The 121,896-nt window shown below is 41.0% G+C and overlaps 1 protein-coding gene across 3 annotated transcripts; it reads right to left on the reverse strand.

Annotated features, from left to right (window-relative positions):
• Positions 31,983-118,076, reverse strand: SLC17A5 (solute carrier family 17 member 5). 3 transcript variants are annotated; one of them, XM_018052864.1, is made up of 12 exons: positions 117,857-118,076; positions 109,290-109,346; positions 101,545-101,741; positions 97,949-98,182; positions 94,977-95,064; positions 92,198-92,284; positions 91,220-91,338; positions 69,084-69,242; positions 63,500-63,632; positions 61,960-62,107; positions 47,971-48,061; positions 31,983-33,374 (listed from the first exon to the last, which is right to left on the reverse strand). In XM_018052864.1, the coding sequence occupies exons 1-12, from the start codon at positions 117,948-117,950 to the stop codon at positions 33,237-33,239; spliced, it is 1,545 nt and encodes a 514-aa protein (XP_017908353.1). In that variant the 5' UTR covers positions 117,951-118,076; the 3' UTR covers positions 31,983-33,236. The 3 variants fall into 3 exon arrangements, with proteins under 3 accessions (XP_017908353.1, XP_017908354.1, XP_005684486.3); XM_018052865.1 differs by lacking the exon at positions 109,290-109,346; XM_005684429.3 differs by lacking the exons at positions 109,290-109,346; positions 117,857-118,076 and adding an exon at positions 102,303-103,403.

Below are 121,896 nucleotides of genomic sequence, written 5' to 3' on the forward strand. Positions count from 1 at the left end.
ATGAGTAGAGTTGTCTCTTGGACTATTGGAAAATGTTGTTTACTATGACTAGTGACTCTTGACAAAACTCTCCTAGCCTTTGCCCTGCTTCATTTTGTACTCCAAAGTCAAACTTACCTATTTTTCCAGGTATCTCTTGAGTTTTTACTTTTGCATTCCAAAACCCTATGATGAAGAGGCTATCTGGTTTTTAATTTTTTTGGTGTTAGTTCTAGAAGGTATTGTAAGTCTTCACATTCTCCAGGAAAGAATACTGTAGTGGGTTGTCATGCCCTTCTCCAGGGGATCTTCCCAACCCAGGGATCAAACCCAGGTCTCCTGCATGGCAGGCAGGATTCTTTACTGTCTGAGCCACCAGGGAAGCCCATAGGTCTTCACAGAACTGGTCAACTTCAGCTTCTTCGGCATCAGTTATGCAAAGTTAATGCCTTACAGAAACCAAAAAATCATATTTAGGTAGCCAAGAATCAAAATTTCAGGAAACACCCTAATCCCATCACTCTATCACCTCCTGTTGTGTTGCAGAGGGGAATGTTCAAAACTTACGTATCCATGCTAATGGCTGAAGTTTTTTTAAAAAAATTGGAGGATGATTGCTTTACAATGTTGTGTTAGTTTCTGCTATCCTACAACATAAATCAACTCTAGGTTTACATATATCCCCTCCCTCTTTTTGGCTTCCCTGGTGGCTCAGAGGTTAAAGCCTGCAATGCAGGAGACCTGGATTCAATCCCTGGCTCGGGAAGTTCCCCTGGAAAAGGAAATGGCAACCCACTCCAGTATTCTTGCCTGGAGAATCCTATGGACGGAGAAGCCTGGTGGGCTACAGTCCACGGGGTCGCAATGAGTCAGACACCACTTAGCAACTTAACTTTCACTTTCCTCCCTTTTTTACCTCCCTCCTACCCCTCCTATCCTATCTGTCTAGGTCATCTCAGAGCAGCAGCTGAGCTCTCTGTGTCATACAGCAGAGGAACTGAAGTTTTACCTCTAAGGTTAAGAATTTTCTTAGTCATAGAAGACTTAACTTTTTAACAAGGACTCTAGATATTTGGCAAATGCCCCTTCATAACTTCATATCATTGCCACTTGGAAAATAATGATGTCCACAATATTGTTCACCTGCCAATGGAAATTTTCAGAGGCCCATTTGATTATCTAATAGTATACGACTACCTAGGAACCAATTTGTGTCTATATGGGAGCACTTTGGGGCAACAGCCTTACTGATCTTACCAGAAAGTGAATAGGGAATGGACAAGCAAAGTATTGATTCTGCTCCCTTGCTATGGCTTAACTGTTCCCCAAACAAAATGAACACGATCTCATTCTCACTAGGATCTTTTTACTATTATTGTTGTTGTTGTTTTTTAAAGGTGTCAGCTAAAAAGAGAGGCACAATGTGAGAATTGTGAGTTAAGTTTTAGTTGGGGCAAAATGGGGACTGCAGGCCAGGAGACAGTACCTCAGATAGCTCTGAGAGACTGCTCCAAAGAAGCAGTGGGGGAAGGTCAATACACAAAATTTTGATGAAAGGAGGAGTTCAGTGTTATCAAGCACTCACTTTACAAAAGGTTTTCTGATAGTCACAAGGAGCTGATGTCACTGTGAAGGGATTTAGTGCTTTTCTAGATATGAGAAGATAGAAGGATTGGGATCATGAAATCAGTGATTGAAAATATCTATCTAATGAACTGTTCCACCAGCTTACCTGGAGCACAGAGAGCCTCACTCTCCACCCCGAATTCCCTTCGGGGAGTGTGAAGGTCAGCAGCTGTAGCCGCACAGGCTTCAAGGCGCATAGACGCAGATGGCAAAGGCCCTTGTTGTTGTCGTTCAGTCACTGGCAAATGCTCTTGGCAAATGCCACCTTGTAGTTGACGAAAGGATGCATAATGCAAGAAAGGTCTTGGATTTCTGCTCATGGACTTTACAGTTGTGGGAATTTGGTGTTCACTCTCTAAAGTTTATATCTGTGATTATGTAAGCACCATCAGGTATTTTACTTGTCCACAGAGAATGACTATAAAGTATCATAAAACAAAATAAGTAAATCTTAGTTGGGATCTTAAATCTATTCAGTTAAGTCAATACTATTCATCTGCCTCCATCATCCTAGCCAAGACTGTCCAACTTACTTTGGAATGCTTCCATTAATGGGGAATGCACTCCATTCTGGAGGAATCCATCTCATTTTTCAAGAACATTGATCAGTCTTTTGGGGCTTTTTACCATCATCCTTTCTACTCCTCAAATACATTACTGAATTTCACATACACAATGTTGTTGCATTTTTTCTGATTGATAAATCAGTCACAGAAAGAAATGCAGTATATTTCATGAACTCATGAGGGCCAAGTGATTACTGTTTTTTTTTTCCTCTCATCTCTTTTAATGATTCATTATGAATCTTCTAAGAATTATAGTCAAAGTCATTGGTGTCAATGACTATTTGAGCTTGGTGGGAGGAAGTGGGGGGTGCTTTCCCTAAGTTAGAAAATGAGTCATATCAAAATTAGACCTACTGAAGGGTGCCACTAGGCACTTCAAATTTGTGACTCAGATCCTGATTTGAATCAATTATTGAAGGTGAGGGACTTCCCTGATGGTCAATGGTTAAGAATCTGCCTTGCAGTACAGGGCACGAGAGTTGGATCCCTGACTGGAAACTAAGATCCCACATGCCAGGAGGCAGCTAAGCTGGGGCTCCAAAGCAAAAGATCCTGCATGCTGCAGCTAAGACCTATCACAGCCAAAAAAATTAATGAATCAATTTTAAAAAGAATTGAGGTTATCTGATTTGTGTTAAAAAAATACAGGTGAAACTATCTTTATATTTCTATAAAAGGGGCAAAATAGTCTTCAGTGTTTCTCATTATTTGTGCCACTCATCTGTTTTAGGTTTCCGTGTGCTCCAAGAACTAATGAACTGGGCCAGTCTCTGGGGTGGGGACTCAAGTACGCATTTCAATCAAATATCCTAGGAGGATATTTTGAGACCAAGATTTGAGAAAACCACATCTACAGTTACTAAATTTTAATTCATAGCAGTTATGCTTCATTGAAAACTGTCAGTTTTAAATTATCTAGTCATTTTTAACAAAGAAATTGCTTTGAAGATCTGTCAAATACTCGGTTTTTAAAAAAATCTTTGTATCTAAAAAGCCAAGAACCCAAATTACAATGGATAAATATGGCCAAAAGCCATCTCATAATTCTTATAAAAAGTACCAATATGGACATATTTTGCTGCCTTGGCCAGGCAAATGCTATTCAAATAATTCTAAGCCAAGAAATTCATAACATCTGGTATGGGATACCATGTGTAGAAAATAGACTGTAGAAAACAACCATAACCCTAAGGTCAGTTTTTATAGAGGAGACAGAACTGAACTGGGCCCTAGCTGCTTAGTCTGTAGTAAGCAAATGAGAGAAGGAAGACTGTTTGAGAGAGGGGAGGTCACATAAGGGCAGAAACAATGGGAAATTGGCTTGATTCAGCTGACAGAGGACAGCCTCAGGGAATACAGTGGGAAAGGGAGTGAATTAAGATCACACAGAGCCTTGAAGGTCACACAGAAACCTTTAAACTTGGCGTAGTGGGGGATCAGAAGCCACAAAAGATTTTATAGGGTGAATAATCTGAAAAAAATAATGTCTAAGGAAGCAAGCCTGGACATGCCAGTAACAATCCTGATTTCCTTCTACTAAAGCCCTGATGCGTGCCAGGTTCTTGACCCAACAGCCTTAAGAGGACAAGAACTTTCTCTTTCATTTAGAGTTTATCTGTATTTATTTTGGCTGTGCTGGGTCTTCATTGCTGTGCTTGGGCTTTCTCTATTTGTGGTGCATGGGCTTCTCATTGCAGCGGCTCCTCTTGTTGCTGAGCATGGGCTCGAGGATGTGCGGGCTTTAGTAGTTGTGGCTCGAGGGCTTAGTTGCTTGGTGACATATGGGATCTTCCCAGACCGGGGATCAAACCTGTGTCCCCCGCATCGCAGAGCGGATTCTTAAGCACTGGACTGCCAGGAAAGCCCTTGCTTCCACTTTAAGCTTTGTAAAAGGAGACTCTGAGAGATCAGATAACTGAGTGAGCAGCAGAGTTCATATAAGGCTGAGCAAGGGCCCACATTTGGGTCTGTACTTCCAAAGTTTGCACTTTAGAGCAGGGATTGACAAACTCTGGTGCAGCTGTCAAATCCAACCTGTTTTTGTACAGTCCTGAGGTAACAATGGTATTTACATTTTTAAAGAGTAGGGGGAAAAAATTAAAAGACTAAAATTTCCTAACGAGAAAATTCTATACAATTCACATTTCAAGACCCATAAATTATGTTTCATTGGAACAATGGTATTTACATTTTTAAAGAATAGGGGAAAAAATTAAAAGAAGACTAAAATTTCCTAACTTGAGAAAATTCTAGGCAATTCACATTTCAAGGCCCATAAATTATGTTTCATTGGCACATAGCCACACCCCTTCAGTTACATGTTGTCTGTCTGATTTCTTGTTGCAGTGACAGAATCAAGTAGTTGAACAGCGGCCCTGTTGCCCACAAAGCCTGGCATTTTATTATCTGTCCCTTTACAGAATGTCTCCTGACTCCTGCTCTCGAGCTTTACAGCTCCAAGTGTGGGCTGTAGACCAGAAGCAAGGAGTATTATCTGGAAATCTGTTTGAAAGGCACACTCTCCAGCCCCACCCCAGGCTTGCTGAATCCAAATCAGCATTTTAGCAAGATTTCAAATGATTTGTTTGCACATTCAAGTTTAAGAGGTGTTGTTATAGAAGTGCGCTATTATGGGTGAAGGTTTGGTGGAGGGCAAGTCTGGGGACTAGGAAGTTGGGTGGTTTAAAATGAGGAGACAGAGTGGGGAGGGACAGGGTCTGCAGACATGTAAAGAATGTTTGCCATTAACTGCACAGGCAGCCGCACATTCCTGCCCCAGGCCTCTGGGATTCCTGCATATAAATATGCAGAGAATAGGACACCGTACACAAGTTAACATATAACTCTGCACTGCTTATTTTAAAGTATTTTGCCATGGCATTTTTAATAGAGCTGATGAACAGGAGGATAATTGAATTAGCTAGTACCAACTTCCCATTTCCACTCTCCATTTTAAGATTTGCAGACCAAAAAAAAAAAAAAATGCTTCCTGACAAGCAAGAATGCCCATGCTACTAGAAATTGGCCTGAAGCACTACTGCTGGGAAGTTTTGAGAAATAGTAGCTCAAATATATTGCTAATGTACTTTTGCAAATCCTAGAATAGTTGTAAATAAGATGATAAAGCGGCAGGTCTCCTCAAAGATAGATACACTGCAAGGAAATGTGCCATTTGACCACTTACTAATTTGTTTTGAAATCTTTAGGCAAATTCAAGGAAGACTTTAATGCATTTTAATTTGAAGGCACTGAAGTTTGCAACAATATATTCTTTTTTGAGTTTTGTCAAGAGAACATGCTTGTCATAACAAACACACTTTTCCAACAACCCAAGAGGTGATTCTTACACATGGATATCACAAGATGGTCAATATGAAAATCAGATTGATTATCTTCTTTGCAGCCAAAGATGGAGAAGCTCTATACAGTCAGCAAAAACAAGACCTGGAGCTGACTGTGGTTCAGACAATGAGCTCCTTGTTGCAAAATTCAGAATTAAATTGAAGAAGACAGGGAAAACCACTAGGATATTCAGGTATGACCTAAATCAAATCCTTTATGATTTTACAGTGGAGGTGACAAGTAGATTCAAGGGATTAGATCTGGTACAGAGAGTGCCTGAAGAACTATGGATGGAGGTTCATAACATTTTACAGGAGGCACTAACCAAAATCATCCAAAAGAAAAAGAAATGCAAGAAGGCAAAGTGGTTGTCTAAGAAGGCTTTACAAATAGCTGAAGAAAAAAGAGAAGTGAAAGGCAAGGAAGAAAGGGAGAGATATACCTAACTGAACGCAGAGTTCCAGAGAATAGCAAGGAGAGACAAGCAGGCCTTTGTAAATGAACAATGCAAAGAAATAGAGGGAAGCAATAGAATGGGAAAGACTAGAGATCTCTTCAAGAAAATTGGAGCTATCAAAGGAGCATTTAATGCAAGGATGGGCATGATAAAAGAAAGGAAATGTAAGGACCTAACAGAAGCAGAAGATATTAAGAAGAGGTGGCAAGAAAACACAGAAGAACTATATGGAAAAAAGTCTTAACGACCTGGATAACCATGTTGGTATGGTCACCCACCTAGAGCCAGACATCTTGGGGTGTGAAATCAAGTGGGCTTTAGGGAGCATTACTATGAACAAAGCTAGTGGACGTGATGGAATTCCAGCTGAGCTATTTAAAATCCTAAAAGATGATGCTGTTAAAGTGTTGCACTCCATATGTCAGCAAATTTGGAAAACAGTTTTCATTCCAGTTCCAAAGAAGGGCAATCCCAAAGAATATTAAACTACCATACAACTGCATTCATTTCACATACTAGCAAGGTTATGCTCAAAATCCTGCAAGACAGGCTTCAGCAGTACCTAAACTGAGAACTTCTAGATGTACAAGCTGGGTTTAGAACAGGCAGAGGAACCAGAGATCAAATTGCCAACATCCATTGGATCATGGAGAAAGCAAGGGAGTTCCAGAAAAACATCTACTTCTGCTTCACTGACTACACTAATGCCTTAGACTGTGTGGATCACAACAAACTGTGGAGAATTCTTAAAGAGATGGGAATAGCAGACCGTCTTACCTGCCTCCTGAGAAACCTGTATGTGGGTCAAGAGGCAACTGTTAGAACTGAACATGGAACAACACACTGCTTCCAAAGTGGGAAAGGAGTATAACAAGGCTGTATATTGTCACGCTACTGATTTAGTACATCATGCAAAATGCCAGGCTGGATGAATCACAAGCTGAAATCAAGATTGCCAGGAGAAATAGCAAGAACCTCAGATTTGCACATGATACCACTAAAGTGTTAGTGGCAGAAGTGAAGAGGAACTAAGAGCCTCTTGATGAGGGTGAAAGAGGAGAGTGAAAAACTGGCTTGAAACTCAACATTGAAAAAACCAAGATCACGGCATTGGACATTGGGTCCCATCACTTCATGGCAAATAGATGGGGCAAAAGTGGAAGCAGTGACAGATTTTTTTTGTCCCTCCTTGGGCTCCAAAATCACCATGGACAGTGATTGCAGTCATGAAGTTAAAAGATTCTTGTTCCTTGGAAGGAAAGCTATGACAAACCTAGACAGCATATGAAAATGCAGAGACATCACTTTGCTGACAAAGGTCTATGTAGTCAAAGCTGTGATTTTTACAGTAGTCGTGTATGGATGTGAGAGTTGGACCATAAAGAAGGCTAAGTGACGAAGAATTTGATGCTTTTGAATTGTGGTGCTGGAGAAGACTCTTGAGAGTCTCTTGGACTGCTAGGAGATAAAACCAATCAATCCTAAAGGAAATCAACCCTGAATATTCACTGTACTTTGGCTACCTGATGGGAAGAGCTGACTCTTTGGAAAAGATCCTGGTGTTGGAAAACATTGAAGGCAAAAGGAGAAGGGGGCAGCAGAGGATGAGATGGCTAGAGTCACTGAGTCAATGAACACGAATCTGAGCAAACTCCGGGAGACAGCCTGTCATGCTGCAGTCTATGGGGTTGCCAGAGCTGGACACTTAGCGACTGAATAGCAACTCTTTTTTTTATAAATTGAAATATATTACATCAGTTTTAGGTGTACAAGTAAAACATAGTGGTTTGATATTTTTATACATTACAAAATGATCACCACTACAACTATACATTCTTATTATTTGCCATTAAAATTCACAATATTGGGCTTCCCTGGTGGTCCAGGGGTTAAGAATCCACCTTGCAATGCCAGGGACACTGGTTCAATCCCTGGTACAGGAAGATCCCCCATGACTTGGGGCAACTAAGCCCGTGCACCACAACTACTGAGCCCATGTTCCACAACTTCTGAAGCCTCTAAGCCTAGAGCCCGTGATCCACAATAAAAGAAGCTACCACATTAAGCAACACTGCAGCTAGGGAGTATTTCCCAACTCGCTGCCACTAGAGAAAAGCCCGCGAGCAGTGGCGAAGACCCAGCACAGCCAAAAATTAAAAAAAAAAAAAAGATCACAATATTTTCATTCTCTGAGTCTCTAGTCCCGATTTACTACTAGCAAGTTAAGCTACATATTTAAGGACTATTTTGCAGTTGCTCAACCAGTGGAGAATGTGCTATGCCCCAAGATATGTAGAGCGATAAGAGAGGAAAAGGGTGTGTATTCAAGAAGCTGACAGACTAAAGGGAAGATAGACATGCAAGATAGCAACAAAAACAAAAACAAAAACGAGTTGAATGAGCACAGAGAATGGAGAAAGTGACTCTGACTAGAAAGGCTGGCAGAAATATATATGATTTATTTTTAAAGCACTTTGGTTTTAAAGTGTTTACTGTATACATACGCTTTAAACTTTTTATTATAGAAAAGTTCAATCAGACAAAAGTAGAAGGAGTGGGAGAACAATGGAGCTCTTCCCCACCCCCATTTCCTATGTCTCATTCACCAGATGCAGCTATGACAACATATGGCCAGTGTTCTTTCCTCATACTCCCTCCTACCCTTCCCTCTCCTACTAAACTATTTTATTTATTTATTTATGGCTGTGCTGGGTCTTCCTTGCTGCCCGAGGGCTTTCGCTAGTTGTGGTGCTCCGGCTTCCCCCTGTGTGACCTTCTCTTGTTGTGGAGCCCAGGCTCTAGAGCACTCAGGCTTCAGTAGTTGCAACACTCAGGCTTAGTTGTCCCAAGGTATGTGGGGTCTTAGTTCTCTGACGAGGTTCCCTGTGTTGGCAGGCGGATTCTTAACCACTGGACCACCAGGGAAGTTCCTACTGAAGGACATTTTGAAGGACATGCCAGGCATGTGGGACATGTTGTTGGTGGGACAGTGGGGTTTCTTTGAGTTAGGTTTTGAAGGACGCCTGGCTCAGCTGGTAAAGAATTTGCCTGCAATGAGGGGTTCGATCCCTGGGTTGGGAAGATCCCCTGGAGAAGGGATAGATTACCCACTCCAGTATTCTGGCCTGGAGAATTCCATGGACTGTATAGTCCTTGGGACTGCAACTGAGCGACTTTCACTTCCCTTTCACTTCGAGAGGAGAGACGAGTCAAACACCAGTAGGAGGTCCGGGCCATCCATTCATGTGTGTGTGCTCAGTTGTGTCCGACTCTGCGACCCCATGGACTGTAGCCTGCCAGGCTCCTCTCTCCGTGGGACTTCCCAGTCAAGAATATTGGAGTGGGCTGCCATTTCCTTCTCCAGGGGGTCTTCCTGACCCAAGGACTGACCCTGCATCTCCTTTGGCCCCTGCACTGGCAAGCAGGTTCTTTACCCCTGAGCCACCTGCTCAAGACTGTGTAAGTCACCATACAGACCAGCCTGGCCTGAGGGAAGAACACTTTAGATACTTCCTTGTTGGCTCAGACGATAAAGAATCTGCCTGCAATGCAAGAGACCTGGCTTTGATCCCTGGGTTGGAAAGGTCCCTTGGAGGAGGGCATGGCAATCCACTCCAGCATTTTTGCCTGGAGAATCCCCATGGACAGAGGAGCCTGGTGGGCTACAGTCCATCGGGCTGCAAAGAGCTGGACACGACTGAGGGACCAAGCATAGCATACACATGGGAAATAAGGTAGAAAGTTAAATTAAAATGTAAACTCCCTGAAGGGGAAGAGCTATGTTTGTCTTCTGCATCCGTGTAAGCTTGAATCCTCTTAGTACCTTACAGAGAATAGTGTTTAAAGGCTGTGCAAATATTACATCAGTGAAGGTGGAGTCAGACCCTGGCAGCCTTAAAATCCTCGAGTCTTTACTTTATTCTAGGACCACTGAATTAGTTTAATGATTGGGGAGGTGAGATGTTACATGATTAAATGTGTTTGTGGAGGATTAACTCAAACAGAAACAAATATATTGAAAGTATGCCAAGTTCTCTCTGGGGACTGTCACCACAGGTTCTCAGCAACAACCATCTGATCTAACGCAGCTCCCTCTCTGCCAAGTCTTTGGAAATCATGAGTCTCACTGAACTTCTATTTTCTAACTTTTAAAATAATGATAATTGCTGATTTTTAAAAACCTGTTTCACAGCATCAACCTCAGGATAAGTTAGCAAAATAAAGCATAAAAAATATTTTTAGAGTGTTATATAATTGTTGCAAATAACAATATTCTCATAAAATATTTAAAAACAGAAGCTACTTTTGCTTTGTATAATTTGATTTCTTATTACCTCAAGGGGACTATGGATTCCTGGGAGAGGGACTTTCCTGAGGTGTTCCTGATTTGTTCTGAGCTCGCAGAAGGAGTAAGTTTTCCCATGGTCACCCTACTTGGTGGCAATTTGAAGTTACATAAGAGAATAGAGGACAAAGTGCACAGGCAATGCTTCAGTTTGCAATCACTTATCTGTCCATATTACCTGGACATGGCTTAGAGGTTGATGGCATGATAGGAAATTGGAAGATGAGTGAAGGAGAGAACCAAAGCAGAGGAGAACTGGGAAAGCGGGTAGAACTGACAGTGTTTAAGGATTGTGCACGAAGGAAGAAAGTGGGTTCTTGCAGCCCGTGGGCATGCAATAGACCAGCTGGGCATGCCTGGTTCCAAATTCCATGCAATCTAGGATGACCATGATATGGCTAAGGGTCTTTATCTTGGAGGTGCTGAGTAAATGCAGCCTTGTTGAGTCATATGCACTCATTCATTCATTTGTTCAGTCTCAGCCATTCATTCACTAAATATTGATTCAGGGTCAGATGCCGTGTTTGGCAATAGAATTACAAAGATGAGGAGGTGATCATTTTAGATCACTAGGGGCATTTGGGGTAGAGAAAAGGCAAGACAAGGAAGCACGGATGTGTGCATTGAAATAGACGTATGTACCATGCCTGACGGAGTAGAGTGCTCAGAGCAGATCCCGAGGAGGTGACAGTAGATCTTGGGGGATGAGTGGAGACATTCTAATCTAAGTCAAAGAAACAATACCTGTAAAGGCAGGGAGATTAGAAAGAGAGTGACTTAGTTGCCTCCAGGGTGTGGCAAGGGAGCAGCAGATGGGACCAGAAAGATAAGCAAGGACATCAAAAGAAGCAATTGAACCTGGAACCAGATATACCAGCTTTTGTTCTGGATAGTATCATTTGAAACAGATTGGTTAAATTTGAAGTAGGAAAATTTCAGGAAATGTGCGATAACTAATTGTGGGGGATTATGGCATAGTAATTTAAACCTAAAGACAATTGCATTTCTTTATAATGAAACCAAGAACAAGTATTCAGTTAAATGTGTATTCGGAAGAGCAGTTTAGGTGCTCAAAACCACCCAGTACTCTGTAGGCTGGTTGTAGACAGACTTGACTAACTTATTTCAGTCATGTTCTTTGAATATTATGAGTGTAATAGGAAAAAGAACATAATCTTGTCAAAACGAGTTCACTCCTGTGGACCAAGCAGTGTAAGTCTTCTCCAAGTCTGTATGCCTTTTGTCCACTGAGAAGACCCATGCCTTGAAACTGATTTTTTTGATTATCAATGTTAAGAAGTTCTCATGTAGCTTCCCTGGTGGTCCGATGGTTAAGAATCTGCCTGTTGATGAAGGGGGCGTGGATTCTTGATCCAGGAAGATCCCACATGGCTTGGGGCAGATAAGCCTGTGAGCCACAACTGCTGAGCCCCAACTACTGAAGCCAGGGGGCCTTAGAGCCTGTGTTCAGAAACAAGAGAAGACACCGCAGTGAGAAACCTACACACCTCAACAGAGAAAGCTGGCGAGCAGCAACAAAGACCCAGCACAGCCAAAAATAAATAAGTAAATAAAATAAATAATAAATGAATAAAATAGTAAGCAAATAAAAAAAGGAGTTGTCTTGTTTTTCAGACTTGTATTTGTAGTGTTGAACAACTGAGAAAGAGAGGTGTTTTAATTGCCTTTCCTTTTGTATTTTTGGCGTATATGTCTTAGTCTATTTGAGCTGCTATAATAGACTACCATAGACTGGATGGTTTATAAGCAACAATTATTTCTCACAATTCTGGAGGCTGGAAAGTCCAAGATCAAGACTGGCTGATTTTGTGTCTGGTGAAAGCCTTCTTCCTGGTTCAGAGACAGCTGTCATTCCCCTGAGTCCTCACATAGCTGAAGGGGAGAGGGAGCTCTCTGGAGTCTCTTTTCTAAAGACAATAATACCATGTATGGGCTCTTCCTCCATGACCTAATCACTTCCCAAGGGCCACCTCCAAACGCCATCACATTGGGGATTGTTTCAACATATGCATGTTGGTGGGAAGAGGACACAAACATTCAGTCTAGAGCAATATCTAAATCAATTTTAATCAACGCATAGTTCTTCTCTGGTGTGTGGCTATCAGATTTTTCTTAAGACATATAGTTGCAACATTCAGAGGAACTCATGTCTAGTACAAAAGAGAAAGGGAGAGGAGAAACAGTCCTGGAGAAGAAAGAAGGTTCTGGTTGTTGGTAAAGACAGAGAGAAGCCAGAGTCTTCCATTCATGTTAATTTACTTAGTTAACAGGACATTTACTAAGCCCCACAATGTACCAAGCATGAATCTTGATGAGGAGACAGAGATGAAAGCTTGATCCTGCTTGCAAAGAGCGCAAAACCTGGGGTAATGAGAAGTTAATACCAAAGTGTGATAAATGATTTAAACAGAAGCCATCTCAAAGTGTCACAGAGAAAACACATCTAATTCAGCATTGAGAATGAAGTGTATGGAGGGTTGGGAGGCTTAAAAGGCATCCAAGAGAAGATGTTGATACTTGACTGCTGTTGTTGTTCAGTCGCTAAGTGGTGTCTGACTCTTTGCGACCCCATGGACTGTAGCCCACCAGGCTCCTCTGTCCATGTGATTTCCTAAGCAAGAATATTGGAGTGGGTTGCCATTTCCTTCTCCAGAGGATCTTTGGGACACAGGGATTGAAACTTCGTCTCCTGCATGGCAGGCAAATTCTTTACCATTGAGCCACTTGGAAAGCCCCTGATATTTGACTAGATCTTTTTAAAAATTTATTTTATATTATCTATTTTTGGCCACACTGCAAAGCTTATGGGATCTTGGTTCTCCAATCAGGGTTGAACCCAGGTCTTTGGCAGTGGAAGCACAGAGTCCTAACAACTGAACCACCAAGGAATTTCCTTGACATAGATTTTTAAAAAAAAAAACTGTAATTTAAATTTTTTTTTAATGAAATGTTTAAACATTGGTTGTTACCCAGATTTAACAAATAGTAATAAGGATGTCATTAATTTTCCACACTTTCCACTGTCTAAAATATTTCATAAAACAAAAGTTGGATTCTGTGCCCTGGCAAGCTTTTTTGCAATGAGATGCTATAAATGTTTTGGAGAGAGGTAACACTTGATGTATAAGCTCTAAATCTAAATAAATCATTTGGATCTGTAATCTCATCTGACCACCACTCCAGGCCCCAGCAGGACAAGTATTTGAAGGCTCATTTTGTAAATTAGGAAAGAGATGCACAGAGAGAGTAAGTTGATAGGAATAAATGCTCTAAGAACATATGATTTTATTAAAAACACTTTTATTTGTCAATTATCCTTCAGAAGCAGCATTAATGGTAGTGGCTTCTCAGCATGAAAAATCCATCAGAGGTATTTTTTTCCTTATTAAAGGAATCGTAATAGTGACATTTATGGCATTTATAGCTGATGTGCTATAAGCAAGGTACATTTTGGAACATAAGCTTCTTAGAGCTGTGAGATTGAGATAATAATGTTCATTTCATGAGACAAGAAAATTGAGGCTCGTGGAGGCCTTGTCCACCAGTCACCACCCTCAGTGGCAGTTCTCTGGTCCTGGACCACATTCTTCTCACTCTACTATGTTGCTCATTTTTCACCAACTGGTGCCCAAGGTGTGTTTTCCAAGCTAGGTGGCTGAAGGAGCAGCAAACTGTGGCTCTGCCATCCCTAGCTTTGGGCTGTAAGACTTGTGCATCGTCGTGAATCCTAGGGTCTGTTTGCCTTGCAGCAGGTGCGTTCACACACTACTGCTGCTTGTTAGTGATGTGCTTGTGAGCAATTTTATCTCACTCCCTTGCTGGCATTTTTTCCACCCATTTTTCTTATTTCCACTCTTCCTCAGTTTATGGCCCTGAAGCTGTCAGGACTCTGTCCGTCTTTCTTTTTATTTCTTTATATATGATTGCCCTGGGTCTTCACTGCTGGTGTGGGCTTTCTCTAGCTGCAGCGAGCAGGTGCTACGCTCTAGTTTCGCTGTCTGGGGCCTCTCCTTGTGGTGGCTTCTCCTGTTGCAGAGCATGGGCTCCAGGCAGATGGGCTTCAGTAGTTGCAGCATGTGGGCTCAGTAGTTGTGGTCCACGGGCTTAGTTGATCCGCGGCATGTAGGATCTTCCCAGACCAGGGGTCAAACCCATAATCCCCTGCATTGGCATGTAGATTCTCACCCACTGAACCACCAGAAAAGTCTGACATGTGGATTCTTAACCACTGGACTACCAGGAAAGTCTTCTGTCCATCTTTCTGATCTTTCTTCCAAATTCCTTGCACCAGCAGTTGGCCTAGGACACCCTGTCCTGTCTTCAACAGGGAAAAGCTGCCCTAAAAAGTTGCCATATCCCAGAGGAAAGTGTGGCTTCCTGAGCTGTTTCTTGGCAAAAGGCTCTTGCTTGTCCAGCTTTGGGCCAGTCCCAGGGCCTGTGGGTTCCAGGAGAGGTGATGAAAGGCTATGACAAACACAGGCCCTGGCAGATGGAGCACGTGCTGGCCGCTTGAGAAGGCAGTGTGCTAGCAGTTCTGCCTTGAGATGCTGCTGCTGTACATCCACTGCCTCACCTGCTGGGTGAGGCCTTCACAAGTACCAGCATCTTCAAGGACCTTTACCCCCCAGGCCACTGGGAGTTGCCAATTTGAAATTACTGAAAGGCTCTAAGTGGAATCCAGAAGAATTAGGTAAAAATAATTCTTGAAAAGCATCCTGATGGAGTAGCCTGGCCCCAGAGAAGGCTACAACACTGGATCCAAGGGTTGGTTCTGATATTGGGATGTTACAGAAAACTCTGACTCAGTCTGATTTAAATAAAAAGGAAATGTATTATTTTTCAAGACTAGAAGTAGGATGATCTCCAGGCCCTGTGTGATGTCACTAAGGAGCCTGAGTTCTTTCCGTCTCCCCTCTCCCATCATCTTCAGGGTTGGTGACTTCCTACCACCAATCCTGCTATTGCCCCTCATGTCTCCAAGATGCTTCTCACTAAGGCTGCCAGGTGATCAGAGCTAGAGGCTTCCCTCGTCATCACCAGTAGGCGGAAATCTCTCCCAACTATGGATCATAAATCTTCTGCTTTAATCTCATCAACCCAACTTAGGTTTCCAGTCTGGCCTTAATATGGGTTGCCACGAGAAGGCCATGTTGACGGGCTCAGTTCAGTTCAGTCACTCAGTCGTGTCTGATTCTGTGACCCCATGGACCACAGCATGCCAGGCCTCCCTGTCCATCACCAACTCCCAGAGTTTACCCAAACTCATGTCCATTGAGTCAGTGATGCCATCCAACCATCTCAACTTCTGTCATCCCCTTCTCCTCCTGCCTTCAATCTTTCCCACCATCAAGGTCTTCTCCAATGAGTCAGTTCTTCACATCAGGTGGCCAAAGTATTGGAATTTCAGCTTCAACATCAGTCCTTCCAATGAACACTCAGGACTGATCTCCTTTAGGATGGACTGGTTGGATCTCCTTGCATTCCAAGGGACTCTCAAGTGTCTTCCCCAACACCACAGTTCAAAAGCATCAATTCTTTGGCACTCAGCTTTCTTTCTATGGGGTCGCACAGAGTCGGACATGACTGAAGCAACTTAGCAGCAGCAGCAGCAGCAGCAGCAGCTTTCTTTATAGTCCAACTCTCACATCCATACATGACTGCTGGAAAAACCATAGTCTTGACTAGACAGACCTCAGACCTACCTAATTCAAAATGGAAGATACTAGGTACATGTGGCTACTGAGCACTTGAAATGTGCCCAGTCTGTATCAAGAGAGGCTCTAAGCTGGGAGGGATTGGGGGCAGGAGGAAAAGGGGATGACAGAGGATGAGAGGGCTGGATGGCATCACCGACTCGATGGATGTGAGTTTGAGTGAACTCCGGGAGATGCTGATGGACAGGGAGGCCTGGCATGCTGCGATTCATGGGGTCGCAAAGAGTCGGACACAACTGAGCGACTGAACTGAACCGAACTGATGGATCATAGAAAACGCAAGAGAATTCCAGAAAAAACATCTGCTTCGCTGACTATGGTATAACCTTAGTCTGTATGGATGACAACAAACTGTATAAAAATTCTTAAAGAGATGGGAAAACCAGACCACCTGAGAAACCTATGTGTGGGTGAAGAAGCCACAATTAGAACCAGGGATGGAACAACGAACTGGTTCCAAATGGGAAAGGAGTGCGTCAAAGTTGCATATTGTCACCCTGCTTATTTAACTTATATGCAGAGTACATCATGAGAAATGCCACACTGGATGAAGCACAAACTGGAATCAAGATTGCAGGGATAAAGAAGAATAACCTCAGATATGCAGATGACACCATCCTTATGGCAGAAAGCGAAAAGGAGCTAAAGAGCCTCTTGATGAAAGTGAAAGAGGAGAGTTAAAAGTGACTTAAAACTCAACATTCAAAAAACGAAGATCATGGCATCCAGTCCCATCACTTTATGTCAAGTAGGTGGGGAAACAATGGAAACAAGGAGAGATTTTTTTTCTTGGATTCCAAAATCACTGCAGATGGTGACTGAAGCCATGAAACTTCTCCTTGGAAGAGAAGTTATGACCAACCTAGACAGCATTTTAAAAAGCAGAGATATTACTTTGCTGACAAAGGCCCATCTAGCCAAAGCTATGGTTTTTCCAGTAGTCATATGGATGTGAGAGTTGGACCATAAAGAAAGCTGAGCACTGAAGAATTGATGGCTTTGAACTGAGGTGTTGGAGGAGACTCTTGAGAATCCCTTGGACTGCAAGGAGATCAAACCTGTCAATGGTTAAGAAAATCAATCCTGAATATTCATTGGAAGGACTGATGCTGAAGCTGAAGCGCTAATACTTCGGCCACATGATTCAAAGACCTGACTCATGCTGGGAAAGATTGAAGTCAGGAGAAGGGGACAACAGAGGATGAGAAGGTTGGATGGCATCACTGACTCGATGGACATGAGTTTGGGTAAACTCTGGGAGTTAGTGATGAACAGGGAGGCCTGGTGTGCTGCAGTCCATGGGGTGGCAAAGAGTTGGAAATGACTGGGCGACTGAACTGAACTGAACTTCCAGAACTGGAGATGGAAAGATATCTGAATAAAATCATGGTTCTTTTACGAAGATGTCTTTTCTTTTTGAAATTTTACATAAATATGTATATAATATATCTATCTATGTATGTAGATATTTAGCAGAGAGGATGAATGAAGGACAAACAGTGTAGGGCTATACATTCAGGGAACTATTTATGGGAAAATGTGCTGTGCTATGTATTGTGGGGGAAAGAAATTGCTGATTGAGCAGGGGAGATAAGATATGTAGGCATGTGAGTGGTGCAGATAATAGCAGCTGTATGATCTCAGACTTTGGAGAGTTTCTGTCTAGTGTGACAATGGAATGCCAGTGTGAGCTGGGCCTTGAGTAGATGGGGTTTCAAAAAAAGAAGGCAGTTGGGGAGAGTTACCTGGAGGGCATTCTAGGTGGAGGGAAAAGCACAGAGAGAATGCTGAGGCAGGAAAATATGAACTGGAATTTTAGTTTAGCTGAAACTGAGAGTTAAAGAGAAAGACTGGGTCACACTGCTTCAAAACTTACACTGCTGGGTAAATACTAGCAACAGATTTATTTTAGGATGTCTGGTGAAAACATCTGTTAGAGAGGTATGGGCAGCTCCAGAACATATTTTTGCTAACAAATCTTTAGCAAATGAGCTTAATTAAGCCACTTCAAATGTCTATTGCCCTTAGGAAGCATTCACAGGTCAGGTCTGCACAGCTTAGTGCTTGGATGTGTGGACTCTGGCACAGACCACCTGGGTTCTAATCCCACCTATACAATGTATTAGAGGTGAAATTGTGGACAATTTACTTCACCTCTCTTTGCCTCAGTTTCCCTATTTGTAAAATGTGAAAGATAACATTGTACTTACTTCCTGAGGTTATTGTGAGGATTAAATGACTTTTAAATGACTTAGATTAAATGAGTTCCTCTGAGCACTCAGCATGCACATAGTATGAGCTTGAGTTCATTAAAAGGGCGATTGGTTGAGTATTGTTGACTACACAGAACCAGGCAACTAGGAAGCTATTGCTAAAATAACTACTTTTTTCCAAATTTGTTTATAGGTAAGTAATAGCTCTGTGTGGGCTTCCCAGGTGGTGCTAATGGTAAAGAACCTGCCTGCCGCAGGAGGTGTAAGAGATGCAGGTTTCATCCCGGGGAAGATTTCCTGCAGGAGGGCATGGCAATCCACTCCAGTATTCTTGCTTGGAGAATTCCACGGAGACAGAAGCCTGGTGGGCTACTGTCCGAAGGGTTGCGGAGAGTTGGACATGACTGAAGAGACTTAGTAGGCATGAACAATAGTTCTGTGTATATAAAGATAACGCACAAAGAACATTCCCAGGAAGAAATACCATTGTCAGGTCAGTCTGACACAGTCAGGCTAGTTCCACATTTCCTGCCACACTTGTTAACCCAGCTTTGCTGATATCCACAGAAATTGTTGCAGAGTTTACAAATAAATCTCCAAGTATCCAACAAAAGCAGTGCAACACATACTAATTAGCTCTAAGAGCTCTTAATGAAGTAGGTGTCTTTTCAAAATGCAGCACTGAATTGGGCTTCCTTTTCTTTTAAAACTGTACCTCCACCTGCTTCTCTCCCACCTTCTTTCCTTTTTTCTGGGTGTGAGAGGTAAGGAGTAGCTTCTTTTTTTTTTTTTTTTTTTAGGCGTAGCTTCTGAAGTCAGATAAATTGCTCAGATCTCCTAGGTGAACCTGGTTTGCCCCAGATGGGTTTTCTGCCACTGTTTGGGTGACTCATTAATAGTATCCATCACACAATCTGGATATCCTTAGAATATTTGTTAAAAATATAGGTTGTTTGTACACATTGCAGTCCTGTCCAACTCCTTGTGACCCTATAGACTGTAGCCCACCAGGCTCCTCTGTCCATGGGATTCTCCAGGCAAGAATACTGGAGTTGATTGCTATGTCCTCCTCCAGGGGATCTTCCCTACCCAGGGATGGAACCTGATTCTCTTATGTCTCCTGCATTGGCAGACAGGTTCTTTACCACTAGCGCCACACCCATATGTGTGTGTGTGTGTGTTAGTCACTCAGTTGTGTCTGACTCTTTTCAACCCCATGGACTTCAGCCCACCAGGCTCCTCTTATATATAAAACAATTGGGGATTTACATTCATTCTATAAAAAGACAAAAATGTATGGTTCATGACAAGTATAATGTGGGTATTTCCCATTTTATTTTTATAGTTTTTAATTTTGTTGTTAGCAATTTCCTATCCTTGTGAGATTCTGAGATGACCATTTTTTTTTTCAAGCTTTGTGGTAACTGCTAAAGTTCAACTTTGAACTGATCTATAAAATTTAGCATTTTAGCTCTCTATGACTCTTGTCTAACAGAGTGTGGCATAAATGAGATATTGACACCAGTGGAAACTTTCTGTGTGGGAATATTGAATGCCATTTGATCTTTCGCTATGTTAAAAAGTGGGATCTTCCCGGACCATGGATCAAACCCACACCTCCTGCCTTGGCAGGCGGATTCTTCATCATTGATCCACCAGGGAAGCCCGATACATTCTTCCTAATTTTTTTCCATTATGGTTTATCACAGGGTAATGACTATAGTTTCCTGTGCTATGAGGTAGGAGGACCTTGTTGCTTATCCATTCTATATACACCAGTTTGTATCTGCTAATCCCAAACTCCCAATCCACCCCTCTCCCTTCCCTCACCCCCTTGGCAACCACCAGGTTATTCTGTTTCCTAGATAGGTTCATTTGTATCATATTTTAAATTTTATTTTACTTTTTGACCCAGTGGCATGGCTTGTAGGATCCAAGTTCCCCAACCAGGAATCTAACCTGCGCCCCCTGCAGTGGTAGGAGTTCTAACCACTGGACCTCCAGGAAATATCCCACGTGCCATATATAGGATTCCACATATAAGTGATAGCATATGGTACTTATCTTTCCCTTTCTGACTTTCTTCACTTAGTATGATAATCTCTAGTTACACTTAGAATTCTTGGTTTCGGATACTAAACCATAGAGAAATCGCAGAGAGGGACTCTTTAGGGTATCCGAGAGGTGTTCTTGGAGGCTGGGAGGGAGATTTTAGGGGAGCAAAGTATGGATTGATATGGCAGCCTGGGCTTTTGGGCTGGCAGGAAGCCGTACTGGGAAGGGCGCAGGGTGCCGGTCAGCGGGGGTGGAACGCGGAAGAGATCCAAACCTCCCCCTTGCCCCCGCCCCCTTCCTCCGCACTGCCCCCCACCCCCCCGCATCCCCGCCCCGGCCCTTCGCCCCAAATCTCAGCACAGCCTCTGGGGCCTCCGGCTGTCCCCGGGCTAGCGAAGCCGGGGTACTGCGGGCTGCAGCCTCCTGAGGTGCACCGGCGGCTGGGGATGGGAAAACATGAGCACGGCCGCCCCGGAGCCCTGCTGGAGCCGCCCCGGGATGCTCAGAGCGCCTGCCCAGGCCAGCAACGCTTTTCTTGCTGCGCATCGGCAACCTGGCCGAGGGCAGAAATCGGGATATGAAACATCTTCTATTGATTTTCGACTCTTGGCGGCAGCTGCCATGTTCCTCGAGAGTCACTGAGTCCCAGACAAGATACTCCAAGCTCAACACATTTGTAATAGACGACGGCTTTTTTTTTTTTTTCCAGAAAAGATCTCCTCACCACCAGGCCCCGGGCCAGCTCCCTCCCCGAGACCGTGTTCCCGCCTTAGGGCAAGTTCTTCCCTTCGAGATCCGAGCCTTCACCCTGCGCCTGGACGCTGAGGTTGTGATTTGGGTTCTTGTGCCTGTTTCAGGATAGTTTTTGGTGGGTGAAGAGAACATGAGGGTTCTGCCCACCTCCCGGGGGAGACGGGAGTAGATTTGCGGGGGGGTCTCCAGGCGTCTTTCTCCCGCCACGATGACCCTGGCTTTTGGGAATACCGTCCCACGACTACTGTGGGTTTTACGAAGTATCATCAGTGGACAGTAATCTGAAAAGTTAGTTCTGCATTTTAGGCTAAAAGAGAAAAGAGTAACAGTCACTTTTTTTTGTAAGCGCCCGGAGTGCCCGGAGCCCAATTCTGAGGCCCCGCTGTGACTTTCCATTGTTGGCGCGGCCCGCGCCCGCGGGCGGCCGGGCTGAGTCATTCCGAATTCTTCTCTTTGTGTTTTCCCTCCGCGAGCGCGGGGATGGCTGCTGTAAGAGTCATCTTCTTTGCTCAGACAAAAGAAATTTAGCCTTTGATGGTTCTGATTCACGAGTCAGCTAAAATATGAGTCAAACTCCAGTTTCCTAAGAGCTGGAAATAACTGCTCCGCCCCACCCTAACGAGGAGCGCCCACAGTTCTTGTTTCGCCACCCAGTGGCTCAAATCTGGAGCACTTCTTTGGTGTCCAGGGCAAACCGATCTGCGCGCAGTTAAGTGGTTTTCAAGGCAGTGAAACTACAGCGGAGTCCAAGCTTCTGAAGAGAGGTGTGTGTGTGTGTATGTGTGTGTCCAAGCTTCTGAAGAGAGGTGTGTGTGTGTGTGTCCAAGCTTCTGAAGGGAGATTTGTATGTGTGTGTCCAAGCTTCTGAAGAGAGGGCTGTGTGTGTGTGTGTGTGTGTGTGTGTGTGTGTGTGTTCGCGCCCGCGCGTGCATGCTTCAATAATCAGTTCTTTAAAAATATAAAACTGTTACAGTGAAACTGATGCACATTATCCCGGGATATGGAGCAAAGAAGATACCTAAACTGAATGGCAGCCTCCACGGTATCCTGTTTTTTTTTTTTTTTTTGGCAAGTAAATATGGGTCGTTTGGCATGGCCTGTGGCTGACAGGAATATCAACAAGGGCCACTTTGTAGGCCACAGAAACCACTTTACGCCCAGGGTGAGGTGTAATGTTTGAAAGTGGTGACGCTGGTGGCGGCGGGGTTGGGGGTGGGGAAGACATGGAACTTTCCAGCCAAGAGCTCCAGTGCCAGCGTCTCTGAGTTTGGTGTTGGAAAGACAGGGGATCAGTTCCGGGGCTGACACTGAGGCTTTGTTTTTGTTTTTCTTTTAAAAATATGTTTTTTTTCCTGATTAAACAATCAATTTTTATTTTCAAAAATTTTAAATAAAAATGCTCAAAGGAGGAAAAAAAATAATTACCTGTCCAGAAATAACCTCTGTTAACATTTTGGTGTGTGTTCAGATTTTTTTTCCTATGCCTATTTTATTGAAACAAAAATGGAATTGCTATATTCAACAGAAATGAAAATATATGCCCCCCGGAACCACCATGCATGAATGTTCATAGCAACATTATTCCTAACTGCTAAAAAGTGGAAAGAATTCAGCTGATGACTAGATAACCAAAAAGTGATCTATCCATTTAATGGAATATTATTTGGGACTGAAAAGAATGAAATGTGGATGCATGCTGCACCGTGGATGAACTTTGAAAACATTATGCTAAAAAGAAGCCAGATACACAGACAGCACTTAGAGACAGAAACTAGATTAGTGGCTGGCAGGGACTGGAGCTGGGGGAGATGGAGTTTCCTTTTGGGCTAATGAAATGTTTTGGAATTAAATGTGTGATGGGCACACAAGCTCTGTAATGTACTAACAACTCTTGAACTGTACACTTTAAAAAAGATGAATTTTATGGTGTGTGAATTGTATCTCAGAAAGCTGTTATTAAACAAAAGTAAATGGAATCACACTATACCTCATATTATGAACATTTCCCTAATATTCCAAAAGACTACTCTTCTGTAATATTTCTATTTTTAATTATCAAAGTAATGCACAGTTATTTTTTTTTTTAAATTAAAGAATGCAGAAGAGTGAACAGAGGAAAGGAAGTATTTCTCCCTCGGCCCATCTTCAACACCTTCAGAGTACCTGCTTAAAAGTTACTTTTGTCTAATACTCTTCTGTTTATAGGACCTTAGGTTCAGGGCAAGCCCATTGTCTTTATTTTTAATTTTTTCTCTCTAATTCTGCTTTCATTTTCCTCCCCTGTGTCACCACTCACTCTGCGATCCTTACATGTTCTACATTATGCAAGTATCTCTGGAAAATATCACATTTTGGTATGGGTTTTTAATGTTTGGAAGTGGTTATTGTGCTATTCAGTCTTCTTATGCAACACTTTCTGAGGTCTCTGCATGTTCTTGGGTGATATTATTCCTCAGTAAAAGTCACCACATTTTATTTCTCTGTTTCCCTAATGAGGCACACCTGGCTCACCTCCAGCTCTGTCGCAAGGAAGTGTGGTGTATCGGTTCCCTTCAGGACTTGAGCAAGAATTACTCTGGTACAAATAACCTGATGTGGGGCAGTGTACTGGGGCAAAGGACATATTCTTATTTAATTTAAATGCAATCATTTTGCTTTCTGGAATGGATACACCAGTTTATATTCCCTTCTCCCTGTGGACAGTAATTTCTGCTCACATCCTTTGCCAACACTTGATGGCATCAAACTTTCTAATTGTTATTAATTTGATGGTTTGAAAGGAATATCTTAATTTGCATTTCTTTTTGTTTCTATAATTACAAGGGAATTCATTAATTAGAAAAATAATCTGTATTTATTTCTTTTTAGACTTATTTATTTCATTTTGGGCTGCACTGGGTCTTCGCTGCTGCTCAAGGGCTTTCTCTAGTTGCAGCGATTGGGGGCTACTCTCGGTTGCAGTGCATGGGCTTCTCATGTGGTGCTTCTCTTGTGAAACATGGACTCTAGGGCTCACAGGCTTCAGTATTTGCAACACTCAGGCTTAGTCGTTGTGGCACACTGGGGCTTGGTTGAATTCTCTGCAGCATGTGGAATCGTTCCTGACCAGGGATGGAACCTGTGTCCCCTGCATTGGCAGGAGGATTCTTATCCACTGTACCACCAGTGAAGTCTTTTATTTATTTAAAAAAATATTTATTTGTTTGGCTGTGCTGGGTTAGCTGCTGCACTCAGGATTTTTAGTTGAACGCTTAGTTGCGGTATGTGGGATTGAGTTCCCTGACCAGGGATAGAACCCATGCCCCTGGCACCGGGGGCACAAAGTCTTAGCCACTGGACCACCTGGCTGGACCACTGGACCAGTCTCTGCAAGGGAATTTAATCAGCTCTTCATATACTTGTTTGACATCTTGTTTTCTATTAAGTGAATTGCCTATTCATTGCTCATTTTTCTGTTGGGTTTTCTCACTTTTTCTTGTTGATCTGTAGGAGCTCTTTGAATATTCTAGATATTAATCTCTTCTGTGGACAAGATGTTGCAGTCTCCTCTACTCCATCATCTGTTAACTTTGATTGGTATGTTTTGCTGAAAGAAGTACTTAATGTAGTGAAGACCATTTAATTTTACTCCTAGGGACTTCACTGGTGGTCCAGTAGCTAAGGCTCTATGCTTCCAATTCAGGGGGCCCAGGGTTAATCCTTGGTCGGGAAACTAGATCTCGCATGTTGCAACTAAAGATTCTGCATGCCACAATTAAAAAGATCCCATGGGCCTCAACTAAAACCTAGCACAGCCAAAAAAAAAAATGCTAAAAAAAGATAATTTTTCCCCTGTTCCTAAATGATAAAGATATTTTCCAGTATTTTTTTCTTTTCACTATCTAATTTTATATTACTATTAACAGATCTTTTCGCACGTATATATCAACACATCCATAATTCATTTCTTAACAGAAATATAATAAGATAATGTGTTTTGTTAGGTAGCTCTTTTTCATCTTCAAACAAATTGTGTGGACATTTTCCTATGTCTCTGTTTCAGCATGCTTACTTTTTAATGGCTGCATAGTATTCTCTTATATGAATGCAGCATAACTTCTTTAACAATCCCCTGACTGATGAAAAACTGACAATACTCTAAAAAATGCTTGGTGCTTGTTCAAGTACTTTTTAGGCTAGATTACCATAGGCAGACTTTCTGGTTTAATGAATATGTTTAATTTTGACTTACTACCAAATTACTCTCCAAAAATGTTGTAATGATTTGTATTTCCATTGACAATGTTCAAACACGATTTGTTGTTAGAGTAACTGTTATATAAATTAACTATTTTATTAGAGGCTGGCGATGTTTTCAGTGGTGTTGCTTCTGCTGGTTCTTTCAGCTCCTTTAGTCTCTAAGGCGGCTTCACTGCAAGGGAACCAGTGGTGGTGTGGTCCAGGTCCCGCCAGCCTCCGTTTTCATGTGTGAGCTGCAGCTTCCCTCTTCATCTTGGTTTTGCCACAGAAGGAGCAGGTGTCCTTGGTGTGCAGGCTGATTTTCTTCACTATCTTCATGCAGGAGGGACTAGGTCAACATTGTCCTGAACTGACAGTGGTCCTAACTTTCCTGGTACAGTTAGCCATATCACCTCAAACTAGGTCCAAGCCCAGGGGGGAACCAAGCATGATTTTTCAACATTAACTTAATTTTTATTTTATATTGGAGTGTGGTTGATTTACAATGTTGTATTAGTTTCAGGTGTATAGAAAAGTGATTCAGTTGTACATATGCATATATCCATTCTTTCTCAGATTCTTTTCCCATATAGGTTATTAAAGAATAGTGAATCAAGTTTCTTGTGCTATATTGTAGGTTCTTATTATCTATTTTATAGTAGTGTGCATTTGTTAATCTCAAATTCCTAATTTATTCCTCCCCCGCCACCTTTTGAAACCCTTTGGTAACCATAAGTTTATTTTCGAAGTCTGTGAGTCTGTTTCTGTTTTGTAAATAAGTTTATCTCTATCATTTTTTAAGTTCCAAATATAAGCAGTATCATATGATGTTTGTCTTTGTCTGACTTACTTCACTTAATATGATAATTTCTAGGTCCGTATATGTTGCTGCAAATGGCATTATTTCATTCTTTTTATGGCTGAGTAATATTCCATTGTTGACTTCCCTGGTGGCTCAGTGGTAAAGAATCCACCTGCAACGAAGGAAATATGGGTTTGATCTCTGGGTCGGGAAGATCCCCTGGAGAAGGAAATGGTAACCCTCTCCAGTATTCTTGCCTGAGAAATCCCATGGACAGAGGAGTCCTATAGTCTGCGAGGTCACAAAAGAGTCAGTCATGACTTAGCAACTAAATGACAACAAAAACAATATTCCACTGGGTATATGTACCACATCTGTTTTCCCATTCTTCTGTTGATGGACATTTAGATTGCTTCCATGTCTTGGTTACTGTATACAGTGCTGCAATGAACACTGGGGGGCATGCATCTTTTCAAATTATGGTTTTCTCCAGATATATGTCCAGGAATAGGATTGCTGCTTCATTTGGTAGCTCTAGTTTCAGTTTTTTACGGAGCCTCCATACTGTTTTTCACAGTGGCTGTATGGCTGTACCAATTTGCATTCCCACCAGCAGTTTAAGAGAGTTCTATTTTCTCCACACCCTCTCCAGCACTTACTGCTTGTAAACTTTTTGACGATGGCCATTCTGACTGGTGTGAGGTGACACCTCATTGTAGTTTTGATTTGCATTTCTCTCATAATTAGTGATGTTGAGCACTTTTTCATGTGCTTTTTAACCATCTATGTGTCCTCTTTGGAGAAATATCTATTTAGAACTTCAGCCCATTTTTGGACTGGCTTGTTTGTTTTTCTGATATTGAGCTGCATGCACTGTTTATACAAAATATACATTTTGGAGATTAAACCCCTATTGGTTTCTTCATTTGCAAATATATTCTCCCATACTGAGGATTGTGTTTTCATTTTGTTCATGGTTTCCTTTGCTGTGCAAAACCTTTTAAGTTTAATTAGGTCCCATTTGCTTATTTTTGTTTTTATTTTCATTATTCTAGGAGGTGAACTTGGGCAAACTGGGAGATGGTGAGGGACTGGGATGCCTGGTGAGCTGTAGACCACGGGGTCGCAAAGAGTCGCACACTACTGGGTGACTGAATAACAAAGGAGGTGGGTTCAGAAAGATATTGATGTGATTTATGTCGGAGACTCTTCTGCCTATGTTTTCCTCTAAGAGTATTATAGTCTTTGGTCTCACATTTAGGTCTTTAATCCATTTTGAGTTTATTTTTGTATACGGTGTTAGACGATGTTCTAATTTCATTCTTTATATGTAACTGTCTAGTTTTCCCAGCACCACTTATTGAAGAGACTTCAATATTCTTCAATATTATTCTTGTCTCCTTTGTCGTAGATTAATTGAGAATATGTGTATGGGCTTATTTCGGGGCTTCCTATTCTGTTCCATTGATCTATAAGTCTATGTTTGTGCCAATACCATACTGCTTTAGCTTAATAGCATAGCCTGAAGTCAGGGAGCCTGATTTCTCAAGTTTCTGTTTCTCTTTTTCAGGATTGCTTTGAGCTCCTCAGACATGGACAGCGGGCTCTAACCATCACCCATCTTTGCTGATAGCAGGAATGGTAGTTGCAGAGTCACTGTTGGTGTCCTTGGCTCCTCTGTTCCTTCCCCTTTTTAAATGTTTTCTATTTCAGGAATAGAAATAATGAATTATTATTTTTTTCCATAGAAGCAACTGAATCATATCAACATACTTAGGTTTGTAGAAAACATTAAAAAGATTCATAGTGCCATAGAATAAGCATGGAATAGCTACACATCCCCTCATATCACACATGGAGCTGAGATAGTGATACAGAATTCCCAACTCAGTGTAATAGTTTGAGTCAGTGGGCCTATTTGGTTGAAGTTGGCACGGGGAGCCAAGATTGCTGGTGGGGTTCCTGTAAGCTGCAAAGACCTCTCCATTAACAGAGCATGTATCTTGGATCCCAGCTTTAACTAAGTCTTGTTGCCTGCATACTTGGGGGTATATCTGTGGATACTAAGCGAGGTAATCTATGTGACAGTGAAATACACATGCCGTCACCTATCGTATGCTGATGTAGCTGATGACCAAAAAGAGACCTCTGTGAATGCCCTGCGACTAATGACAGAACAACTCAAAGCACAGCCGACACCTAAAGTAGCTTTGTTGCAGGGGGGGAAAAAAGTGCATAATCACACATATTGGGCTTCACAGGTGGTGCTAGTGGTAAAGAATCTGCCTATCAATGCAGGAGACACAAGAGACACCAGTTTGATCCCAGGGTCGGGAAGATCCCCTTGAAGTGAGTATGGCAACCCATTCCAGTATTCTTGTCTGGAGAATCTCCATGGACAGAGAAGCCTGGCGGGCTACAGTCCTTAGGGTCGCAGAGTCAGACACGATGGAAGTGACTTAGCATGCACGCACATCATACATATTGTATGGGTAATTTATACAATATACCAATTGGAATTTCCTCTGACAGCATCCCAATACTTTTCACAAACAGTTCTTGAGCATTAAAAGGCTGTATATCCTATCTCGATCACTTTCAATCTCAGCCAAACTTCTGTGGGAAGCTCAAGTTTCAGGCTGTGGAGTGAAGGTGAAATTGTGAAATACTCAAAGTGAGGGGCTAGCAATGGCTCTAATGCAACACGAGGCCAGTATGCACTTGATCCCCCAGAGGCAGTGACCCTCAAAGGGCTAGCATATTTCAGTGGTTTCTGCTGAAGACAGCGTGACAGGAAGAGACTTAACACAACATTTAGGACAGAAGGAGGATTCCCTGTCCCAAGCGCAGCCTATCCCAGCAGGGAGACTGTGAGAGGAAAGCGGTCACTTGACTACTTTTCTAGTTCCTCACCGAGAAGCACAGGACTGGCAGGGCTGGACGTCAGCTTCCTCCTCCCCCTACGTCAAGATAAAGTGAAAGTAAGCTGGCTCTCGGAAAACTACTAGTGTTCTTCCCCATCAAGGCACACGGAAAAGGGTGGCAGGGAAAGGGGTTACATTTCAATTGGTTTCAGTACTTCCTGTACTCAAAGCTTGCCATAGCAGAGCTCTAAGAAATTACTTTCTGTGTTACCCTCTTAAAGCACAAACTTTTATAACTGGCTTTTCTTATGGTTGCTCTAAAAGACAAGAGGCATCTGAAAAGGTGTTGTGATCCACTTTACATTTCTATGACAAAGATTATTTATTTTTTAAACGGAAATTAGACGTTGACCTCATATCTAGTCATCTGAGGCAGTAACATGCTTTTCCTGAGAGGAAGAGGAACCAGGTCGTTTCCTATAGGGCTCTTCCTGCCTTTAACTTTAAATACTTGACCACTGTTTTTCTGTTGGGGCAATTTTATTTAACAGTGATAAACTTCCCTCAGAGAAATAATTTACTTTGCAATAGGATCTAAATTCAAACATCTCTGATTTCTTGAAAATGAAACAAAGGCTGAAGCAGGAAGGACATTACAGTGGTTAACACAAACTGCTGACTCCAGCGTTGCCTCTGTTTCCTTCGTAACTCGGCTTCCTGAGGTCAGCTGGCGTGCTTGTTTGCCCTGGATTTGATTGTTAGGTGGATAGTGACAATCTCCATAGAAGGTTTCCAAGGCTGGACCCCATGAAGGAAAAGGTTTGATAAATCAGGATGTGAACTTCATGGGAGAAGGGGTTTGTTTTTGTCACACTGTATTGCAGGTACAAGAACAAGCCCAGCACCTGATGAATGTGTGGAAAATACTTGCTGTATATCTGGGAGAATTACTTTGCTTATATTGGGCTGAGCTATTCTCAAATACTTTCAAAACCATTCACCAATGACTGCCACTTATAACTTACTTTGAGGTTAGCATATCCTTTCTGTATTGAGTGTTACATTTATTGTTTCTTTTTTGAGAAGAAAACAGTCTATTGAAAAAGTAATATATGAGTTAAAAAAAATCAATACATGTAACAAAGGGTTATTTACCAAGTATTCCTTAAGCAGCTAAAATATTGCTGTTCAGTCTCCCCAGCTCTTTAGGACCCCTGTGGTCTGTAGTACTGGGTAAAGGAATTGTTGGGTGGGCAGAGGGAAGTGGGGTGGGAGTGTTTCACCCTGTGGGAGCATCCTCGTCTGGGAGGTGGGATGTACTTGGACTAATAACCCAGCACAGGTGGGGAGTCAGGCAGAAGAGGTTCAGACTAAAGGCAGTGAGATTACTCGTCTATTCCAGGTGGAAACAAAAGCTGCAAAGCTCTTATTTGGGAGATGGCCAAAGAGATTAAAAAAAAAAAAATTCCAGAGTCTTAAAAAGACTGGAATGGAAAATACAGGTGGTCAATTATAAACAGGGTTGAGGGTGAGGTGGGAGATGAGGGAGGAGGAAGAATGACAAATAACTTCAAGCCCAAGCCTCATGACAGGGAGATGAAACACTTAACAGGAGTGAGGATCGTGATGGGAATGGTTATTTATTGGGGGAATGGGGTGAAGGAGTTAGGCTGGATTTAAACTTCTCAGGTCAAGTGAAGACAGCTCACTGGGGATGTCCATTAGGCAGTGGAAAGCCTGGTGGGGATTACACAGTAGCTTGAGTAACAGGTGTCTTGTTTTTTAAGTGATATTTTTATGTGACTAGGTTATACTATCACTTGGAGAAGGAAATGGCAACCCACTCCAGTGTTCTTGCCTGGAGAATCCCAGGGACAGGGGAGCCTGGTGGGCTACCATCTATGGGGTCGCACAGAGTCAGACACGACTGAAGCGACTCAGCAGCAGCAGCAGCAGCAGCAGCAGCATGTTATACTATCGCATTTCAAAAGGTGAAAATGAATCTCCTTTCCACCTCCCCACCCCGTAGACCATTTTTTCTCTACAGAAGGAACTACTGTTTCTAGTCTCTTGAGTATCACTCTAGAAATATTTCATATATATGTGTATATATCTATCTGAAAGTGAAAAGTGAAAGAGTTAGTCGCTCAGTTGTGTTTGACTCTTTGGGACCCCTTGGACTGTAGCCCGCCAGGCTCCTCTGTCCATGGGATTCTCCAGGCAAGAATACTATATTGGCTTGCCATTTCCTTCTCCAGGGGATCTTTCCGACCCAGGGATCGAACCCAGGTCTCTTGCATTGCAGGCAGATTCTTTACTATCTGAGCTACCCTATCTATCTATCATCTATCTATTATTGTGCCAAGCAGCACTGCTTGCAGGATCTTAGTTCCCTAACCAAGGACAGAACCCCAGCCCCTGGCAGTGAAAGCACTGAGTTCTAACCACTGGACCATTTTTATGTCGCTGGGAGAGTTTGGTATTTTTTAAAGTATTTATTTGGTCAGGTCTTAGTTGGGGCACATGGGATTTTTGATCTTTGCTGGGACATGTGGGATCTAGTTCCCTGAGTAGGGATTGAACTCCGGCCCCTATCATTGTGAGTACAGAGTCTTAGTCACTAGACCACCAGAGAAGTCCCTGGTATTTTTGCTTTTTAAAGGCTGGAGAAGGCTTTTGTGTGTCTTTGAGACAGAAGGGAAAGAACAAGAAGAGAGGTAGAGACTGAGGAAGCAAATTAAAGAGGAATTACTGAAGCAAGGTCTAGTGGAGGTGGAGAAGATATAATCACTGATGCAAGCATATGTTTTAGTGGGAAGAGTGGACCCTTTTGAGAACAGGAAGGGCAGGCTGATGGCCGTAGGGTTTGTGATGCTGCGTCACTCAGAGGACCAAGTGTCCTGCCCAGGTGGTGGTAGAGATGCATGCAGAGGTCGACCAGTGGTTTGAGGAAGATGGCAGAAAAGATGTAAGATAGCCCCTGTGGGTACTAGAAGATATCACAGAACTGTCAGATCCCCCCCAAAAATCATTCCAAAAAGGTTTATTTTGATTTGTAAAAGAAATATCACCATAGCAACTTAAAGCTATTTACAGATTTAAAAATTAATTTACAGAATGTATACACATCATATTACATTAAATAGCTTTAGTTAAAATATTACAGGTAGTGTTGAACATACACAGTGAAACATAAATCAAGTTCTAAATCACATAAATGCCCTCAAAGCATGCTCAAAACCACTGGAAGATGGTCCAGGAAAAACTGGAAAAATAAGATTTAAGAAACCAACACTAAAGATGATTACACCACCGGTTGCAGGTTATGTGGAAGTAGAAGTCACTTTAGCCTTGAACTGCAACCAGACACTTAGGTGTAAGACAGAAAAAAATGTTTTTCTTCTTTTTATATTTTAATTATTCTGGTGTAGCTCCTAGAACACAGGACTTGAAGATTTATACTCTGATCCATGTGAAGGTAGAATCATCAAGGATGATGTTATATGCGGCTAACTAGGCATCACACTTTCTTTTGCAGGTTACATGCCAGGCAATACTCCAGTGTGCTGGGAAGGGAAGGGAGAGGGTGCATGGAAACCATGACTGTGGATTGCGCTGTCCCTGTTGGCTCAGGGCTTCATCCACACATTAACAGCCCCAGGGGAAGAATACCGTCCAAAGCCTTGGCGCTGACCCTGGTCTTGGATGCTGCCTAAGTGCTGGGCACTGTCCCTGAAGCCAGAGAGGGGACATGTGGCAGCTGCCTGGGCATGCTTCCCTCAGTGAAGTTGCCAAGCTGAATGATACAGTGGCTGCCAGCTCCGTGGAGAGGCTAAAGTTTGAGATCTACATGTCAGGGATTGCTGATGACAAATAATTTTTTTGAGGAAGGTGTACAAAAACAGATGTTTAACAAGACCTGAGAATTATTATCCACCTTAATTAAGCAAATAGAAGGGTCTATTTCAGCTCATCTCTTTAGGTATGGTCTTATAAATAAATAGAACTCCCCTATTGTGGGTTGCCTGACTTGCAGCCAGATATGTGACCCTGAATTGTAAGTTCCAGCAAATGGGTTAATAATAATTAAAAATAGCTAATCTTGCTTATATGGCAACTAGTGACATTTCATGATTACAAGCCTTACAAATCTAATACAATTTTTCTAGTACAATTTTTTCTTGTATATAGATTGCTTACACATTAAAATATCAAAGGCACTTTTAGGTTACATGATAAACAAAGATACATTAATAGAGACAGGACTATTTATTGGTTCCTTCAGTTTCTGTGTCCTTGGTGATCACTGATAGCCCAGTTTTGCACTTCACCTTTGGCGAATAGTGTGAAGAAAATGGCACCAAATACATTGATAGCAGCAGCGATGCAGAAAACAGTTTGCCATTCTCCAATAGTGTTCTGCAGAGAAAGAGAGGAAAAGATGCAAATGCAAAAATATCTTGTATGTAGTTCACTTTTTAAAAAAGGTGGTGCCTCAAGACTGTTGTTACATAGCAGTAGCGTTATTCATAAAACCTGAACAACACAAAATGTCCATCAACAGTGAACTTGTGGCATATGTATTCAATGGAATACTATACAGCAATGAGAAGGAATGACCCACAACAACATAGATACAGCTCACAAAATGTTAAGTCAAAAGAAGCCAAACACAAAAGAGTACTGAGTGATTCTATTGATATAAAGCCAATCAGACAAAGCTAATCTATGGTGTTAAGAAGTCAGGATAGTGGTTCCTCTTGGTGGGCGTGAAAGAGATAGGAAGGGCTACCTGGCCGCTGTGCAAGAGAGATAACGTTCTGTTTCTTGATTGGGTGGGTGCGGGTTACATGGATGTTTTAACTTTGTGAAGATTTGTCCTACTATGTACTTAGGATTTGTGCATTTTAAAAATGAATGTTATACTTCAAGAAAAAGTTTACTAAAAATAAAACATTGGTATGTCCTCGAATCATGTGTCACTAGGAAAGTATTAGTATTATGCCAGCACATCACCTCCTAAGTACTCACATGGAATGTGTTAGGGGCAGATCAAGTAAGGATGAGTTAAGATGGACTTTGAAGTTCAAGTTTGAGACCTGAATTGACAGATCCTGCAGGGCTCTTGAATGGCACACAACACACGATGTGGATGGCATTTGTCAGTGAGAGATCAAAAAGATACAGCATGTAATCCAGTACAAAAACATCCAGTAGTTTAATTATTATGAATTATCACATTTTCATGCAATAAAAATAATTTATGTAAAAAATATCCAGTAGTTATCTAAATCTCTGGGTCATGTGACTAATAACCTTTTTTTTTTGGATTTTCACAGTTTCAGTGTAACCAGAGTGCTACATTTGCAGCACTTCGAGAAGAAAAACAAAACAAGCAGCAGAACTGGCAATGAGGAAGAAAAAGGAAACCAGGAAGGTGGAAGCTGGCATGAAGTGACTTATTTAGGAAAAAAGGAAAAAGAAGGAAAGGAGCACTCTGTGGTTAATTATGCTTATCTGAGATGAATGTATTTTGGTGAAAAAAATCTTAGAACTGCTTCTTAAATTTTAGGGATTATTTAGATATGGTTGCTAACAATGTGTTATCATCCTAGGGTAGAAGTCGGTCAGTAATTATAAATCAGAGAGACAGGTTTAAGACAGTTTCTTAGGATTCCAAGACAAAGCTGCTCTGTGTGATCTACAGGATGAAATAACACTTCAGTGTTATCTGGAGGCAATGGGTGACTTAAAATCAATCAGTAGTATCAGAAATTCACAAAGCTTCTAGTTTGCCTCTTCACAAAAAAATTCCACCAGTTTTTAGAGAATACTGTTTTGTCTGTAACAAAATTGAACCTCAGGCACCCTCTGACCTTTTATTTCATTCTTCTTAATTTTTGGCCATGTCACACAGCTTGTGGGATCTCAGCTTGCTGACTGAACCTGGGCCACGGCAGTGAGTGCCAAATCCTAACCACGGACTTCCAGGGAACTCCCTATTTCATTATTTATTTATGTTCTGACTCATTCCACAAAATTTTTGTGGTTGTGCAGTAAACTTTAATTGTAAGTAATTACAATTATAAAGGCAAATGTGCTTTTCCTTTTTGTAAAAAATAATGGCCTTTTGGACTTCCCTGGTGGCACAGTGGGTGAGAATCCGCCAGCCAATGCAGAGGACACAGGTTTGATCCCTGGTCTGGGAAGATTCCACGTGCTGTGGAGCAACTAAACCTCTGGGTCACAACTACTGGACTGGGTCCGAGCTCTAGAGCCCCGGAACTGCAACTGCTGAGTCCAGGCGCTGCAACTACCGAAGCTTGCACCTAGAGCCCATGCTCTGCAACAAGAGAAGCCACTGCAATGAGAAGCCCATACAACACAGTAAAGAGTAGCTCCTGCCTGCCACAACTAGCAAAAACCCACGCACAGTGATGAAGACCCAGCACAACCAAAAATAAATAAAAGTATTAAAAAAATAGTAAATTACAAGAATGGCCTTCTAATAATACTAAACAAATGCTAAAACAACATATCTGAAATCCAGTTAATTTCCACTTTACAAACATTCAAGACTTGAATTCAGGAGTCAGTATCTTCCCAGCAAAAGTGCCAGGACTATTGAGAGTGTATGGAATTACTCATGGTAGTGTGCTGACTTAGGTTCTTGTGTTGCCACAATGCTCCAGGAAGATAAGGCTAAACATCTGTGACCTGACCATGCTGAGACATTCCAACATTCCTTTCCATTAAGTGAGAGAAAATCATAACAAGGAGGCACAAATTCACTAGAGTAAGGAATTAGAAATGGTAGAGAGCGCCACCTGCAGTGAACACACACGTCTGAAGTCAGAGTATTTGGTAATAAGACAATTTGTAGGCATAGCCTGAAAACCCTAAGGATTGGATAGTGTTAATTTCATCACAGAGACAGAAAATTAAGTCTATTTATAGAGATTTAAATAAGCCTCTTGAAGAATCCAATTTCACTAGTCCTTTAGATTTTCTTAAACAGTAGGAAAACTAGAGTTTGAAAGGGCCTTTGAGGTTGCTGAATTTGGTTTCTTATATAACTCAAGAGTCTCTGCTTAGTGGTCTGGCCTCAGGCGGCCTTCTGGCTTCAGGGCAGACCAGCCCCGGGTCCACGGTGTTTCCAGGGCAGTGCCTGGGCACTGGGGGTGGGGGTAGGGGGTGGGTATGGGCAGGCCCTCCCACACCCCGGCTCACCCCTCCAGTCTCCGTCCTCAAAAACTGGCTGTTCCCTTCTCTGTGCCCACAGCACTCTACACACATCTTTTCCTGCCTTTGTCACACTGTACTTTTTTTTTTTTTTACATACAACCTTCAAATAATGAGCTTCTCAAATGTAGAATTTGCAATTTTGCCTTTGAATCCTTTGTATCTGTCACACAAATAAGCACTCAAGAAGTGCCAGTTGACATAGAGAATTGAGTATTGGCTAGATTGCTCTTTCCCCTTTTGATTCCCCCTCTTCTCCTGGTCACCTCTATCTCCTTCCTACCTCTTCTCTTCTCCATGTAACTCTGTGAACCTCTCTGGGTGTCCCTCACTGTGGAGAATCTTTTCACCATTAACCTAGATGTTTTGTCATCGGTGCTGTATGGATAGAGGAGTCTTGAGGCTACTGTAAGAATAAGACTGAAAACCAGAGGCAGGAGGCTTAAGTCCAAAACCTGAGAACACCAGAGAACTTCTGACTCCAGGGAATATTAATCGATCTCATCCAAAAGCCTCCATACCTACACTGAAACAAAGCACCACCCAAGAGAGAACAAATTCCAGAGCAAGACAAACCACACAAATTCTCCAGCAAAGTAGGAACATAGCCCTGAGATTCAATATACAGGCTGTCCAAAGTCATACCAAACCCATAGACATCTTAAAACTCACTACTGGACACTTCATTGCACTCTAGAGAGAAGAAATCCAGCTCCACCCACCAGAACACCAACACAAGCTTCACTAACCAGGAAACCTTGACAAGCCACTCGTCCAACCCCACCCACAGGGAGGAATCTCCACAATAAAGAGGACCACAAACTGCCAGAATACAGAAAAGGCAGAGAAATACTCAGCAGGTAAAGTTCAGTTCAGTCGCTCAGTCGTGTCTGACTCTTTGGAACCCCATGAATCACAGCACGCCAGGCCTCCCTGTCCATCACCAACTCCCGGAGTTTACTCAGACTCACGTCTATCGAGTCAGTGATGCCATTCCAGCTATCTTTCTGTTGTCCTCTTCTCCTCCTGCCCCCAGTGCCTCCCAGCATCAGAGTCTTTTCCAATGAGTCAACTCTTCGCATGAGGTGGCCAAAGTACTGGAGTTTCAGCTTTAGCATCATTCCTTCCAAAGAACACCCAGGACTGATCTTCAGAATGGACAGGTTGGATCTCCTTGCAGTCCAAGGGACTCTCAAGAGTCTTCTCCAACACCACAGTTCAAAAGCATCAATTCTTCGGTGCTCAGCTTTCTTCACAGTCCAACTTTCATATCCATACATGACCACTGGAAAAACCATAGCCTTGACTAGACGGACCTTTGTTGGCAAAGTAATATCTCTGCTTTTGAATGTGCTGTCTAGGTTGGTCATAACTTTTCTTCCAAGGAGTAACCGTCTTTTAATTTCATGGCTGCGGTCATCATCTGCAGTGATTTTGGAGCCCTCCAAAATAAAGTCGGACACTGTTTCCACTGTTTCCCCATCTATTTCCCATGAAGTGATGGGACCAGATGCTATGATCTTTGTTTTCTGACTGTTGAACTTTAAGCCAACTTCTTCACTCTCCTCTTTCACTTTCATCAAGAGGCTTTTTAGTTCCTCTTCACTTTCTGCCATAAGGGTGGTATCATCTGCATATCTGAGGTTATTGATATTTCTCCCGGCAAACTTGGCTCCAGCTTGTGCTTCTTCCAGCCCAGCGTTTCTCATGATGTACTCTGCATATAAGTTAAATAAGCAGGGTGACAATATACAGCCTTGACGTACTCCTTTTCCTATTTGGAACCAGTCTGTTGTTCCATGTCCAGTTCTAACTGGTGCTTCCAGACTTGCATATAGGTTTCTCAAGAGGCAGGTCAGGTGATCTGGTATTCCCATCTCTTTCAGAATTTTCCACAGTTTAATGTGATCCACACCGTCAAAGGCTTTGGCATAGTCAATAAAGCATAAATAGATGTTTTTCTGGAACTCTCTTGCTTTTTCCATGATCCAGCGGATGTTGGCAATTTGATCTCTGGTTCCTCTGCCTTTTCTAAAACCAGCTTGAGCATCTGGAAGTTCACGGTTCACATATTGCTGAAGCCTGGCTTGGAGAATTTTGAGCATTACTTTACTAGCGTGTAGGATGAGCACAATTGTGCAGCAGTGAGCATTCTTTGGCATTGCCTTTCTTTGGAATTGGAATGAAAACTGACCTTTTCCAGTCCTGTGGCCACTGCTGAGTTTTCCAAATTTGCTGGCATAGTGAGTTTAGCACTGTCACAGCATCATCTTTCAGAATTTGAAACAGGTCAACTGGAATTCCGTCACCTCCACTAGCTTTGTTTGTAGTGATGCTCTCTAAGGCCCATTTGACTTCCCATTCCAGGATGTCTGGCTCTAGGTGAGTGATCACACCATCGTAATTATCTTGGTCTTGAAGATCTTTTTTGTACAGTTCTTCTGTGTATTCTTGCCACCTCATCTTAATATCTTCTGCTTCTGTTAGGTCCAGACCATTTCTGTCCTTTATCAAGCCCATCTTTGCATGAAATGTTCCCTTGGTATCGCTAATTATCTTGAAGAGATCTCTAGTCTTTCCTATTCTGTTGTTTGCCTCTATTTCTTTGCATTGATTGCTGAGGAAGGCTTTCTTATCTCTTCTTGCTATTCTTTGGAACTCTGCATTCAGATGCTTATATATTTCCTTTTCTCCTTTGCTTTTTGCCTCTCATCTTTTCACAGCTATTTGTAAGGCCTCCCCAGACAGCCATTTTTGCTTTTTTGCATTTCTTTTCCATGGGGATGGTCTTGTTCCCTGTCTCCTGTACAATGTCACGAACCTCCTTCCATAATTCATCAGGCACTCTACCTATCAGATCTAGGCCCTTAAATCTATTTCTCACTTCCACTCTGTAATCATAAGGGATTTGATTTAGGTCATACTTGAATGGTCTAGCGGTTTTCCCTGTTTTCTTCAATTTGAGTCTGAATTTGGTAATAAGGAGTTCATGGTCTGAGCCACAGTCAGCTCCTGGTCTTGTTTTTGTTGACTGTATAGAGCTTCTCCATCTTTGGCTGCAAAGAATATAATCAATCTGATTTCGGTGTTGACCATCTGGTGATGTCCATGTGTAGAGTCTTCTCTTGTGTTGTTGGAAGAGGTTGTTTGCTATGACCAGTGCATTTTCTTGGCAAAACTCTATTAGTCTTTGCCCTGCTTCATTCCGCATTCCAAGGCCAAATCTGCCTGTTACTCCAGGTGTTTCTTGACTTCCTACTTTTGCATTCCAGTCCCCTGTAATGAAAAGGACATCTTTTGGGTGTTAGTTCTAAAAGGTCTTGTAGGTCTTCACAGAACCATTCAACTTCAGCTTCTTCAGCATTACTGGTTGGGGCATAGACTTGGATTACTGTGATATTGAATGGTTTGCCTTGGAAATGAACAGAGATCATTCTGTCATTTTTCAGATTGCATCCAAGTACCACATTTTGGACTCTTTTGTTGACCATGATGGCTACTCCATTTCTTCTGAGGGATTCCTGCCCACAGTAGTAGATATAATGGTTATCTGAGTTAAATTCACCCATTCAGTCCATTTTAGTTCATTGATTCCTAGAATGTCGACGTTCACTCCTGCCATCTCCTGTTTTACCATTTCCAATTTATCTTGATTCATGGACCTGACATTCCAGGTTCCTATGCAATATTGCTCTTTACAGCATCAGACCTTGCTTCTATCACCAGTCACATCCACAACTGGGAATTATTTTTGCTTTGGCTCCATCCCTTCATTCTTTCTGGAGTTATTTCTCCACTGATCTCCAGTAGCATATTGGGCACTTATTGACCTGGGGAGTTCCTCTTTCAGTATGCTATCATTTTGCCTTTTCCTACTGTTCATGGGGTTCTCAAGGCAAGAATACTGAAGTGGTTAGCCATTCCCTTCTCCAGTGGACCACATTCTGTCAACAGCTTTACAGACAAGCAAAAACTGAGCGAATTCAGCACCACCAAACCATCTCTTCAACAAATGCTAAAGGATCTTCTCTAGACAGGAAACACAGAAAGGATGTATAAACTCAAACCCAAAACAACAAAGTAAATGGCAACGGGATCATGCTTATCAACAATTACCTTAAATGTAAATGGGTTGAATGCTCCAATGAAAAGACAAAGACTGGCTGAATGGATGCAAAAATAAGACCTTTATACATGCTGTCTACAAAAGACCCACCTCAAAACAAGGGACACATACAGACTGAAAGTGAAGGGCTGGAAAAAGATATTTCACACAAATGGAGACCAAAAGATAACAGGGGTAGCAATACTCATATCAGATAAAATAGACTTTAAAACAAAGGCTGTGAAAAGAGATAAAGAAGGTTACTATATAATGATCAAAGGATCCATCCAAGAAGATATAACAATTATAAATATATATGCTCCCAACATAAGGGCACCACAATATGTAAGGCAAATGCTAACAAGTATGAAAGGGGAAATTAACAAAAACACAATAACAGTGGGAGACTTTAATACCCTATTCACACCTATGGATAGATCAACTAAACAGAAAATTAACAAGGAAACACAAACTTTAAATGATACGATGGATCAGTTAGACCTAATTGATATCTATAGGACATTTCACCCCAAAACAATGAATTTCACCTTTTTCTCAAGTGCACATGGAACCTCTCTAGGATAGATCACATCCTGGGCCATAAATATCACCTTGGTATATTAAAAAAAAACCTGAAATTATTCTAAGCAGCTTTTCTGACCACAATGCAGTAAGATTAGCTCTCAATTACAGGAAAAAAAAAAACCTACTAAAAATTCCAACATATGGAGGCTAAACAACATGCTTCTGAGTAACCAACAAATCACAGAAGAAATAAAAAAAGAAATCAAAATATGCACAGAAATGAATGGAAATGAAAACACAACAACCCCAAATCTATGGGACACTGTAAAAGCAGTGCTAAGGGGAAGGTTCATAGCAATACAGGCTTATCTCAAGAAACAAAAAAAAAACAGTCAAATAAATAACCTAACTCTACACCTAAAACTAAAAAAGGAAGAAATGAAGAACTCCAGGGTTAGTAGAAGGAAAGAAATCTTAAAAATCAGGGCAGAAATAAATGCAAAAGAAACAAAAGAGACCATAGCAAAAATCAACAAAGCTAAAAGCTGGTTCTTGAGAAGATAAATAAAACAGACAAACTATTAGTCAAACTCATCAAGAAACAAAGGAAGAAGAAGCAAATCAACAAAATTAGAAATGAAAATGGAGAAATCACAACAGACAACACAGAAATACAAAGGATCATAAGAGACTACTATCAGCAACTATATGCCAATAAAATGGACAACTTGGAAGAAATGGACAAATTCTTAGAAAAGTATAACTTTCCGAAACTTAACCAGGAAGAAATAGAAAATCTTAACAGACCCATCACAAGCATGGAAATTGAAACTGTAATCAGAAATCTTCCAGCAAACAAAAGCCCAGGACCAGAGAGCTTCGCGGATGAATTCTACCAAAAATTTCGAGAAGAGCTAACACCTATTCTACTCAAACTCTTCCAGAAAACTGCAGAGGCAGGTAAACTTCCTAACTCATTCTATGAGGCCACTATCACCCTAATACCAAAACCTGACAAAGATGCCCCCCCAAAAAAGAAAACTACAGGCCAATATCACTGATGAACATAGATGCAAAAATCCTTAATAAATTTCTAGCAAACAGAATCCAACAACATATTAAAAAGATCATACATCATGACCAAGTGGGCTTTATCCCAGGGATGCAGTTCAGTTCAGTTCAGTCCCTCAGTTGTGTCCGATCCTTTGTGACCCTGTGAATTGCAGTACGCCAGGCCTCCCTGTCCATCAACAACTCCCAGAGTTTACTCAAACTCATGTCCATCAGGTCGGTGATGCCGTCCAGCCATCTTATCTTCTGTCATCCCCTTCTCTTCCTACCCCCAATCCCTCCCAGCATCAGAGTCTTTTCCAGTGAGTCAACTCTTCGCATGAGGTGGCCAAAGTATTGGAGTTTCAGCTTTAGCATCAGTCCTTCCAAAGAACACCCAGGACTGATCTCCTTTAGAATGGACTGGTTGGATTTCCTTGCAATCCAAGGGACTCTCAAGAGTCTTCTCCAACATCACAGTTCAAAAGCATCAATTCTTCAGTGCTCAGCCTTCTTCACAGTCCAACTCTCACATCCACACATGACCACAAGGATTCTTTAATATCCACAAGTCAATCAATGTAATATACCACATTAACAAATTGAAAGATAAAAACATATGATTATCTCAATAGATGCAGAGAAAGCCTTTGACAAAATTCAACATCAATTTATGATAAAAACCCTCCAGAAAGCAGGAATAGAAGGAACATACCTCAACATAATAAAAGCTATATATGACAAACCCACAGCAAACATTATCCTCAATGGTGAAAAATTGAAAGCATTTCCCCAAAGTCAGGAACAAGACAAGTTTGCCCACTCTCACTGCTACTATTCAACATAGTTTTGGAAGTTTTAGCCACAGCAATCAGAACAGAAAAAGAAATAAAAGGAATCCAGATTGGAAAAGAAGAAGTAAAACTCTCACTGTTTGCAGATGACATGATCCTATACATAGAAAACCCTAAAGACTTCACCAGAAAATTACTAGAGCTAATCAAGGAATACAGTAAAGTTGCAGAATATAAAATTAACACACAGAAATCCCTTGCATTCCTATACACTAACAATGAGAAAACAGAAAGAGAAATTAAAGCAACAATTCCATTCACCATTGCAATGAAAAGAATAAAATACTTAGGAATATATCTACCTAAAGAAACTAAAGACCTATATATGGGAAACTATAAAACACTGATGAAAGAAATCAAAGAGGACACTAATAGATGGAGAAATATACCATGTTCATGGATTGGAAGAATCAATATAGTGAAAATGAGTATACTACCCAAAGCAATCTACAGATTCAATGCAATCCCTATGAAGCTACCAATGGTATTTTTCAGAGAACTAGAACAAATAATTTCACAATTTGTATGGAAATACAAAAAACCTCGAATAGCCAAAGCAATCTTGAGAAAGAAGAATGGAGCTGGAGGAATCAACTCGCCTGACTTCAGGCTCTACTACAAAGCCACAGTCATCAAGACAGTATGGTACTGGCACAAAGACAGAAATACAGATCAATGGAACAAAATAGAAAGCCCAGAGATAAATCCACGCACCTATGGACACCTTATCTCTGACAAAGGAGGCAAGAATATACAATGGAGAAAAGATAATCTCTGTAACAAGTGGTGCTGGGAAAACTGGTCAGCCAGTTGTAAAAGAATGAAACTAGAACACTTTCTAACACCATACACAAAAAAAACCTCAAAATGGATTAAAGATCTAAATGTAAGAGCAGAAACTATAAAACTCCTAGAGTAAAACATAGGCAAAATACTCTCTGACATAAATCACAGCAGGATCCTCTAAGACCCACCTCCCAGAGTAATGGAAATAAAAGCAAAAATAAACAAATGGGACCTAATTAAACTTAAGAGCTTTTGTAGAAGAAAGGAAACTATAAGCAAGGTGAAAAGACAGCCTTCAGGATGTGAGAAAATAATAGCAAAGGAAGCAACTGACAAAGAATTAATCTCAAAAATATACAAGCAACCCCTGCAGTTCAATTCCAGAAAAATAAACGACCCAATCAAAAAATGGGCCAAAGAACTAAACAGACATTTCTCCAAAGAAGACATACAGATGGCTAACAAACACATGAAAAGATGCTCAACATCATTCATTATCAGAGAAATGCAAATCAAAACCACAATGAGATACCATCTCACACAGGTCAGAATGGCTGCTATCCAAAAGTCTAGTTGGAGAGGGTGGGGAGAAAAGGGAACCCTCTTACACTGTTCGTGGGAATGAAAACTAGTACAGCCACTACGGAGAACAGTGTGGAGATTCCTTAAAAAACTGAAAATAGAACTGCCTTATGACCCAGCAATCCTGCTGCTGGGCATACACACCGAGGAAACCAGAATTGAAAGAGACATATGTACCCCAATGTTCATCACAGCACTGTTTATAATATCCAGGACACGGAAGCAACCTAGATGTCCATTGGCAGACGAATGGATAAGAAAGCTGTGGTACATATACACAATGGAATATTAAAAAGAGTACATTTGAATCAGTTCTAATGAGATGGATGAAACGAGCCTATTATACAGAGTGAAGTAATTCAGAAAGAAAAACACCAATACAGCATACTAACACATATACATGGAATTTAGAAAGATGGTAATGATAACCCTATATGTGAGACAGCAAAAGAAACACAGATGTATAGAACAGTCTTTTGGACTCTGTGAGAGAAGGCAAGGGTGGGATGATTTGGGAGAATGGCACTGAAACATGTATATTATCATATGTGAAACAGATTGCCAGTCCAGGTTCGATGCATGAGACAAGGTGCTCAGGGCTGGTGCACTGGGATGACCCAGAGGTATGGGATGGGGAGGGAGGTGGGAGTGGGGTTCAGGATGGGGTACACATGTAAACCCATGGCTGATTCATGTCAGTGTATGGCCAAAACCACTACAATATTGTAAAGTAATTAGCCTCCAATTAAAATAAATTTAAAAAATAAAAAATAAAATAGAAGAGAGGAAGAAAAAAAAAAGAAGTTCCAGTTGAATATATGTTTGACTATTTCAGGGCTCACTAATTCAAGGTGGTGGTGGTTTAGTTGCTAAGTCATGTCTGACTTTTTTTTTTAAATTTTTGTTTATTTATTTATTTTGGCCTTGCTGGGTCTTTGTTGCTGCAAGGGCTCTCTGTAGTTGTGGCGAGCTGGGGCTACATTCTAGATGCAGGCCTCTCATTGTGGTGGCTTCTCTTGTTGTGGAACACAGGTTCCAGGTGCATGGACTTCAGTAGCTGTGGTGCACTGGCTTAGTTGCTCTGCAGCATGTAGGACTGTCCCAGACCAGGGATCGAACCCATGTCTCCTGCACTGGCAGGTGAGCTCTTTGCCACTCGGCCGCCAGGAAAGCCCTGTGTCTGACTCTTGGAACCTGATGGACTGTAATACGCCAGGCTCCTCTGTCCACGGGCTTTCCCAGGCAAGAATACTGGAATGGGTTGCCATTTTCCTTCTCTAGGAGACCTTCCCAAACCAGGGATTAAACCCACATTGAACCTGTGTCTCCTACACTGCAGGTAGATTATTTACTGCTGAGCCACTAGGGAAGCCCGCTAAGTCATACGGCAGCCCATTCCACATAGTAACAGCTTTAAACAGAAAATTTGCTATTTATCTCCTCCTAACTTCTAAGCACCCCACTCCAGTACTCTTGCCTGGAAAATCCCATGGACGGAGGAGCCTGGTAGGCTGCAGTCCATGGGGTCGCTGAGGGTCGGGCACGACTGAGCGACTTCACTTCACTTTCACAACTTCTATCTGCTTTTGTGGAACTGTTGAGAGAAGTCACCATCTTTTAAATATGTGAAGACATCTATGCATGCCTGCTAAGTCACTTCAGTTGTGTCTGACTCTTTGTGATCCCATGTAGTCTGCCAGGCTCTTCTGTCCATGGGATTCTCCAGTCAAGAATACTGGAATGAGTTGCCACGCCCTCCTCCAGGGGATCTTCCCGACTCAGGGATTGAACCTGTGTCTCCTGCACTGCAGGCAGATTCTGTACCACTGAGTCACCAGGGAAGCCCAAAGACATCTATACATTTTGCTAAATCTTCTGTTCTTCTAAATGTTCTTGATAATTTCAACTGTTTTTGTTCATTCACACATGATTCCTGATACCTTTGTGGTTCCACTTCTTGAATAATTCTACACTGCCAAATTTATTTGTTCAAACCAAGGATACAAGTCATGTATCTGCTATAATATCACAACTTTTAAGGACTTGTGCAGGTTCAGTTACAAGATTTTCATTTAACTTCGTTCTATTGTTCTGTCTAAAATTCAGTGTTCTTTGAAATATACTTTCCCACCTACTAAGGCATTTAGCTTTTCATTGCTGTAAATAACTGCACGAGAATAGGCATTCAGCATTTTCAGTTCAGTTCAGTTCAGTCGCTTAGTCATGTCCGACTCTTTGTGACCCCATGAATTGCAGCACGCCAGGCCTCCCTGTCCATCACCAACACCTGGAGGTCACTCAGACGCACACCCATAAAGTCAGTGATGCCATCTAGCCATCTCATCCTCTGTCGTCCCCTTCTCCTCCTACCCCCAATCCCTTCCAGCATCAGAGTCTTTTCCAATGAGTCAACTCTTCACATGAGGTGGCCAAAGTACTGGAGTTTCAGCTTTAGCATCATTCCTTCCAAAGAACACCCAGGACTGATCTTCAGAATGGACAGGTTGGATCTCCTTGCAGTCCAAGGGACTCTCAAGAGTCTTCTCCAACACCACAGTTCAAAAGCATCAATTCTTCGGTGCTCAGCTTTCTTCACAGTCCAACTTTCACATCCATACATGACCACTGGAAAAACCATAGCCTTGACTAGACGGACCTTTGTTGGCAAAGTAATATCTCTGCTTTTGAATATGCTGTCTAGGTTGATCATAACTTTCCTTCCAAGGAGCAAGCATCTTTTAATTTCATGGCTGCAATCACCATCTGCAGTCATTTTGGAGCCCCCCAAAATAAAGTCTGACACTGTTTCCACTGTTTCCCCATCTATTTCCCATAAAGTGATGGGACCAGATGCCATGATCTTTGTTTCTGAATGTTGAGCTTTAAGCCAACTGTTTCACTCTCCTCTTTCACTTTCATCAAGGTTTTCTAGTTCCTCTTCACTTTCTGCCATAAGGGTGGTATCATCTGCATATCTGAAGTTATTGATATTTCTCCTGGCAATCTTGATTCCAGCTTGTGCTTCTTCCAGGCCAGCATTTCTCATGATGTACTCTGCATATAAGTTAAATAAGCAGGGTGACAATATACAGCCTTGACACTCCTTTTCCTATTTGAAACCAGTCTGTTGTTCCATGTCTGGTTCTAACTGTTGCTTCCTGACCTGCATATAGGTTTCTCAAGAGGCAGGTCAGGTGATCTGGTATTCCCATCTCTTGAACAATTTTCCACAGTTTATTGTGATCCACATAGTCAAAGGCTTTGGCTTAGTCAATAAAGCATAAATAGATGTTTTTCTGGAACTCTCTTGCTTTTTCCATGATCCAGCGGGTGTTGGCAATTTGATCTCTGGTTCCTCTGCCTTTTCTAAAACCAGCTTGAACATCTGGAATTTCACGGTTCACGTATTGCTGAAGCCTAGCTTGGAGAATTTTGAGCATTACTTTACTAGCGTGTGAGATGAGTGCGGAAAATCCCATGCTTGGAGGAGCCTGGTAGGCTGCAGTCCATGGGGTCGCTAAGTGTCGGACACGACTGAGCGACTTCACTTTCACTTTTCACTTTCATGCGTTAGAGAAGGAAATGGCAATCTACTCCAGTGTTCTTGCCTGGAAAATCCCAGGGATGGGGGAGCCTGGTGGGCTGCCGTCTATGGAGTCGCACAGAGTTGGACACGACTGAAGCGACTTAGCAGCAGCAGAGATGAGTGCAATTGTGCAGTAGTTTGAGCATTCTTTGGCATTGCCTTTCTTTGGGATTCAGCATTTTCAGCATTTCACCCTTAATTAAATATACTCAACTTTGATATAGATGTGCAGTTTCAAATGAACTGTTTAGACCTTTTTGGTTTATAAGTAAGTTATCTACTTACCTCAGGGGTAAGACTTCTGGCAATGATGGGCCCAATCATTCCAGGAATAGTGGCAAAGGTATTTGTGATGCCCAGGAGAATACCAGCATACCTGCAGAAACATTTTCATAGAGGTTTATTAATGTGTTACACAGGTGTTTTGGGAGGGTGGGAACTGAACTTGTCTGTACTCCCTGCAATGGAAGTGCAGAATCTTAACCACTGAGCCACCAGGCAATTCCCTGTGTTACACATTTAAGTAGCTTCTGTCCATAGATAGCTACATTCCCATGCTGTACTCTTGTGAAATTTTATGTCTAAATGCAATGTCTTACTGAAATAGGACTAAATAGTTAGCTGCTGAAAACCTCGTATTTCAATAGTTCTAACATCATATAGAGGAACACAGCCACTGAAATGATCTCTTTTACAGTGAAATGGAGACGTGCTGAGATATGATTTTCATACCAGATGGTATCTAGATAGGAAGCTTCATGTATCTTAAAATTTTTGAAGTTAAAAAGAGAATTTGTTTCCTGATTACAGAATTTATGTCATTGTTAAAAATTTAAAATAAGAAAAATACTATGAAGAAAGTAAAATTATTTATAATCCTTCTATGTAGATACAATCAACAGTAACATTTTGGTAAATATCCTAATTTTTTCCTGTATATATTTTAATATATCTAATAACATAATAATATATTATTATAGAAATGAGATATCAAGCACAGTTTCACAACTTATTTGTTGAACTTATTACACGTCTTCCTGTAGCTAAATCCCTGCATATTGTCCCAGAAACAGACAAACTGAGTTTCATTTGACACTGTGTGTAGATGACAAAAATGCCTATTGATAAAAATTCTTTTCAGAATCTTTATTGTCGTCAAAGCTGGTACTTCATGTTTTAAGAGGTAATCATTATCTAATTCAAGTTTGCTAATTTTGACCCCATAGTGTCCCTGAAAACTCATGTTTTATTCTCCTTTATTATTTCCAGTGCAACATATATGCTAATTCAATACATGCTGACCAGAGTGACCTGCAGTTGGTCAGGTCCCATGCCTGATCCTATGGGGCTCTGGCTGCACCGGCTGCTGGAGCTTTGTCCCCTGGAGACAAAGGGACAAAGTACCTTCTCCTGGGACTTGATTCCGAAGGATTATACAGTATGCAACATTTTGGATTACATGCTAGGGTTGCTGAACAGTATTCTAAGTTGTGCGTTTTAACAGAAGAACTTGGGATTTTGTCTTGCAGATGGCCTTACAATTCTAAATTTTGTAGACTGAGGCATCATTTGATATAGTCCTATGTGGCTCAGATGGTAAAGCGTCTGCCTGCAATGCGGAAGACCCAGGTTTGATCCCTGGATTGAGAAGATCCGCTGAAAAAGGAAATGGCAATCCACTCCAGTACTCTTACTTGGAAAATCCCATGGAAGGAGGAGTGTGGTAGGCTACAGTCCATGGGGCTGCAAAGGGTCGGACATGACTGAGCGACTTCACTTTATCTCCCCTGTATTTCCTGTACACTGGTAGTATCTATGGGCTTCTTTGGTGGCTCAGACAGTAAAGAATCTGCTTGCAGTGCAGGAGACCCAGATTCAATCCCTGGGTCAGAAAGATTCCCTGGAGAAGGGAATGGCAGGCAACCCACTCCAGTATTCTTACCTGGAGAATTCCATGGACAGAGGAACCTGGGAGACTACAGTCCATAGGGTCGTGGCAGACTACAGACTTGAGATCCTAGAGGGTTCATTACATTTAGGTTTGATATTTTTAGCATGAAAACTCAGTGGTGGTGGTAGAGTTAAACATTAGTTAATCAAGTAAATTAAGTTACTTTTTATAAAACTCACCTGTGCTGTGTGCAGTGCTTAGTCACTCAGTCGTGTCCGACTCTTTGCGACCTCATGGACTGTAGCCCACCAGCTTCCTCTGTCCATGGGGATTCTCCAGGTAAGAATACTGGAGTAGGTTGATATGCCCTCCTGCAGGGGATCTTCCCAACCCAGGGATCGAACCCAGGTCTCCCACATTGCAAAAGGATTCTTTAGTATCTGAGCCACAAGGGAAGCCCATGAATACTGGAGTGGGTAGCCTATCCCTTCTCCAGGGGATCTTTTCCACCCAGCGATCGAAACGGGGTCTCCTGCATTGCAGTTGGATTCTTTACCAGCTGAGCTACCAGGGAAGCCCAAAAGCCACCAAGTTACATGCAAAGGCCAATTAGAGATTTTAAACTTTTTAATGAGATAATCAGTGATATTATAGAATAAAATTATGGTCAAAATTAAAGAAGCTTGGTATTAATTAGACCACATAGTCTTATTGTGGGATGATACTGTTTCTGTTAGGTTTAGGATCCTCAGTACCTCAGTTGCAGACCACTGATCTGAAATTCCTCGCCCCATTTTAGACATGGAAAAGTGCCTGCTATGGACAGAATTGTGTCCTCCCCCAACCCACACTTCCAATGTGACTGTATTTGGAGACAGGGCTTTTAAGAAGCAATTGAGGTTAAATGAGGTCATAAAGATAGGCTCCCAACCTAATAGGGCTGGTGGCCTTACCAGGAAAGGACGAAAGGCAGATTGCTCTCTCTGTTTCTGTGAGCTCCTATGGAGGAGAGGCCACGTGAGGACATAGTGAAAAGGTGACTGTCTGCAAACCAGGAGGGCAGCCCTCACCAGAATGCAACCCAGCGGGCACCCTGACCTCAGACTTCTAGCCTCCAGAGTTGTGAGAAGGTCAGTTTCTGTTTTTTAAGCTACCCAGCCTCATGGTATTTTTATGGCATCCTGAGTTGATCGACACAGTGCCTAAATAAAATATCCTGCTAAACCCAATTCAGTTATCTATAAACATCACAAATTTTTATGTTGAAAACCGATGTACACAGTGTACAACAACAAAACAAAAGAGCTCCGAACTTTTTGGCTTATGCCCTGTAGGGAGCAGATCTTAAATTAACCAACCTTGGCAGAACTTGTCTTTTTTTTTTTTTTAAAGCATTAACACCTTGGCAGTAGGAGGAAATGACTGCAGTGTTGCCAGGCCTTTTCAGTGACAGATATTAAGGTGCAGATGAATGTTGTGAAATTCTAAATGTCAACACCAAGAAGCTCATTCAAGTATTTATATTACACTAGGCAAGAAAGGCCATGAAAGACTGATGAGAGCCTGGGGGAAAGAAATTGTTGTATGGACTCAGCCTGGATTCTGTGCTATTGGAGCCTTAGAATTCTGTGGGGTTAATAGTTAAAAATCTATTCAAATCCTTTGAAATCTGAGTAACAAAATTATCCATAGAAAATATATATCTTAGTCCACAGAAGAAAAGGTTTAGAAAATACCATGTCAATATATATTTACATGCTAACAGGACTGATTGCCTATTGAAAAACCTTATGCCAGGCAGGGTTCTAAGTAGTTTTTATATCTTATCCCACTTTAACAGTAAAATGAACCCCAAGAGAAAGGTTATCTTTACTCTATAGATAAGAAAGAAAGGAAGACTATAAAATGTTACTCAATTTGTCTGGTTCCAAATCAGTACTTAATACTGGAATGTTATAACCTATAATGCTGGGGCTTGTAGCAAAAAATTAAGCATGAGAAAACTGATCTTTCCTACGTTGTGAATTCAGTGATGACTGTTTTCAATAAGGCATTGTTACAGATATATAAAATATCCATCAACAGAGGAATGGATAAAGAAGGCATGGTACATATGTTTAATGGAATATTACTCAACCACAAAAAAGAAAGAAAGAATGTAATTTGCAGCAACATGGATGGGCATGTGGAATCTAAAAAAATGGTACAAATGAACTTATTTACAAAACAGAAATAGAGTCACAGAGAGACTTATTGTTATCAGGAGGGGCAAGGAGGAGAAAGATAAACTGTGAGACTGGGACTGCCATACATATACTACTATAATAAAAAAGATAACTAGTAAGGCTCTATTCCATAGCACAGGGAAGTCTACTCAATACTGTATAATGACCTACATGGGAAAATAATCTAAAAAAGAGGATATATGGATACGTATAATAGATTCATATACATATACAGCAAATTGATCCACTTTGTTGTCCAACTAATACAACATTGTAAATCAACTGGACTCCAACATAAAAAAAAAAAAAACAAAACTATAGTTTATTATTTTAACCTCCTTGAGGATAGAATCTGGGTGTGCCCAGGACACATACCACTTTGGTCAATAAATAATCTGTTGAATGCATTTTTAAAAATTATGTCTTATTTTCCCACAATTTATTGACTATTCTCAGAATAAGACGGAAAAGGATGAACTAAAATTGTTGATTATGAAAATACTCCTCAAATGTGTAAGAAATACATCACTCACCCTAATATCTTCTTTGGAACATAGTCGATTCTTATCACAGTTTCTAACCAATTATAATTATAATGCATGAAGGAGATCCAAGAGTTCAAGCCATTTTAATAGTAAACACCAACTACTGCTGTCACTCACCCATCCATCCATTCATTTAACAAATAATTCTTAAATTTTGTTTATTTATTTATGTTTGGCTGAGCTGGGTCTTCACTGCTACGTGGCATTTCTCTGGCTGTGGTGAACAGGCACTATGCTTCACTGCAGTTCATGTGCTTCTCACTGCGGCGGCTCACTTAACAAAAAATTCCTAAGTATGTCATTTGTGTCCACCACTATAGAGCATCCTTGTGTCCAGTAATGAATTAAACATAGCTCCTGTTCTCAAGAAGCTTACAGTTTACTTAATGAGAAAGACTATGGGTCAAAAATGTAATACAACTTAGTCACCAGAATAATGGGCTTCCCACGTGGCTCAGGAGTATGTCAAGGCTGTATATTATCACTCTGCTATTTAACTTATATGTGGAGTACATCATGAGAAATGCCAGACTGGATGAAGCACAAGCTGGAATCAAGATTGCTGGAAGAAATATTAATAACCTCAGATATGCAGATGACACCACCCTCATGGCAGAAAGCAAAGAGGAACTAAAGAGCCTCTTGATGAAAGTGAAAGAGGAGAGTGAAAAAGTTGGCTTAAACCCAACACTCAAAAAACAAAGATCATGGCATCTGGTCCCATCACTTCATGGGAAATAGATGGGGAAACAATGGAAACAGTGACACACTTTATTGTCTTGGGCTCCAAAATCACTGCAGATGGTGACTGCAGCCATGAAATTAAAAGATACTTGCTCCTTGGAAGAAAAGCTATGCCAAACGTAGACAGCATATTATAAAGCAGAGATATTACTTTGCCAACAAAAGTCTGTATAGTCAAAGCTATGGTTTTTCCAGTGGTCATGTTTGGATGTGAGAGTTGGACCATAAAGACTTGGACATAAAGCACCAAAGAATTGATGCTTTTGAACTGTGGTGTTGGAGAAGACTCTTGAGAGTCCCTTGGAATGCAAGGAGATCAAACCAGTCAATCCTAAAGGAAATCAGTCCTGAATATTCATTGGAAGGACTGATGCTGAAGCTGAAGCTCCAATACTTCGGCCACCTAATGTGAAGAGCTGACTCATTAGAAAAGACCTTGATGCTGGGAAATATTTAAGGTAGGAGGAGAAGGGGATGACAGAGGATGAGATGGTTGGATGGCATCACCAACTCAGTGGACATGAGTTTCAACAAGCTCCGAGAGATAGTGAAGGACAGGGAACCTGGTGTGCTGCAGTGCATGGGGTCTAAAAGAGTTGGACACGACTGAGCGACTAAACAACAGCAACAGGTGCTTCAGTGGGTAAAGAATCTGCCTGCCAGTGCAGCAGATGCAAGGGATGTGGATTCTATCCCTGGGTTGGGAATATCCCCTGGAGGCGAGCATGGCAATCCACTCCAGTAGTATTCCTGCCTGGAGAATTTCATGGACAGAGGAGCCTGGCAGGCTACAGTCCATAGGGTCACAAAGAGTTGGACACAACTGAAGCGACTGAGCATGCATGCATCATCATGGGTATCTTCTTTACTTTTCAGGTCTAAACTACTGTCAAGTCACTTCTATTGTACTTACAAAGACCTCGAATCTATCTATCTTTATACATCTCCTATCTCTCCAGGCCATCACCACCTCCTCCCTGGGTTACTGCAATAGCCTCCTAATTGGTTTTCTCTGCTTATATTTGTTCACACAAGAGTGACCTTAAAAGTGACCAAAGAAGGTCATTTCTTACTTGCTTTGGATACAATTTAAAATACTTACTATAGGCCCCTACTTACTCCCCAGTGGCTTTCTTCCCTGCATCTCAGCCACAAGTGACCTCTCAGTTAAGTGAAATATACAGTTTTGGACTGAATGTCTATGTGCTTCCAAAATTCATATGTTAAAGTCTTGACCCTCAATGTGATTGCATTTGGAGACAGGCTGTTTACGAGGTGATAGAGGTTAAATGAGATCATAAGGAGCGGGACTCTAATCTGACAAAGCTGATGCCCTTATAAGAAGAGTGAGAGACATCAGAGCTCTCTCTCTGCACACACCCATGCACACGTACACAGGGAAAGGCCGTGCGAGCACAGGGCAAGAAGCTGGCCCTTCTGCAAACCAGGAAGAGTCCTCACCAGAAACCAAGGTGTCGGCACCTTGATGGGAATTCTAGCCTCTAGAACTGTAAAAAAATTTCTGTTGTTTAAGGTACTCAGTCTGTGTACCTTATTCTGGCAGCCCAAGCAGACAGAGACACACACCAATTTCCTCTTCCTGCCATGTAAATTCTCCTGTCAAGAACACTAGTTCCTTTTTGCCTAACTTCTTGCTTATCGTTGAGGCTTTAGCTTAAATAAGTATCAGTTCCTCAGAGAGACCTTCCCCTGCTCCCTGGTCTGCCTTATGCCCCCTATTATATTCTCTTACTTTCTCTTCAGAAAGTTAGTTTGTATTTGTTTCTTTCATGTCCACCACCCTAGACTAAGGGTTCCACAGGCCAGAGCTGGGCTGTTTTGGCTGACACTTAGTAGGTAGGCACGTGATAAGTATTTGCTGAAAGAATGAATTATCATCATAACTTACTACAATTATTTTTTATTGTTTCTTTCCCAAACTAGACTGATTGCCTTGTGAGCAGGAGCTGGGTTTTATTTTCTATAGTGCCATGTGGAGGGCTGAATGTACAACTGGTACTATACAGACATTTGTTGTATGCACTAGAAGACTGGGCCGGCCCTGGGCCTCATGCTTGAAAACACAGGGATACAAAGGATCCTTTAGATCCCTGATGATCTAAAGACATAGATTCTGGTTCACTAAGTCTGGAGAGATTCCTGAGAATCTTCATTTCGCACAAGCTCTCATGTAATGATGCCAGTGGTCCATGGACCAAAGTCTGCATAAAGAACACTCAAAATCTTTCCTAGTTCTAACTTTCTATGATAAAACTATACACTGTATAAACTATACACTGTATACCCTGCACGTACGAACTATGCGCTGTATACCCTGCACGTACGAACTATGCGCTGTATACCCTGCACGTACGAACTATGCGCTGTATACACAGCATGTACGAACTATGCGCTGTATACCCTGCACGTACGAACTATGCGCTGTATACCCTGCACGTATGAACTATGCGCTGTATACCCTGCACGTACGAACTATGCGCTGTATACACTGCACGTACGAACTATGCGCTGTATACCCTGCTTGTACGAACTATGCGCTGTATACACAGCACGTACGAACTATGCGCTGTATACCCTGCATGTATAATCTATACACTGTAGTTTATAAAAACACTGTCACTCGTTTAACTTACTTCCAGGGAAATCCTTTCCAGATTCCTTTTCTAATCAATCGCATAAGGGAACATATTTCAGTCCTTTAATTATCGCTATGCCTTGAATCCTTTTCTGTAATGAGACTTAGTCTACTTTGTAAATACCACGTCTGCCTCAAGTCCGGAGGAGAGATGTGTTTGGGCCTTCAGGCTCCTGCTTAGGCCCTTCCGCTGAAAAGGCTTCTTACACCTTCACTCCTTCCATGTCAATGGGCTCTTAATTATTTCAGTTATGCTTGTATCCGATCTTTCAAACTGTCACTATATTTAACAAGGTTTTTTTGAGGTTAATTTACTTTTCAAGTATTCTTCTCTTTCCTCACTATGTTAAGCTCCTTTAGTTTTTTTTAATTAAAAGAAATTTTTTTGGTTGCCCTGCATGGCATGTTGGAGCTTATTAAGAGCTCCCTTAACAGGGACTGAACTTGTGCACCCTGCACTAGAAGTGAGGAGCCTTAACCACCGGACCACTGGGGAATTCTAAAACTCCTTTAGTTCTAAACTCAACAACATGTATACTTAACATTTTCTAGCTTGTAAAGTTCACAAAATTCTTCCCCTGTTTCTCATAAGAAAGAGCGTTAAAGCAAAGTGTTGATTGACACACAGTAAGGTCAATACACAAATAGTTTTCTAGAAAGGATTTTCTCATGATACTGAATACGAAAATCTGTTTTCCAGGCTTACCTGGTGGCTCAGTGGTAAAGAATCTGCCTGTCAACGCAGGAGACACGGGTTTGATCCCTGGTCCTGGAAGATCCCAGTACTGGGAAGCAACTAAGCCCATGTACCCCAACTATTATGCCTGTGCTGTAAAGCCCAGGAGCTGCAACTACTGAAGACCATGTGCCCAAGAGCTTTGTTCTGCAGCAAGAGAATCCATCACAACGAGAAGCCTGCACATCACAACTAGAGTCAGCCCCACTCACCACAATTTGAGGAAAGCCCACACAGCAACAAAGACCCAGCACAACCAAAAATAAATAAATAAAATAAAATAATAAAAGAAGAAAATCTATTTCCCTTCTTCCATGCATGTAATTGATTGACAGCACTGCTGATGGCCCTGCACAGTACTGCCGGGGGTCAACAGGACAGACTTGGGCCCTGAACCCTCAGCGGTGACAGCACCAGAGCTTTTGCTTGGCTATCTTTTGTTTCAAATTGTTTCTTGGCCCAATATCCAAGTGTCACTTGTTTCTTTCCTCGGTTCCCCACTGTTAAGGGTATGTAGATGGAAGCTCCTATTTTTTTGAGTATGATCATGTACATCAACCACTCAACAACTATGGACTGGGGGTGCTTCTCCTTGTGCAGCAGTTGTGATATGGATATAAAAGATGTCTCAGTCTGAGAAAGCTCCCAAAGAGATTAGGGCAAGAAAAAGAGAAGGGTTACATTCAGAAATAATTACAAATTAAGCTATGAACATGGAATGTCAGGTACATGAATCAAGGCAAATTGGAAGTGGTCAAACAAGAGATGGCAAGAGTGAACGTCTACATTCTAGGAATCAGCAAACTAAAATGGACTGGAATGGGTGAATTTAACTCAGATGACCATTATATCTACTACTGTGGGCAGGAATCCCTTAGAAGAAACGGAGTCGCCATCATGGTCAACAAAAGAGTCCGAAATGCAGTACTTGGATGCAATCTCAAAAACGACACAATGATCTCTGTTCGTTTCCAAGGCAAACCATTCAATATCACAGTAATCCAAGTCTATGCCCCAAACAGTAATGCTGAAGAAGCTGAAGTTGAACGGTTCTAGGAAGACCTACAAGACCTTTTAGAACTAACACCCCAGAAAGATGTCCTTTTCATTATAGGGGACTGGAATGCAAAAGTAGGAACTCAAGAAATACCTGGAGTAAAGGCAAATTTGGCCTTGGAATGCAGAATGAAGCAGGGCAAAGACTAATAGAGTTTTGCCAAGAAAATGCACTGGTCATAGCAAACACCCTCTTCCAACAACACAAGAGAAGACTCTACACATGGACATCACCAGATGGTCAACACCGAAATCAGATTGATTATATTCTTTGCAGCCAAAGATGGAGAAGCTCTATACAGTCAACAAAAACAAGACCAGGAGCTGACTGTGGCTCAGATCATGAACTCCTTATTACCAAATTCAGACTCAAACTGAAGAAAACAGGGAAAACCGCTAGACCATTCAGGTATGACCTAAATCAAATCCCTTATGATTACAGAGTGGAAGTGAGAAATAGATTTAAGGGCCTAGATCTGACAGATAGAATGCTTGATGAACTATGGAATGAGGTTTGTGACATTGTACAGGAGACAGGGATCAAGACCATCCCCATGGAAAAGAAATGCAAAAAAGCAAAATGGCTGTCTGGGGAGCCCTTACAAATAGCTGTGAAAAGAAGAGAGGCGAAAAGCGAAGGAGAAAAGGAAAGATATAAGCATCTGAATGCAGAGTTCCAAAGAATAGCAAGAAGAGATAAGAAAGCTTTCTGCAGCGATCAATGCAAAGAAATAGAGGCAAACAACAGAATGGGAAAGACTAGAGATCTCTTCAAGAAAATTAGAGATACCAAGGGAACATTTCATGCAAAGATGGGCTCGATAAAGGACAGAAATGGTATGGTCCTAACAGAAGCAGAAGATATTAAGAAGAGGTGGCAAGAATACATAGAAGAACTGTCCAAAAATATCTTCACGACCCAGATAATCACGATGGTGTGATCACTCATCTAGAGCCAGACATCCTGGAATGTGAAGTCAAGTGGGCCGTAGAAAGCATCACTACGAACAAAGCTAGTGGAGGTGATGGAATTCCTATTGAGCTATTTAAAATCCTGAAAGATGATGCTGTGAAAGTGCTAGACTCAATATGCCAGCAAATTTGGAAAACTCAGCGGTGCCCACAGGACTGGAAAAGGTCAGTTTTCATTTCAATCCCAAAGAAAGGCAATGCCAAAGAATGCTCAAACTACTGCACAACTGCACTCATCTCACATGCTAGTAAATAATGCTCAAAATTCTCCAAGCCAGGCTTCAGCAATACGTGAACCGTGAACTTCCAGATGTTCAAGCTGGTTTTAGAAAAGGCAGAGGAACCAGAGATCAAATTGCCAACATCCACTGGATCATGGAAAAAGCAAGAGAGTTCCAGAAAAACATCTATTTCTGCTTTATTGACTATACCAAAGCCTTTGACTGTGTGGATCACAATAAACTGTGGAAAATTGTTCAAGAGATGGGAATACCAGACCATCTGACCTGCCTCTTGAGAAATCTGTATGCAGGTCAGGAAGCAACAGTTAGAACTGGACATGGAACAACAGACTGCTTCCAAATAGGAAAAGGAGCACGTCAAGGCTGTATATTGTCACCTTGCTTATTTAACTTATATGCAGAGTACATCATGAGAAACGCTGGACTGGAAGAAACACAAGCTGGAATCAAGATTGTCGGGAGAAATATCAATAACCTCAGATATGCAGATGACACCACCCTTATGGCAGAAAGTGAAGAGGAACTAAAAAGCCTCCTGATGAAATTGAAAGAGGAGAGTGAAAAAGTTGGCTTAAGCTCAACATTCAGAAAATGAAGATCATGGCATCCGGTCCCATCACTTCATGGGAAATAGATGGGGAAACATTAGAAACAGCGTCAGACTTTATTTTGGGGGGCTCCAAAATCACTGCAGATGGTGACTGCAGCCATGAAATTAAAAGACGCTTACTCCTTGGAGAAACGTTATGACCAACCTAGATAGCATATTCAAAAGCAGAGACGTTACTTTGCCAACTAAGGTCCATCTAGTCAAGGCTATGGTTTTTCCAGTTGTCATGTATGGATGTGAGAGTTGGACTGTGAAGAAGGCTGAGCGCTGAAGAATTGATGCTTTTGAACTGTGGTGTTGGAGAAGACTCTTGAGAGTCCCTTGGACTGCAAGGAGATCCAACCAGTCCGTTCTGAAGGAGATCAGCCCTGGGATTTCTTTGGAAGGAATGATGCTTAAGCTGAAACTCCAGTACTTTGGCCACCTCATGCGAAGAGCTGACTCATTGGAATTAAGACTCTGATGCTGGGAGGGATTGGGGGCAGGAGAAGAAGGGGACGACAGAGGATGAGATGGGTGGATGGCATCACTGACTCGATGGACGTGAGTCTGAGTGAACTCCGGGAGTTGGTGACAGACAGGGAGGCCTGGCGTGCTGCTATTCATGGGGTCGGAAAAAGTCGGACACGACTGAGCCACTGAACTGAACTGAAACTACGATATCCAGCATAAAATTATAAACAGAAAACAAAGAGAGAAAAAAAAAGCACAAAGGTCTGGAGAGGCTTAATGAAGAACTAGGATGTGAGCTGGGAGGATTCATATGGATGGGGAGGAAAGGAAACGGACAAGAGGCTGAGAATGAATCCCAGTGGAAGGCACTGTGGAACAGCAGACAGGACTCTGCCTGGAGCCAGGCATACAAAGACTCTGATCCTGCGGTGCCTTCTTGGACTTCTTATACAAAACAAGAAAACGTATTATCTAGAAGTATTTATTGAACGGATGGGAGACTGAGGAATAATAGGAATAGGAAGATTCTGAGGTGTCTAGGTGTGAAAAATTGGGGGTAGGAGACTACTTGTCTTTTCTCTAAAAATAAATTCATATTCATTATTTTTAAAACATTAAGTGTACCAAATCCTCTGGGTTAAAATATTCACACAGTCCCCCCATCTACCTTGTGTCAACTGGCACAAAAGAATTCTAGAAGAATGTGTCCCGAAGAATAGTTCCAGAGAAATAGCTATTTAAAGAATTTTGGGCTTAAAAGTAGGATCCTAGAGGAAGTTTTGGCTCTATCACTTATTAGCTGAGTGATACAAGATGAGTCACTTGACCTCTCTGAATCTGAGTTTTCTCAGTCATAAAATAGGTCATGAATGCCTTTCTCAAAGGGATGCTTTAAGGATCAAACAAGATAATGTTTGTGAAGATGGTTTATATGTTATCGAGTACTAAACAAATATATTTGCACATAGGTAAGATCATAATTGGACAAACAACTTGGTCTGATCTTGGGCATTCATCCAACCAACTAAATGCTCACCTTGGGCCAAGCTCCAACGTTAAGACTCTGAAGAACTCTGCCTTCACAAAGGTCCTATTCTAGCTGGGCGGTGTATGTAATGTTTTTACAGAGGTGATGATAGTTAAACGTTTAAATTTAAAAACAACTTCATGCTTTAATTATTACGTAAACTGAAACTTTGTTTAAGGATTTAAGTCAGTCTTAGGGCAGTCAAATTCATAGACACAAGAAAATAGTAGAAAGGCAGTTGCCAGGGATTGGGGGTGAGGGAGGAAGAATGGGAGTTAGTGTTTAATGGGTCCAGGGTTTCAGCTTGGGAAGATAAAAAACAGTTCTGGAACATGCTTCTCTGGTGGTTCTGTGGTAAAGAATCTGCCTGCCAATGCAGGAGATGTGGGTTTGATTCCTGGTCCAGGAAGATCCCATGTGCCTCGGGGCAGTTGAGTCTTTGTGCCACAACTGCTGAGCCAGCAGACACCCTAGAGCCCTTGTTCCACAAGAGAAGCCAACGCAACGAGAAGCCAGCACACTGCAGCCAGAGAGCAGAACTTGCTCTCCCCAACTAGAACAAAGCCTGAGCAGCAATGAAGAACCAGCATAACTAAATAAAGAAACAAATATTTTTAAAAAATAAGAAAAAAAAAGAGTTCTTGAATGGATCATGTTGATGGTTGCACGACAGTGTGAATGGATGCACTTAATGAAGGGATAATTAGGAAATATGGGATGGACATGCACACTTTGTTATATTTAAAATGGATAACCAACAAGGACCTACTCTGAGGCACAAGGAACTCTGTTCAATGTTATTTGGAAGCCTGGGTAGGAGGGGGTTTTGGGGGAGAATGGATACATGCATATATTTGGCTGAGTGCCTTTGCTCTTCACCTGAAACTTTCACGACATTTTTAATTGGCTATATCCCAATACAAAATTAAAAGTTAAAAAAAAAATAAATAAATAAAAATACATTAGAGCTTCTAAAATATTTTAAAAATGGTATCAATAGTAAAGTTTATGTTATGCATAATTCACTACAATTAATGATTAATAATGATTAAATAATGATTAGTAATTTAAATAATAACTTAAAGTTAATCTGAACCAATCTTAAATCAGTACTCACGAAGGAGCAATGTCCAGATGGTTGATGCTAAATCCAGAAGAGCAAAAGCCTCCCAGTGTTGTTGATATGGTTAGGAATGCAACAGCCAAGGAATAATCACAGCCTATAAATCCTGCGGCAACCAGGAATATCGCAGGTCCAATCATCCCTGGAGTTAAAACGTTATAGAAAGAAAAAAAAACAAGCCCCAGCATTAGTCTTTGCTTGCTCTTTAATATAGCATAAATCTGAGATTTGATATTACTGCCACCTACTGTAGAAACATTGTACTGCCTGGAAGATTCAGCTTCAATTATAGTTTCATAAGTAAAGGAAATCAGTCCTGAATATTCATTGGAAGGACTGATGCTGAAGCTGAAACTCCAATACTTTGGCCACCTGATGTGAAGAACCGACTCATTTGAAAAGACCCTGATGCTGGGAAAGATTGAAGGCGGGAGGAGAAGGGGACGACAGAGGATGAGATGGTTGGATGACATCACTGACTCAATGCACATGAGTTTCAGCATGCTCCAGGAGTTGGTGATGGACAGGGAAGCCTGGCATGCTGCAGTCCATGGGGTCGCAAAGAGTCAGACACGACTGACTGAGTGACTGAACTGAACTGAACTGAAATAAAAAGTGCTGGAAAATATATGGAATTAATGCAACTATTATAAAAGTTAAAAAATCTCTTTATGCAATGTATTAAATTTACATGTGACCAGGACTCAGCTAAAGCTCTACAATGTTTGAGAAAAGAGCAAGAGAATGACTAAAACATATGGTTCCAGAGAGAGGCAACAGTGGATACAGAACATGATTTAAAATTCACATTACCAAAGAAGGTAAACTAAATAATGAACTTTGTTAGATAAGGTTAGAAAAATACTCCATCTAGGTTTTGACAACTGAAAGTGGTACACGGAGTTTATTACAGGCAGTTAAGCATAACATAAAAATAATATAGGAAGGAGTGTAACGAGCAGCTGCTGTGTTTTCTGTGCCTATAGCAGGACCATCCAGCAACTCTCTGTGATGATGGAAATGCTGTATTTGTAGATACTGCAATCAAGGAACTTATTAGTTGTCTTACATCATTTTAAAATTCACTTTTCTTAAATCAGAGTCTGAAACATGATTATTTAAGGTTCCTTTGAGTTCTTTGATTTATGGGTCCTCATTTGCTATAATGATGCTAGTATATATTTTTGATTGAAATTTAAAATAAAAAGGGATGGAGACTTTCTCATTTTCTTTTCAAACTTAGAGTTGAAAACAAAATGATTTACAAAAATTCTGGGGAAGATATTTAGCAAAGCAAGCCATTTTTTTTTTTATAGCTGTAAGAGTATGGTAGAGATAACAGGATATTATAAATCCTAATCCTCAAAATGCATCATTCAAAAGGAACCATCTTATACAGACATGTACTACATGTGCTAAAATATATTGTTTTGATACGTGAACAAATAACTAATATTATCACTTTTACTTTGCCTTTCAATGTAAACACAGTAAATAAGTGTAAACCAGAACAACATGATTCATTTTTACGTACCTATAAGGCTAAAAACTCTTCGAACCCACAGAGTTGAAAAATTCCATCTTGCCCTTAAATTGTCAGCAGCTTGACCTGACAGGATCATACATAACCAACAGCCTAAATAAGGGACTGCAGATAAAAACCCATTCTGGAAGGAATAAGAGATCCAAGATTAATTATGGAGGGAAAAAGAACCAAAATACACACACACACACACACACACACACACACGCACAAACACACACACACACACACACCCCTACCACCACATGAAAGCAAATACATAGCAGTATTCTGCTAATTTTTATATAATACAGTAAATAAGTTCAGTTTTTAGGAGGATTCTGGGATTCAGCTCAATGCAGTCCCAAAGAGCCTGTCTTACAGGGAACCAGAGGTCCCCATAGTCTAATTTGCTTAGGGTGATCTTGAATGCTATTTTGGGATTTGGGCTCTAGCTTCAGTGAGAGGATGTATTCCTATTAGCCTAGGGCTTTCTCCCACAGGACAGTCTTTATTTATTTATTTAGAAAACATTTTTAAATTATAAAATAAAATTCAGAGAAAATCACATAAGTCAAATGCACAGCTTAATGAATTATTTTAAAGTGAGCACCATCCAGATGCTGTTAGAAACTGCTCTCTTCCGGCTTCTTGCTTGAGGATGCCCAGACCTACTTCAACTGCATCAGTGCCGGGCGCTGATGAAGGTGAAGTGACAGAAGAGGAGCCCAGGGCTGCTGGTACCCCATCCCCCCCAGCCCTCCGCCCCTATCCAGGGTGACGAGGATACATGGAAGAAGTAGATGAGGAGTTTCTCATCAGACTTTGTCCCCTCTGTATTGTGTCCCTGTGACTCTCCTGGCAGTGGCCCTGGCCCAGCTCCCTCTGCTGATGTCTAGTGGTTTTAGTTCTGTCCTTCTGTCTAAGGCAGAATACAAGGGCCTCAAGCTCTATTCCTTTCCATGTCTGACATGGGGTTTGAATGTTGCATGTTGTGTTTTTTGTTTATTTTGTTCTGAAATTAAAGTATGCAACATAACGAAGAAGCAGTTTAAAAAAACAGTGCCTGGAAAAAAAAATAAAAAATAAATAAATAAACAGTGCCTGAAAAAAAAAAATTAAAAAAACAGTGCCTGGAGCACTCGCACATGCTTCGAGCGGAGGACAAAGGTGCTGGGTGATAGAGAGAGCTCTATTTTTCCCCCTCGTCTCTTCCTCTACAACACCACCTAAACAAAATGAAAAAACCATGAGATATGAAACGGAATGTCTCATGGAAATGTGTTATTCATTCTGATTTGACTGCTTTTCAGGAAATCACCCATTCTGTAAAATGAAGAAAGCATACTCAAAGAAAGTTTTCCTTTCTTCTATTCGGTTTTCCTTTAAGCACAACCTGAGGTGCCAAGCCTAAATGGCCCAATTCTGATAAAAACAAAGGTTTTTCAGAAACAGACACAGACTTAAGACAATGACCTTATGGTTGCTGGGGATGGGGGGAAGATGGGTGTAAGGGATAGTTAGGGAGTCTGGGATGGACATGTACACGCTACTGCAGGTAAAATGGATAACCGACAGGGGCCTACTGCACAGCACAGGGAACCCTGCTCAACGTTATGTGGCAGTCTGGATAGAAGGGAAGTTTGGGGGAGGACAGATGCATGTATATGTCTGGCTGAGTTCCTTTGCTGTTCACCTGAAACTATCACAAGATTGTCTGTTAACTGGTTATACCCCAGTACAAAGTAAAAAGTTGAAAAGAGAACACTTTAGTCCGAGAGAGATGGGTACACCTGTTAGAGATGTACAAACACAAAAAAGGCAGGAAGATACTTTATCACTGATATTAAAATCTGGTAATAATAACTGTTTTTCCAAGAAGAACAATTATTATTATTCTTATATTTTGATTTGTTCCGTAGTTGGTTCTGGATTTTTGTTTCTTTTTTCTCTGTTGCTATAGTTGTTGATTTTATTATTTTATTATTACCATTATTATTATCACTAATTAATTTATTATTAACTATTTTATTATTACTATGAACTCTCTTTAAGCTTTTGAGAAATATTTTTTATTTACTTTTTAATTTATTAAAATTATTTTAACTGGAGGATAATTACTTTACAATATTGTGATGGTTTTGCCACAGTTCAACATGAATCAGCCATAGGTATACATGTGGCCACCCCATCCTGGTAATAATATTATCTAATAAATAAATTCTATTTGTCTAATAAATAAATCCTATCTATCGAATAAATACATTCCATCTAGTAAATCTGGTAATAATTCTATCTAAGTATATTAATGGAATAGATCAGTAAAATTTGTTAATATTTTAAATTTAAGTGTACTTAAGAAAAGATTTAATTTTTTATCACAATTTGTGATCTATTTTCAGATGTTGTATGCTTCTAGTTCCACTTCTTTGGTTGAATATTTTTCTTTTTTCTGGTATTGAGTAATTTCTTCTTTAAATTTATTTCATTTAGAATTCTGCATAGTGGGGGACTTCCCTGGTGGTTCAGTGGCTAATACTCCAGCTCCCAATGCAAGGAGCCCGGGGTTCAATCACTGGTCAGGGAACTAGATCCCACATGCCACAGCTAAGAGTTCACATGCTGCAACTAAGACCCAGTTCAGCCAAATAAATAAGTAATTTAAGTAAGAGATACTAAAAAAGAATTCTGCAGAGTGGGACCACATCTGTTGTTTGTGGTAGAACCTTACACAGGAATAACTGTAACAAATAGAGAAGAGAGTTTTCTGATCTTGGCCTTGTCCTCTGCTGGGCTTAGACCAACAATCACTAGTTACTTTTTCCACTTAAAATTGCAGTGGTAAAAACTCCCCTGACAACCTAAAACTGCTAAAATCTTCAACATTTATACCACATATATACGTCCATGTGTGTCTTCCATAGTTATTAACCATTCTGTTCAAGGATATAGTCCCTTGTATTCATTTATTTAAAAAATTGATTCCAAAATGTTAATATTCAAAATAGGCCAACAGATACTGCTTCAACTCTCACTGAGTTGTAAGAAATAGGGACACTAGGAAAAAATGAGGAAAAAGTAAAAGTGATGATAATTAACAAAACTAAACATATAACAAAGCAAGCTTATAACAAATGATCAGATCTTTTAACTTTTAAATTAATGAGATAATTTTAAATACAATGCATCTCAAATCAAGCTTTATTTTGAACACAGGCTGTTTCATGAATGTAGTACGCTGATTTTTCAAGGAAAAAACCATTAAAAAAAGAAGCTTCTATATAACAAGAGAATTATTTTCAAACTCTATTCACATTTCTTTTAATTTTGATTCAAAAAGAAAATACCTTTTTTTGTTTGTTTGTTTTGTTTTGGTATGAAAATGTCAAGAAAAAAGATTCTAGTTTTTTTTTTTCAAGATTCTAGTTTTAAAGTCTCTCATTACAGAACTAAAAGAAATTAATGAAAAAAAAATGAAGGCAATTAAGCACATATACTAATTACCAGTCAGCTATTGATACTGCATTCTTTTTATAGTTCTCCTGGAAAATTTTCAAAAAGAAGCATCAAGTGGAATGATCCTTAAATTTGCATGCAATTTGTCACTATGGTAGGAGACTATAGTCAAACTCTGTTAACAGAAAGCTTAGGAAAAATGAGGTTGCTTGCAACAAATCCATCCCAAGCTATGGGTAAAGCCTTAGTTCAGTTTAACTTCTGTTAAAGCAACTGGTGGATATATTTCAGTATAATGGATTTGTTTTTCAAAAGTAGCCAGAGGAGTTCTTCACAGCTTAGCCGTCTAGGTGAAGTTTAAGGTTTGGTCCACGTGGCCAACGTTTTCAGTATGCTTTGGAAGTGAGGTGACTGAAAGGTTCATTTTAACAGTGTTGATAGCTTTAGGTCCATGTAACCATTGCAGTTGTGCAGTCAGCCTTACTATCTTTACATTCACCACACAGGCTGCTACTTTTTCTTCCAGTGTTTCCACTCTGCCTCAGTAATAGTTCTTAGGGGAATATACTGTATTTTATTTATCTGTTCATCAGCTGATACCATTTGGGTTGTTTCCACCTCTTGGTTATTATGAATAATGATGTTATAAGCTTTTGTGTACATGTACATGTCTTTGCGTGCACATATGGCTTTAGGTCTCTTGGGTATAGACTCAGGAATGGAATTATTGGGTCATAATAACTTCATGTTTAACTTTTGGATGAACTGCCAAACTGTTTTCCATGGCAGCTACACTTCAATCCTACCAGCAATGTATGAGGGATCTGCTTCCTTTGCATCCTTACCAACACTTGTTATTTCCTGTTTTATTTTTTTTTATTCTAATAGGCGTGAAGTGGCGTCTCATTATGGTTTTGAGTTCCATTTCTGTATTGAGTAATAGTGTTGAGCATCTTTACATGGGCTTATTGGTCATTTTCATATTTTCTTTGGAGAAATGTCTATTTAAATCCTTTGCTCATTAAAAAAATTGGGTTACTTATCTTTTGATTATTGAGTTGTATAAATTCTTTACATATTTGGAATACTTAATCCTTATCAAGTATATGATTTGCAAGTATTTTCTCCCATTCAGTGGGTGTTCATTCTTGACGATATCCTTTGAGGCACAAAAGCTTTTAATTCTGAAGCCCAACTTATCAGCTTTTTCTTTTGGTCATGGGTGCTTTTGGGGTCATATGTGAGAAGTTGTTGTCCAGTGCCAGGTCACAAAGATGTACACTTCTAAGAGTTTTATCATTTTAACTCTTAACGTTTATGCCTTTGATTCATCTTTCATTTGAAGACAAAAAACACTACCAAGTTTTCTTACAAATTATGCCTCTTTCTCTTTATGCTTTTCTTCAGTTTCTTTAGAGACAAAATCCATCAACACAGAAATAATAGGAATTGTCTCCATTTGATGAGATCAGAAGGAACTGACAGTTTTGGGGAGATCTGTCTTATACAGCTTTACAACTACAGCTCTGCCAATGCCTGGACAGCACTACAGAGCAACCTCTGTACAATCATCTTGTGTCTTCCAACACCCCACTAGGCTGCCAGCAGAGTCCTGCCCCCATCCCTTTTACAAGAGAATACAGTATCACCTGCAGGGCTACGCTGGTGGCTCAGACAGTAAAGAATCTGCCTGTAATGCAGGAGACCAGGGTTCGATCCCTGGGTCAGGGAAGATCCCCTGGAGGAGGGCATGGCAACCCACTCCAGTATTCTTACCTGGAGAATTCCATGGACAGAGGAGCCTGGTGGGCTACAGTCCATGGGGTCACAAAGAGTCAGACAGGACTGAGCGACTAACACACACACACACACACATAGTACCACCTGTATTTGTCATCTGAGATCCTGGCATGTTACTGGGCACTAGTAAGGTCTTCACAGTTAAAGGGGATACTAGCCAAGATACCCTGAATCAAGAGTTAACACACATAGAGCAAAGGAACAAGCAAGGCTAAAAAGAGAAGTCCTTAGAATTTAGTATACCAAAGTAAAATGGAAGATGCAAAATAACTGAGTTTCATATAGATAGGAACAAATTCTGTATATTCTCTATAAGAAGTAGATGCTTATTTTTTCTTACCTCTTGAATATTGAACCTTAGGACTTCCTTCATGTAAGTAGGCAATAAGGTCAATAAAGTATAAAAAGTCCAGTTGTAAGAAAAATGTGCAACGACAATAGCCCAAAGTGGCAGTGATTTCAGCATAGGTATCCACGGCACTGACTTCTGTGAAGAGAGCTAGAAAACAAACACACACCAGGCGTAACTGGGATAAGCTACAGCTATGTTTGGGCTTCCCTGATAGCTCAGCTGGTAAAGAATCTACCTGCAATGCAAGAGACCCCAGTTTGATCCCTGGGTCGGGAAGATCCCCCAGAGAAGGGATAGGCTATCCACTCCAGTACTCTTGGGCTTCTCTGGTGGCTCAGACGGTAAGGAATCTGCTCGCAATGCGGGAGATCTGGGTTTGATACCTGGGTCAGGAAGATCCCTTGGAGAAGGGCATGGCAACCCACTCCAATATTCTTGCCTGGAGAATCCCCGCAGGCAGAGGAGCCTGGCGGGCTACAGTCCATGGGGTCTCAAAGGGTTGGACACAACTAAGTACAGCACAGGACAGCTATGTTTAAATCTGTATCTTATCAGCTAAAATTTCATCTGAACACATTATCAATCTTGGCTAGTAAATCTTAGATTTCTGAAGCAACTCTTTAAAAATATTAAATAGCAATAGAAACTCCATGATTCAGATTAGAAGAAAAAACCGAAATGTAATCTTAGAGCTCAAAGGTCAAACTAAAAATGCCTTATAAGTGTCAGAAGTCCCCTGAAGTATTAATTTCTCCACCTTAAAAAGAGAGGACAGTTTAATAATCAAATTCAGAGGCTGACATAAGGGCCAAGGTAAGAGACTGGAAGTCCTATTAGAATTCATATTTCATTCTCCAATCTTTATTCAATTACAGTAATTTATAAGAACTGTGCAATAAAAGGTTTTTTATGTAGCCATCTGGAGTAACGGTCTTCAAAGCAGGGTATAAACATTCCAGGGGTAGCAAGATGATCCTCCACGGCGTGGAAAGGCATACTAGATCTATCTATACTCACTATACTCATTTTAAAACAAGAAATTAAGCTATATTAATATTTAACAAATAGGTTGGCCCTGGAATACGTCAGATAATCACATACTGTCTGATTTCCCCCATCAAAAGGGGTTTAATGGCGTCCTTACTTGTTGGTCTGCCCTTGGTGTAGTATCACAGCACACTTTAGTTTATACCTGCCTTTCTTTTTTCTTTTTTTAAAATATAAATTTATTTATTTTAATTGGAGGTTAATTACTTTACAATATTGTATTGGTTTTGCCATACATCTACATGAATCCGCCACAGGTATATACATGTTCCCCATCCTGAACCCCCCTCCTCCCTCCCTCCCCATATATCTGCCTTTCAAAATGGATTTATGGGTTTCATTAGCCAGTTTTAATGAAAACAAATCTACAGAATTAACAAGGACTTCCCTGGTGGTTTAGTGGTTAAGCATCCACCTGCCAGTCCAGTGACCTGGGTTCGATGCCTGGCCAGGGAAGATTCTGCAGGCTGCAGGGTGGCTAAGCCCACTTGCCACAACTACTGAGCCCACACACCTAGAGCTCGTGCTCTGCAACGAGAGAAGCCACCGCAATGAGAAGCCTGTGCACTACACCTAGAGAGCAGGGCCTGCTGGCCACAACTGGAGAAAGCCCACACGCATCAAGAAGACCAGCGAGGACCAAAAAAAAGTCTTCAAAAGATTTATCTGGAGAAGGTAAACAGAAATCTAATAACATAAGCACGAGTGAATGCTTATGTTAAAGAAAGAAAATAGTAGAGTTGACTCTTTTCTTCATGAGCCCTTTGCCAGCTACCACACCAAACAAAATGATGGCAGGCTCATCAACACTCCGTATTCAAACACACTATTCCTATTAAACAATGTATTATTATTAATTTTGAAGTGACAAAAGGCTTTTCCTATTAAAATTCAAAATTTATGTATACATTATTTCATCTTACCCATCCTTTAAAGAGTCTGTCTTTATGCAAATTTTATAATGTAGGAAAGTACAGAAGTGCGTACAGATAACCATAAAAATATCCATGTGCTCAGACTGTTATCCCCCACATTGTATTTTTTAAAAATATATTTATTTACTTGGCTGTACCAGGTCTTAGTTGCAGCACTTGGGGTCTTCATTTGTGGCAATGTGGCTCAGTTCCCTGAGCAGGGATCGAACCTGGGCCTCCTGCATTTGGAGTACAGAGTCTTAGCCACTGGACCACCAGGTAAGTCCCCCTGCTTTACAGACGCATGATTAAGTAAAGTCTGGAGACCACTGGCCTGAGAAATCAGTTCCTGACATTTCTTGTATACTGAGACTCTGCTCTGTCTTCTTCACAAGCTGGAGCAATCTATGTTTCCACCTCTAGGGTGCACTATTATTTCAAAAAGGGGAAGAACCAGTATTAACCTTCTTGGGGCCTTTTCTTCTAGGGACTTTTGATCTGATTTGGTAGATATACTCTTGTGATTCCCCCATGTATTAAAGATGTAGGGGATGTGGGGGAAGAGAAACAGAGGGGACAATTATTTTTATATAGCAGTGGTTCTTGATTCCATTTACACTTCAGAATCACCTTTGGCACTTCAAAATTACAGTTGGCTGTGTTCTACCCCAGACTTGCTGATTCAAAGCCAAAGTCAAACTTCTGAGTGGAGGACCAATGTGTATATTTTAAAAGGCTTCCCTGGTGATTCTACACAGCAGTGGTTCTCAAACTTCGCTTCACGTTAGAACAACCAGGCGAGCTAAAAAAACCCCAGAGCCAAACTCACACCTGAGACCAATTAAATCAGGTTGGGAGGTGGGTGGGAGATGGGTAGGAGGTAGGTGGCCATATTTTTGAAAGATCCTTGGATGATTTCAAAGTGTAGCAAGCTTTGGAATCCCCTGTTGTAGTAATTGGGGCTTCCCCGGGTGGCAACTAGAGGTAAAGAATCCACCTGCCAATGTAGGAGATGCAAGAGACTCCGGTTCTATTCCTGGGTTAAGAAGATCCTCTGAAGAAGGAAATGGCAACCTACTTAGCATTCTTGCCTGGAGAATCCCATGGACAGAGGAGCCAGAAGGGCTACAGTCCACGGGGTTGCAAAGAGTTGGACATGACTGAGCATAACACAGCAGCAGTTGTAGTAATTAAAGAATTCTGCAACCTCCTCCCTGCTGCACTGCGCCCTATCACCCCTTGCTTGAAAATCTTAGGACAAAGAGGAAGGAAAAAACCAGTCTAGAGAATTTGGCATTTAAAGGAATTTGGAATATAGCTATTTTTACATGGCTTTGAAACTTACAAAAGAAATGAAATTATACTTCTTTGTTGAAAAATATGAGCCTAAATGTATCTGATCTAAATAACCGAAATATATCTGATGTAAAATATGTAATAATTTTAAGACATGCTATGACTATGTATTTACACTTACTGATGGTGATGTTTTAGAAGAGTATAGGGCTCTGATAATAGCTTCTGTAGCTTTTCACCAGTATTTAGGCATAATCTTGCTTATATGAATATAAATGAAGGAAAACTGAAGCAAACTGAGCCATACCAGAATATTTTCACAGTCTAACAACTGAATTTTCTATAATTTGAGTTTTTTGGAGAATCACTCAACCATGACCAGTTATACATGGAGAGTGATGTCAGCAAGATGGCCAAATAATATGCCCCTTATTGGTATCCACTGTCTCCCACCCCCAACAACAATCTGGGATCCATCCACAGACAAAAGTGCTTTTCTGGGGGCAGTGGGATCTACAGACATACGCCAAGGGGCCCGGTAAGCGTTTTGCATGCCTGTACATTGGGTGAAAGGCATAAGGATCTTGGTCCCAGCTCTGAACCCTGAAGTAACTTGTCAACCAGCTTCAGCCTTTCTTGGCTGTGGTCTGGGAACCCTTGGAAAATATTGACTTAGATTGTTAGCTTTAGACAAGGAAATCCTGACATTTGTGACAACACATATGGACCCTGAGGGCATTATGCTAAGTGAAATAAGATAAACAGAGAAAGACAAATACCATATAACTTACATGCGGAAGAGAGACCAAGCTCTGCAGCAAGGGAAGCCACCACAGTGAGCAGCCTGTACACTGCAACGAAGAGTAGCCCCCATTCGCCACAACCGGAGAAAGCCCGCATGCCACAACAAAGACCCAGCGCAGCCAAAAATTAAATAGATGCATAAGTTAAAAAATTAAAAAGTCACAACTCATGGAAACAGAGAATAAAATGGCAGTGGCCAGGGGCTGGAGAGAAGGGGAAACTCATCTTCCAGCTACAAGATGAGCAGCTGCTAAGGTCTAATGTCAGCATGGCGACAATAGCTAGCACTACTCTATCATGTACTTGAAAGCTGCTAAGTAGATCTTAAATGTTCTCACTACAAAAAAGAAACAGTAATCCACTGAGATGCTGCAGGTGTGACTAACCCCACTGTGGGCATCATTTTGTTACACGTGCATGTGTGTGTTAGTGGCTCAGTTGTGTCCGACTCTTTGCGACACCATAGACGGTAGCCCATCAGTTTCCTCTGGAATTCTCCAGGCAAGAATACTGGAATGGGTTGCTGTTCCTTTCTCCAGTTTTGTAATTAAGTATATCAAATCATCATGGTGTACATCTTAAACATACATAATGTCAATTATATCTTAATAAAGCTGGGTAGGGGGAAAGACCAGTTGTAGGCCAAACATATAAGCTTGACATGTAGCAGGATCTCAGTAGCTATTTATCACATGAATATGAAGCCCACAGAGTCAGGAATTTGGAAATAAGAATATAATATGTAAATGTTAGTGTTCATTTGTAAACTGAGTATAAAATAACAGCTTTCTTTTCTCTGAATGAGAATTATGAAATCAATTTACAGTATTTCCACATTATAAGTTATATTTTAAGGGCAGAAACCCTTCATTTATAAAACATTCAAATTAATGATGAATTTTTAAATGTTTCTAGGAGAAACTATCCAATTAGCTGTGGCAGACATTAAAAAAATACTTCAGGATTTTGAGATAGCCCTTTCTAATAGAACTTCTTATGGTGACAGAAATGCTCTCTATCTACACTGCCCAATTTGGTAAACAGTAGCCCTATTAAGCCTTTGCAATATGGCTAGTGTGACTGAGGAAATAAATTTTTAATTAAATTAATCTAAATTAAAATTTAATAACCACAAGTGTTGGTGGCTACCATAATGGACAACAAAAGTTGAAGGTAAGATCTTAATAAAGTACAAAACAGCTTTTTCTGATGTTCTAGATAAGAAATTATTCTTTTGCTATTATCAGAGGTGACTTGTCAATCACGCAGGGTCACACACTCTCCTGGCTTCCCTATACTTAAATGTTGGCAAAGCACATTACACAAGTTCTTAGCAGAGCTCCACATTCTTCTAAAATGCCACTGCTGATGAATGAAAATATACTGGAAAGGAAATTTTTCAGTTGTTCAGACCATCTGCCCAGTCAATATTTTGAGAGCAAATTCTTTAAGATATTTGAGTAAGGGAATTTCTGAAGGAATAACCAATGAGATCTTGAATCTTGTATAGAGAATGTATCATTAAATAAGTAATAATAGCTCAAACAGCTTTTTAAAATACCAGTTGAAGCACAGAAGTACAGAACAAAAATGTATTTGTTGTCAAATGTGCAAAATCTTCTAGACTATAGGAAGGGTAAGGTCAGTCAATAACATTTGAGTATCTTCTATGTGCAACTTCACACAAAAAAATGTTTTCCTGTCAAATATAAGAAAAAACAAATTGGTTTAGAAAAAGCTGCATGAAACACATGTTCTAAGTTAGGGCAACTAAATATTTCAAGCCAAAGCCCTTATTTGCTTCATAAGACTGCAAAATTGTATACTCTTTCAAAAAGGTAGAAGAGAAATAAAACGGTTTTAAAACATCCTGTTCTAAAGACTTAGTAAAGAAAAAAAAATTAAAGAGCAAAAAAAAAAAAAACAGTACCAGATCTCTTGAGGAAAGAAAACATCAATGGGTAAAGTGGTAATGTCTTAACAACTTATTAAAAAGGAGATATATACTGTGTTCTTGGACTGGAAGAATTAATATTGTTAAAATGACCATACTACCCAAACCAATGTACCAATTCAATGCAATCTCTATCAGAATAACAAGGGCATGCTACACAGAACTAGAACAAATAATTTAATAGCTTGTATGGAAACATAAAAGACCTCAAACAGCCAAAACAATCAAGAAAGAGAAACAGCTGGAGGGATATGCTTCCTGACTTCCAACTATACTATAAAGCTATAGTAATAAAAACTCAGTATGGTTCTGGCACAAAAGCAGACTCATAGATTGGTGAGACAGAATAGAAAGCCCAGAAATAAACCCAATTGACATTCATGGTTAATCGCTGCTGCTGCTGCTGCTGCTGCTGGCTGCGTTGCTTCAGTCGTGTCCGACTCCGTGTGACCTCACAGACGGCAGCCCACCAGGCTCCCCCGTTCCTGGGATTCTCCAGGCAAGAGTGCTGGAGTGGGTTGCCATTGCCTTCTCCAATGCACGAGGGTGAAAAGTGAAAGTGAAGTCGTTCTTACTCTATGACAAGAGAGAAAAGATAGTCTGCACAATGGAGACAGACAGACTCTTCAATAAATGGTGCTGGGAAAACTGGACAGCTACATGTAAAAGAAAAAAATTAGAACATTCTCTACTCCATACACAAAAATAAACTAAAAATAGATTAAATATTTAAATGTAAGACTGAATAGACTAAAATTCCCAGAGGAAAGCATAGGGAGAATGCTCTTTGACAAAAATTGTAGCAATGATTTTGAATCTCTCTCCTAAAGTAAATAAAAGAAAAAATAAATAAACAGGATCTAATTAAACACAAAAGCTCTTTCACAGCAAAGGAAACCATCAACTAAACAAAAACAGTACCTACTGAATGGGAGAATATATTTGCAAATGATATCACTGACAAGGGGTTAATAGCCAACATATATACATACCTCATACAAGTCACCATAAAAAAATAAAGAATCTGATTAAAAAATAGGCAGAAGAACTGAACAGATATTTTTCCAAAGAGCAAATGCAGATGGCTAACAGGCACATTAAAAGAAGTTCAGCATCACTAATCATCAGGGAAATGCAAATCAAAATCACAATGAGATGTGACCTCACATCTTTCAGAATCACTATCATCAAAAAGAACACAAATAACAAATGTTGGAGATGATATGGAGAAAAGGAAACCCTTGTACACTGTTGGTGGGAATGCAAACTGATGCAGCTGCTGTGGAAAACAGTATGGAAGTTGTTTAAAAAAACTAAAAATAACGAAAAACAGAAGTTTAGATGACCATTGTATCTACTACTGTGGGCAAGAATTCCTTAAAAGAAATGGAGCAGCCCTCATTGTCAACAAAAGAGTCCAAAATGCAGTACTTGGGTGCAATCTCAAAAATGACAGAATGACCTCTGTTCGTTTCCAAGGCAAACCATTCAATATCACAGTAATCTCACATAGAGTGAGATTACTGTGACCAGTAATGCTGAAGAAGTTGAAGTTAAATGGTTCTACGAAAACCTACGAGACCTTCTAGAACTAACACCCCCCAAAATGTCCTTTTCCTCATAGGGGACTGGAATGCAAAAGTAGGAAGTCAACAGATACCTGGAGTAACAGGCAAATTTGGTCTTAGAGTACAAAATGAAGCAGGGCAAAGGCTAATAGAGTTTTGCCAAGAGAACGCACTGGTCATAGCAAACAACCTCTTCCAACAACACATGAGAAGACTCTACACATGGATATCTCCAGATGGTCAATACCAAAATCAGACTGATTATATTCTTTGCAGCCAAAGATGGAAAAGCTGTATACAGTCAGCAAAAACAAGACTGGGAGCTGACTGTGGCTTAGATCAAGAACTCCTTATTGCTAAATTCAGATTTAAACTGAAGAAAGTAGGGAAAACCGCTAGACCATTCAGGTATGACCTAAATCAAATACCTTACGATTATATGGTGAAGGTGACAAATAGATTCAAGGGATGAGATCTGATTGACAGAGTGCCTGAAGAACTATGGATCAAGGTTCATGACATTGTATGGGAGGCAGTGATCAAGACCATCCCCAAGAAAAAGAAATGCAAAAAGGCAAAATGGTTGTCTGGGGAAGTCTTACAAATAGCTGAGAAAAGAAGAGAAGCTAAAGGCAAAGGAGAAAAGGAAAGATATTTCCATTTCAATGTAGAGTTCCAAAGAATAGCAAGGAGAGATAAGAAAGCCTTCCTCAGTGATCAATGCAAAGAAATGGAGCGAAACAACAGAATGGGAAAGACCAGAGATCTCTTCAAGAAAATTATAGGCACCAAGGGAATATTTCATGCAAAGATGGGCACAATGAAGAACAGAAACAGTATGGACCTAACAGAAGCAGAAGATATTAAGAAGAGGTGGCAAGAATACACAGAAGAACTGTACAAAAAAGATCTTCATGACCCAGATAACCATGATGGTGTGATCACTCACCTAGAGCCAGACGTCTTGGAATGTGAAGTCAAAGTGGGCCTTATGAAGCATCACTATGAACAAAGATTGTGGGGGTGATTGAATTCCAGGTGAGCTACTTCAAATCCTCAAAGATGAAACTGTTAAAGTGCTGCACTCAATATGCCAACAAATTTGGAAAACTCAGCAGTGGCCCTAGAACTGGAAAAGGTCAGTTTTCATTCCAACCCCAAAGAAAGGCAATGCCAAAGAATGTTCAAACTACCACACAATTGCACTCATCTCACATGCTGGCAAAGTAATTCTCAAAATTCTCCAAGCCAGGCTTCAATAGTATGTGAACTGTTCAAACTGGATTTAGAAAAGGCAGAGGAACCAGAGATCAAATTGCCAACATCCATTGGATCATTGAAAAAGTAAGAGAGTTCCAGAAAAACATCTACTTCTGCTTTATTGACTATGATGAAGCCTTTGGGTGAATCACAACAAACTGTGGAAAATTCTTAAAGAGATGGGAATACCAGACCACCTTACCTGCCTCCTGAGAAATCTGTATGCAGGTCAAGAAGCAACAATTAGAACTGGACATGGAAAAGAGACTGGTTCCAGATTGGGAAAGGCTGTATATTGTCACTCTGCTTATTATTTAACTTATATGCAGAGTACATCATGCAAAATGCCGGGCTGGACAAAGCACAAGCTGGAATCAAGATTGCCAGGAGAAATATCAATAACCTCAGATACACAGATGACACCACCCTTATGGCAGAAAACAAAGAAGAACTAAAGAACCTCTTGATAAAAGTGAAAGATGAGGAGAAGGGGGCGACAGAGGATGAGATAGTTGAATGGCATCACTGACTAGATGGACATGAGTTTTAGCAAGCTCCAGGAGTTGGTGATGGACAGGGAAGCCTGGCATGCTTCCATGCCATGGGGTCACAGAGTTATTGAACTGAACTGAACTGGGAACTACCAAATGACCTAGCAATCCCACTGCTGGGTACGTACCTGAAAAAAAAAAAACAACAAAACTCTAACTGGAAAAGATACAGACATCCTAATGTTTATAGCAGCATCATTTACAACTGCCAAGAAATTGAAGCAACCTAAGTGGCAATCAACAGATGAATGGGTAAAGAAGATATGGTATATACACAATGGAATAGTACTAAGTTATAAAAAAAAGGAACAAAATTTTGCCATTTGCAGCAACATGGATGGACTTGGAGGGCATTATGCTAAGTGAAATAAATCAGACAGAGAAACACAAGGTATTACTTATTTATGGAATCTAAAAAATACAAAAATTAGTGAAGATAACAAAAAAGAAGCTGACTTACAGATACAGAGAAAAAACTAATGGCTACTAGCAGGGAGAGGGAAGGTGGGACGGGCAATTTAGGGGCAGCGGGGAAAGAGGTCCAGTGAAGTGAAAGTCAAAGTGAAGTCGCTCAGTCGTGTCCGACTCTTTGCAACCCCAGGGACTATAGCCTATCAGGCTCCTCCGTCCATGGGATTTTCCAGGCAAGAGTGCTGGAGTGGATTGCCATTTCCTTCTCCAGGGGATCTTCCCAACCCAGGAATCGAACCCAGGTCTCCAACATTGCAGGCAGACGCTTTACCGTCTGAGCCATCAGGTATAAAATAAGCTACAAGGATGTATTATACAACATGGGGAATACAGCCAATATTTTATAACAAGTATAAATGCAGCATAGTCTTTAAAAATTGTGAATCACTATTTTATAATAGGGCTTCCTTGGTGGCTCAGATGGTAAAGAATCTGCCTGCTATGGAGCAGACTTGTGTTTGATCCCTGGTTCAGGAAGATCCCCTGGAGAAGGGAATGGCCATCCGCTCCAACATATTTTCTTAAAGATTTATTTATTTACATTATGTTTTGGCCATGGTGGGTCTTTGTTGCTGCACATGGGCTTTCTCTAGTTGCGCTGAGCTGGGCTACTCTCTAGTTGCAGTGTGCGGGCTTTCATTGAGGTGGCTTCTCTTGCTGAGGAGTGCAGGCTCTAGGCACGCGGGCTCCAGTAGTTGCTGCTCAGTAGTTGCGGTGCATGGGCTTAGTCGCTCCCTGGCACGTGGGATCTTCCCAGACCAGGGATCAAACAATTGTTTTCCCATCTATTTGCCATGAACAGATGGGACCCGATGCCATGATCTTCGTTTTTTGAATGGTCAGCTTTAAGCCAGCTTTTCCACTCTCCTCTTTCACTTTCATCAAGAAGCTCTTTAGTTCTTTGCTTTCTGCCATAAGGGTGGTGTCATCTGTGTATCTGAGGTTATTGATATTTCTCCCGGCAATCTTGATTCCAACTTGTGCTTCATCCAGCCCAGCATTTCGCATGATGTACTCTGCATATAAGTTAAATAAGCAGGGTGACAATATACAGTCTTGACATACTCTTTTCTCAATTTGGAATCGGTCTGCTGTTCCATGTCCGGTTCTAACTGTTGCTTCTTGACCTGCATACAGATTTCTCAGGAGGCAGGCAGGTGGTCTGGTATTCCCATTTCTTGAATAATCTTCCACGTTTGTTGTGATCCACACAGCCAAAAGGCATGTGAGATGAGTGCAACTGTGCAGTAGTTTGGACATTCTTTGGCATTGCCCTTCTTTGGGACTGGAATGAAAACTGACCTTTTCCAGTCCTGTGGCCACGGCTGAGTTTTCCAAATTTGCTGGCCTACTGAGTGCAGCCCTTTAACAGCATCAAGCTTATAAATAGTTCACAGCATCCCAGTGCCTAAAGGGTAAAGTCTAAGCTCCTCAGTGGGATATACAGGATTCTCCATGATCAGGCTTCTTCTGCCACTTTTTGCCTTTGCCTTTTACCTACATCAATACCTGATTCCTGGCGAGTGTCTCTCTCCTCAGAATCTGCTTATACCACATCCTTGCCCAGGGATACCCACACATCTCTCCCTTTCCCAATGTGCCTAGTTAACGCCAACTTTTCTTTCAAGATTGCTCAGATGAAGCTTTTACCAGTAAGATAGAAACAAGCAGTGTCTGACTGCTCTCATCTGAGATGGTCTGCTTCTAACAGTTGGGCCACAGCACCCTCCTACTGACTGTGATCCCTGGTCTGGGAAGATTCCATATGCTGCGGAGCAACTAAGCACATGTGCCACAACTGAGCTGGCACTCTAGAGCCCATGCTCTGCAACAAGAGAAGCCACTGCAATGAGAAGCTCATGCACTGCAATGAACAGTAGTCCCTGCTTGCCACAACTAGAGAAAGCCCGCAGCCATGAAGGCCTGACACAGTCAAAAATAAATAAAATCTTTAAAAAAAATGATGGAATGAGACAGAGAGACAACACCTTAATCACCTCTGAGCACAGATGCAAACAAGAATGTATGAACCACACAAAAGAGCAAAACTCTCTCCTGGCTAATGTGACTGCTGCTTCTCTGCTAGTAAGAGCCTCAGCCCCACCTAGATAAAAATTAAGATCCTCAGCCACAGAACCACTTCTGCCTTCTTACAGCACCAATTCTGGAGCAAAACAGTGATTCTTTAAACCTTCCTCACAGTCAAGTAACGCAAGTCTAAACTGTAACAAGCTGCCTTCAGCTCTCTCACTGAGATGCCCTTTAGTTCCTCATGGTGTGGTTTCTTCTTCTTTGCCACAAAGCAAGAAATCCCATGCTCACTTTGGCAGGACATACATTAAAAGTGGGACAATACAGAGAAGATTAGCATGGGCCCTATGCAAGGATGACATGCAAATTCATGTAATGCTCCATATTAAAAAAGAAAGAAAAAAAGAAAGAGAAAGAAGAAAAAAATAATAATAATAAAAGAAGAAATAAAAAAAAAAAAAAGAAAGAAATCCCTTTGTTCAACTACAGGTATGTTGCTGACAGTCCTTGGCAGGAGAGTATCATCACCAGGCTGGCTGAGGACTCCTGCCTTCTCTGTATCAAAGATGTACTATGTAAGCTGTAGACAGCAGTGTTGGCCTGAAGTTCTGTCCATTCACATCTGTCTCCCTCTGGATATCATAGGTCCCACAGGAACCATGTCTTGTTCATTTCTTCTCTCTGATTATCAATTTTTTTTCCCCTCAGTACCTTACAAAGAGGGGCTTCCTTACTGGCTCAGATGGTAAAGAATCTGCCTGCAAAGCAGGAGACCTGGGTTTGTACCCTGGGTCAGGAAGGTCCCCTAGAGAAGGGGCTGGCTGCCCACTCTAGTATTTTTGCCTGGAGAATCATAATGACAGAGGAGCCTGGCAGGCTACAGTCCAGGGGTCGACTGAGTGACTAAGCACACGCACACACCTGACAAAGAACCTAGGACATAGTAAGCTCTCAAAAAATGTTTAAGGAATGAATGAAGTACAGCAGATCCCAAACATTTATTGGATCTGGGATTAAAAGCGGAGCTTCATGTAACAAAGTATTTGATGACATTTTCAACTACAATGTCATCTGGTTTAAGAAGTTCTAGGAAACCTAATTCTCTTAATTCCTCTTGCTTCTGAATATTTCAATTTCTGAAGCATATGGAAAAACAGATTAAACTTAGGCTTGGATAATGGACAGATTTAGGCACCTTTGAAATTCTCTTAAAAAAATCTAAATAAACTAAAATGTTTCATAAGTCAGTGAGGATAATGGTAAAAATGAAATTTTAGAAGAAGCAAGTTATTAATAATCAATGCTGAGAAAACATACCAAGTTTTTTTAAAAACTGGAAGCATAATTGACTTACAGTATTATATTAGTTCCTCGTGTACAAAAGAACAATTCAAAATTCAATACAAACCTATTACACAATGTTGACTTATGTTCCCCAAGCTGTACAGTAAGTACATCCTTGTTACTTATTTATTTTATACCCAGTACTTTGTACTTCTTAATCCCCTTCAACTACCTTGCCTGGCCCCCACTCCCCCTTGTCCCTCTCTAACCGCTAGTTGGTTCTCTGTATCCATGAGCCTGTTTCTGTTTAATATTTGTTCACTTCTTTTATTTTTCAGATTCCACATATAAATGAAAAGACACAGTATTTGTCTTTTTCAATCTGACTTATTTCACTAAAGCAAAATACCGTCCAGATCCATCCATGTTGTTGTAAATGGCAAAATTTCATTCTTTTTTATGACCAAGTAATATTCTACTGTATATATATAAATACATTACATTTTATGTGGCAAGATCCATTTACAGTGCATTAATTATTTTAACCTGTTCCTCAGTGGGGGGGAAATGGTATTCATTTAATTAATATCTGAGAGCACAGGGAGATCTCAAAGTAACTTTATTACATGGGTGGTACCTTCTAAATTTCTGCCAGCTTTTGGTGAAGACCAAGGGATGCCATATTTCTTAAAATTCAGCAGCTTACAGAGACCTTTGTAGTGAATTATAAAACTTAAAAAGAAACGTGAAAGAGTAAATGTTTAATTATTACCTGGTTTGCTATATATGGAGAAGACAATGGCACCCCACTCCAGTACTCTTGCCTGGAAAATCCCATGGACAGAGGAGCCTGGTAGGCTGCAGTCCGTAGGGTTGCTAGGAGTTGGACACGACTGAGCAACTTCACTTTCCCTTTTCACTTTCATGCATTAGAGGAGGAAATGGCAACCCACTCCAGTGTTCTTGCCTGGAGAATCCAAGGGACAGAGGAGCCTGGTGGGCTGCCATCTCTGGGGTCGCACAGAGTCGGACACGACTGAAGCGACTTAGCAGCAGTAGCAGTTGCAAAAATTGAACCCTGTGATATACAGGGTGGGCCCAGTGAGCTGAGACAAGTGCACACAAGTCCCGCGATGCCGAGAGTGAGCCCGGGGAGCCCAGACAAGCACACACAAGTCCTGCGATGCCTAGAGTAAGGCCGGGGAGCCCAGACAAGCACACACAAGCCCCGTGAAGCAGAGGCCGGGCACCGGGAGCCGAGGCAAGCGCACACAAGCCCCGCGATGCAGAGGATGGGGCCCGGGGAGCCCAGACAAGCGCACACAAGCCCCGTGACGAAGAGGATGGGCCTGTGGAGCTGAGACAAGCGCACACAAGCCCTGTGATGCAGAGGCTGGGACTATGAAGCTTAGACAAGTGCACATGAGCCCACAACACAGGGGGTGAGTTCCGGGGGCTGAGGGAAGCCCACAGAAGTCTCCATGACACAGAGGGCACAGTCGGGGAGCCAAGGAAAAATCCACACAAACCCCTACCCAGCAAGCTTTGGCTAGCAGTGCAGGGCGGGACAGGGGAACAGAAGCATAGCAATGATCCCGGGGACAGCTGGGGGCTGGCGACAGTGGAGATATGCTGGGAGGGCCACTTTGAAGCAGCTGTGGAAATAGATGTGTCTAACACTGCCAGGGCCAGAAGGGCTGCCCAAACACATACTGGACCCACAGAGACTACAGGACACTGCACCGCCCTTCAGAGAGATGAGATCCAGCTCCATCAGCCAGAGCACATCACAAGCTCCCCCAGCCAGGAAAACATCGCAGGACGCTAACCCAACCCCATCCACTGGGCAGACCACAACCAAGAAGAAGTGCGACCTTGAGAACCTTTTTTTTTTTCTTCATTTTTTCCTATAAATCACCCTGCTTACTCCCGCTATATAGTCTCGCCTTCACATTATCCTTTTGCAGTGCTGTGGAATTTTCCTCTTTGTTTTTGTTGTTAAAAAACATAATTCATTTTTAAGATTTTTTTTCTTTTTCACCCTTTTTTTTGAATGAGTTTTTAAATTTTGTTTTTGACATATTCAACTGCTTTGCCTATCATTCTATACTGGCTATAGCCATTCCTGACTATACAGAGATCTTTTCCAAATACATCTATTTATCTTTGCTTTTCTATTTTTTCTTTTCTCTCTTTTTTACCCTCTTTTCCATCCCCTCTTTTTCTCTTTTCCTTCCCTTTTCCTCTTTTTTTCCCTTTTTCTAGTCTCCTTTTTTTTTCTTTCACTCTTTCTTTTCTCACCAAGTAAGCTAAATTGTTGAGCTCTCTTTGCTATATTCCCCAGTTGGCACTCTGCTTGTGCTCAGTTTTCCAGATTGAGCATTCGCTAGCTCTGCTTTTTAATTAATTGATATCACTTTTGGTTTTCCCTGTTCACCAAGTCAATCTCCTGTACTCTTTTCTTTAGAATACTGTATGTGTGCAAGTGTGTGTTTATGTCCCATTATTTCTGTAATTACCTGCTTGATCTCCTCCCACTAGAACACAGACACAAGTCACCCCTAACAAGAAGTCAACACAAACCACCCGTCCAATCTTGCCCTCCAAGGGCAAAACCCAAAAGGAATAAGGATTACAACCCTAAGGCCTGAGAAAAGGATACATCAAGTGGGGCAAGTTAGGAAAAAAAAAAAAAGATGACAAGACAGAGAAATACAGCACAAATGAAAGAACAAAGTAGAAACTCACAAGACCAAATAAATGAAGAGGAAATAAGCAATTTACCTGAAAGAGAATTCAGAATAATGATAGTAAAGATGCTCCAAAGACTTGAAAATAGAATGGAGAAAAATGCAAGAAACATTTAACATAGTTAATACAATTACCAAGGACACAGAAGAAATAAAGATTAAGCAAACAGAGATGAGTAACACAATTACAGAAATTAAAAATACTCTAGAAGGAACCAAGAGCAGAAAAACTGAGGCAGAGGAAGAGATAAGTAAGCTGGAATATAGAATGGTGGAAATAACTGCTGAAGAGCAGAATAAAGGGAAAAGAATAAAGAGAATTGAGGATAACCTCAGAGATCTTTAGGACAATATTAAATGCACCAACATTTGAGTTACAGAGGTTTCAAAGGAAGAAAAAAAAAAGGCACCGAGAAAATTTTTGAAGAAATAATAATTGAAAACTTCCCCAACATAGGAAAGGAAATAGTCAATCAAGCCCAAGAAGTGCAGAGAGTCCCTCACAGGATAAATCCAAGGAGAAACACATCAAGACACATATTAATCAAGCTAACAGAGATTAAACACAATGAAAGAATATTAAAAGCAGCAAGGGAAAAGGAGCAAGTAACATACAAGGGAAAACCTATATGATTAACAGTGGATCTTTCAGCGGAAACTCTGCAGGCCAGAAGGGAATGGCAGGATATATTTAAAGTATTGAAAGAAAAATCTACAACCAAGATTACCATAACTGGCAAAGATCTCATTCTAAATTGATGGAGAAATCAAAAGCTTTACAGACAAGCAGAAGTTAAGAGAATTTAGCATCACCAAACCAGTTTTGCAATAAATACTAAAGGGACTTATACAGCCAGTAAACACAAGAGAAATGAAAGACCTGCAAAAACAAATCCAAAACAATCAAGAAAATGCCAATAGGAATATATGTATTGTGGATTAAATGCACCTACCAAAAGATACAGACTGACTGAATGGATACAAAAACAAGACACACATATATGCTACCTACAAGAGACCCACTTCAGACCTAGAGGCACATACAGACTGAAAGTAAAAGGATGGAAAATGATATTCCATGTGAATGGAAACCAAAAGAAATCTGGAGTGGCAATCCTTATTTCAGGCAACATAGATTTTAAAATAAAGAATATTATAAGAGACAAAGAAGGACACTACATAATGATCAAAGGATCAATCCAAGAAGACATAACAATTGTAAATATTTATGTACTCAACACAGGAGCACCACAATACATAAGGCAAACACTAACAGGCATAAGAGGGGAAATAGACAGTAACACAATAATAGTAGGGGACTTTAACACCCCAGTTACACCAATGGACAGATCATCAAAACAGAGAATCAATACAGAAACACAAACCTTAAATGAAACATTAGACCAAATGGACCTAACTGATATCTTCAGGACTTTCCATCCAAATGCAGAAGAATATACTTTCTTCTCAAGTGCACATGGAACATTCTTCAATAGACCACATCTTGGGTCACAAATCAAACCTCAGCAAATTTAAGAAAGTTGAAATCGTATCAAGAATCTTCTCTGACCACAACTCTATGAGACTAGATATTAACTACAGGGGAAAATTGCGAAAAACACAAACTCATGGAGATTAAATAATACATTACTAAATAATGAAGATGTTACTGAAGAAATAAGAAGGGAAATCAAATGATTCCTAGAAACAAATGACAACAAAAACACGATGACCCCAAACCTATGGGATTCAGCAAAAGCAGTTCTAAGAGGGAAGTTTATAGCAATATAGTCCTACCTCAAGAAACAAGAAAAGCATTGAATAGACAGCCTAACTCTACATCTAATGCAGCTGGAAAAAGAAGAACAAAAAAAGTCAGTAGAAGGAAATAAATCATAAAGATCAGAGCAGAAATAAATGAAAAAGAAATGAAGGAAACAACAGCAAAGGTGAATAAAATTAAAAGCTGGTTCTTTGAGAAGACAAACAAAATTGACAACCACTAGCCAGACTCATCAAGAAATAGAGAAAAATCAAATCAACAAAATTAGAAATGAAAAAGGAAAGGTTACAACAGACAACACAGAAATACAAAGGACCATAAGAGAATATTATAAGCAACTACAGGCTAATAAAATGGAAAAACTAGAGGAAATAGATTCTTAGGAAAGTTCAACAGGAAGAAACAGAAGTTATGAACAAGCAAAGTACAAACACTGAAATCGAAATGGTGATCAAAAATCTCCCCCCAAAAAAAGCCCAGGGCCAGATGGCTTCACAGAATTCTATCAAACATTTAGAGAAGAGCTAATGCTTACTTTTCTGAAACTCTTCCAAAAAATTGCAGAGGAAGGAACACTTCCAAACTCATTCTATGAGGCCACAATCACTCTGATACCAAAACTAGGTAAGGACAACACAAAAAAGGAAAACTACAGGCCAGTATCACTGATGAACATAGATGCAAAAATCCTCAACAAAATTCTAGCAAACAGAATTCAACAACACATTAAAAAGCTCATACACCATGACCAAGTTGGGTTTATCCCAGGAATGCAAAGATTCTTCAATATACACAAATCAATCAGTGTGATACACCATATTAACAAGTTGAAGGATAAAAACCATATGATCATCTAAATAGATGCAGGAAAAGCCTTTGACAAAATTGAGCACCCATTTATGATAAGAGCACTTCACAAAATGGGCATAGAATGAACCTACCACAACAGAGTAAAGGCCAAATATGATTAAGCCCACAGCAAACACTGTTCTCAATTGAACAGTGAAAAACTAAAAGCATTCCCTCTAAGTTCAGGAACAAGACAACAGTGTCCACTCTCACCACTGTTATTCAACATAGTTTTGGAAGTCTTAGCTATGGCAATTAGAGAAGAAAACGAAATAAAAGGAATCCAGATTGGAAAATAAGTAAAACTCTCCCTGTTTGCAGATGACATGATACTACACATACAAAATCCAAAAGAAACTATCAGAAAATCACTAGAGCTAATTAGCAAATTCAGCAAAGTTGCAGGATACCAGGTCAATACACAGAAATCACTTGCATTCCTATATACTACCAATGAAAAATCAGAAAGAGCAATTAAGGAATCAATCCCATTCACCACTGCAACAAAAAGAATACAATATCTAGGAATAAACCCACCTAAGGAGACAAAAGATGTGGATATGGAAAATTACAAGACACTGATGAAAGAAATAAAAGGTGACATAAACAGATGGAGAGATACTCCATGTTCCTGGGTAGGAAGAATCAACATTGTGAAAATGACTGTACTACCTAATGCAATCTACAGATTCAATGTGATCCCTTTCAAATTACCAGTGGCATTTTTCATAGAACTAGAACAAAAAATTTCACAATTCATATGGAAACACAAAAGACTCTGAACGGCCAAAGCAGTCTTGAGAAAGAAGAATGGAGCTGGAGGAATTAAGCTTCCTGACTTCAGACTATACTACAAAGCTACAGTCATCAAGACAGAATGATACTGGAACAAAAGCAGAAATACAGACCCATGGAACAAAATAGAGCACCCAGAGATAAACCCATGCACCTATGGGTACCTTATTTTTGACAAAGGAGGCAGAATATACAATGGGGCAAAGATAGCCTCTTTAATAAGTGGTGCTGGGAAAACTGGAGAGCTATGTGCAAAAACAGAAATTAGAACACTTCCTAACACCATACACAAAGATAAAATCAAAATGGATTAAAGACCTAAATGTAAGACCAAAAACTATAAAACTCTTAGAGGTAAATATAGGCAGAACACTAGATGACATAAATCAAAACAAGATCTTCTATGACCCACCTCTTGCTGCTGCTGCTGCTAAGTCGCTTCAGTCGTGTTCGACTCTGTGCGACCCCATAGACGGAAGCCCACCAGGCTCCCCCATCTGTGGGATTCTCCAAGCAAGAACACTGGAGTGGGTTGCTATTTCCTTCTCCAATGCAGTAAAGTGAAAAGTGAAGGTGAAGTTGCCCTGTTGTGTCCGACGCTTAGCGACCCCATGGACTGCAGCCTACCAGGCTCCTCCATCCATGGGATTTTCCAGGCAAGAGTACTGGAGTGGGGTGCCATTGCCGTCTCCATGACCCACCTCTTAGAGTAATGGAAATAAAAACAAAAATAAACAAGTGGAACCTAATTAAACTTAAAAGCTTTTGCACAGCAAAGGAAACTACAAACAAAGTTAAAAGACAATCCTCAGAATTGGAGAAAAGAATAGCAAAGGAAACAACTGACCAAGAATTAATTTCCAAAATATGCAAGTAGCTCAATACCAGAAAAACAAACAATCCAGTCAAAAACTGGGAAAAAGACCTAAACAGACATTTTTCCAAAGAAGACATACAGGCGGCTAACACATGAAAAGATGTTCAACATTGCTCATTATTAGAGAAATGCAAATCAAAACTACAATGAGATACCACCTCACACCAGTCAGAATGGCCATCATCAAAAAGTCTGTAATCAAGGTAGATTGATTACAGCCACTATGGAAGATGGTACGGAGATTCCTTAAAAAACTAGAAATAATACCACCGTATGACCTAGCAGTTCCACTACTAGGCATATACCCTGGGGAAACCAAAATTGAAACAGACACATGTACCCCAATGTTCATTGCAGCACTATTTACAATAGCTAGTACATGGAAGTAACCTAGATGTCCACTGATAGATGAATGGATAAAGAAGCTGTGGTACCTACATACAATTGAATACTACTCAGCCATAAAAAGGAACACATTAGAGTCAGTTCCTAGATGAACCTAGAGCCTATTATACAGAGTAAAGAAAGGAAGAAAGAGAAATATAAATATCACATACTGATGCATATATATGGAATCTAAAAAGATGGTACTGATGAATTTATTTTCAGGACAGCAATGGAGAAAGAGACATAGAGAACAGACCCATGGACACAAGGGGAGGCGAGGAGGTAAAAGGTGAGATGTATGGAGAGAAACGTGGAAATTTACAACACCATATGTAAAATAGATAGCTAATGGGAATTTGCTGTATGACTCAGGGAACTCAAACAGGGGCTCTGTGACAACCTAGAGAGGTGGGATGGGGTGGGAGATGGGAGGGAGGTTTGGGCGGGAAGGGACATGGGTGTACCTATGGCTGAATCTTGCTGATGTATGACAGAAAACCACAAAATACTGTAAAGCCATTATCCTTCAATTAAAAAAATTTTTTAAAAAAAGAAGAAAATAGATGACCAACAAGGACCTACTGTATAGCACAGGGAACTATATTCAATATCTTTTGTAACCTATAATAAAATCTGAAAGAATATATATATAAAACTGAATCATTCTGCTCTACACCTGAAACATAACACTGTAAATCAACTATAACAACAACAACAAATCACTGGCTCTTATGACTATAAAATAGAACAGAATAAAAGAACAATCATACCAGCTTGGCAGGGGGGTGGGGAACTGAAAATATCAATAATAACTTGATGGGGAATGAAAATTTTATATGAAATATTTTATGTTCTTTAAACCAAGAAAGTGACTATGAAGCCATTAATAATGCTAAAGAAAAGACTATGTATTTTAATTTTTGCTAATGTTTTCAGGTTCTTCTTTTATTCCCACTAAAAGACAAATATTTTATCTCTAGGGCTTGAGAATTTACTGTATTAAATTATGACAGATTTGATTTCTGATTTGCTATTGTGCTCAATTAAGTGAAGCAAATCTTACTTTAGAGCATATAAATTTTTTCTAAAGGTCTATTCTAGAGGAGCAAATTATATAGCATAGCAAATGTGCTGTCCTTGTTAAATCACACTCATTTAAAATACAGATAAAAACACACTCGTTTCCTAACAACAAACATTTAGAATGTAGCTGTCTTAAGATTCCTTTTGTAGAAAACACATATTATTTTCTACTAAGAAGAAAGACAAAGAAAGTCACTTGAAGATCATTACTCTAGAAGATTTAAAATGAAAAGATTTCATTTTCATTTCAAGTTTCATAGATTTAAACTAGAAAGAATTAAAATATTTTGGGCAAAACAGTACTTTGTATATTAATTTGCCTAGAGTGTGCACAACAGAAATATTCATTAAAAAGTTGGTATCTTAAACCTGAAAAAAAAAGTTTCTGAAATTATTTTTGAAATGTGCCAAAGTTCATACCTGATTTTTTAATGATGAAAGAATATACTCCTTTTCATGGGGGGTGATTGTCTTGTGAGTTTCTGGTGTATCACTAACTAAGCAGATCCATAAAATAAACCAGATGATTCCAACAATGCCTTAAAATAGAAAAATAATTGTTAAATGAAATCAGAATGCACCAATGCAGCAATTTACTTATGTCTTGAAAAAAATTATGTAATTATAAACTTCACCACAATATGTGTAGCATTGTCACCACACAAATCTTTTTGTTGTTGTTGTTATGAGAACTTTTAAGATCTATTCTTTTGGCAACTTTCAAGTACGCACTACAATATCACTGTGCAATACATTACAAACCTAGTCTTATTTATTTTATAGTGGGAATTTTGCACCTAAAGCGAACAACTTTTGACCACATGACTGCCTAACAGGGTCTACCAGACAAAACCTTTAAAAAACTAAATGTCTACAACCTATTATTTCCACAGGTATCTGCTTTTGTTTATTTGTTTTGATTGCAAACATATTTCCCAAATAAATGTTTAGGTGTAATCTACTTTATTAAAAATGTGTATCACCCTGCTATTGAGATTGAGGAATGAAAGGCCCTGGGGCTAAACAAACAAACAAAAAAGATTAAAACTACCAAGTGAGAGTATCCTACTTTGCTTGAGAAGAAATATTTCAAAATTTACATTTTTATAATAAGTGACATAGCAATTTTTGTAGTAAGTGTAGCATTTAAGTCCTGGATTCAACAGCACTTTCTATTGAACAAATATTCCAAAATTAACAGCAAGTTACAGCTTAGCCAGATCATTTTAACCACATGAACTTGAAAAACAGGTTATCAGTAAGTGTTTCAGGGCTTTGTGGTTTAGGAAATGGTTACTTCAGTGAGTTGGCATACACATATTTTAACCAATTATTAAACGTCTATTACATTTCAGACCTCTCACACCATAATTTAGGTTACATTTTGAATAAACTTACCAAAGAAATAGAAGACATAAGTCCAATTCATATAGTAGCAAATTACTCCAGAAAGAGGAAGAGAAACTACTGTCCCGAGTTGTGCTCCTAGAACAACAAAACTTTGTAAACTTTGGAGAAAAATGAATGAACACGGGACAGGTTTACTGCTTAAGAAGGTGGATAATAGATTATGAGGAAAAGAGTGATCAGCTCCCATAGGTGGGGCTTCCCTGGTGGTCTAGGGGTTAAGAATTCGCCTGCAGATGAAGGGGTCACTGGTTTGATCCTTGGCCCTAGAAGATTCCACATGATGCAGAGCAACTAAGCCCATGCCCCACAGCTACTGAGTACACAAGCTGCAACTGCTGAGGACCGTGGGCCTAGAACCCGTGCTCTGCAACAAGAGAAGCCACCACAGTGAGAAGCCTGTGCACTGCAGCCCCACTCACTGTAACCAGAGAAAGCCCACGTGCAGCAGTGAAGCCTCAGTGCAGCAATAAATACATGGATTAAAAAGAAAATCTCATAGGAGCTGAGTTTGTCGTTTAGTCACTAAGTTATGTCCGACTCTTTTGTGACCCCATGGACTGTAGCCCGCCATGTAGGCTCCTCTGTCCACTGGATTTCCCAGGCAAGAATACTAAAGCAGGTTACCATTTCCTTCTCCAGAGGATCTTACTGACCCAGGGATAGAACTCCATTCCTACACTGGCAGGCAGGTTCCTTACCACTGAGCCTCAAGGGAAGCCAGAGGAGTTGAGTTAGTCACATGTAAATATAAATAATCCATTCTCTTAAGGGATCATTTACTAGAAAACTCATCATATGCAAAATAGATACATTAATATGTAGTTACATTAGTTACAATTATATAGCTATTGCTGCATTAGAAGGCATCAATCAACTGAAGACCTATTATAATATGAGCTAGTAAATGCCACATTGCTAGTAAATGTGTTAGAAAGCCAAGTGTTTGGGGGAAAGGCTCAAAGATGATCTCTAAACATAACCTACTGCAGCACATCTGACGGAAAATGAACAAAGCTTTAAGTAATCTAATTTGCTCCAAATACATTACATACATTTATATCATATAAATAAGTACTAAAACTCATTTTAGTATTTAGTACAAACAGAAGACACCTTAGTAGGTATAGTGTAAGCTAAAATAATCAGACATTGTTTCTGGTCTCAAGTTTTAGTCTTATAGAGTAAGTAAATATAAACAAATAATTATTACATGTTAGAAAGTGTTGAGTATCACAGAACAATATGAAAGTTCAAAGGTAGGACAGATAACCTCTGGCCTCTAGAGGTCAGGAAAAGATGTTAAGAGGTAGTGGTGGGACTTGGAAAAGATGACCAATATCTGGTCCCATAAGAAAGAAGATAGAGAGGTAGAGGCAACAGGGTGAGTAGGAATGAAAGCAGGAAAGCGGCAAGTGGGATTGGGAACTTCAGCTGGGTGAAGGAAAGGAAAAGAAAGGCTAGAGAAACAGGCTGAACAGTTGTTGAATATCTGCTCCCTGCCAGGCACTATGTGCCAGGGGCTAGGCTGGCTAAAATGAAGTGGTAATGACCACAAAGACTCTTGACCCCTCATTTGAGCTCAGGCTTTATTTAATAGGCAAAGGAGAATCACAGATAGTGCCTCTTCTTGAACTTATCAGATTCTTTAACATCGATCTTCACACAGCTGTAAGAATCTTCTTAAAAGAAAAAAAAGGAACCTTCTTAAAATGTACATGAGATCATATCTCTCATGCAAAATATTTCCCCATTGCCTTTTGGAGAAGAAAAACCCTGTGACCCGTAGGCCTTCATGTAATCTGGCTCTTGTTTATTTCTCTAAACCCATCCCACTCCAGTACTCTTGCCTGGAAAATCCCATGGAGGGAGGAGCCTGGAAGGCTGCAGTCCATGGGGTCTCTGAGGGTCGGACAGGACTGAGAGACTTCCCTTTCACTTTTCACTTTCATACATTGGAGAAGGAAATGGCAACCCACTCCGGTGTTCTTGCCTGGAGAATCCCAGGGACGGGGGAGCCTGGTGGGCTGCCGTCTATAGGGTCGCACAGAGTTGGACACCGCTTAAGTGACTTAGCAGCAGCAGACACCTACAGCGTTTCTCATTGCTTTGAAACTATGTTACTTCCTGCCTGTCAGTCCTTGTACATGTTGTTCTGTTTGGCTGGAATGCTTTCCTTTTTTGCTCTTTGCATGACTGGTTCATCTCATTCTTTAGATTTTAGCTTAAAAGCCACTGCAAGAGAGGTCTTTCTCAACCCCTATATTTAAAAGCAGTCAGATCAAAAGTTCATTCCTCCAGTGAGCTGGAGGAATTATAATTCACATATAAAGCTCATGCTATCTTACCTATAGATCAAATGACAGAAAATAATGCATAGGGGAAAAAAAAAGTGTCTGAAGGGAGGGATTGAAAGTCATTTATGAGATGATCAAACCAGAAATCACAACTTAAGGATACAAGTATTCAATTTTCCAGCTTTTTGGGGATTTTGTTCTGTTAAAGCATTCTCTATACCAACATCTGAAAAGGCAACATGGTTTGAAATAAAGGATGGCAGATGGAGAAAATGACAATAGTTAATTATGCCACATTGCTATATGCTAGTGAGCCAAGGAAAACCATTAATAACTAAGTTGTATCCTCAAAACTTTATTTTTCCCCAAAGGAAACACTTGACATTACATGACTCTGGTGTATACCTTTCCCCCAAGGTTGATGTGTAAATAACAAACTGTAGCAAAAATCTTTATAAAAATGGTTATCTCACCTGCATATGAAATACTCAGAAGCTTGCTTCTTTCAAGAGGGGGAGCCCATGAAGACCACATGGCATGCATGGCTGGATACGTGACACCCTGAGAAGGGAAAAAGGCATTTCTGATGAAATACAAAGTAGTTTCGTTAATGTTTTAAATTCAGTTGAGTATTTTGTTGCAAGAAAAATTTCTGGATAAGACTCAAACCAGAATTACGTTTCGTGGAGTGACATGCCTTTACAGTGTTGAGTGAAAATACCTCATAGTGAAGTTCTTTAAAAATCTGAACAAAGATTTGTGGATTCTGTCAACTGGTTTGAGGACTGTGAAGTAAGGGTTATAAAAAATATAAAAGAATGTATTGAATGATGATATAAAGGGATTCCTCTCAATGTTAACTTTACTCATCTACTTTAAATAAAGTTAACATTGAGAGGAATCCCTTTATATCATCATTCAATACATTATTTATACATATATATATATATTTTTAAGGGCTTCCCTGGTGGCTCAGAGGTTAAAGTGTCTGCCTGGAATGAGGGAGAATCAGGTTCGATCCCTGGGTTGGGAAGATCCCCTGGAGAAGGAAATGGCAACCCACTCCAGTACTCTTGCCTGGAAAATCCCATGGAAGGAGGAGCCTGGTAGGCTACAGTCCATGGGGTCGCAAACAGTTGGACACAACTGAGCGACTTCACTTTCTTTCACTTTATTTAAGGCTTGAATGAAATGGAAGTGTAACCAATACATAACTTAAACATACTGATCTAATACTGTGGGATACTAGAAGAAAATTCAAATTCATTCTTATCAACAGGAAAAATGGTCCTACCAAAAAACACTCAATTAGAGTGTTTATGGTATTTTTTTTTTAAGTTTTCTGGTCATAATTAGCCTAGTAAATGCCAATTAGTGGAAGGGCAAGATAGGAGTAGGGGATTAAGAGCTATTAATACAAACTACTAGGTATAAAATAAATAAGCTGTCAGGAAATTATATATCACAGGGAATATAATATTTTATAAACGTTACAAATGGAGTATCAGTTCAGTTCAGTTTAGTCGCTCAGTCATGTCCGACTCTTTGCAACCCCATGAATCGCAGCACGCCAGGCCTCCCTGTCCATCACCAACTCCCAGAGTTCACTCAAACTCACGTCCATCGAGTCAGTGATGCCATCCAGCCATCTCATCCTCTGTCGTCCCCTTCTCCTCCTGCCCCCAATCCCTCCCAGCATCAGAGTCTTTTCCAATGAGTCAACTCTTCCCATGAGGTGGCCAAAGTACTGGAGTTTCAGCTTTAGCATCATTCCTTCCAAAGAAATCCCAGGGCTGATCTCCTTCTGAATGGACTGGTTGGATCTCCTTGCAGTCCAAGGGACTCTCAAGAGTTTTCTCCAACACCACAGTTCAAAAGCAGCAATTCTTCGGCGCTCAGCCTTCTTCACAGTCCAACTCTCACATCCATATATGACCACAGGAAAAACCATAGCCTTGACTAGACGGACCTTAGTCGGCAAAGTAATGTCTCTGCTTTTGAATATGCTATCTAGGTTGGTCATAACTTTTCTTCCAAGGACTAAGCGTCTTTGAATTTCATGGCTGCAGTCACCATCTGCAGTGATTTTGGAGCCCCCCAAAATAAAGTCTGACACTGTTTCCACTGTTTCCCCATCTATTTCCCATGAAGTGATGGAACCAGATGCCATGATCTTCGTTTTCTGAATGCTGAGCTTTAAGCCAACTTTTTCACTCTCCTCTTTCACTTTCATCAAGCAGCTTTTTAGTTCCTCTTCACTTTCTGCCATAAGGGTGGTGTCATCTGCATATCTGAGGTGATTGATATTTCTCCCGGCAATCTTGATTCTAGCTTGTGTTTCTTCCAGCCCAGCGTTTCTCATGACGTACTCTGCATATAAGTTAAATAAGCAGGCTGACAATATACAGCCTTGACGTACTCCTTTTCCTATTTGGAACCAGTCTGTTGTTCCATGTCCAGTTCTAACTGTTGCTTCCTGACCTGCATACAGATTTCTTAAGAGGCAGGTCAGGTGGTCTGGTATTCCCATCTCTTTCAGGATTTTCCACAGTTTACTGTTTGAATCACTATGTTGTACATCTGAGATTTACATAATATTGTACATCTGTTACACCTTGACTTAAAAAAATACCAATTACTGATAATGGAGAAGTAACAGAACGGTGAAAGCAGGGAGGTCCATAGAGACTTGGGAGAGGAAGAGATGCTACAGGGAACAGGAAGGAATGGACTCTGGTAGATTCAAAGTGGTAGATTCACTGCTCTCCTTGGCCATTCACTAGCTGTTGTAGCCTCAGAAAGATTAGTTAACCTCTTAGAACTTCCAGGTCTTTATCTGTAAAACAGGTATTTTACTTATGCAAGGAGAAGAGGAACCTGGTATTAGGGGGCTAGTTTTATTTTGTAATCAAGAAGAGTTTATTTGGTACACCTCTATTTGATAAGGATCATTCAGGTGAGTGACCAAAGCTTAAATGTAAATAGCACTTGGCAATTTCCAAAGTTTTCTAGCTATTATTATATGACTGGATTTTACTACTCCAGTCAGTGTTTTTCCTACACAGATACAAAGGGATTCCTCTCAATGTTAACTTTACTCATCTACTTTATTTAAGGCCTGAATGAGACTAACACTTTTTCACTTCCTTATCTCCTCAGTAGGAGGGAGCAGTGGGAGCTGTGAAGTGTCCCCTACAAAATGTTTTCTCTGGTCTTTGAGCAAAGCTTCTAACTTTGGAGTGCTTCCACTGGAGAGCTCATCGACCACAAACAAAAATCTACTCACGTTATTTTATGGTTTAATCAGTTTTTAGTTAAAAAATAAACCCTTATCATCTTTCAGTGTCATTTCTTGGGGCTCATGTTCATACCAAAGAATGATATCTTTAAGAAGATAAGAAAGTGAGAAGGGGTAAGAAGAAAAATAAAAGAGAAAAAAGCATACCTCTCCTAGCCCTTCTAGTGCCCTGAGTGCAACAAGGGCTCCGACTCCGAAATCTGCGGCAAGGGGAGTGAACAGGGTGAAGATAGCTGTAGCAAAGATCCCGAATCCTAGCAACAGCTTCCCCCCACTTCTGCTGGCAACATATCCTCCAGGAATTTGTGTGATGATGTAGCCATAAAAAAAAGACCCGAGAATCCATCCTTGAGTTTCTGCATCCCACCGGTACTTTTTACCCTATAAAGAACAGGAAAAAGAAAAAAAAAGTCTTTTATGGCTAAGTAACATTCCTTCGTGTTCATGTACCACAGCTTTATCCATTCATCTGTCAGTGGACTTGGACGTTTCCTCCACGTCTGGCTGCTGTAAATAGCGCTACAGTGAACACTGGGGTGCACATGTCTTTTAGAATTGTGGTTTTCTCAGGGTATATGCCCAGTAGTGGGATTGCTGGGTCATATGGTAGTTTTAGTCCTCTTTTTTTTTTTAAGGAATACTCCACACTCTTCTCCACAATGGCTGCATCAGTTTACATTCCCACTAACAGTGCCTGAGGTTTCTACCTAGAGCCTGTTATAGAGAGTGAAGTAAGTCAGAAAGAGAGAGACAATTAACATATATATATGGGAACTAGAAAAACAGTACTGATGAAACTAGTAGAGGATGGATTTCTGGACACAGCAGGGGACAGTGAGGGCGGGAATGAATGGGGGAGGTAGCGCTGACATATACACACACTCGCGTAAAATAGACAGTTAGTGAGAAGCCGCTACAGAACACAGGGAGCCCACCCTGGCACTCTGTGATGACCTAGAGGGGTGGGATGGGGGAGGTCAGGGAGGCTCCAGATACATATATAATTAGGACTGATTTCCATTGTTGTACAGCAGAAACCAACAGAACATTGTAAAGAAAATTTCCACCAAGTAAAAATTTTTTTAAAAACCCAGCCTTTTAACATCTTGATAAAATGGCTCCTTTCTCTTATTGGCATGTGAGTACATATAAATGCAATTTTGAACCACTGTTCTTTTTTTCCTGTTCTCTCGTTTTTTGGCTGTGAGGCCTGTGAGATCTTAGTTCCCCGACCAGGGACTGAACCCAGGCCATACCAGTGAAAGCACCAAGTCCTAACCACTGGACTACCAGGAAACTCCCCAGAACCACTGATGGAGGCTGAAGAACATGCAGACTTCCTCTTGGGGGGATGAGTCAATGTGATACAGACATGCAGTATCTAGGAGTGAACGGAAAATCACTGAAAGTCATAATGTGCAGGCATGCTTGCTATTTTATAAAACTAGACGATGGGATGAATTGTAGATGTTTTGTGACAAAGAAGGCTCAAAAAAGGCAGAGAGTTGATCCAGAAAGTTACTGATCAGGATACTTCAGAGGCTAAGCCAGGCTTTAGAGCTAGGACTGGGTTCAAGGCCAGCTGTGTTACTTACTGGATTTGTGATCTGGGAAGATTAAATGGAAAAGGCACATAAAATAAGGCCTGACACATAGTAAGTAACCACTTAATGTTAGCTACCAGTATGCAAAAATATAATGTCTCCTCATTTCAGAGCAAGCGCTTAAACCAAGATACAGAGCAGTAGCACAGAGCAGGAATCTGAACCAAGCCAGAAACTTCATGTGAGCAGGAAAGGTCTTTTAACTAGCAGCAACACACAGCAAGGTGAATATGATGATTTAAAAATTGTATTAGTTTATATTTTTGGTTGTGCTGGGTCTTTGTTGCTATGCACGGGCTTTCTCTCGTTGCATCGAGTAGGGACTACTCTCTAGCTGCGGTGCATGGACTTCTCATTGCAGTGGCTTCTCTTATTGCAGAGCACAGGCTCAGGAGTTGTGGCCCACGGGCTAATTTGCTCCATGGCATGTAGAATCTTCCAGGACAAAGGATCGAACCTGTGTCCTGCATTGGCAGGCAGATCCCTATCCACTGCACCACCAGGGAAGTCCGAATATGAAGATTTGACAACTGGGTATCTGAATCTTTAGTGCACGTAGCCATGTAACCTAACCCATGTGTTAAGAACCATTCAGGATTTCTTTTTACTCTGCATATAAGGCAGAAAGGTGGCTCAGATGCTAAAGAATCTGCCTGCAATGTAGGAGACCTCGGTTTGATCCCTGGGTCGGGAAGATCCCGTGGAGAAAGGAATGGCTACCCATCCCTGTATTCTGGCCTGGAGAATTCCATGGACAGAGGAGCCTGGTGGGCTAGAGTCCATGGGATTGCAAAGAGTTGGACACGATTAGTGACTAAAACTTTTCAAGTAGTTGAATTATCAGACAGAATTTGTGGAAAGGAGAAATACAAAGCAAACCCATAATTATGTTTGTTTACAGTACCATTCTGTAGCTTCTCTGAAATTCCAGGGCTTCATGAAGTATCTAGCAGTTACAGGTTGAGGTAGGGAAAGTGGGTGATATGTACCCTTAACATGTATTCAGTAGCATTATCAAAGTACAGTGTAAAGATTTTTGATGTCATTATTTTCGTACATGTGCTTGTTTGGGGGCAGAAACCCTCTTCCCTGTTTGAGGAGAGGGAAGTCTTCTCATCTGTAAATGGCAGAGAAGACTCACCTAACATGGGATCTGGCTCCTTGATAAGCACTGAAGATGGATAAAAATATGCTTATAAAAAGACACCAGCCTGTCCCCCCTGTACTGTCTCCATGCAAAACAAAACGTTTAATATGTGTAAAACTCAATTCTGAACAAATGATGAACAAGCACTCATCAATACCACTAGAATACGAGGGGGGCAAAATGATATAAGTAGCTTAGGTGAGACATGTTATAGATTTTTGAAAAGATATTGATGAATTCTTATTTTTCACCCTTGTAGTTGAGATTGTTTAAATTCTCCTGCAACAGAGGGCTTCCTTGGTGGATCAGTGGTAAAGAAGCAGCCAGACAATGCAGGAGACACATGCTTGATCCCTGACCTATGAAGATCCCCCATAACGTGGAACAACCAAGCCCAAGCACCACAACTACTGAGCCTGTACTCTAGAGTCTGGGGAACTGCAACCACTGAGCCCACGTGCCACAGCTACTGAAGCCCGTGCACCCTAGAGCCCTTGCTCTGCAATAAGAGAAGCCACCGCAATGAGAAGCCTGCTCACTGCAACTAGAGAGGAGCCCCCACTTGCAGCAAGGAGAGAAAAGTCTACGCGGCAACTAAGACCCAGCATAGCCAAAAATAAATAAATAAAATTTTAAAAGTTCTCCTGCAACAGGAACCTTTTAAAGAGTACAGCTATTAAATATTGTTCCCATAAAAACTATTTAGCAACATCTAAAACAATCTAATTTCCCAGTATGCCAGACAGGTTTTTCTAAATTCTCTTCAAGGATGGCATGTTTATGGAGGAAACTCAAAAGTTACTTTTCAAACAGATCAGGGTGCAGTGGCAGCAGCTAACCAGTCACTGGGAAAACACAAAAGAAAATCATTCAGGGTTTACATGAAGAAAGAATGTGTGTTTCTGTAGGAGGTACAAATTCAATGTTTTTCAATATGTTTACCTGGAAGTATTTCACGATTAAGATAATCTGTTTGAAAAAACAGCACTCACCGTTTGGTTGTGAAGAACTTTTATGGGAGCAGAATGCTCTGCACACTCGTAGGACGTTCTATTATCTTTGGCAGTTGTGTTTGAATCCACCATGTCCACTAGTGCAACACTCAGATTCACCCGTAATGAATAGAGAACGAAGAAACCAAAAAAGGACAAAAATGCTAGGTTGTAACGAGCAGAGCAGCATACTGGAGCTGAAATAAAGACTTGGGGTAAAACTTCCATGAAGAGAATAACTTAGATCATATTGTCTAAATCATTAAAAAGGTCACTTCTTAGATGTACACAAGTTCGTAAATTATGAATATTTTTCTGAGAATACTATCAGATGAAGTATACCTAAAAGCATGTATCAAGTAGAATTTGTTCTGGTATCTGTAGCTTTGAGAAACATTTAACATTTGAGAGCCTGAACTGTAAGATGGTTTCTTAAAACATGGAGGCATCAGTTTTATTAACTCTGCTCAGAAAAATCTGCATTCTGGAGTCAAAACTGAAGCTGACAATCCCTGTCAGCTGACAAGATACGAGAAACACAGGTAAAGGGGTTTAATGGCGTTGGTATTGCTGAAAAGCCATCTCAAACATGGCCAAAAGTCCTTGAGTATTCAGCATACCGTGTACATTACTAACTATGGGTTAGCAGTCATCTCCCATCATAAACATATCTCAGCATAAAACACTTTCTGCTAAGGCCAGGGCATGAACCCCCTTCCCCTCTCTCTGCCCCCCACACACCACGATCGATTTCTTACCTTGAAAACCATCCTCAGAGGCTGGGTTTGAATTAGAAGCCATGATTAATACTTAAGCCTTTCTTGAACTAGATGTATTTAAGAATCCAGAAGCAAACTTGCAGAATCTATGACAGTTGCAGCCCCTGTGACAGTTGCTCAGTTGGTCTTGCTTAAAGGGCCCGTGGTAAAAAGCACAGCAAGAGAATGTACCACACACACACACACACAAAAGGAAAGGCGGAGTGGGTGGGAGAAGCCTGTTAAAGGAAGATCATATGACAGGAGGAATTTGACCTATTTTTTTCCCTCTGATTATAGGTGTATGCACCTACTGTCTGTTTTTCTTCTTTTATTGAGTGGCAGAACTGGAGGGGAGATAAGAGTTCAGGAAGCTGAATTAAGGGTGACTGACCCCAAGTGACAATGACAAAGTGGCGCATCCAGGGTTTTACACCATAAGTTCGACCAACAGAGTGTTTTTAAAGATATGAAAATCTATTTCAATCGCTAACGACAAGTTAAATACATACATACATTTATATATACATAAAAGCATATATGTGTGCTTTTACTTGGCAGTGATATATTAGCATTGTATGCGGATATATAAATACAATACATACATACACACACACATATGCCTGTTGTTCCCTACTCAGGAATCCTGGTATATTCATTGACCTAGCTTTGCACAAGGATATATTTTTCAGAGTACAATTGTCTTGGTTCAGATTCAGACTCAATTCAGATTGAAGCCTTAATGAAGACAGTACAACTGCATTTAGGTGTATGTTAACATACTGTAATCCACTCACTCCTCTGTAGGCACTCATACACTTAACACCTGCTATCAATTTTAGCTTTGTGAAAGATTGACATCTTTTAACAGAGAATTTTTCATTTGGCATTCTTGATTTCTTTCTCCAGAGTAGAGCTGGTGTTCGAACTATGGTGCTACCTGCCACAGTCCAATCCAGACCTGTGGAAACTATAAAGTTTCATTCACACTGCCTCTCTCACCTGAACCTACATACTCTTGCTCTCCACCCCAAGAAAATTGGCAGCTGTTTAGTTAAGGACAGTTTGCAAACTACAAGGCATGTTTTTTTTTTTTTTTTTAAAAATTAAGCCTTTTATTTTGTATTGGGGTATAGCCCTATTAACAATGTTGTTAAAGTTTCAGGTGGGCAGCAAAGGGATTTAGCCACACATATACGTGTATCCATTTTCCCCTAAACTCCCCTGCCATCCAAGCTGCCACATAACATTGAGCAGAGTTCCCTGTGCTATATATTAGGTCCTTGTTGGTTATCCATTTTAAACATAGCAGTGTGTACATGTCCATCCCAAACTCCCTGACTATCCCTTCCCCCATCCTTGGTGCCAAAAGCTTGGGAAGTGGAGAAAAAGCGAGTAAAACGATTTTAAATTACCAGTGCAAAATTACTTGAAAATCTGACCTAGTAGTTATGGATCAGGCAATTTTAACTTCGGGAGGCACATTCAATAATCAGAAAAGAAAATGCCAACACAGAAGTCACAAAGTGACTATATGACTTTGAGGTCTTAAGAAATATTACCAAAAAAATGGTTCCTAGTTTTAAAAAAATGGTTGTTGATTAGAAATCAGTTGGAAAGATTTTATTTCAAGAAAGAATGGCAAGAAAAACGGAACGTATGGTGACAGAGCAAAATGTACCTGTGAATGTGGCCAGTGTGTGAAACTGGTCCAAAGAAAGTGCGCTTGCATGACAATGAGAGAGTACATTCACTGGGCACCCGCCACACAGAAATCAAATTCAAAGTAAAACCATGCTTGCATAACGAGCGGAGCACCCATCAAAACAAACAGCAGCTTCTAAAAGATGGTTTCAACTTAGGAATGTGAAGTAGGTGTAGTTGAAAGAACACAGGCTGATTTAGATCAAAGCAGACCTGCTGATCAGAGAAGGCGATGGCACCCCACTCCAGCACTCCTGCCTGAAGAATCCCACAGACGGAGGAGCCTGGTGGGTTGCAGTCCCTGGGGTCGCTGAGGGTCGGACACGACTGAGTGACTTCACTTTCACCTTTCACTTTCATGCACTGGAGAAGGAAATGGCAACCCACTCCAGTGTTTTTGTCTGGAGAATCCCAGGGACGGGGGAGCCTGGTGGGCTGCCGTCTATGGGGTCGCACAGAGTCAGACACGACTGACTTGCTGATGGAATCTCAGCTCTGATCTTCACTGGCGGTGTGTCTTGGGGAAAGGCAGCTAAGAGTTTCCATTATGAGGTTTCTCAGCTGCCAAACGAGGTGACCACCATCCACCTCACTGGGTTGTGTGTAGATCAGATGAAGTACTGAAGGGCAGGCAGTAAAAGAGAATCCTTTCCCATTTACCCTGGAGAAAGTCGTACCGATGAGATACAGTGCTACAATACACATGTGTGTCACACGGGACAAAAGAGGGACGTAAATATGCTGTGTGTGGGGTAGGCGATGGTCAAGGAAGACCTCGGGGAGAAAGAACACCTAACAGTGAATCTTCATCCGTAAGCAAGAAGCTACGAGCAGGCTAGAGGAGGGAGAGTGATACAAACACAGGCAGGGCAAGCACAGTGTGGAAACAAGAGTGAGCACCAAAGGGGCAGGAAGCCACCTGGCCCTGGGCTTTTGATCACAGATGCCCACTGATAGATGAATGAATATTGAAGATGTGGTCCATATATACAATGGAATATTAGTCATAAAAGGGAATGAATTTGAGTCAGTTGTAGGGAGGTGGCTGAACCTAGAACCCGTTATATAGACTGAAGTAGGTCTTGGGCTCCAAAATCACCACAGATGGTGACTGCAGCCATGGAATTAAAAGACGCTTGATCCTTGGAAGGAAAGCTATGACAATCCTCAGTTCAGTTCAGTTCAGTCACTCAGTCATGTCCGACTCTTTGTGACCCCATGATCCGTAGCACGCCAGGCCTCCCTGTCCATCACCAACTCCCGGAGTTCACTTAAACTCACGTCCATCGAGTCAGTGATGCCATCCAGCCATCTCATCCTGGGTCGTCCCCTTCTCCTCCTGCCCGCAATCCCTCCCAGCATCAGAGTCTTTCCCAATGAGTCAACTCTTCGCATGAGGTGGCCAAAGTACTGGAGTTTCAGCTTTAGCATCATTCCTTCCAAAGAAATCCCAGGGCTGATCTCCTTTAGAATGGACTGGTTGGATCTCCTTGCAGTCCAAAGGACTCTCAAGAGTCTTCTCCAACACCACAGTTGAAAAGCATCAATTCTTCAAAAGCATCAAAGCTTTCTTCACAGTCCAACTCTCACATCCATATATGACCACTGGAAAAACCACAGCCTTGACTAAACGGGCCTTTGTTGGCAAAGTAATGTCTCTACTTTTCAATATGCTATCTAGGTTGGTCATAACTTTCCTTCCAAGGAGTAACTGTCTTTTAATTTCATCGCTGCAATCACCATCTGCGGTCATTTTGGAGCCCAAAAAGATAAAGTCTGACACTGTTTCCACTGTTTCCCCATCTATTTCCCATGAAGTGATGGGACCGGATGCCATAATCTTCGTTTTCTGAATGTTGAGCTTTAAGCCAACTTTTTAACTCTCCTCTTTCACTTTCATCAAGAGGCTTTTTAGCTCCTCTTCACTTTCTGCCATAAGGGTGGTGTCATCTGCATATCTGAGGTTATTGATATTTCTCCCAGCAATCTTGATTCCAGCTTGTGTTTCTTCCAGTCCAGCGTTTCTCATGATGTACTCTGCATATAAGTTAAATAAGCAGGGTGACAATATACAGCCTTGACATACTCCTTTTCCTATTTGGAACCAGTCTGTTGTTCCATGTCTGGTTCTAACTGTTGCTTCCTGACCTGCATATAGGTTTCTCAAGAGGCAGGTCAGGTGGTCTGGTATTCTCATCTCTTTCAGAATTTTCCACAGTTTATTGTAATCTACACAGTCCAAGGCTTTGGCATAGTCAATAAAGCAGAAATATATGTTTTCCTGGAACTCTTGTTTTTTCCATGATCCAGTGGATGTTGGCAATTGGATCTCTGGTTCCTCTGCCTTTTCTAAATCCAGCTTGAACATCTGGAAGTTCATGGTTCACGTATTGCTGAAACCTAGCTTGGAGTATTTTGGGCATTACTTTACTAGCATGTGAAGGCAAACCACTTCAGTATTCTTGCCTTGAGAACCCCATGAACAGTATGAAAAGGCAAAATGATAGGATACTGAAAGAGGAACTCCCCAGGTCAGGTGCCCAATATGCTACTGGAGATCAGTGGAGAAATAACTCCAGAAAGAATGAAAGGATGGAACCAAAGCAAAAACAATATCCAGTTGTAGATGTGACTGGTGATAGAAGCAAGGTCCAATGCTGTAAAGAGCAATATTGCATAGGAACCTGGGGTCCATGAATCAAGGCAAATGAGAAGTGGTCAAACAGGAAATGGCAAGAGTGAACACCGACATTCTAGGAATCAGCGAACTAAAATTGTCTGGAATGGGTGAATTTAACTCAGAAAGTGAAGGGGAGCTGAAAAGCCTCTTGATGAAAGTGAAAGAGGAGAGTGAAAAAGTTGGCTTAAAGCTCAACATTCAGGAAACGAAGATCATGGCATCTGGTCCCATCACTTCATGGGAAATAGATGGGGAAACAGTAGAAACAGTGTCAGACTTTATTTTTTTGGGCTCCAAAATCACTGCAGATGGTGACTGCAGCCATGAAATTAAAAGATGCTTACTCCTTGGAAGAAAAGTCATGACCAACCTAGATAGCATATTGAAAAGCAGAGACATTACTTTGCCGACTAAGGTCCGTCTAGTCAAGGCTATGGTTTTTCCTGTGGTCATGTATGGATGTGAGAGTTGGACTGTGAAGAAAGCTGAACGGCGAAGAATTGATGCGTTTGAACTGTGGTGTTGGAGAAGAGTCTTGAGAGTCCCTTGGACTGCAAGGAGATCCAACCAGTCCATTCTGAAGGAGATCAGCCCTGGGATTTCTTTGGAAGGAATGATGCTAAAGCTGAAGCTCCAGTACTTTGGCCACCTCATGCGAAGAGTTGACTCATTAGAAAAGACTCTGATGCTGGGAGGGATTGCGGGCAGGAGGAGAAGGGGACAACCCAGGATGAGATGGCTGGATGGCATCACGGACTCAATGGACGTGAGTCTGAGTAAACCCCGGGAGATGCTGACGGACAGGGAGGCCTGGCGTGCTGCGATTGATGGGGTCGCAAAGAGTTGGACACGACTGAGCGACTGAACCGAACTGAACTGAACTGAACTGAACCATTACACCTCCCACCATGGACTGCACGGATATCAAACCAGTCAACCCTAAAGGAAATCAACCCTGAATATTCACTGGAAGGGCTGAAGCATCAGTTAGATAGCAAGGGTTGGATAGCAAAAGTTAGGAAGGGTTAGATAGCATCACTGACTCAGCAGACATGAATTTGAACAAACTCTGGCAGATAGTGAAGGACAGAGGAGCCTGGTGTGCTGTAGTCCACGGAGTCACAAAGAGTCACACATGATTTAGCGACTGAACAACAAGGTCAGAAAGAGGAAGAAACTATATCATATTTTAACTCATACATATGGAATCTAGAAAAATAGTACTGATGACCCTATTAAAAGGGAAGAAACGGAGACACTGATGTAGAGAATGAACTTATGGACACGACAGGGGAAGGAGAGGGCAGGATGAATACAACGACTTGAGAAAATAGCATTGACGGATATACACTACCGTGCAGAAGACAGATAGCTAGTGGGAAACTGCTATATAGCAGAGGAAGCCCAGCATGGCATTCTGTAATGACCTGGAGAAGTGGGACAGGAAGGGGGAGGGAGGCTCCAGAGGGAGGGGATACATATATATATATATATATATATATATATATATATATATATATATATATATATATGACTGATTCGCGTTGTTGTAATGGCAGAAACCAATACAACATTGTAAAACAATCATCCTCCAATTAAAAAAAATAAAATTAAAACTAAATTAATTTTTTAAAAAGGAGCAGGAAACAGCAGATGACCTGATGGGGCTGGACTATGATGCTGCAGTAACTGAGTGGAACACTGGTTTCTCAATTTAATGACAAAAACAATAGGCAATAATTATTGAGCTCAATGTGCTCAGTATCAGTCTAAGCATTTTAGATTATGGTTGTAAGGATTAACTGAGGTGGCACATATAAAATATTTACAACACACATAATATGCTTCAATTACTGTGAAATGTTATTATTATAATGCTTTCTCTGGATATTAGGAATTGAGGTAATTAGGGCTTCCCAGGTGGCTCAGTGGGTAAAGAATTAGCGTGAAGTGCAGGAGACACAGGAGATGTGGGTTCAATCCCTGGGTCAAGAAGATTCCCTGGAGGAGGGCATAGCAACCCACTCCAGTATTCTTGCCTAGAGAATCCCATGGACAGAGGAGCCTGGAAAGCTACAGTCCATAGGGTGGCAAAGAGTTGGACATGACTGAAGCAACTGAGCATGCATGTATGTTAGGGATCCAGGTTATTTCTCATTTTTGAGAAATTAAGAGTTGAAAAAAGAAGCTATTGAAGAGAGTCGGGGTGTGAAGTTCTCGGTGAAACAGATAGAACTGCTGAGTGAATGAATATCCACCGAAAACTGGGGTGAGCAATCTGCCCTTGTGTTTCACCTTGAAGCACAACTTGCCTGTAAGCAGATAGCTCACACTGAGGTGGATGCAGTGACAAAGCAAGAGGGCAAAGGAGTTTAGAGTACAAGCAAGAACATAAAGTGCTGGAATATGATTCTGACTCAAGAAGCAAGTAAAATGGAGAAGGCTAATGCTCAGTGAAAGCAGGAGCTTTTCGGCTGTGTTGTTCACCGCTGCCCACCTTCAGCGCCTAGAGCAGTGTCTGCAAGAGTTGGCATACAAATATTTAGGGGGCTTAAAAGTAGAGAGTGTGGCTTCCCCAGTGGCTTGGCTGGTAAAGAACTCACCTGCCAATTCAGGAGACACAGCAGACGCAGGTTTGATCCCCGGGTTGGGAAGATCCCCTGGAGGAGGAAATGGTAACTCACTCCAGTATTCTTGCCTGGAAAATTCCATGGATAGAAGAGCCTGGCGGGCTACAGTCCATGGGGTCACAAAGAGTCGGGCACGACTGAGCAAGCATGAAAAAGTCGAGAGGTGTATCTTTTAAACGATTATTGGCTCATTTATTTTTGGCTGTTCTGGGTCTTTTACTGCGGCACGTAGGCTTTCTCTAGTTGTGGGGAGTGGGGACTATCCTTCACGTGGTGCATCGGCTTCTCACTGAGGTAGCTCCTTTTGTTGTGGGGCACGGGCTCTAGAGAACAGGCTCAGTAGTTGCGCTGCACTGGCCTAGTTGCCCCGAGGCATGTGGAATCTTCCTGGAGCAGGAATCTAACCCATGCCCCCTGCCTTGGCAAGCAGGGTCTTACTGGCCCGCAAGGGAAGTCCCAAAGGGTGTTTCTTAACGGAAGTTCACAGTTCTACCTATGAAGTTGGTACCTATCTTGACAATAGATAAAACAGACACACCTTCTCTCTACTTCTGGACCTGTGTGAAATCTTCCATAAAAATAAATGAGGAGTCAGTGGGTGGAAAGTTCAGATGGAATGAGAGAGAGGTCAAAGTGGAGCAGTTACACAGGCAGGAAGGGAGGAATTCTAGTTGTGGTTAAGGCAGTTATGGGAGCTGGCGAAGTCCAAGGGGTGACTAAGGAGGGAAGGAAGTCGTCAGACACGTTTGAGCCTGAGAACTTGAGGCGATACGTGTGAGAAGTCACTCGAGATAACAGTGGGGAATTAGAACGGAGAAGATGGATGTGTGTCGGGTGGTAAAGCCTGTGATGAAGCAAAGGGCTGGGCAGTGGGCAGAGGAGGAGACCATGTTGGGGAAAGTGGTCTAGCCAAACGGCCCTGAGAGTGGAGGGGTGATTGTCTGGGAGCATCAGTGGAGTATGAAGTGACCCCACCAATTGCTGTAAGACAACAGCAGTGAGGAGGGGGAGTAGAGCGCCCAGGAGGTCAGGCTTCTGTTGGAGTAAGGAGGTGCCTGAGGTGCGTGCAGGCTCGTAAAAACCTGAGAATCCCCGGCCTCCATTCGCGGTGGGAGGGTTTGACACTGGGGACGAGCGGGCCTGGCTGAGGAGCAGGGACGTACTGAGTGCTGGTGAGGGGCTGAGACTGAGGTGGAAAATTCATGGTCAAGGGCACTGACCTACGCAAAGACGATGACTTTCTCTAGAGGAGGGGGCTTGGATGGGTGAGCCCCTTGGCCAGGGAACTGCATTAAAAAAGAGTTCTTATCTAAATGGCTAAAGTAAGTTTTGCTTTTAAAAGGGGTAAATATTTAACTAATCTTAGCCTGTCTTGGGCTTCCCTGGTGGCTCAGATGCTAAAGAATCTGCCTATGATGCAGGAGAACCAGGTTCAGTCTCTGGGTCAGGAAGATCCCCTGGAAAAGGGAATGGCAACCTACTCCAGTGTTCTCGCCGGAAGAATTCCATGGTCAGAGAAGCCTGGCAAGTCCATGGGTTGGGCTTGCCAAGACAGTTGGACATGACTGAGCAACTAACACACACACACACACACACACACACACACACACACACACAGCCTGTCTTATGGGTAACCCACTCCTGATAAATCCTTATTTATTTCTAGTTCCCAAATTAATATCCATTTACATGAAAACAAATTCCGTTAAAATGGACTCAGTTAATTTTTTTACTGTTAGGCATTGAATATATTAATTTTTAAAATATATGCAACAATATTAAATGTATCTGCCTGGAGAATTTCATGGACAGAGGAGCCTGGCGGGCTGCAGCCCATGGGGTCTCAAAGAGTCGGACACAACTGAGTGACCAACACACAACGTTAAATGTAGGCCTTGTTTAACTCTATACTCTGTAAGAGAAAAATAAAAAACCGCTAAAATGGACTCAGTTACTTTAACATGTTAACACTGATTATCACAACATGACCCAAGGCCACTTCCCTTCATCCTGCAATATGGCTGCTATCTACGAGCACTGCCTACCTTACATTTAAGACTGTAATTACACACAAGTTCTATTTATGTGTACTATACAAAGCTTATATAACTGAACCTTGAATGTAACCATCTGCCTCTTGTCCCAAAAGAATATAGAGGCAAAAACCAAAACAAAACGATAACAAAATGAAATAAAGCAGAGGATGTGCCATTTTAAGCTAGAAAATCAAGTTCCAATAGAGTGTTACATGAAGAATGGGGCTCTTGTTTTTTTGGTGCCAGCTGCTCTGAGGAATGCAAAATCCAAACAATTTTAATTGATGATAATAATAGTAATTAACGTTTACTGTATGCTAAACTCTATTCCAAGCACTTTCTATTAGCTTATTTAATCCTCACAATAGCCCTATGAGTTAGGTATATTATTTTTCTCTGATTTACAGGCACAGAGAGGTTAGGTTAGGTAGTGAAACTAGCATTGGCAATTAGGCACCCTGCCTCCAGATCCACGTTCTGCTTTTAAACACAAAGAAATGTCGAAGGAGATCTAAAACTGACTTTTCCTAACATGAATGAACATATTTTCGGCGCAAACAGTATTCTGAAAGTCCATTTAATCAAATACAAGACACATTTCATTCATACAAAAATAAACCTTCAACTGGTGAGAAGTGTGAGGAATGGAAATTTTATGTGTGCCTAATTCTCTTCCTCCCTCCTATCTAGATTAAGCAGAAAAATCTATACATTCCTGTGGTTTATCAGCATTGAGCCTTCCTTCCCCCCACCACTTAAAAACATTTGGGGGATATATTAATAGTTGATCTGATTTACAAGTTGTATTATTTTCAAGTGTATAGCAAAGTGAATCTGTTATACATATACATATATCCACTCTTTTTTAGATTCTTTCCCCATATAGGTCATTACAGAATATTGAGTAGAGTTCCTTGTGCTATTCAGCAGGTCCTTACAGTTACCTATTTTATATACAGTGGTGTGTATATGTCAATCTCAGTCGTCCAATTTATGCCTCCCTCATTACGTCTTGGTAACTGTAAATTTGTTTTCTACATCTGTATCTCTATTTCTGTTTTGTAGATAAGTTCCTTTGTATCCCCCTTTTTTAGATTCCACATATAAGCGATATAATATGATATTTGTCTTTCTCTACCTGACTTACTTCACTCAGTGTGACAGTCTCTAGATTAGCGGAATCAGGTTCCCTGACTTTAGAATACAAAGCTACAGTATTCAAGACAGAATACTGGCAGAAAAACAGAAATATAGACCAATGGAGCAGGATAGAAAGTAGAGATAAACCCAGGCACCTACGGTCACCTACTCTGTGAAAAAGGAAGCAAGAATCCACAATGGAGAAAGACAGTCTCTTCAATAAGTGGTGCTGGGAAAACTGGACAACTACATGTAGAAGAATGAAATTATTACACTCCTGAACACCACACACAAAAATAAATTCAAAATGGACTCAAGGCTTAAATGTAAGACTAGACACTATACAACTCTTAGAGGAAAACATGCACCGAACATACTTTGACATAAATTTCAGCAAGATCTTTTTTGGTACACTTCCTAGAGTAAATGGAAATAAAAACCAAAAATAAACAAACGGGGCTAATTAAACTTTAACTTTCCTTTTGCATGGCAAAGGAAATCATAACCAAAATGAAAAGACAAACCTCAAAATGGGAGAAGAGATGTGGAAATGAAGCAACCAACAAGGAATTCAGTGCAATTCAGTTCAGTTGCTCAGTCATGTCCGACTCTGCGACCCCATGAATCGCAGCACGCCAGGCCTCCCTGTCCATCACCAACTCCCAGAGTTCACTCAGACTCAAGTCTATCTAGTCGGTGATGCCATCCAGCCATCTCATCCTCTGTCGTCCCCTTCTCCTCCTGCCACCAATCCCTCCCAGCATCAGAGTCTTTTCCAATGAGTCAACTCTTCGCGTGAGGTGGCCAAAGTACTGGAGTTTCAGCTTTAGCATCATTCCTTCCAAAGAATACCCAGGGCTGATCTCCTTTAGAATGGACTGGTTGGATCTCCTTGCAGTCCAAGGGACTCTCAAGAGTCTTCTCCAACACCACAGTTCAAAAGCATCAATTCTTTAGCACTCAGCCTTTTTCACAGTCCAACTCTCACATCCATACGTGATCACTGGAAAAACCATAGCCTTGACTAGATGGACCTTTGTTGGCAAAGTAATGTCTCTGCTTTTTAATATGCTATCTAGGTTGGTCATAACAAGGGATTAATCTCCTTTAAAATACATGAACAGCTCATGCAGCTCAGAAAAACAAAAAACAAATAAAAAATGGGCAGAAGACCTAAACAGACATTTCTCTGAAGAAATACAGATGACTAGAAAGCACATGAGAAGATGTGTAACATCACTAATTATTAGCAAAATACAAATCAAAACTACAATGAGGTATCACCTCATACCAGCCAGAATAGCCATCATCCAAAAGTCTGCAAACCATAAATGCTGGAGAGGGTGTGGAAAAAATGGAACCCTCCTAGACTGTTGGTGGGAATGCAAATTGATACAGTCACTATGGAGAACAATATGGAGATTCCTTAAAAAACTAAGAGCTACCAATATTCCTACTCCTGGGCATATTATCTGGGGAAAATCATAATTCAAAAAGATACATGTACCCTCAGTGTTCATTGCAACACTGTATACAATGTCCAGGACATTCAGGCAACCTAAATATTCATCAACAGAGGAATGGATACATAAGATGTGATACACATATACAATGAAATATTACTCAGCCAGAGAAAAGAATGAAATAATGCCATCTACAGCAACACAATGTCTGCCATCACTTTGGCGTGCATCTCTGAAATCTAGCTGGCTATGTAAAAACAAATGCCTGAAAGGCAAACCAGTCAGGTCACGGAGAATTCTGTCATATTCTGTCAACCTGAGAGGTTCTTAACACTATAGAAATATACCTTAATTTTAGCTCTCTTAATAAAGAAGCACGACCTATAAAACAAGACCATGACCTCTTATCCATGATGGAATGAGTGGTGAACTTTCAAATTTGTGAAGTCAACAAAAATGATTAAGCATTTTGCAAATAGGAATTTCTCAAATGTAACGCAAAGGTGGCAGTGTTGTGACAAGGAAGGAGGATGGGACTAAAATCTAGAACTCTGGTTAGACTTTAACACGGCTATAGCAATCTTTGGGAACTTAATCTCTTTGGCTCTTGGTTGTTTGTATATAAAATGATGCCCACCAGATGGTAGTTTAGTCTCTAAGGTGTTTTAACTGATGTATAACATTATAACTAACATTTTATCAGCTTTTGTTATCTCTTCTGGTAAGCAAAACTATACACATAGGCGTACAGAAGACACTGCTAATTTCATATAGGCTTGGTCCAAAACAAACATAAATGGTAAGCGAAACATAAATGCTCAGTCACGTTGGACTCTTTGTGACCCCATGGACTGTAGTCCGCCAAGCTCCTCTGTCCACAGGGTTTTTCCAGGCAAGAATACTGGAGTGGGTTGCCATGTCCTCCTCCAGTGAATCTTCTCAACCCAGGGATCCAACCCAGGTCTCCCGCATTGTGGGTGGATTCTTTACCATCTGAGACACCAGGGAAGCCCAAGAATACTGGAGTGGGTAGCCTATCCCTCTTCTAGGGCATCTTCCTGACCCAGAAATCGAACCAGGGTCTCCTGCATTGCAGGCAGAGCCTTTACCAACTGAGCTACCAGAGAAGTCCAAGAATACTGGAGTGGATAGGCTACCTATCCCTTCTCCAAGGGATCTTCCTGACCCAGGAATTGAACTGGGGTCTCCTGCATGGCAGGCGGATTCTTTACCCACTGAGCTACCAGGGAAGCCCAAGACATATATAAACATACAGAAAGAGAGATTTTAAGGTCAGCTGAAGATTTACTCCTTCAGGCACCACTAAAAAGCTAATTCTGGATGAAAAGTTTGTTTTTTTTTTAAACACCTACAATGTCTGAAATGTGCAAAGCAAACATACAGAACATAATTTAAATAAAAACATAACTAATAGTCATCTTGTTTCTTCTATTAGATGTACAGAAGCCAGGACCGGGGCACTACTGAGCGAGAAGATGAGGTAACCGCTGGGGCCTCTTATAAAGCTGTTACGCCCATCTTTGTCTTTCCCATCGCTCCTCTCTTGTCCTTGTCATAGCACGCCAGGCACAAAGCGTAATTTAAAATATTGTTGACTAATGCAACACCCTGTAACTTTTCTCTAAAACCCTTATATTTTAAGTAGCAAAAAATAACAATGTGTTGTACTATTTTTATCTTCTTTTCCTCTCTTGTAGGTAATGTATAGAGTAAAAATAAGAGGGGAAATGGTTATAATAAAGACAGCCACCTCAAGGCATGAGGAACAGGGCTAAGATCTATACAAGAACACTCAACCCATGAATCAAGGAGGGATTGTTTTCAAATTTCATTTCCATCTCATTCCATTTCCCAAAAGGAATGAAAATTTTCTTTTTTAATCTAGTTTATTGAGGTATATTTTACACACAATAAAATGCTCTCATTTCAAGTGTACAATTTGGTGAATTTTGACAGATGTATACATCTTTGATCCCTAGTCAAGATGCAGAATTTTTCCATCACCCCAAAAAGTACCCTAGTGTCTCTGCAGGCAACTCCTTCCTGCCTGTAGCTTCCATGCAATCAATGATCTGCTTCCTGTTATCACAGATTAGTTTTGCTTGTTTAGAACCTCATACTGACCAAAAGATACATTAACATGGTAGTTTCCTTTGTGCCTGGGATTTAGCCATATCAGGAGTGTCAGCAGGTACTTTTTATCACTGAGTATGTGTGACTATACCCCAATTTGTTTACCTAGTCATTTGTTGATGGACTGATGGATAGGTTGTTTCCAGTTTTTAACTATGTATATTATGAATTAAAGCTGCTATAAACATTGTTTGGTACTATGGTCATGCATGTTTAACTTTAAAATATCAACAGACTGCCAGTTTTCCAAAGTACTTGTACCATTTTATACTCTTACCAGCAAAATATGAGTTCTAGTTATTCCATATGTTTGCCAGTATTTGGTATCTTTGGCCAGTTTAACTTTAGCTATTTCAGTAAGCATGTAATGGCTCACTGCAGTTTTAATCTGCATTTCCTGACAACTACTCTGTTTAACATCTGAGCTAAAATTTGATTATATATATATTTATTTCCCAATTGCAATAGAACATAGTAGTTTCTAGGGAATATCTTTATGGCATTTATTTCTGTATTTCCACACTAGATTATTTCAGAGAAGAGGATTATAGAAATCTAATTCATATGTCATGAAAAAAGATCAGTTTATGGAACTAAGTCCAACTTCCAGATAAAACGCCTGTATGGTACAGTGCTTACCCTGAGCGTCCACAAAAATAAGCACCTAGTTGCCCGATGGAGCTATAATATTGCTACCTCTACTGCCACCATCTGGTAATGTTGAAAACAAACTTAAAAGGTTATACTGCTCTTGGTCAAGAAAAGTTAAATTTCTAATTCAGCTCTGTTTCTCAAGCATACATCTTTGAAACTACAGAATGCATGCAAAATGATTTATTCTTTAGTTTTTATTTCTTTTAAAGAAGCATGATAGCAAAATATTTTAATTTTCCCAAATTCAGGGAAGATGCATTGTGAAGTATTATACATCCTTTCTATTTGCTGCAAGGCTTTCGATAAATTACCTTAGCGCGCTCTATGAATAGCCTATCTTAAGCCTATCTGTGGATAGCCTACCCGTTTCCTAATTTATTAGACTGCTATGACTTCACTGTAGACAACTAACTATACGGGGGAAAAATGTATGCAGTAACTTTTACTGCACAATTTCAAGATATTCGCTGAGTTATCCAATAATTTCCCTCCGCATACGCAACAAAGTTAACCCCAGTCCTTTTTTTTTTTTTTTTTTTTTTGTCTCCACGCCCAAGGAGCTAGCTACCAGATCACATGCTGGAGGACCAGCAGCTGTGGCAAGGTGGCACTGACAAGGAGGAAGAGTCCGCGTCTCCGTCCCGCCCTCCAGCCTTCAACTGCAGGTTTCCCCAGGGCGCTTTTTTCCTCGGGGTCCTCCGCTTCGCCCTCTGCCCATTCATTTCAAGGTTCTCTCCCCTAGTTCGTTCTTCCACAGGGTCCCCAGATCAATACTACGGAAGATCGCCCGGCGCCCTGAGCCCGCGGCGCCCAGCAGGTCCGAGCCCGAGCCCGCCGGCTGCACCTGCGGAGACCCCCGGGGCTGCACCTGCCGAGGTCCTGCTGGAACCTCCGCCCAGCCCCGGCCTCCCGGCGCCGCTCGCCTCCCGGGCCCGGCAGCGGGCTTCTGGGCATCCGAGAAATCGGAGGCTTGAGGGGGGGGCCCTCACCGGGCTCCCCGATCTCAGCCCCCGAGGGCTTGAGCGGCTCTGGACACCCTCCACCTTGGGACGGCCACCCGCCCGAAAACCCCCTGGATCGCGCCGCCACTCACCGGTTTCCGCCCGCGGGGCGCGCTGCAGGAGCGGTGTGCGGTCCGAGCCCTCCTCGCCGTCGCTCGGGGCTAAGTCCGAAACCGGGGACTTCATGATGCCTTCAGGGAGCTACGGCGCAAACCTGCTCCGCGGAAAAGAGAGCTCCAGCGGGACCGCCGAAGCCCCCCGCCCCCGGGCCGAGGCGGCCAGGCTGAGCTGGGCCGCTGGCACCGCCCCCAGTCTGACCCCACCCCGGCCACGTCAGTCACAGGCTCCGCCCCAGGGCGGCCGCGCAGGCTCCGCCCCCGCCGCCATCTTGAGGTCGGGCCTTTGGCGGCCGGTGGGGCGGGGACGGCCTGGTTCTAGGGGTCAGGCTTGCTGAGGTGCGGCCGACGCCGAGTTGTCGGGCCCGCCAGCTGTAGGCCCGCTGGGTCGCTGGTGTTCTAAAGACTAGTGTTACCCTCCCTTGCGCTCCCTGGTAAAGCTCAGAGAACAGCGGGGACTGGGAACCTTGAGGCGGAAGACAGGGGCTTAAATTGTGCATCATTAAGGAGAGAACTTGGAGAGGATGGCGTGTATGTGAAGTTCCGTTATAGTAATTTGCCATGAAAGTGAAAGCCGCTCAGTCGTGTCCGACTCTTTGCGACCTTTTCGACTATCCAGTCCGTGGAATTCTCCAGGCAAGAATACTGGAGTAGGTAGCCTTTTCCTTCTCCAGGGGGTCTTCCCAACCCAGGGCTCGAACCCAGGTCTCCCTCATTGCAGGCGGATTCTTTACCAGCTGAGCCACAAGGGAAAATTGCCATGGATATTAGCAACCCCAGTTCTTTCTGCCCATGACAGCATATTGTCCCTAGGATAGCTTTGAAGGTGGAAAACAGGCAATAGATACATTGATTCCTATGTAATTGCCTACTTTGCAGTCAAAATACCCAGTTATCAGCAGTTTCCTATAGTTCACCCTATGCAATCATCTGACTTAGGTCTCCCCAGATCTAATTCGAACAGGTTTTCCTGGCATTTGCTGACTCTAAGGGAGAAGCGCTAGGGAAATGCACTATCTTGCCTTGGAGTGTGTGACCACCGGCAGTAATCCTGGTAACTGGAGATTAATGAGATATAAAGGTATAGCAGATGACCTTGTAGCGGGGAAGAAACTCACAAGTCAACAGTTGAGTCAGTCAGGTCAGGCGCTTGGTGAGGTCCACGTGAGAAAAATGAGAGGGGTCACCTTTGTCCAGAGGGGAGGGTGGTAGTTACTAAAGGAATTCTTAACCTCTGCATGGGGAAAGGCTAGGAAGGTTATCACGTTAAAACTAGGACGAATCAGACCTACTTTCTGAAATTACGTAGATTTTAAACTCTCTGAGGCTGATTCTGGCCTGTCAGAATTCTGTAGTGTTAGGAAGTTCACAGGTGGCTACACTTTGAATTGCAAGGTTATAAAGGACTTGAACCAGAAAGATTCCAACAAAAACTTAAAAGTTTTCAAACCACAAGAGATCCTTTTAAAAAAAACACAAAACCCTACCCTTTTTATTTTAGAAGTTTTAAGTTTAAAGAAAAGTTGTGGAGATAATCCAGAGAGTTTTGCATACCATTTGTCTTGTTTGACATATAGCTGATATCTTAAGTTGGTATGATACATTGATAACAACTAATTAGCCATTGATAGGTTGTTGTTAATGGGAGTTCATACTTTATATTCAGATTTATTTCGCTTTTACCTAATATTCTTCTGTCCTAGGATTCCTTCCAGAATGCCACATTATATTTAATCATTGTATCTCATGGGACTCCTGTAGACTGACAGTTTCTCAGACTTTCCTTGTTTTTGCAAACCTTGAAAGTTTTGTTGAGTACTTGTAGAATTTGTAGAAAGGCTCTCAATTTGGGTTTGTTGGATGCTTTTATTGTAATTAAACTGGAGTTAAGGGTTCTGAAGAAAGACCACAGAGGTAAAGTGCCATCGTCATCACATAATTTCAAGAGAATGTGCTGTCAGCATAGCTTATCATTAATGGTTATCACTTAATGGTCGTATTACACTTCATCACATGCTTGAGGTGGTGTTTGTCAGGTTTTTCCTTGTGTCAGATTCCTCTTTTCCCCCCTCCCATTCCATCCTTTCTCTCAGTATGTGCAGCCTGAACTTGAGGGGTAGGTACTTTATGCTTCGTCTCTTTGAAGGACAGAATTCTTTTGTACGGGAAATGTGTCTATTCTCCCCCGTTTGTTTATTTTATGTATACATATATTTAAAATCATATATTTAAAATCACTCATTTATTTATTAAAATTTTTTACTTTACATTGGAGTATTGTTGATTGACAATGTTGGGTTAGTTTCACGTGTGCAGCAGAGTGATTCAGTTATACATGTACATGCATCATTCTTTTTCAAATTCTTTCACCGTTTAGGTTATTCTAGTGTACTGAGAGTTCCCTGTGCTAGATGGTAGGCCCTTGTTCATTTTTTTTTTTTAAAGCTGTGCTGCACTGCTCGTAGAATCTTAGTTTCCCAACCAGGAATTGAACTTGGGCCAAGGCAGTGAAAGCGAGGAATCCTAACTAATCACTGGACCGCCAGGTAACTCCCATGGTTATCTGTTTTAAATATAACAGCGTGTACATGTCAATCCCAGACTCCCAATCTATCCCTCCTCCACCCCCATATATTTGTTTATTCAGTCATTTATTTATATTAATGTGGACTCATGGCTTTTTATCCTTGTGGGTTATAATCCAGCGCTTTGTCATTCATTTCATTGCTCAGATTGTTCCAGCTTTGGAAACTGAGTGCTCCTCTCAGTTGGCTCCTGTACCCCTTTTATATGTCCCTGCTGTATGTTTTTTGAGCACTACCTTAGTTTCTGGTATTACAGGCTATTGCAGCTGATCCTGAATAGTCTCCGCTCCTGACATTTCTCCAAGGGCAGTGATATTAGAAACCAAGATGGGTGCTGGGTGTACGTCTTGCTGTTGTCACTGATTCCAGGCCCAGAGGAGGTACTTTTTTTTGGTTTCCTTTTATAATCTTCCCAAGAGAATATATATATTTTTAAAGTATAAGGTAACACCTTTTACTTCTTTGTATCTGGTATTCAATTCCTGCTCACTGCCATAAAAGATTGTTGTTGAGGTTATTTACTGGTTTTTTGATTGGTAATTCCTTCCTTTACCAGCACTCTAAACCAGTGCTGTTCAATAGAAATATTATGCAAGACATATATGTAATTTAACATTTTCTGGTAGCTACATTAAAAACTTAGGAAACAAAAAAGTAAAAAAAGATGAAATTTTTTATAATATACATTATTTAATCAAATCTATCAAAATTTTTGCAAATTCAATATCTAATCAATATAAAACACTTAATGAGGGACTTCCCTGGTAGTTCAGTGGTTAAGATTTTGCCTTTTAATGCAGGGGCTGGGGGTTTCTTAACTTCCTGGTTAGGAAGCTAAGATGGCACATGACTCCCCACATGACTCTGGACCAAACATAATACAGAAACAACATTGTAACAAATTCAATAAAGACTTTAAAAATGATCCACATCAAAAACAGAAACCACTTAATGTTATATGTTACATCCTTTTTTTTTGGTTCTAAATCTTCAAAATGTGGTGTGTATATTACACTTACAGGCCATCTTTATTAAGACTGGTCACATTTCAAATGTTTGATAACCACATGTGGCTTGGGCTGCCATTTTGGACAGCACAGTTGTAGACCATGTGAGGGCTTACTTTTCCCCCAAATTCTGTCTTTGCATGGAAAAAGAATGTCTTCTGATCAATGCCTAGTTCAAAAGACTAGCTGTTTTCTTCCTCTATAAAATGGAGATAATAATAGAAACAACTATTATTGTTAACTTATTTTGTCATTATGAGAAATAAATAATGCATGCAAGTCATGGTATAGGATGGTTGTTGTTTAGTCACTAAGTCATGTCCAATTCTTCTGCTACCTCACGGGTTGTAGCCCACTAGGCTCCCTGTCCATGGGATTTCCCAGGCAAGAATACTGGAGTGGTTGCCATTTCCTTCTCCAGAAC

Source organism: Capra hircus, chromosome 9 (assembly GCF_001704415.2).
Source record: "Capra hircus breed San Clemente chromosome 9, ASM170441v1, whole genome shotgun sequence".
Taxonomy (NCBI): domain Eukaryota; kingdom Metazoa; phylum Chordata; class Mammalia; order Artiodactyla; family Bovidae; genus Capra; species Capra hircus.

Bases quoted from the DNA above. Each gene is read 5' to 3' on its own strand.
- SLC17A5 (XM_018052864.1), bottom strand. From the start codon at position 117,950: ATGAAGTCCCCGGTTTCGGACTTAGCCCCGAGCGACGGCGAGGAGGGC. The intron at 91,339-92,197 runs GTAAGTTTATTC...TTCTATTTTAAG, and splicing joins TTATGTCTTCTATTTCTTTG to GCATTGTTGGAATCATCTGG. The intron at 33,375-47,970 runs GTAAGTAGATAA...CTTTCTCTGCAG, and splicing joins CCAGAAGTCTTACCCCTGAG to AACACTATTGGAGAATGGCA.